Raw genomic sequence first — 128,422 nt, 5'->3', positions numbered from 1 at the left:
AAGGAGAAATAGTTTACTTGAGTGCAGCACCACTATGCTGTTCTTCGTGGCATTTTCTTCAGCCATTCAGGCATGACTTTCTCACATAGCTTTAAATTTAAAGGCATTTCCTTTTGGCTTGCGCTCGCAACGTTCGCGTATGCATGCTGGAAAATTAATATCCTCGGGGTTTTTATCGGAGCCTTGCTCTGCTCCGGTTCTTCTAAGCCGCGAGGCATAAATAGCAGGGTGTGTAAGTCGACGCTGTGTTTACGAACGCATAGCATATGCGAGCACTGAGCAACCAAGCTGCGCTTCGAGAGGTCGTGTTTGGTTTGTTTTTTTTACACGCGTCCCCTCTATGGCCTTTTAAGCCACATATGTATCTATTGCAGGAAAGAGGCTCGTGTTGTTTTAGGAGAACCTCTTTCGGAAAACTTCCACGAAAGCGGGGGATGATGTCGTAAATAAAATAGGAGACAGCGCGCTGCTCGGTTCGGTGTTTCCTGCAGCAGTTCTGAGAGGGCGCTTCCTGGATAGCTATTCAGGAGATGTTTCCACATCACTGGGAGTGCCGCAATTAGCGACAGGCTAACCGGGTCCACTAACAAGAGCTCTCGTTGTGTATGCATCGCTATTGTGCTTTAATTTATAGTGTTACAATGTAGTGCTCGTTGGTGACTGACTTACTTTAACCTGCCTAAGAGCTTCCCTAACTACAGAGTGGTGCTGGATGCTGACTGGTTAGGTAGAAACTGTCAAATAACCCTGGAACTATAATAAAGCGTTCGATGCTGACTCACTCACTATAACCTTCCAGATAATTTGTCTCGAACTACAACTTATTACTGGATGCTGACTGACTCAGTATAAGCTACCAAACAATTTGTCTGAAAGTGCATCGAAGTGATGGATGCTGGTTGGCTTAGAATAATGAGTCAGATAACTTGTCTGAAGGTACAGCGTAGTGCTATATGATGACTGAGTATAATTTGCCAAATAACTTGTCAGAGACACCAACGCAGTGCTGGATGCTGACTAGGGCAGTGAACGTGCAAAAATAACTCTGAAAGTAGAGCGTAGTGCAGCACACCGACTGACTCAGTCAGTAATTCCTGCCAAAGAACATATCTTTAACTACGGCGTAGTACTAGGTGCTCACTGACTGAGTATAACCGGCCGAAAAACTTTATGTCGCGACCCAATATTCCCGCAACCTTCACTGAGCCGGCTACTCACAACAGAAGTTGCAGAATTTCGTTGCTCGAACGTTGAACAATGCGCGAAAACAGAACGTGTACTAAACGAAAGCGGCTCTCTTTGTCTTCTCTATGGTATCCGCATTCCTTCGCTGTCACCCTAACCTAAAGGCTAATGAGATTATTTTTAGCTAACCATATGACTAGAGGAATATCTTGGTCTCTTGGTCATTAAAATTAGCAAATGATATGACACGAAATTAGGCGAATTTGTTACGGTTAAGGCTTCGACTGTCGCTTATCTTTTCATTGCGCATTTATGAGGCAACCAAATGCTGCCTTTACGCACAATATTAACGTCTCCTTCCATACTAACAAAACATTCCCCTGTTGCCATATCTGCTTTTCTGCCGAATTCTCTAATTCGATTCCTTTGATCAGTCGTTCCTTTCGTCCATGTTGCGTCGCAGCGACTGGCCCTTGCTGGCGATAGCCGCGGCCCTTTGCGGAGGATTGAGGAGCCAGTCGCCGCCGCCGCGGGTGGCTGCCGAAATGGACGATTCCTCAGAGGAGTCACTTAGGTGAATCCGGCATCCCCTTAGGGGCACCGAAGTAGTGAGAATGCGGGGGGGGGGGTTACGGATATAGAGGGAACGACGCTAATGCCCAGACTGTGTCGCGTGTAACCCTCTCTCGTCTTTATTCCTCCTCACTAACATGATAATAACAAAAAGCAGGACGTGGACGCTGTGCGGAACGCCCGAGTACCTGGCTCCCGAGATCATCCAGAGCAAGGGCCACAACCGCGCCGTCGACTGGTGGGCGCTGGGAGTCCTCATCTACGAGATGCTGGCCGGGTGTGTCCTGCGTTGATCTTTCGCTTTGCGAGCACGCCTCGTGACTCTTGCGTGTGTTTGCTTGTATTGCCCTGCTTGGAACGTTCCGACTGATATTTTTTTCGTTTATTGTTATCGCTTTGTGGGCGTAACCTTTAGGTTGCTGATTAAAGGGACCCAGAAAGGGGGTCTCAATAAAGGTACGATGTGTCTGGGATGTTAAAAGACGACAGTTCATAATTATCCCCAAGCAAGAATTATTTTATTGCGTTTTGTGGAAGCTGAGTTTATATGCAGACAAAATTTGAACTTCCGCGTCTTCGCGCCTTTCCCTCTCCTCTCGCACGCCTGCCCCACACACTCGGCCCCTCCCCTACCTCTGCCGGCTGCGGCGCGCGCGGAGTGGCCGCGGCCGCGGTAGCGCGTGACGTCTGAACGAATTCGGCGCTGTGAACCAATGATAAGCCCCGGCTGCTGACGTCATTTGCAAGGCGTGACAACGTCTGCCAGGTTTTAGTGCGAAAGCCCGGCACCGCGCGTCGCCGCGAGGTGCGGAAGCGGGAATCTTTAAAAATGTATTGTAACTTTACCGCCCGCTTCTCAGGTCTCGTACGCGGCGTGGACGCTCGGTGGCCTGTACTCTACATAGTGCAAGCATTTCAATGCCAAGCTCAAAGACCCTTTTCTGTGGCCTTTTAAAGCGCTACTGAGCAAAAAATGCATTGCAATCAGCGTCATTGTCGAGATGGAGAGAGGGCGCCACTATGCACAGATCAAACAGAAGTAGCTCCGCCTATCCAACGCAAGAAATGGTTGCGGTCCGTTAAGAGTAGTTAAGTGATAACAGATATAAGAGAATAGTCGCTAGTGAGGTAACACGGCCGCATTTAAAAGTGACGCCTTGGAAACTTTTACCTACGCATTAAAATAGCGAATGCGTGAAAGTGTGACATCTTTGATGTAATGATCATCAATTCCACCGCGATGCCAGCGAACTGGAACATATATATCCTGGCTTGTTACACATTCTGAAGAAAAAACTTCAACGTCATTTCTTCTTTCTTCAAAGCACAAAATATGTGGAAATATACTTACCTGGCCCGGTGTGAGGTGATTAAAACGTTAATCTAATTAAAACTTTAGGCTTAATTAAAACTATGCATTCCTTCAGACGAAAAAGAAGGGTATAGTTAAAGATAATCATGTGGTACCTTCTGACGCAGAAATGCATTTTATGACTTGCACCACGTTTTCGCGGGCTCTCTTCTGCGTCCGCAGCAAGGCAAGCTCTAGCACACTTAGCTAATAGTAAAGATCACCCATGTCCTGAGCGCACACTGTATGCACGGCCGCTTAATTAGTAGGATAGGCTATAAATGTTATTCACGTGAGTTTGGAAGAAGGGGAAGTAGTAGTAAGCGGAGGCGAATTGTTAGCCTTGAATGAATTCATGAAGTTCAGGGGGGATTGGTGGCAAGACGCTACTGCAGCACCTACATCCACTGTTTCACGTGTGTATATACAGTTGAACCTCTTTATAACGAAGTTAAAAGGGCCCGGCGATTGCATTCTTATAGCCGCAATTTCTTTATAGCTCGTGTTGACCGAGCTTCCAGGGGGAATCGTCATTCCTTCGTTATATCCATATCGTTCTATCGTTATAAACAGTTTCGTTATAACGAGGTTCGATTGTAGCTGCAACTTTCTTTTTTCGTTGGCACAAGGATCGGCTTCACCTTCGAGCTTAAAGAAAAGCAGCAATAGTTAGCTGCCATTGCTGGAAAAGTTCGCGTTTTGCGCATGTTTGCTAAGCCTTAGTTGTTATGTACTACACAGACGTGCGCATGTGCAACCCGAAATAGTAACTTTACGTTGTGCACTTCTGGTTGTTTAGGTACCCTCCGTACTTCGACGACAACCCTTTTGCCATCTACGAGAAAATCTTGGCGGGTAAAGTGGAGTGGCCAAGGCACATTGATCCCGTGGCAAAGTAAGTATCTCTCTCAGGTCGAAGTGAGCCGCAAAAATGCTCTTAATGCTGGTAGACAAGCGCTCAATTTCGGAGAACAACGTACGCTGTTTCCTCAACCCTTTTGCTTCTCGAGCATGCTTAGCCCTCTCTTTCAAGCGGATAGTCACGCAGTTGAGCACCATCTCCTGCCCTCGATGCAGTGACGATGTGCCTCTTCTTGTAAATCTTCCACATCTCTCAGCCATGGATCGGCCTTGTCGCGCCATTACCACTGATTGTGAGCGGTGACCGTCCACCGATAGCACGGCAAACGAGCACCTTGTGATGTTATTTGCAGCAGTGATAACGACCTCGTGAAACACCGTGACACTATCATGTAACGTCCTGCTAATCTTTAAGCCACCATGCTAACACGGTGCCTGTTACATAGCACATAGATACAGCACGTTACACAGATACAGCACGCAACGAACAGAAGGTAGAACTTTCGGACTCACATATAGACCTTTTCACGATCCTCGGAATAGCCGGTTTTCTGGGCTGTGGGGAGAACGTGGGGGAGCTAAATGATCAATTCATTCCTCTACTGTGAGCACAGTCCAGGGCCCAATATGACGACGCCCGTGTACCTGTTTGTGAAAAGGTCTATACCTCACATTTATGTTCTTGACACATACGCTTTATCTTTTCTGCGTGATGGCTAATGCTTCGAAAAATATTGCCTGTTGCGTCCCAAGCAAGTAAAAAATTATCTAATATATATTTTGGCACAGCAGAGAAGTCGCTTTACATCTTCTGCTGGAGGAATTCGATGCCGTTGGTGTGCACTGGCGTAACACCCTATTTGCATTAAGCAAAAGAAAAAAATGTCAGGATGAGTAAATGCGTTTGGTAGAAATTCCAATGTCGAAAAATGGTTCTCACTGTGAAAAATGGTTCAGTGTGCAACGCTCTAAAGCTCAGCGATAATTACCAGCGACTAATTTTGTGCCGTCCGCTATTTCAAGAGACCTGATAAAGAAGCTCCTGGTGAACGACCGGACAAAAAGGCTGGGAAGCATGAAGGTAATCCTTTTGTTTTCTTTCGCGTCATTAAAATAGCTCATACATTGAATAATTACTCCGTCGTCTCTCCCCATCTATCTCACAAGAAAAAAAAAAGCGTATGGCAAAAATATTATGTTCCAATGAGTTACAATATTGATCCCCCCGTTCGTTCATTAACCTCTTTTCTTTATGCATTCATTTACTCACTTTTATGCACGGCACGAGCGCTGCTCACCTTCTCCCATGTCACATATCGCGCAGTTTAATGTACTCTCAGCTCTTTCGAGGATCAGGATAGGTGAGGCTGTCTTTTTATGCTTGATTTTCAATTAATTTTAGCTTCTACCGCCAAATATTATGTCAATGCAAGTAATGATTTATTATTCAGCTGCCATAATTACGATGCACTGTAGCCACGGGCTTTTGTTTTGTGCAATATTTTGTGTCGCGGAACTCGCGCTAATAGTGGAACTGTATTCAAATCAATTCTTTATTGAAAATATTTGTGGCTGCAATAAAGTTCATTACCCTTTTGGGAGACAGGGTAATTTGGTAACATGACGAATCACCTTCTCGGGAACAAAATTCCCTTAGAGTTGGCCGAAGTTCATTGTTTGTGTTTTTTCTATAGGCCACTGGAAAAACGCTTCGCATGGTGGTGGTGGTGGTTGCTAAGAAGGGGGGGGGGGGGAGGGGGATACTGGTTCCGACGTATGTTGGCCCTTTGGGCATCACTCTTGGGGACCAGGGGAGGGGATGTAGGGAGGATGTAGGGGGGGGGGGGGGGGTTTGAGTACACTATGTGGTGCGCAGAGAGCAGGCGGTGTGGTGAGCAGGTGGGCAGAGCAAAGGTATTGTGACAAAGGTGCAGGAAATGTCTTTGGAACAGCGTGACATGGAGGTTAACTGACAAGAAGTAGAAAAATTGACAAGACGATCATGAAACTTTATGCGAAAAAGCCGCGATATTCTTTGGATTTACTCACTATGATCGCTTTGATTCTTTTACTCTAATGAATGCTTTTTTGGGGAGGCAGGAGTTAAGTTGGGGAGGTAAGTCGAGGATGGCGGTGGGAGGGTTTGGGAGCTGGCTAGTGGGTGACGCTTCTGGAGGACAGCTGGCTTTGCCACTGCGTCTTTGAATTCGAACATCGCTTCTTCTTTTCGTATGGTTTGCCTCAGGGCATAGAAAGTTGAGATAGTAACGGGTGTTGTTAGAAAGTTAGCATGCAGTCCTGGTTCATGTAAGTAAGGACATAGACTACGAGTGCAGGCGTTTTCCGTCTATCTTAAGTGGTAGCTCCCGAAGAACCCGGGCGCGCACCACTGATGTTCCCGGACATGTCCACAGTAGGTGCTGCACAGTTTTTGTCACTTGTTAGGAATTGGTATAGTCTGGCCGCGCCACTGGTTCAGGAACCACCAGGGTAAGAGCCACTCCGACTGGATACCGCCTTCGATAGAGCGCCTCCTGAGTTAGATTTGGGGAACGATGGCAGATGCACGATGGAACGAGGGCGCATGCACGCTGTCTGAGGGCAGCAGAGGATGTTTCGTGAGTTAGGTGTGGATCTGTCGGGAGATGGGTAGGAGCAATTTTAGGTATTCCTGGTACACAGGAACGAGCATCAGGTGCGATATTATGTACTCTTTGTTCGACTAAACCCGGTGAATAATAGAGGCTCCGGGTATGAGCTGCAGCTAGAATGTTCATTGGACTACCAGATTATCAACGCGCAATTTTGCTTTCCGCCGACTTTCCATTGGTTTTTCGTTCGGCTGTTGCGCGGGCTTCTGGTGGATGGTGGCCCGGTGCAGGGTGGAGGCATGTTGGTTATGACTGGTGGAATTTCTGGGGGTAGAGTTCGGTGCGTGGGTGCAGGATGGTGCTTCTAGAAGGTGAATGTGGGTGGGGGTGAGGTGAGGAGGTGTATTCAGTGTGTTGGTGGGCGAGTGAACTTCCCCCTCTCTAGGGGGGGGGGGTGCGGTGGGGGGGGGGGGAGTGGCTGGTTGGTGGGGCTTCAGGTAGAAATGCTTCACATATATAACGCCGAGTTTTTCTCTACGTATCACTGTTTCATTTCTAGCTGTAATGACCAATTTTGCACAATCAATCAAATCAGCTGAATTGGAGTGAAATAAACTATACAGCGGCGTGAGAGCCAGGACGCAAAATATAAAACATTCGCAGTGCCAGATGATTCGCGGTTCCTTAGGTCGGCGCCCCGACTGTATCCGATGTCAGATCTGAAGTGCTTAGGGACGTGCACCGTCGGTGCGAGTTGGCATGAACCCCTGGTGTGCATATGCGCCTTACGTTTTTCTCGTTTCAGAACGGTGCCGATGACGTCAAACGGCACAGGTGGTTCAAGGGAACCAACTGGGACGACGTCCTCGAGAAGAAACTCAAGGTGAGCAGGACACGTAACCACCGCATTTTCAAAAACTAGTACACATTGAATTATAGGATGTAACTCGCTTGAAGTTGTAGAGCAGCTGAATTTTAAACTGACTGTCGGAATCATTCCTGCAGGAGGAGCTGGTGACCCGCGAGCGAGTTGCCTGTCTCAAAGCGCAAGGTGTCCGTGATGTAGAACTCCAAAGGGCACTAGACAGTTTTAGCTTCACGTACTTGCATTGTTCACGTACGCAAACGTGAGAAGTCTATATAGCATACGCGCATGTCGTTTGAAACCCTTTTAGTTGCACGTACGCCAGAGACGCCGCGCGTTGTTCTTAGCGCCTTCTACTGACAGATGCAGACACTGCTCTAACTGCTCTAACACACCACGAGTGAAAACCAAGCCAGGTCAACTGCGTCGGAGCGTTGCTTCGTCAGGCGTAACTTCTGGGAAATCGCCTTTATATCTGAAACACAAATGCTATTTGTCACTTGAAACTTCATGCCAGGGTAAGAGTGGGCAAATTAAAGGCGAATACAATAGTTTAGAACACGACATCGCATCGAGAAATGAGCGACGAAACTGTTATCGCTGTAAAGCGGGCGGACAGGGCGCCGCCATCTTGTCAACGCTACATACGCAGACAACGCAAAGACCGCAACGTAAAAATCCGAACGTCACGTACGTCCGTGAGACTCGCGCATACCCTTTGCGTTCTGCGCATGCGCACTGGTCACCCGTAAGAGCTCTACGTACTTGAAGCTTCTACGTACGTGATACTAAAACTGTCTGCTACCTCAGTTTAGGGAGAACTTTCGACGCGCCGAATCGCACATTGCAAATCTCGCTTGATATGCTCTGCCCGTCGAAACGCAAATAACCTTATTCGAACAACCAGCATAAAACTTAAGAGTAACGTACTAAAAAGAAAATGTATTTGAGGTGGTGTAGAGCTTGGCGTTTGTGACTGCAGTGCTCATAGTGCTGTTTGCGAAAGGTTAAATGCGTCAGTACAATTAATGCGTCAACCGCTAATCGACTCCATTGGAAGTTTATATTTAGAGGAAAATAAGGAAAAGGGACACTAGTACACATGCAGGTCCTGTGCACGGGTATCGCCCTCTTTTTTTTTAGTACTTTGCAGATGTGGCTGCGCCTGTTTTCGACAGATGCTTGGGGCAGAGGCCCCAGTTTAATGGAGCAAATTAACTTAATGTATTCGCTGATTTAAAAGAGCCCCTAGCTTTGCTGCAAGAAGTCTAAGTTGTCTGCTAACGAAGAAAATTAAGGCAACCTACGCGATCATTTAAAAATTCAGCTAGGTCTCTCAAGAAAATCAGGGTTGCCTCAATCTCCACCAGTTTCACTAAGGACGCCGGCAAAGTACGTGCTCTGTATTTTTCAGATTTAGCATAGGCGATAGCAGCTCTTAGTGAGGATACTGTTGCGTGCTGTTTTTATTTTTTTCCCACTTTTTTCACATCAGCGCCTCGGGTACAGAACGAAACGAACAAAATACGAGAACGCTGGACACGTGCCTCGTTCGTGTTTTTTTTTACTTTACCAGTGCGACGCGGACGCAAGGAATTCACCGATTTTAACTGAACCTTTTCGGCATTCTAATTAACCATTCACTCTCGGAGTACTTAGTACTAAGAGTTGCGCGCTTAACAACACCCCTTTTGACTGACTCGTCTCTTTTTTTCTCTTCACTCCTTTTCTCCTGTCCCTATTTTCCTCTTCCTCTATCTTCTTCTTTGCACGGGACTTGGTCTAACCCTCCCCACCACCACCACTTCGTCCGCACGTGGCCATGGGTCTCCTCCTCTTACTATGACGTACGCCTGCAACCTGCTACGCCGTACAACCTCCGTCACGGTGACCACACAGCCGCCCATAGTGCCCAAGGTGTCACACGACGGGGACACCGGCAACTTCGACGACTACCCCGAACGGGACGGCCTCAAGAAGCGCCCCGCCTCGTCATCGTCGTCCTACAGCGAAAAGGAGGTGGACACGTTCGACGACTTCTGAAGTCACCGCGCGCAAGATCGCCTCCATGCGTGATCTACTTGGAGAAAACCGGGTTGCTCTACTTTTTGCGTACGACGCCGCCTGGTTGCCGTCGCGGCTGAAAATGACTCAGCGGATGCGGGGGTCCGACGGATGCGACCCGGTTAGGAAAGAGAAGGGCGACCTGTAACTATTCTCGCGGGAAGGCTGCGTCACCGTTGTTGGTCGCCCACAGGCAGCAGCCACCTTTACGCAGGAATCTACAACACGAGCCACCACGCCCGCTGTTGCCATTTATGGTTCACCGCTGGTCGGCGTCCGCCACAGTTCTTGTACAGCGCCAGCCCGGCTGTGTTCGGGTATGAACGATGGCGATGCTGAACTGTGAACGGCGATGTCTGTTTATCTGCAGAAGCCTTTTAACAGCTGTGCCACTGTTTGCGATCACCGGCGCCAGCCTTTTGGCTGTTTTCGCTTGATGAAAGTTGTTGCTGTGTTGTAGTGGACGGAGGACATTCACTACGCTCGCAGTATACCCCGCTTTGTTAATTTCCTTTTTATTTCGCATTAGCTCTCGTTCTTGTTGAGATGAAAGATGGCGCTGTTACTTTAGGCCTCCTGCGCAGAATGGGAAACATTTCGCGCCATATTTAAATCTTGTGTGATCATAGAGAGTGTTTTATTTAGCTGCGCGAGGAGCCGTTTCGGCCGCATCCGAGACTGCGCAGAATATTGTGAGGCTTGGCGTTTGAACTTGTGAACTGAGTGGCTGGTGGTGAGATGATGGTGATCGCTTGGATGTGCTGAAGGAATGTTCGCTGCAGCGTAGCAGCGGAGAACAGTTTGTCGATAGCTCTCATTTCGCAGCGTGCTGTAAGGTGTCTGTGTATCTGTCGAAAAAAAAACCGCTTGAACGAGGAGAGGCGGCAGGGCGCTTAGAGGAAGATGCGACGAAACCACGCTGTGTGACGAAAACGCTGCGTTTCAGACATGCTCATGTTAGTCTAGTCACTTATAGGGTTGTTTCTGTCCTCTAGTCTGTAGTGCCACTACTCGTTTTTAGGAGCCGCATTATGTAGCCTTGGACACGTCAGTCGTGATTACGTGCGCATAGAGAGAGAGAGAGAGAGAGCCTTCGTTTTAGAAACACACTGATGCTTGTGGTGAGGCCTCCAGACAGAGATTCGCGCCTTGCTGTTCACGAGAGTGTATAGTTTGTTTTCTGTGTTTCGGGGTGAATGTTCTGGTCAGTTCGTAGCGCACTATTGCGTTGTTAGTTAGAACTTAATCAGCTTGCTTTGATAAATGGACGTCGCTTTGGTGCTTGATTTTCGACGTCACTTATGCCCAGCACTGTGTCAATGATGAAAAGAAAGTAGAGAAAGTGTGCTTCAAAAAAAAAAAATCATGCTGACGCTGAAAAAAAAAAGAACGGGGTATATGCGTGTAAGTGAGGTTCGTAGGTAATTAGGTAATGCTAGTTAGCTCCGGGGAAGCGGGCGTAACAGCTATTGTAAGGGACCACACCGGATGCGAACAAATCTTCGAGATTTTGAGGTGCGAAAATTGAGATTAAAGAATGAAATACCGCCGCAGTTTTTTCTGCATAATTCACCTGTCATTTTGGGTGTCAGGTAAGTGCCAATTTTTGTAGGTAAATGCCGGGAGTTATACATGCTTATTTGGCTCACATCTTGCTTTCAAAGCACTTAGCTCAAAACGTAGGGCAACAAAAAACAACTTAGAGGTAGACGGTAGAGTCGTTGCTGTCATAAAATGAGAGAATAAGCTGTAAATTGTTTAGCTCGCAGTGTTCACACTCGTGAGCTTGCAGAAGCCAACGCGGATCTTTACTGTAGGTCGTATAAAAACGGCAACTGTACGTCCTTACTATTTTGAGAGTACGTTATCGAAGACTGTGAACCTTTGAATCAAAGCCACACTTACATACAACTGGTAGCACTTCTTGGTCCTACCGCCTGGAATTCACACAAGCATAGGCGGTCGTAGTCAAGCAAGGCAAGATATGCGTGCTTATAGACGCGCGATTAATGTGCCACTGATTGAACAGGGTGTTACAAGCTACCCACTACTATTTTTGTATTCAGAATAGCGAGCCGCGCTTCAACGAAATCTTACACACTTGAAGGACACGTGAGAAAATCTAGAGCAGACGATTTCCTTCGAGCAGGTGCACACGCATTCATACATGTTGTGTTGACTGGCTTTGAATCTCACGTGCATCACGAACATTTGACAGAAAGAAATCACTCACTCAGGCGTTGTGACCTTGTTATGCCTGGCGCATAAATGGAGATCGAGTGGTTTTAGGCTGAGCAAACGAAGTTTTGCGGATGACTTATAACCCGCACACGGCACACATGGAGATAAACGCATACGGTCGCGTTGAACAGAAATGCGAACAGATGCTTGAGTCGCAAGACTCCAGAGACGCTCGAGTAGAGTATAAAAGGTCCCTAGAGTCAATCATGGGCGACTGTAGCGCCTTTGCTTTAGCCCACAGGTACAAGCGCAGTGAAAAGAAATGCGAGCATCGGAGTTATCGTATCATGATCATTCAACTGCAGAAGTGCGAGCGTCGATCTCGCTTCTTCTTTTGATCTAAATACTTTCCGGCGGTGTGATAGATACGGATCAGGCGTTTTCAACTTCAATGTAGAAATAAAGAAATTCTTCTATGTGCGAAATTGACGCTTTGATTTCAGACTGCAGCTGCTTGTACGTCTAAACACACAAAGCAAACGGGCATAAAAAAATAAGACCTAGAGTTTGAAGGGGCGCTCCTTAATTCTCTCTATATCTGTATATTCTGTGTTCAGCTCCTTCTTTAAAGGGATTTAAAAGTTCCAGGCAAAACTGAGCCACGCTGTAGTAACGTTTACGTGATTTATCGACTGCTGGTTAGACCCTATCTGATTCTGGGTGATTCAAAAGTTGCCACGCAGACTCCGCCCTATTTTCTCTTTGTACGTGTTTGTACGAGCCCGTCAAGGCAGAGCTTTTCTTGACATATGCGACGAGCTCGTCATGTTTGCTAGCGGCTTGTGGGTATTAAGCGGGGGCCAACATTCGGCTCCGTCGTATACAGAACGGGCTGGTGAAGCGATCTTTCTCGGGAGAAAAACGATCAGGTTGGAAAAACTCACTTTTCTCACGGAAATGGACAACTGGTTCGAAGCGCTCGGTCAAAAGGCCCTCTACAGGGGATTTACGCGACTGTACAGGAAGCAAGGCACATTCCAAAGGAACATAACTCGGTGAACTCGAAAAAAAAAATAGAAACAGAAAAGGGCGTATATATATAATCCGCGCTTGAAACGTGCCTTCAGCATTCGAGTACATTGCCGTCAATTTAATCATTCCGGTGACAATCCGTTCTGAGAGCGACAAAATAAAATTGCCGTCCTTTGATCGAAATACGAAGACGGCGCTGCAGGCACTCGACGAGCCTTTAAGTCTTTAGTATAAAGGGATATACGTGGGAGAGAAAATGTGCTATAGTCTAGATAGAAAAAAAATTAGGCGTTCGGCTGAATACGAGAAAGAAAAAAATTGGTGGGGAGCAAATTAAAAACCCTGCTTATGTCGCCAGTGCGCAATGAAAGCAGCCTGTTGAAGGTTTTGCTTTGTATAACGTGACAAAAAAGACAGTCAAGAAAAAATAAAGCTACCAGTCTTTTTCCAGGTCACGTATAGACATTAAAATGGAAAGTAAAAGTTGAGGAGGGGGGAGGGGGGGGGGCAGGGCGAGGAATTTGTCGCCGCCAAATTGCGGGGGGGGGGGGGGGAGTGGACAAAGAAAAGCTTACCGCGCTGCACTTGTTTTGTATAACAGGGCTTTGTTCGCTCATTGTAGAGAAAAAAAAAGCGAGAGAGAAGAAGAGGTGAAGTGAAACACAAACGCTTCTAATTGTTGTGTATCGTATTATATACGCTTTGAAAGGAACACTTCGCGCCTGCCACTTGGATGTGCGCGCGTGACGTAGTTGTGTGCTTGTTTCGACGCCGTTTCTATGTGGATTAGTAGTCGTTTGGTCTGTAAATTCGGAGAATAACGACACCATGATGTGATAATAAAAGCACTGTCGCTGCTGCGCGGCGGAAAAAAAAACTGTTCCACGTTGTGTCATTCAAGAGCCGCGGCTGCTTTCACTGTCTGCTACAATAAAAGGAGAACGAATTGTTCGGGTACTGTCTCATAGAAGGCAGGCACATACATCCACTGTATTGAACAGTGGGAGTACAATGTGTGCGCGACCACTTCCTTTGGCCTTCGAAATCGCCACTAGTACAAAGGTTGCGTCCCTTAACAAGCAAGTAACCAATGTGCATGCCGCATGTTCTGGACCCTTTTATTTCTCTCTATAGTTAGGGGCACGTGACTTGAGTGTGTTGGTAACCCTGGTTCACAGACGGCGAGATGGAGCGTGCTTGTCTGCGATCGCTCATTTTACCGCAGGTTCAGTTTTCTCGGACATTACTTTTAATTGTGAGGTAACTGTCGGGCATCTTATATGCTGTTAGAGAACATTTGTAGGAATGGTCTAATATGTTCCGATTCGCAGCAAAATCTTACTTTTAAAGTTTTGCCTGCAATCGCACCGGGTAGTTAAGAGTGCCATTATAAACCAATCGGGTGCTTTTTTGGCAAAGATTGTGAGGGAACTGTGTAATATTGTAAGGTCTCCTTATGAACATTTTGATGTCAGTGGTGTAATCTTCCTACGCGTAGCAAAATCTTGCATTCAAAGCTTGTTTGTATCGCTCACGGAGAGTAGGTGAAAATTTCATAGAAGACAAAAAGAGTGCGTTCTTGAAAATAAATAGCAGAAAACTACAAGCCTACCCAGGGAAGACGTGTGGATGCACTCACTGATATGGTGCAATTTTGTGATGTGCGAAAGAATTGCATTCATAAACAAGTTCTCGATACAATATAGCGCTTGTACAGCATTTCTGAAAATGGCTGCTATTAGAATATTTTGTTTTCTGCACGTTTGTCAAGACCAAACTATTTCCTCGTTTTCTACTGCTGTAAGGCTTGTTTGAACCAAGAAACTAGGAGCCTTCCATTCCGGCTATGCTTATTCCCATTAATCAGCAGGCACACAGCAGAGGTCGACTGTGTGAAGAAAACGGGACATCCGGCCAAGTAATGCACTCTTAGATCGAATAGCTGTGATAAATCAGCAGCACTTTAGACTGCAGGCACACTGCCTTTGCCAAAATATAAGCGTGCCGCCAATGGCATCCATCCTCACAGTTAGTCGAAAAAGCGTTGTTTGTGAATTCGTTACTGTGCCTTTGCGCCGGCTGATTTTTTTTATTGCAACAATCGTTTTTTAGCAGAATCTGTAGTATTTATTTATCATAGCCTGTAGGAAACAGTAAGCAAAAGTCTGAACTGAATGCGCCCGCCAGCCACCCAAAGCATGGTCGGTGCGGTCGCAAATCGCAGAGCTGGTGACTACGTGAAGCAACGGGGTTCTGTCCCGCCCCTACACGATGCTGCCATCTTTCGGGCACGACGCGCAGAAAACGAATATATGGAAGATGTTTCCTGCAAGCGACGCGAGATGGCTAGCATAGGTAAGCATAGCAATGAGTATGAAAAAGGGGATGATATTTGTGTAGCACGCGATAGCAGTGCACAAAACATTTAACGTATTCTGGTAGAATGTATAGCTGTACATCCAGATATCAGACCTCGTTGCGGCTGAGTGGTTGTGATGCTGAGCTGCTGACCCGAAAGACGCGTGTGCCATCCTGGCCGCGGCGGGTGCATTTCGATGGCGGCTAAATACTTGTAGAGCCCCGTGTACTGTGCTATGAAAGTACACCTTAAAGAACCCGAGGCGGCCGAAATTATCTGGAGCCCTCCACTACGGCGTCTTTCACAAGCTGATTAGCTTTGGAACATGAACCAAACCAATCAAATACCCAGATATCAAAGAGGACGTGGTCAACCTTTCATATCCTCTGGGTTTTAGAGGCAGTGAAAGCGTAATTTACACGTCAGCAGTATAAGACGAGCTAGAAAAGATTATAATACTATCAACGCAAAAATAGAACTCTGAAGTGGTGCGAACTATTATAGAAATCAAAATCATACAGCTTAGAGCATAAAAAATAGATTAGAATAGGGAAAAAAAGCAAAATTAAGAGCAGAAAAGAACTAAAGGGTAAACAAAACAGTCGCTTTAACTTACTAGGCACTGTAGGACTAGCCGCTGCTTCGATCCAAAGAGGATGCCAATAAGATCTATCTCTCTATGGGAACCTCTGCGTTAATACAGAAGCGGAAAGAGCGAAAGTAGAAAGGAAAAGCTGTATGATTACTCATTAGGCAGTTTCCTCCTGTTTGAGGTTAGATCTGGTTGCCTTAAAAAGTCGATAAGCGTGGCCATAGAAAGTATGTCTTTGTGGCCTTCATGAGCAGTGCAGAGAACCTTGAACATGTTGGTTTGGTATGGGCTGAGAATGTACTCATCCGGATATGCAAGAGGAAACGGTCAGCCTTCCTCTTAAGATCAGGGTTTAAGGAATAGCAAAGGAAAAATTAACACATCAGCAGTAGCGACGAAAAAGAGAAGACTAGTAAAAGCAGAAGAGAAAATTTGCACGAACCGGCCCTCAATTGAAAATAATGTTGCTTAAAACACAGCCGGAAAGCACATTAGAATGGCAAAGAACGAGAATAGTACTGAAAGTTTAAAATGTACGAAATAAGGGTATCCATTTGCTAGCGAAGGCGGCGCTCGCCACCGCCCTGATTCAAAGGGGGTACCAATAAAATCCACCCCATCCGTTCACCCATCCACAGTAAGTAATCGAGAGAGCTTATATGTACCCTTTAAAGTGACATCCTGTAAATTAGAGAAATCCCAGCTAACCAGGGAACTGGCAGAAAAATAGAATGAGCGTGACATGCGAAGGGAAAGACGATGGAGAATGTGCCAAGTCCTGCAGGTCTTTGGCGGTAATGCTATTGTCGTACGCAATGCAAGCAATTAAGGATCAAATACGGAGTCGCTCCAGAGAGGTCGATGTTTTACGGCTTAGAGCAAGGTCGTCATTTAGAATTTGACTTGTACCTTGTCACCGAATTCCTTGAAATTGCTACTGATGAACAACGAAGAACAGAAATTACGTTTGCGAACGCTAAAATCTGGAAATGTACGGCGGACACTTGAAGCAGGGGGCGGAAAGCAAGGTCTCGAATGAACAGCCTTTGACGCAAACCTAGCAGAATCGACGGAGCAGGAAAATTTCAGATACATTTTTATTACACTTCTCATCTTAAATTCTCTTAAGATCTATCAGTGAAAGGCACTAAGAAAAAGAAGTTGTAGATACCGGTGCAACGCCGACCTTGTGCTGGCCGGGTCTCTCGTTATATGCGAATTTCGGCACGGAATAGGGAATACTCAGTTTATTGTTACCGATGAGTTTTCGTGTCGTACATAGATGGGGCAGATTTTCGCTTTAGACACTGAGAGAACGCACGCTAATTAAAAATTTGTTTTCACCGCACAAAAGCGGCAGGTGCATTCCAAAGGTCTCTTTTGCAGAAACTTGCATTGACAGTAAAGAAATTTTCCAAATAAATTTCGCTGAAAGCAGTAAACTGTCTCATTAATGGAATATCAACATTTGTGCGTGCAAGAGATACGGCTGTTTTTTGCCCGTGATGAGCGCAACGTTAAGCAGGGCCGCGCGTAGACTTGTGCTTCCAGCTTTTGGCTAAGAATCTACGAGCAGCCCGAAGCTGTAATAATCCGCGTTTGTATTGAAGCGCGCTTTTTAGGACCGCAGACCGTGACGTACAGATTGCACGCGTACGTTTAGCTCGAAGTGTACGCTGCAGAGGGGCTCCGAGACAGTGTGTTCTTTTCGAGCCCCCCTCCCCTCTCTCTTGCTCCTCCTCGATTCTTCGCAGCCTCCCATCGTGCCGCGGGTGGCCCACGAAGGCGACACCCGCTACTTCGACCGCTGTCCTGAGAGCAAAGCGGTGCCAAGCGAGCACGGGCTGACGCCGAAAGAGCTGGCACTCTTCGACGACTTCTGACGAGCCCCACCTGGCCGCACCACACCCGGCAGAGAACGAATTGCACAGGAATAGATGACAAACCGTTTTGCGGTTATACATAGCTATATACGCCGAATGAGCTAATGGATAGGGCCACGGTCAATGCAAAGGACCGCGGCTACCCTGACAACAGTCATCTGGTCAACCTGCTGAAACCTTTGGTCAGCATTATTTGCGACAGAGGTTCCAGTGTTGAGAAGTGATGTATTTTCGCACCTATAATAAAGATAATTCATAACCTTTTTTTGTTTTTGCGATCATTACCAGTGATAGTATGAAGTGCGGGCTTGGAATACCTTCCCAGATATAGTCAATCTTCAGATCGGAGCTTTTTGGTATCGTAGTCTACGATACTTCTAATCAAGGTAGAAAGAAAATTGAACGGAAAGGCAGAGAGGTTAAATAGGCGATGCCTAGTATGCTACTCTACATGTGGGAAAGGAAACGGAGGGAGATATAGAAAAGGGAGAGAGAAAACGGATATCACCATTTCAAGAGCCCGTAGGCCATTACTAGCAGGGTGCACAGGGCACACACTAAATGTTTATAACCTTGAACTCAATCCTGAGCCCTTCAGCAACTTGAGAAGCGCTTTCACAGCTGTCCTCTGCGATGAAGCTTTAATGCAAGGACCCAGAATCTTGGCATAGGAAGGGAGTAAAACACCAGCAGTCCAACAAAAATACCTTGAGCTCATTCTTGAATGCGGGCAAGGAAATTGATGTCTTCAGAATGGGCGGCAATGTATTCCAAAATGAAATTGCTGGAAAAGACGACGTCGTTTTGCCATAATTGGTATGGACTTTGGGGATCAGCAAATTGTTTTTTGCTGCTAATCTCGTAAGGTTGTGATTGATCAGCAGGGTGGAGTCTACAAACTGAAAATGTAGGGTGCTGTGTAGTAGTCTAAAGAACATGATTCCAAGGTGATATTGGAAAAGCTGGTGAACTGGTAAAATATTGTGTTCATACAATAAAGAACGAGCATTAGTAGAGAAAGGGCTACAGGTAATAATGTGGATGGCTTGGTTTTGTAAGTGTTGCACATACGATAAATGGCAATGATAAGTATTTCCCCATGCAATAATCCCCTATGTGATGTGACTATGTATGAAGGCATAATACAAAGATAGGAGTAGGAGTAGGTTGCATGGAAGATATGGACGCGCCTTAATTAGCGCTCTGATGCCAAACATAGATCTTTTTTTTTTTTGATGAGGGATATGGACGGAAAATTGGTTTGTTCACTACAACAGCTGCACCTTACCGATACTAACCTACGGGGCAGAAGCGTGGAGGCTAACGAAAAGAGTTCAGCTTAAGTTAAGGGCAACGCAGCGAGCCACGGAAAGAAAAATGATAGGTGTAACGTTAGGAGACCGGAAGCGGGTAGAGTTGGTCAGGGAACAAACTCGGGTTAATGACATCCTAGTCGAAATCAAGAGGAAGAAAGGGGCTTAGGCAGGGCATGTAATGCGAAGACAAGATAACCGCTGGTCCTTAAGTGTAACGGAGTGGATTCTAAGAGAAAGTAAGCGTAGCAGGGGGAGGAAGAAGGTTAGGTGGGCGGATGAGGTTAAGAACTTTGCAGGCAGGATGCAGCTGGCAAAGGACAGGGTTAATTGGAGAGACATGGGAGAGGCCTTTGCCCTGCAGTGTGCTTAGAAAGGCTCATGATGGTGATGGACGGAAAATTTCAGAGCTGAATCAAGAATAACGCCGAGAAAGTTGGTGTTTTCCGAAGCCGGAACAATACAAGAACAAACGCTTAACGTAGGGGGACACGAAAGAATTTGCTGAGGTTGGAAAGTTGTTGACATTTAAGTGTCGATCTAGTCCGGAATTGGCCAGTAGTTTGGCTATTGTGGCTGGGCCAGCCTTAATACATGAGGGTCAGCCACGCTGTACACAAATATGTAGCTCATAGCGGTGAGCTAGAAAACTAGCTAAATGATTACGATACTCTGTAATGCGTTATTACAGCGCGGCTGTTGGGGGTTATTTCTGCGATTGAAATTGGCCCGATAGCCGTGCTGTAATAACGCATTAACAAGTATCGTAACCGTTTTGCGAGTGAAATAGGAGAGGAACTGAGAATAATGGGGCAAAACCTTATATACCCTTCGTGGTGACATGACTGATTCGCCCAACCAATCGGACTCAACACGTGAAATAGCTGGGTCAGTTGGTGCTTGATTCTTGGCAAAACAGCGCGCAAGGGTAACAGGGCACAGACAGGCGATGTCAGTGTCTTCGTGTCTGTGTCCGGTTTCACGCCGCGCTGTTTTGCCAAGAATCAATCAGACGCACCTGAGAGGCCACGTGAGGGATGACATCGTGATCTGATAACCAATCGGAAGTGTGAAGAGGCCACGTGACCAGGTTGCACTACCACCGTCGGCACCGAACCGTCAAACTGATAATTAACAGCTTCGCTGTGAAAATTCCTGCGCGAGCCCCTGATCAGCCGAGGCCAGCCTTAGTTTACACCACGCGGCGTTGCTGCTGCTGCTGTTGCTGATAGGAAGAAAAGGAAGTGCACGGGCCTGCCTACTGCCTACTAGGCCGAGCCACGCTCGCTGCCGCGTGCTGAAAGTAGGAGAAAAGGTGAGCTTATAAAAGGCACCTTGCTAGTATTCGCTTTTGTTTTCGCTACCAATGCAGGCCAACCGCATCCACTGCAAGTTGACTAATTGACTTTCTTCTTTCACTCCAACCTTCCTCCCTTCCCTTACGGCGTGGTTAGAGTGTTCACCGAGATATACGAGACAATTACTGCGCTATTTCCTTTCCCCCCAAATATAATTCAATTTAATTTTAATGACAGGTAAGATTTAAACAAATGAAAAGGAGGTTTCTTTTTGAGGAAAGGATAGGGCACAGTGTCACTCCGCGGTAGTATAACCCTTAGCTCGACGTCAGGCAAAGAATGTACGAGGAGATGAAAGAAGAGAGATAAGAGGTGCCACAGTGGAGGGCTCCGGAATTACTTCGACCGCCCGGGTATATTGTACGTGCGCTGGCATCGCACAGCACACGAGCGCCATATTCCTTAGCCTCCATCTAAACACATCCGCCGCGGCAGGGATTGAACTAACTGATGGAATTTGTTTTTTTTTTTCGTTGAGGAAGGGAAGTGGGGCAGTAATTGTCTCACATCCCGATGGACACCGTAACCGCGCCGTAAGGGAAGGGAGGAAGGTGGGAGTAGAAGAAAGAGAGAAAGAAGTGCCGTAGTGGAGTGCTCCGGAGTAATTTCGACCATATGGGGATCTTTAACATGCACTGACATCGCACAGCACCCGGGCGCCTTCGCATTTCGCCTCCATCGAAACGCGGTCGCCGCAGCCGGGTTCGATAACGGGTACTCCGGCGCAGTAGCCGAGAGTTTTAACTACTGAGTCACGGCGGCAAGTGCCCACGGATGCATTTCTGCATTTAAAAAAAAAAAGCTGCCAACAAATTGCAAACTCCTTCACAGTTCAACGGTATGCGTGGTTTCATCCGGATGTGTAGATTAAAAGGAATTGTCTCACATGCAAACAGCAGCACCATAAACAGTCCACCACGCACCTCAGAGGCCGCACGAAATGCATGACGGGAAGATTCCTGTAGTCGAGGGTGTCCATCTCGAAGCAGCGCCGGGGACCACAACAACACCTAGAAAGGAAGGTGGTATCTACGCGAGAAAAGGTGAGGAGGACGTTCGTTTAAGAGTGGTGACAATAAGTTTTGTTTTGTTTCTTTAGTGCGCTATCACTAAGGCTTTCAATCTGGGAAAAACCCGTTGTTCGTTTGCGTGTCGGAAGCCAGCTATATCTGCAGAAATGAAATAGATATTTTCAGCGACTGCGTAGCGCCTCGATTTTGACCTCGCAGCAGCGCGAACAGGACAGCTTAAGTGGTGACTGCCCGCTCGTGTTTAACTGCCGCTTTCTCGGGTTGTTGTTGTTGTCTGGTTGTGCATTGCAGATCGTCGTCTTTGTCAACTTCCATCCGTGCGCAGTAGACCCAGAACACACAGCTATCGCAAAGTCCTCTGAAGGTGCTTTAAGTTGTACCAAAATTTTGCAGTGGGCTACCACTAAGGTCCTCAACCACCGATTTCACCGACGTTTGTCTGAAGCTCAGCCTTGAAACCCTAGACTAGAACCGAAAGCGAAATTAAACGCGACGTTCTAATGCTCATACTTCGCGTTTGGCTAAGTTAATAGGGTTTAATTTTTTTTGTATGTTCTGAATGCTTTGGCGCGCTCTTACTTTTTTATGGTCAATAAAAAGGGATATTAAAACTACCACCGCTTAAATGGCCATGGAAGAAGAGGGACAAGTCACTCACACAAGGCTATTGCACGTGTGCCATGGGTAGTACATTTCAGCTTGCAAAACCGCTGGAAGAGGAACAAACGCAACAGAACTCTTGAAAAGAGATTAACGCAATTACAGAGACAAATTGAAACCTATACTCCAGAGCTTTGACACAAACAATGGCGGCAGATTTGTGATCGCATGAATGGTCAGTATTGGTACAAGAAGAACTGCTATCTGCTGAGGCACCTTCTTGATCCCGCAAAGACCCAATCAACTCAACGGAGTCAGCTGTTGAGTTTGGCATCAGTATCAAGGCACCACCGGGGTAACGGAACTATGAGATCGATACTTAAACACAAGCCCAGAAGGACCGCTGCCAGACTATCGCGAGATACCGAATGAGGGATTAGGGATTAGACGAGGGATTAGAGAGATTAGAAATCACAAAGGCGGAGGTACGGTTTGCCGCGGGGCAACTACGCACATGTCCGCAGCCGGGCCCGACGGTGTTACTAACAAAGCTCTCAAAAACATGGACGCGGGGTCGGTGAGAGCTCTCACTGATCTCATGAACAAGTACTGGTAATATCTCCTAATATATCGCTTTATTTCGACACCATTTCAGTACTGCCAACAACCATGGCTGCTGTTTTATTCTTGATGACAATAAGTTCTCCTTACAAAAATACTTGTGCAGAGGATAAATTAAGTATGCATTGTAAATCAATGTTTAGTTTAAAAATAGGCTTTAAAGAGCTTAAGAAGCCACGAGGAACTAGAAGCCCTATGATTTAATGAACATTTTACTTCCCAGGATTTTTATGCTTCACGAACTGCCAGTTGGCGTTTCCAGCAAGCCGCATACCCAGGTTTCTCTCTACATTCTTAGAATCAAGCTAAGTTAGTTTAGTAGTAATCATTGTGATTAGTATTAGCAGCTAGTAATTAAGTTGGTTGTTCATAGCGGCTAAGCTATTCATTTACATTAAGATTGGAGTCACGAATTTAAAACATATTTCATTTTCATTTCATTTATTTCATTCATTGAACCCTCAGGGCCAAAGGCATTAAAGAGGGGATTGGTTACAAAACAAAAATGCATAAATAGATACAATGCATATTACAGAACAAGTATTATCATTCTCCTGTTATAAAATGTTAGCTAGTGCAGAACGAAAATGCTGGTTATCAATTATGTCGACGATATCTGCGGGAAGGCGGTTCCATTCACGTGATGTACGAGGCAAGAAGGACTGAAATGCCGTTTTAGTGCTACATGATTCAATGCCAACTTTGTGACGATGATCAATGCGATTTTACACGTATCTGGGGGACGAAATGAAGGAATCGCGAAGCGTGGGGTGATGGTATAGTTTATGAAAAAGGCTCAAACGAATTGTCTGCCGGCGGGATGCTAAAAGAGGTAAAGAAAGATTAGCTTTCATGCTTGTTACACTTGCGGTACGGCTAAAGTTGGACAGGATAAAACGAGCAGCGTTATTTTGAACCAGCTCAAGCAAAGTTGTCAGTTTTTCATGATGCGGATCCCATATCGCTGCGGCATATTCCAGATTAGAACGTATTAGTGTTTTATAAAGCAATAATTTCAAAGGAGATGGAGTTTTGGAAAAGTTACGGCGCACGTAGCCCAACATGCGGTTAGCTTTATTAGCAATGTACTGAATATGGCGCGTCCAGTTAAGGTCAGCAGAAATATGAACACCCAGGAATTTATATGAAGTAACCACTTCCAAGGCAACGTTATTTAGGTAGTACACAGGCGGAGAGTTGGAACTTCTTGATATTCGCATAATTTTGCACTTATTAGTATTAAGTTCCATTAGCCAATGGCTTTAGTATGGACAGTTAAAAAGTAATAAATGTATGACCCTCGTTCACAGCTTTGTAAGTTAGTGCCGCTTGTTTGCTGCTAAAATGACTTAAATCAGTATTTTTCATGTAGCCATGATATTGTACCTGAGTGTGAATGCGCAAAATAGGCGGGTTTTTATTCTAATGAACGGATAAATTTTCGAAAAATCATGCAAGCGGCATGAAAATCAAAAGTAGTGCAAATAAAAGGACAAACGAAATATGCCCTGATGCACAGTGATATCCGTCGCCTTCAACAAAAAACTTTTTGTGGAGCAGAATATACATGAATAATCAAATTATTGATAAGTAACCACGGAAACGTTTGTGTTCAGTTAGGCATGACGTTTCAATGATTCGTAACTTAAATGACTTAAATCAGTATTTTTGCCATGATATTGTACCTGAGTGTGAATGCGCAGAATAGGCGGGTTTTTATTTTAATGAACGGATAAATTTTTGAAAAATCATGCCTGTGACATGAATATATATATATATATATATATATATATATATATATATATATATATATATATATATATATATGAAGGGAGCTAACAGTCACCGAAACCAAGGTGCATGGGGGAACGTTAATTTTTTTTCTTTTTTTATGTGTTATGCTTATCAGTGGGATAATAATACTTAGATTAATAAATAGCTTAAAGAAAATTACTTATAAAGCAGCAGAAAAAACAACCATGCCGCCGGTGGGATCCGAACCCACGACCTCCGAATATCGCGTCCGGTGCTTTTACCAACTGAGCTACGGCGACGGCTGTCCAATCTGCTGCTCTCGTGGGTATTTAAGTTTACTGGATGTAAGCGAGCCTTGAGAGTGTTCACCAGCGCCACCTTCGACCATAGCGGCGGACGTAGCACGTCCTGTAATACCGCGAGCGTGACGTAGAACGTCATCTAACGGCGAGGGCGGAAACTGTGCGAGAGCCCTCTTATGCTACCTATGGCCTCAACACTGCCAGAACCGAGACCCTCGTTAAGCTATTAGCAGACAAGTTAAATGAAATGAGGGGCCCGTTTGACATATTTATGAAGGGAGCTAACAGTCACCGAAACCAAGGAGCATGGGGGAACGTTAATTTTTTTTCTTTTTTTCATGTGTTATGCTTATCAGTGGGATAATATTACTTAGATTAATAAATAGCTTAAAGAAAATTACTTATAAAGCAGCAGAAAAAACAACCATGCCACCGGTGGGATCCGAACCCACGACCTCCGAATATCGCGTCCGGTGCTCTTACCAACTGAGCTACGGCGACGGCTGTCCAATCTGCTGCTCTCGTGGGTATTTAAGTTTAGTGGGTGTAAGCGAGCCTTGAGAGTGTTCACCAGCGCCACCCTCGACCATAGCGGCGGACGTAGCACGTCCTGTAATACCGCGAGCGTGACGTAGAACGTCATCTAACGGCGAGGGCGGAAACTGTGCGAGAGCCCTCTTATGCTACCTATGGCCTCAACACTGCCAGAACCGAGACCCTCGTTAAGCTATTAGCAGACAAGTTAAATGAAATGAGGGGCCCGTTTGACATATTTATGAAGGGAGCTAACAGTCACCGAAACCAAGGTGCATGGGGGAACGTTAATTTTTTTTCTTTTTTTTATGTGTTATGCTTATCAGTGGGATAATAATACTTAGATTAATAAATAGCTTAAAGAAAATTACTTATAAAGCAGCAGAAAAAACAACCATGCCGCCGGTGGGATCCGAACCCACGACCTCCGAATATCGCGTCCGGTGCTCTTACCAACTGAGCTACGGCGACGGCTGTCCAATCTGCTGCTCTCGTGGGTATTTAAGTTTACTGGGTGTAAGCGAGCCTTGAGAGTGTTCACCAGCGCCACCCTCGACCATAGCGGCGGACGTAGCACGTCCTGTAATACCGCGAGCGTGACGTAGAACGTCATCTAACGGCGAGGGCGGAAACTGTGCGAGAGCCCTCTTATGCTACCTATGGCCTCAACACTGCCAGAACCGAGACCCTCGTTAAGCTATTAGCAGACAAGTTAAATGAAATGAGGGGCCCGTTTGACATATTTATGAAGGGAGCTAACAGTCACCGAAACCAAGGTGCATGGGGGAACGTTAATTTTTTTTCTTTTTTTTATGTGTTATGCTTATCAGTGGGATAATAATACTTAGATTTTTTCTTTTTTTTATAAGCATAACACATAAAAAAAGAAAAAAAATTAACGTTCCCCCATGCACCTTGGTTTCGGTGACTGTTAGCTCCCTTCATAAATATGTCAAACGGGCCCCTCATTTCATTTAACTTGTCTGCTAATAGCTTAACGAGGGTCTCGGTTCTGGCAGTGTTGAGGCCATAGGTAGCATAAGAGGGCTCTCGCACAGTTTCCGCCCTCGCCGTTAGATGACGTTCTACGTCACGCTCGCGGTATTACAGGACGTGCTACGTCCGCCGCTATGGTCGAGGGTGGCGCTGGTGAACACTCTCAAGGCTCGCTTACACCCAGTAAACTTAAATACCCACGAGAGCAGCAGATTGGACAGCCGTCGCCGTAGCTCAGTTGGTAAGAGCACCGGACGCGATATTCGGAGGTCGTGGGTTCGGATCCCACCGGCGGCATGGTTGTTTTTTCTGCTGCTTTATAAGTAATTTTCTTTAAGCTATTTATTAATCTAAGTATTATTATCCCACTGATAAGCATAACACATAAAAAAAAATTAACTTTCCCCCATGCACCTTGGTTTCGGTGACTGTTAGCTCCCTTCATAAATATGTCAAACGGGCCCCTCATTTCATTTAACTTGTCTGCTAATATATATATATATATATATATATATTCACGACGTTTCGGCTGGAGGACCAGCCTTTTTCGAGTGGGCTCGAAAAAGGCTGGTCCTCCAGCCGAAACGTCGTGAATTAAATCCTGTTATGTTTCTTCAATTTTTGGTGATTTTATATTATGTTGACCAAATCAGCTGCCAGAAATCACTTTTGGTATATATATATATATATATATATATATATATATATATATATATATATATATATATATATATATATATATATATATATATATATATATATATATATATATATATATAGAGAGAGAGAGAGAGAGAGCGAGAGAGAGAGAGAGAGAGAGAGAGAGAGAGAGAGAGAGAGAGAGAGAGAGACAAAAAGAAGGCAAATAAACTACGAGGAAAACGATCGAAAGAGAGCAAGAAAGGGACTATTGAAGGACCGGCAGAGACTGAAAGAAAGAGGACGCGAAGTGACGTGAAATGGCTAGCAAGAAGGCAACCTGTTGACATGCAGATATATTGTCGCCACACGCGAAGACGTACAGTCTTCGCCAAATGTAACCAGGCTAGATGGTTTGCTTCTCAGTCGTATATTGAAACTATTATACCAGCACTCAAGCTCTAAATCTCTGTATGGTAAGGAGAACCCTTGTCATCACCTTCCGAGATTTCCTTTTTTTTATCTTTAAGGACGCCGTAAGGGCTCTACTATTCGAATGAGAAGCAAACGATCCAGCTTGGTCACTTTTGGCAAAACCTGTACGTCGAAGTGAATATGGGCATAAAGCTACAAGATCGCAGCCGGCTGGTTTATAATTTTTAACCCCGCGAATGAGTGTAAAGCTCGTAATAGCTGCGTTAACCGCCAATCAGGTAAGTTTTCAGCCAAATGTTCGGTAAAAAAAATACACCGACGTCCTACATTCTTCTGTATTAAACGCAGTGCTGCAGTTTCAGCTGCAGTTTCAGCGGGAAAAGATTTGATCTTCATGTTGTGCATCTAGAAAAGGCAGTGCATTCAAGTCACCTTACTGCAAGAGGGAGCGGTATTTACCTCAAGCTGTGAAAAAAAAAATGAATAGATGAAAAGATGTACCACAACATTTAAAAAAAGCAATGTAATTTTGGGAACGTCTTGCTCTATGGAAGTCACACACGCAAACACACAACTGGGCTAACAGAATACGAGATGCCTCGCCCTCTTTCAAACAGCAGAATAGAGGTGGGGTACGGACGAACTATGTGGTGAGTACACGGACTAAGGTGTGCATATATATATATATATATATATATATATATATATATATATATATATATATATATATATATATATATATATATATATATATATATGGAGAGAGAGAGAGAGAACACCTGCCAATGACAGGGGGTAGGTGCCAGTTTTTGTTTCTCAAACACACATGCTCCGTTTTAGTCTTCGACCTGGAGGTGGCCACGAGATGTCGCCGACGATCTACTCATATCGGAGCTGGCCTTGCTTCTGCTTGTATCTTGAACACGAGAATCCAAACTATTCTTCATGTACTCCATGCTGCGCTGCTTAATGGCGGACACCCGCTTTACCTCCTTCTTAGCGCACTCCACAGTGGTAGCCATTGGCAGGCGCCGCTGGGCGATCATCGAAGTGAAAAGGCAAAATGCGGCAATGGCGTACGCCAAGTCGAGACGACCTGCTCCCTGCAGTACGAAGGCTATGGAAGCGGCTACAGCGCCTAGGCGACTGCACGCGTAGCTCCAGCAGGCCACAGTTGCGCGAACCGCCGTTGGTGAGAGTTCGAGGACGTAGGCAGAGCATAGGACAATGCCCGAAATGAATATGGCCTTGGACAACAATATCAATACCACACTCCAGATTGTAAATTTCGCTCCGACGGCAACGCCTAGCAGGCATTGTACAATCCCGAGTGTTCCAAACCACGAGGTCATGAGACTCAGCATTGTTATCCTGGTGACCAGCAGGTACATGAGTAAGCAGGAAAATAAGTTCACGGTGAACGAAACAGGCTTAATCCAAGCATCTTTCTGTGGCTTCGACGTATATAAAGTGATGAACTGAGTGAACATGAAGGAAAAATAGGAGACGCACATTATGAACGTGCGTCGTTGAATGGAGCAACCGTCGAGCAACTCCACATTTATGGCGGGCAGGCGTTTAGCGTTGACATCGATGTCCTTCTTTAGCTTGTGGACCATGGAGGCTGTATGCGCGTACAAAAATTGGTTTTCTTCTGCAGCAGCCATCATAACGGCCTCCGCTGACTCAAGTCGCCCCTTCGAAACCAGCCAGCGTGGCGACTCTTGCACGATGCAGAAGAACGGCAGCGAGAGCAAAGTCGGCAGAAGAAATATTGCCTGCTTCAGCATCCAACTCAGCCTGACAGGTACAAAACTTACGAACCAAAGGTCAGACGCAATCACGCCGTACATGCCGCAGAGAACAACGTGCAATGGCCGGTTGTCGTGGGTGGTGACCTCGAAGAGGCTGACGATTGTCAGGTACGCCACCACACCGACGCTGCCCGAGGTGAAGAACTTCAAGGTGGTGTGCATCACGTAGCTTCTGGACACGCAGCCAGCCACTGAGGACACGATGAGCAACGCGACGCCCGCCAGGAGAACGGGCATGCGGCCTATTCTGTCCGCGATGCAGCCAGCGGGAACCGCGAAGAAGACAGCACCGGCGTTGTGGACAGCAGTGATTGCCGCGATTAGAAACCGTCTTTGGCAGACAAGGTTCCACTCACTCACGATGGTTGTCCTGGCTGGCGGGTCATCGTATACCCACTCCTGGCAGCGGATCGTCTCCGTGTTGTTTGGATCTTCCGGATGCTTGTAGAGCTGGCATCGGCTCACGGTCCTGTCGGCGCCCACAAAGACTGCCAAGTTCCGCCACGCGACTTCCGAGACGTTCGATGCAGGCGGCTGCTTGCACCAGTATTCCACGTCCCTCGAAATCAGCGGGATGGCGAAACCGTGGATGTTCATCAAAAAAAGAGCAAGAGAGCCGAAGATTAGCAGTCGCCTCTGGAAGATGCCGTGTCCAAAGGCCTCGTTACAGTCAAAGGACTCGCTGGTTATTAGGTCCTTCGAGAGCAGGCGTGAGGGTATTACGATGTCCATGCCTTGAGCTGACCGTCTTGAGAAGAAGACGTCTGGCAAAGCGGCTGGAGGTTTCTAGCGTCAGGCTCGTTGGGAACAAATGGCTGATATTCTTCTTCCTCTCTTCTTCTTCTCCTTAGTACGCATGACACATACCCACGCCGGGGGATTGGCCAAGATTTAGTAGATAATCCCAATGAGGTATCTGCGCGGGAAAAAATAGGCGTAAAAAGACTGAATCAAGATAAAAATTGGAAAAGTCAAATGAATTAAAGAAATATGCATTACCAGGAATCTCGATGAAAGATCTTCTTTGCCACAATAGAAGGCTTCACGTGACTACCTTGTTTTCGACACGGCCTAGTTCTCGTTTCTCGGCTTTATCTTATGTGCGTATTTTAGTAAAAAAGCCTTTTCAAAACACTTTGTGCGGATGCGCACGAGTGGATTGCGGCGCGTGGAGCGGGGAGAAACGCCTTCCGTACTGTGAATGACATCTTTAGAGCTTTTGCGGTTGGCTCATTTAAAGTTTTACTTTTTTGAAAACTCATAATCACTACACAGCCACGGCCCAGCAGTTGACCGCTCGTAGGATAATGCAACGAGCGAGAGCTAAGATTTTTTTAAAAGCTAGAGCAATTTGAAACAGTGAAAATTTAAACAAATACGCTTGATAACTTAGAACAATCTCCGTCCGAACTCTCAAATATATTAGAATCGGATTTGAATTGATGGCGTTCATAAAAACTCTGTTTAGTTTGAATTTCCTTCCCAATCTTTCAAGGAACCAGTGCTAAGTCGAAAAAAAGAGCTATATTTTGGTAGGTCAGAAAGAAGGAGGGAATGAGAGGGCGAAAAAAGCAGAGGGACCGCAGTGCAGGGCCTCGCAACAATAATGGCCACCAGGGGATCTTTAACGTGTACCAACATATCGCAAGAGCACACTGACGTCGTTTGCGTTTCGCCTCCATTGATACGCGACGAGAAGCGAGGTACTTCGCTTTTACCGCAGCCACCAGTGTAGCTTCTGTGCAAGCCGTTGCGGCGCACGTATTTTCGGTGGACGAAAGATGAAGTTTCGCTTTAGTGGCATCTTGCGCTCAACTAGAGGCCAATGACAACAACGAAGGCGAACATGCATTTTAGCACCATTGCTCTAAAGACGAAGATGAACGTGCGCTTCAACATCATTACTACAAAAGTGAGGACCAAAATGCACTTCAGCGGCATTGCTATCGCCGCGTGTATCTGTGCTCGACTTTGATGACCTCTGATTGTTTTGGCCGCTGCTCCCGTTGTCCCGGGTCCGTTCAATAAACCTCTCTCTTGCAGTGCTTACAGCTCTCGGTTCCTTCAGCGCTATTCCATACGCACGATAAATTACTGAATGGAATAAACTTAATAGCGAGACTGTTAATCATAATTCTTTAGGGATGTTTGAAAAGTGCCTGCAAATGTTATTAATTTGAGTGTTTATATGCTTGTATTTTGTTTGTTTTTCCCACCCTGCTATGATCTGTACTAGATCGCAGTATCTATAAAATAAAATAAATAAATAAATAAATAAATAAATAAATAAAAAGAAATAGTGGCCCAGTTGGTCGGACAAGAACCTTAATAATAATTGGTTTCGAGGGAAAGAAAATGCGCAGTATCTGTCTCATATATCGTTGAACACCTGAACCGCGCCGTAAGGGAAGGGATAAAGCAGGGAGTGAAAGAAGAAGGTAAGAGAGAGGTGCCGTAGTGGAGGGCTCCGGAATAATTTCGACCACCTGGGGATCTTTAGCGTGCACTGACATCGCACAGCACACGGGCGCCTGAGCGTTTTGCCTCCATAAAAACGCAGCCGCCGCGGTCGGGTTCGAACCCGGGAATTCTGGATCAGTAGCCGAGCGCCTTAATTATTGAGCCACCGCGGTGGGTTCGGACAAGAACCTTCGTTTTCCATCTCAATCTTCGCGCGTGCACACAAGCACCCACATGCGCACATTGAAACGCGGCCTGCGCCACTGAGCATAAACCCGAACCCTTGGGAAGACACCTCAACCGCGCCTTTAGGGGAGAAATGAAGGATGCAATGAGGCAGAGATGAAGGGGCGCCATAGTGGCGGGCTTCGGGGCAATATTGAACCGCCCGGGTTTCAGCGTGCACTCACATCGCACAGCCCACGCGTGCCATTTACATTTTTATTCCAGCGAAACGATCCCACTGCGGCTGTGGTTTCATCCGTTGTCCTCAGGCGAAAGCCGAAAACGAGAGGAGCCAAAATTTCATTCTGTGTCCTCATGCTCAGCAACTTACTGCCGTACAGAAAGGCTGCCACCACAGTAGCATACGGACGGCACCTGCATTACGCGGCCCCAATTCAACCCCAAACAATCGCACAGGATCGGATTTTATGTTTGCAACGGACATTTGTAGTATAGAGCGCCTAAGTTGAGAGGCGCACTTGAGCATGGTGGGAGAATACTGTCGAACTGTACACTTGCGTGAGAAATTTCGCATTATGCTAGACTTTGTGTTCTAGCAGTGTGATTGTGCATCTGTAGTCTGCGTCCAGCAGAACGTGCAAGAAAAAGTTCAGTGTCTCCACTATCGCCACTGTTTCTTTGTCCAGTTCGATTGCTTTCTGAACTTAGCAGATCTGACTGCGCCTGAAAACACAGTAAAATAGAGAAAAAAATTAAGTAGAGCTAAGCCCAGCGGCTTAGCACATAAATATCCCAAACGATGGTTTAAATTAGCGGCAGAGAGATCTGGAGTGGCAGCCCCGATCTGGCGTTTCACACTGCCAGCTGGGTGTTCCACGGGCCCATTTTGGACTCTTTACGCTCAGGTGCATACTCAGCCTTCTTCCGCGTGTGGTCTTCGGTTGGACCGAGTTCGCGGTAGACTTCACGGACTTTAGAATTAGAAATATACGCTCGCTGAGCTTCACGATGCAGAGATCGTCGTCGCTTCAGCGCCGCACTTTCAATGTCCTGTACAGAATCAGCGCGGTTCACTGTACTGCTCTGTTCACAAAATCAATGCGCCTTGGGCGAGAATAGCATCAATCAGATGGAAATAAGACAATAAAGTCTCAGAAAGATAAAACCCTAGCACCTGAATCCGCTAAACGTGGCAACAGTAACAGCCGTAGTTCCGAACGAAAAGTACTGGATAGCTGCCTGTTCATCGCTAAGATATCCACTATATGAAAGAAAAGATAGGTGTAAGACCGAAGCAAAGAAATGGTTTAAGTGCTTGTGCATTGTTGACAAAGAGGCAGCCTAAATCTTAGCTGCAAAAAGGCATACCTTAACTTTACCACAGCGTCGAACAAGTTAAGTTCACACGTTCGGCTTACCGGATACAAAATAAACACTGCAAAAATTGCAACGCTACTGCAACACGTGAACGTAACAGCCGGCAGAAATTGCACCGGCCATTTAAGACACATCCAAGGCGACTACGGGTGTTTAAACTCTAGTCAGTAATCACTGGCTCGCTTTCTAGGCAGTTCCTGGAGTTTGTCTTGGTTGTCGTTTGTTGCTGTTTGATTCATGCACAACTTGTTGCAAGAACAAGTACATACGCTGCTCAATATGATTTGGCAATTTTTAGCACATTATTTGAGGCGAACAAATGGGCACAATTAAAAATTATCGTGCGTTTATTTCGACGTAACCAATCCGTCACTAATTCACGTGCCCCGGAAAGTTACTGATCATTATGGGATGCAGACCTGCTCACGAGACACAGCTTGTCCAATTCGAGTGTAATAATGCAAGAAAGCAATATTGTTTTCTTCGTATAGAAAAATAAAACCGTCAGAGCAGCCTAATGCGCTAACCACTCGACCGCCTCGTCTTTCAAGTCTTTCTGAGGTTTTATTCGAGTCAATTCCGCACCACTTCTTCGATAACTAGCCCGCAAATAAATGTCGAAGGAAACTTGAGGCAGAAAATAGAATTCCGATGTGATATATTAAGGTTCTACAGGGAGTGCGTTCTAGTAATCTTTTTTTTTTTTGCCGTTCATCTATTGTTTGAGCACACCGAGCTACGCTCAGCCCCTCACTGCTCGGTACTATTGCGTGTTCCTCAATAAAGCAAGTGTAGCCGCCCCTGGTTGTGTATGTGCAGACATTGTGCACGATATTAACGAACTTCTTGAATTATGAACAACAAAAAATAAAAGTTGGCTTACAGCAACTATGCAGTTTTTATCACTTAGGAAGAGTTAGCAAGCGAAGATGAGTACAATACTGAGTACCCGCAAAGATCAATCAAATCCTTGGATACCGTGGGTGCAGGCAGTGCTCGAAGGTGCGGCGAAAAAAGAAAGAAGAAGAGCTGGTTCGGGACGGCGCGGGCTGTGCTCCAGTGTCACGAAGAAAAAGAAGAGCTGTTTCTCATGGTGTATGCCACGATGCAAGCGGGAGACACTGAGGGCGTCCGGCGGTAAGTCTTCTGGTATCATCTGAGACGCGTAACTGGCTCTTTTACCTCAATTCCTCTTCCGAAACACCCACTTCGCCGGCGCCGAGCTAAGCTTGGTACGGATTTCGGCTTCAGACCTTTCATATCAACAGCACATGCACGCTTTCTTTCTCGGCTTTAAATGTTCATTTCGGGTACGACTATCGGCCCGTAGACAAGGTGCGCATGGAAGTATTCACGAAACGTGTCCATGTCTCCCCGTTGTAATGATTTTTGTTGAGTTGAGGAAAGCAAGACCAGCGACCGGTTTATTCCCCGGGCAGGCGAACACTGGCCCGGGCCCAGAACGAGCTCTCGCGACACGCACAGCCTGCCTCAGGCGATCGCACAGTCAGGCGCGTTCTCAGCCTAGCAACATGCAGTGGCTAGGCTACTGCCTACAACAATTTTTGCCGTCTTGGAGCACCTTGGCGGTGACGGTGCCGCCACGCTGTCACGTGGTTGGTCACGTGGCGCGGCGCCGTGGCTGATCACGTGGTTCGTCACGTGGTTGGTCACGTGACCAAGTTTCATTCGGCCAGCTGTAGTTATCGCGTCACTCCAGGATTAACCAAAGCTAAACCACCGCCATTTTTTTATCCCGAACGTCAACGAGAGGATATGTTTGTTCGCGTCATGTGATAGCTGCATATATTTCCACTTACGCTTGCCATCATTCGGCGCAAGCGAAAAAACTTGGCTTAGTTGGCATACTGTTTCTTACTGATGGCGTACATTTCTCGCTTTTGTCAGCGTTGATGGTATGTCAGGGCTTTGTTTGCGCTATGTGCGTATCAAATTTAGGGGCTGGTTTTCAGTGGCTGGGTAACATGTTTCTTTATTCTTTAGCAAAAACGTTTACCTGATGCGCACTGGACGCAGACTTAGCGCTGATGCTGAATGTGACATCGGTCGAATTGGCTGATGTGATGTAAACCGTATTGTATAGGCACTGCTTCACTTGTGAGAAGAACCCGGCGAGATAGAAGATAAACTTGCAGAACGTCGCATAATGCATGGCTCCCAGGCTGTTCGCAGTGAGTGAAAAGTATCACTCGTGCCAAGAAGGTCCATAGTTTATCATCATTGTCCTCTTTGCCTTGTACTATGGTAGCAAGCCGACTGCGGTATATACGCTCTGTGAGAAAAGCTTCCATGAGTGATACTAAAGTTTCCATTTATTTGCAGGCAGAACCATGTGTGGTCAGACGCCCTACTAAGCCAGCAGCCGAAGCCTACTTGCGCGATGATCTCCAGCTTCGCCTTGGCAGCACCGGAGATGGGAAGAAACGATGCGGCCATCCTCCGTCCGACGTCCACGATGACCACAGGCGCGGGCTGCGTTCGATCGCGTGGTGCAGCAGCCAAGGCAGCCAAGCGCTTGGCCCCTTGGTCCGTACCGGCACCGCTGCTGGAAGAGGCGCGTCCGGCAAGCTGCAAACCCCCGCCGGGCGACTGCGTCAGGAGTGTCGTGCTCAGGCTCATCGCGGTGGCCCTGGCCGCTGCGGTGCTCAGCCTGGCGGCTGCCGTGGCTGTATTCCTGCTGGGCTGCCCCATGACCCTGGTGTGGGCACTGCTTGCCACGGGCGTCACCATCCAAGTCTGCTGCTGGTTGCTGTACCTCTGCAGCTGCGCCCAGAAGTCACGCGCCATCCTCGCAGCCTTGCTCATGCCGCGGAAGGAAAGAAATCCGCGTGCATCGGATGAGATGAAAACGCGGCATGAATGGAACGCTGGTCATGAAGAATCTTCAGCTGCCTGGGGTGGCAACTACTGGGTCGCCGTGTAACTAATATTCGCTGACCTTAAGCTGCATGGGACAAAAATTCGGATGACTTTCCGTGCGGTTCCATCGCTTGTGAGGCCCTCTTTCTGCGGGTCGTTCTCCTCTAGGGGCTATTGTATCGTAATGGCATATGCATATTAAAGTCTTCAGTTGATTGCGCCTCCAGATGAAAGGTTGCATATAAATGATCATATTCATTCCATATCAATGCGTACTGTTTCAGCTGTGATATCTCGCTTTCAAGTGTTAATTTTTGAACTGAAGTGATAGATAAAGAGGAGGAGGGAAAGGCAGGGATGTTAACCAGAAAGGGGTTCCGGTTGGTTACCCTGCACTGGGGAAGAAGAATTAGGGGACCAAAAGGCGGAAGAGAGAAGGGTAAAAAGGCATAACACACACACACGCACAACGCTGTCGCAATTTGTCACTCAATCCAGTCGCTCTCAAGTAGGCAAAGAGTGCCTTGTATGCCTTGAGGGCAGTCGACTGCTGTGGCCACGGACCTAGGATCTTTTGTTCTGTTAATGGGAGAGGATCGAGGCGCTCCAGGGCACAACACAGTGTATGTCTGGCACTCGCAAATGCAGGGCACTCACAGAGAAGACGAGCGATAGTCTCCTCACAACCATAGCTTCCACAGGCAGGGCTGTCGGCCATCCCCATCCGGAAAGCATAGTGGTTGGTAAAAGCAACACCGATCCATAAACGGCATCACAATGTTGCTTCGCGACGTGCTAAGTTACGTGGAAGACGAAGGCGCAGTCCAGGGTCTAGTGCCTTGAGGCGGAGGTTGCATAACTCTCCCGTGTTCCACGCTGAAAGTGTGAGCTCCAGCGCCAAAGGGCGAAGCCCACACGCAGCGTCACGTCTTGATATTGGGATTCTCACTGGAAGTCCATCGTTGTGAGCAGAACGCGCAGCCGCATCGGCCTGGTGGTTACCGTTAATACCACAGTGTCCTGGCAGCCATTGAAAAATGATGTCATGACATTTGGATACCTTGGCGTGGTACAGTAGACGGATTTCAGCAACAAGTTGTTCCTGCGACCCGCGGCGTAGCGCAGCTTGCAGGGCTTGAAGGGCTGCCTTAGAGTCGGTGAAAACCGTCCAGTCATGTGGAGGTTCTTGACTGATGAATTCTACCGCAGCCCGTAAGGCTGCGAGTTCCGCACCAGTTGAAGACGTTGGATAGGGCTTCACTTTCATGAAGATGAATCTGGCCGGTATCACCACCGACCCCGCAGAACTGGTCGAGTGAACTGATCCATCTGTGTAAACATGTATGCGGTGACTGTGGTAAGAACGCAGGTGATTCAATGTCAGTTGTTTGAGAGCGGGCAGTGATACACCAGCTTTCTTCGTAATGCCAGGAATATAGAGGTTAACCCCAGGTTCATGAAGACTCCATAAGGGTGAGCACGGTCTTGACGCAGGAGTGAACTCCGATAGAAGATATGCGCGATGGGCTTCAATGACTTTGGCGAATGCAGTACGCGGCCTAATTATTGGGAGTTTTGCGAGGTTATGACAGGGAACCCGAGTGGGGTGCCGAATATGTGTTCTCATGGTGTCAACAGCAATGTATGTAGTAACAGGATGTTCCCGGGCAACACGAACAGTTGCTGCTGTTGATGCACATTTAAGCAGTCCAAGGCAGATACGGAGAGCTTGCGCTTGCACACTTTGAATAGTCTTGATATTTGTCTTTCTAATGGAACTGATTATCGAAAGACTGTACTGCATGTAGCCCAGAAATAGAGAACGGTACAGTTGTAGCATCGAGCGCACTGATGCGCCCCAGGACTTTCCGCCGAGGAAGGAGAGGACGTGGACAATCGCAATTAGTCTCTTTCTCATTTCGTAGATATGTGGACTCCACGAGAGGTTCCTGTCGATGACAACACCAAGGAAGCGGTGGCTTCTCTCATAGGGAATAGCTTCGCCATTGATGCGAATGGTGTAACGTGACATTATTTTGCGCGTGAACGCCACAAGTGAACACTTTTCGGTCGAAATGTTCAGGCCCTGCAAGCGAAGATAAGATGTCAATATCGATGCTGCCTTTTGAAGTCTTGCACGAAATTGAGGACGGGTCAACCCTGATGCCCAAATACAGATATCATCTGCATGTATAGAGATCTGAGAAGATTGTGGCAATACGTCGACCAGGCCGATGAGAGCAAGGCTGAAGAGAACTGGGCTCAGCACTCCAACCTGAGGGACTCCGCGCGAATTTCGGTGTAAGGACGTTGGTCCGTCCGCAGTCAGAACAAAAAACGACCTCTCTGATAAATAGCTGCGTATCCATCTGAACGTGCGGCCTCCGATCTCAGCAGCTTCCATTGCTTCCAAAATGGCCTGATGCGTTACGTTGTCGTACGCGCCCTTGATATCCAAAAACAATGCCACGGTCAATATTTTCAAACTTTTGCTGTGTTGCACCGACGTTACAAGGTCAACCACGTTGTCGATAGGAGAGTGGCCCCGTCGGGACCAAGACATGAAGGTTGGATAAATCTGATATCGCTCCAAGTACCATTCCACGCTTGTGAGCAGCATTCTTTCCATGACTTTGCCGACGCAGCTGGCGAGTGCAATTGGACGGTATGATCAAAGGTCGAGCGGTTATTTCCCCTGTTTAAGAAGTGGAACCAGACGACTGGTCTTCCAATTATGAGGAACTATGCCAGCAGTCCATGACTTATTACAAGTGTCCAAAAGAGCCCGTCGAGCTTCTTGGCCAAGGTTGGCAAGTGCGGAGTGCGTCACACCATCGGGCCGTGGTGATGATGACCTTCTACAACAAGCCAGCGCAGCATTAAGTTCTTCCATAGAGAATAGTACATCCACCCGAGAATCCCGTGAGGGTGGAACATTGTTGCAATGCAGCGTTGCGCCTGGATTCGGAGGGCCTGTTATTCTTGCGCAGAAATCTTCGACTACCTCAACCATACTGCGCCTTTGATGGAGCGCTACGGATTTGAGCGGGTAGCGCTGTTGAGGGGACGTGCGAGGACCCCGAATTACACTCCAAACGCGTGACAAAGGCTTCCGTGGATCAAGTGTTTGGCAAAATGTCCTCCAGCGTTGTGTTTGCAGTGCATTAATTCTGCTCTGAATCTTTTTCTGTATGCGCCTCGCACCTCTTAGGTCTAGGCGCGACTTTGTGCGTCGGTATCTGCGCTCTGCCCTGCGCCGTCGTGATCGCAGTCTCTGCAATTGGAAGTCAAAATCGGTGTAGTTAGCGACAGCGTTAAAGGGGCAGGTGGCGTGTTCCATGGCCTCCTTAATTTTTTGTTCAATACCGGTAGAGAAGCCCTTTGTGCAAGCAGCCTCCATAAGTAATTTAAAAACTGTCCAGTCAATGTGCTGCCTACACGTGGCTGGGGAAAATGTGGAATGGCCGGTAATAATCAGATAGGTTAGGATATGGTCGCTGACATGGGTTTCAACATCTGAAAACCACCGGGCGCTGTTGTTAAGGCACTGTGAAACGAAAGTCCAAGCAGCTGCTATAAGTCACCCCTCGAATATAGGTCGGGCTTCCGTCATTAAGGCACTGGAGGTCATGGTCAGAGGCGAAGGACACAAGCTTTCTTCCCCTAACGTCCATCCTAACGCCTCCCCACATGGGGTGAGGAGCATTGAAGTCACCCATAACGACCCACGGAGCAGGTGTAGGTGCCATCAAACCACTCAACCTTCTGGCGTCGAAACGACTTGATGGCGTTAAGTACACCGCCAGTAGCGTAAACGTCAGGTCTCGGCTCTTCACTGTCAGGCAAACGTACTGATTGTATTCGTTCGGAGGAACTGAATGTTGCACATATGTAAGTTCACGTCGAATGTAGACGATGACTTTGCTGGATCTGTTGCGCGTGGGTGATGCAAATGCCTCGTAACCGGATATTCGCAAAATTGCCGGGGTCTTCGGTTCACAAATCACAAGAATGGGGAAGTGATTCTCGTAGACATGGTGACGTAAATCGGAAGTCCGGGACTGGAGTCCACGAACATTCCATTGGAAAATGAAAGCTTGCTTGACTTTCTTTTGAAAAGACACGTCAGAAGGAGCCATGATGCCTTCTACTGTAGAGCCGCAAGAACTTGATGTAGCGCGTCCAGCACTTGAAGTGCGCTATTTGCTGCTGGTGTGCGTAGGCTGGAAAGCAGAGCACGCATGGCATTCTTTAGTGACGTTAGCATTGCAATCACTTGCATATCTGGGCCATGGCCTTGATCGTGCCTGTTGGCTGGATCGGTCGTAGGCGCTGCACACAGCCCTGAGTGCGCCAACATCCCTGACACAGTAGGCGTAGAAGGCTTTGGCAGTGTTGGCCAAGTTGCACCTGAGGCAGCAGGTCCAGCCACACCATGCGCCGGGCTCCCTAGATATGGCACGGTTTTTGGTGGAGGCGGACAAGCTGCAGTTGCGTTTGGGGCATTCTTCTCAAATGTGACTGCTTTCTTTGACGACCTTCGGCGGCGCGAACGACGTCGTCGCACCTTTGCGGCGGCTTCTTCGTGCGTAGAATGGTCTCGCACCATTTGCTTCAGTACCGCCAGCTCGGTCTTTAGACGGGGGCAGTCTTTCGAGGAAGAGTCATTAGAGCCGTGGGAGTTGGCGCACTTCTAGGTAGTCGCACTGCAAACGTCACCGCTGTGTGACTCGGAGCATCGCGGGCACACGATGGAGTTGATGCAGACGCCGCTCACGTGGCCGATCCTCATGCACTTCCTGCATTGAAGTGGCTTAGGTACAAAAGGTCGAACTGGATGACGAAAGTGTCCAACCTTCACGTACGATGGTATGCAGTCACCCTTGAAGGTCAGCTTGATGCATGTAGAGCTTCCTAAGCGCTGAACTTGAATGATGGAAATGCCGTTGATTGCCGGCTTGATCAACATGGGTAAATCTGCGTCACTGATGACGATGTCGATGTTGTAGATTACGCCTGCCATAGTGCCGCTGTCCTGGAGAATAAGGGGGCGTACCCTGATGTTGCCGAGTTTGGTGATTGCGGTTAAACTCTCTAGCGCACTTCGCTCCACCACATCAATGGCAATGACATTTTTGAACGGGCTTATTCGGACATCTTTAATGCCTCCCGGTACGAGGCTCGCCAGATAGATAGAGATGGCTTGCCTCTTCAGTAGGTTCAAGTTGTCCGTTGGGTTCAAAGGCACAAACTCAACTGAACTGAAGTGAGTCACTAATACATCTAACACAAAAAGAAATAGTCATTTACATATCTCTTAACATTTTGCGAATTGGGAGTTTTATGTCGCGTTGGAGCAACACGCATACCTCAAGACCATTTATAAGAACGAAGCAACATACCCTTCAAACATATTGGGATTTTATAGTATTATAGTAAATCTGCACTCTATCCAGCAAATATATTTGTTATGAGACCTACGAATACTCCGTTAAGCACAACGTAAAAGTCGATCGCTAAGTTATCTCCTCTAATCATGCAATACTCGCGAAAATCTGGTCCGAGTCAGGGTTGATGCACGATCTTCTAATACAGTCGAGCCCACTTATAACCGCTGCAGTTATAGCGAACGCTCGCTTATTATGAACGAGGGCGGCGCTGCCGTCAAAGTATGTAATATAGCAATAGAATTGCGACTCTGATACAGCGACCGACTGTGACAGCTAACTCGGTTATAGCGGACAAGTATGTGCAGCAAATTCGGCCCCACACTCGATACCGTGAGGTTCCCAACAGCTTGGCGTTCGAAAAGCGTTTTCTAGATTCCGTGTCACGCCCGCTCTTTTCCGAAACATTGTAATGACCCCCCAAAAGTAAAAAGCGTGCGTTGAAACCGCTGCCAAGCGCAAGCAGACAGGCTTGAGTGTTAATCTGTGCCCGCCCGTGTGCCTTAAGGTTGGTCTCAAGTCGAAGCAGAAGTTCGTAGCGCATGATGTTCGTCTAGTTGGAGTTACTTTTTCTCTTTGTAAGTCCTGTCATTTGCCCAAATTTCGTAGTTGCGTAGAGGGGCAGCATTGAAAGCGAAACAATCGCATTCGGTCGGTGATAAACCAATGGCAGCTATCTGATATGTTTGACTGCCAGTCACATTATATGCCTCGCTGGCACAGCCTGTCACGCGATTCTCCAATCGGTTCGAAAAATTCTGCGCTCCCGTCGGGGGTAAGCTCTTTTTTTATCTTTCGATATGCGATGGCTGGCTCTGCACATAAAAAAAAACCCTAAGTCTGAGGGCCGGCAGTGACAATGCCCGGTTTGGTATGGCACCGTCGTGAATGGCTCTCACTTAATAGTGAAGCGGCTTGCAGTGTAGTACTCTCGTGACTTGGCTGACACCTGTTGTTGGCCGAAGGCCTGGTGGCTAGGTATGTTTTAGACGCTACTTAGGCTAGGTTTTAGATGCTACAAATGACCTGCATAAGCACGCGGTGATTGCGCAAAATTTCTTTTGCACAGCCTTTGAGGCATGATTATTGCTGCCACTGACTTAATGTGGAAGCTTATTCGCGGTCGAAGGCAATACGAAAAAAAAACGAACTGCGAAAAAAAAATGCAGAAGATACTACCAGCATCTGCTGAGGTAACAGCAAAGTGAACAAGAGTGAGCAAGGCTTCCGTGTGGAAGTCGAAACGTCTCTGTCAGCATGACTACACCATTTTGGTCGGCGCTTCTTTATTTTCACACATGTATTCACCCGACCAGACGAGATTTCGTCAAACCTTAGATTTCATTTTAACAGCAAAGTGAAAGCGAAATTTAGAGGCTACTGTAATATCCTAGACTTCTCGGTTTGATAGGAACTAAAAAGAAATGCAAATGTTTTTGCCTATTTTTTTTAGTTCTTGAATTCAGATTGACGGCATAGTACTTCTGTCCATGCTTACGCTAAACTCTGATGAATCGTCGGTATACATATCCAGAATTTCTGGACACGCGCATTTTTCCACGGGAAGTTGTTCATTAACTCATTTTTTCGCATACGCAAGATTGCAACATAATAATCAATGTATCCGCAGATCACACCTCAGAACGCTTGTAGTTTCCTGCTATTTATTGTTAAAATTTCACTGCCCTGGTCTTCTATGGCAGTATTAACTATTTGGTGCCAGCGCAGGCACCAAGGCATTTTGCTATGCATCGAAATTATTAAGCATTCTCTTCAATATGTTCAAAAAGTATCTAAAAGTACTCCGCAGTTACCTCGCAGCCAGGAAAGCTGGGTTTGAAACGTTGGCAGGAACATTCGAAGATGGTGTTAAGGTGTGTGCCAGCTGCAGTGCCTACTGTGGAGTGCCCTAAGTACGATAAAATGCTGAGGTAACAGCACGAGTCTAGCAGGACCTCTGACCACTTGAGTAGTGCTGTCTTAGCGCCGGAATTAACAACCTCCGGTGCACGTGCTGAAGCTTCTTGGAACTTCTGCTTTGTTAAAACTCTCCCATTTGGCCGTATCAGCATCTCACTGTTGTTCTCATAGGATAAATGGCACACTACCACTGCGGGAGTAGTCACACATGGTCAAATGTGTTTTCCACAAAGTGGTCTGAGTGCAAATTGACCGATCAAAATTAAAAAAATGGTTCCTATGAAACAGGCGATTGAATATGGGTCAGAACTTGCGGAGCATATCTGATGTTTTTATTAGGAAGCAATGTTGTGCATTAGCAGAAAGGGGTGCGAATGCGGGAGTATTTCAGGATGGGAGCTGTTTAGTCTCTGAACGGAATTTTGAATATGTCGAAGTGCACATTCTTTTTGTTGTGGCTGAGCGTGAAAGCTGTATGGTGCAGCGCGTTCTCCAGAGTTATAGGAAATATCTTGAAAGAGAGAGAGAATTGATATTATAAAGCGTTCAACCTCCAGTCCGGGGCTTTCTGAAGACGCCATGAGACGCACTATGAACTAGGAGGGCCAGCTAAGATGACTACGCGTCGGTTCTGTCGGGGTGCCCTCGGACGCTCTACTTCGTGGTGCCAGGTAGCTCTCCTTCTCTGCATACGCCGGCGCAGGTGATGGTGCTAGTGAGCCCCAGATAAGTGGAAGGTGTGTTGATAGGCGCACCACTGCGGCATTCAGCAATTTCAGTTGCTGCCAAAATTTCTCTCGCCAAGTGACATTTATGACGCCCAAAAACCTGCGTACGATACAAATCGTACACGTCTATCAGTACTCCTTCCGTTTATCTCCTGGGCAAAGAACTCAATTTTTTCAAACATGCCTCAGCTCTTCAAATGTTCTTACTGCACTTTCATTCTTCTCTCTATCGTTCACTGGTTGACCTTCAGGTTTTGTTATCATCTTGGTATTCCTGCAGCCTTTGAAGGTTCACGCATTCGGAGCTGATTCAGTTTCATATGTAGTGCCCGTCCAGTCATCGCCTTTTCTATGTCTCAAAGCTATCTTTTTCGTCCAGCTCTTGCGGGCTAGCTATACGCACTTAAAGCATAATTACCTTTTATAAAACTGTATGAAAGATCAAGAAAAGCAGCCAAGTGCGTCTTCCTGCGGTAATATGACAACAACAAAAACGATTTCTCTTCGCCAAAGATCCTAAGTTGTTTAGTATGAAGCTATAGCACTTAACCATAAAGGCTGGTTCACATGTAAGCGACTGAGCGAACGAGTGGTGCGTCGCAGCGAAAATTCCAACTTGTTGCAACCTCGCCGCTCATCGCCGCGCCGACTGAAAACAAATCTTTCCGCCTCGGCGGCAGGATTCGCTAGCATTTTCGCTAGCATGTGAAACAGGCTTAAGCCGTTTGTAATTTCAGTATCGGAAATTGGAAATCAACAGAATTTTGTTTTGATTTTTTCTCTGCAGCAGGTGAAATTCATAGATGCCTAAAGAACATGCATTATCCTAAATCGACCCTCCCTGCAGCTCACTCATGAAGCAGCATACTCAGAGTTAGATAGCGAAGCGGTTTGAGCCTCCTGGAGTAAAAGGTGGTGTTGTCTTATACCTCACTAAAATTTCTTGACCGTTAATGCACCGATTCCTTTTCTAAGCTAAATATTTGAACCCCTCACTCTAACTAAACAGCAGGGCTCGATTTATAAGTTTACGATAAGTTTACAATACAGTAATAATACAATAAGTTTACAATGTAAGTACTGAGGCGGCAATGAAAACCCGGAGATTTTGTAGCCGTATTTTCAATTCGCCGTCAATGATAGGAAATAGAGCTTTCATTAAAAGAAAGGACAAATAAAGAACAGCAACCAATGAAGCAAACAAGTACCCTTTTACCAAAATGACAACATAAAAATGCGGAGTTTTTTTTTTCAAGATACATACACAGATGTTTATTGAATTGTCTAGGCCTGGCAGACCGAGATTTCGTTGAAACTGCTGCCCTAATTGTTGTTGTTGTTAGGCTATCAAAAGATGGCACATACCCACACTGGGGGATCGGCCAAGAATCGGGTGGCTATTCATTTTACCATTGCACGCGCCTTGTCTAGGTCCTTTTCTTCGAAAAACGTGTAGTCCTGAAATGCAATAAAAACCAGTTAAAGAAAGCTGGGCATTTCTGCCTACGAAAGCACTTTAGTTACAAAGTGCACTGTCGAAGATATCACTGCAATGAGCACGAACGCTTACTGTTTCACAGTCAACTTTGAAAGATAAGCGCGAAAGAAGCGTCTCAAACAGATCTCCAATAAGAGGACATCATTTCGTGCATAGTCTTATGTAGTTTTGGCAAAGTGAAGAACACGTATTTGAGGACGACAATTTACGATATCCCGAGGGTGGCCTCTGGCTGCCTCGTCATGGGTGACTCTCGGTGAGCGCTAATCTATATAACTACACAGGCTATACATTCGGACTCTTGTATTTTCGTGTCCTGGTATGCCTTGAACTACTTCTTCATGAAGTTGGGATTAATGAGAGCTAAGAAAAATTGGCGCGAAACGTGTGGCGGGACTTGTCGGAGAGCGCGCGTAATTCTTCTCTCCATTTCAGGCAAAGCAAAGCCAACCTGACGTGGGACTTACGACGAGCATGGTCGAGGCGATGAGAGCCGCTTTCAAGTGCACGTCCATGTCCAGGGGGAAAGTGACACCGAAAACGTCAGCGTTCGTGAAGAACTCCTTCACAACTCCGCTGAACTGCTTGGTGATTTTTCCTATGACGATGTTGTTTGTTGATAAAACCTTGCATAAGAACAGACAGGAGGCAGGAGGTGAAATTCAGAACGCGCAGCGTTCTATAACTACCGTTCCACCCAAAACATACAAATATACACACGCGGTGCTCCTTCCTGAAGGCCTGTATTTCTTTTTTATGCGCGTTCTAAAGATGCCTGGTCTCGCCAATACCTCCGTTCCTCTTTCCAGCGGTGTGCCGGAAACATTTCAGGAGCGAGAGCTCCACTTCTCGCGCGCAAAAAGCTGAAGCTCATGTCGCATTGAGAAAATTACCTTCAAAGAATCGCAGCTGGTTGCTATGCGCCGTAGCACGTGACTCGCCGCGCTTCGCTACCGCGGCTGCGACGCGGACAGAGGGCGGCACTCGCTCGCTCGGCAGGCGGGCTGAATCACGTGACTCGTCACTGGGTCGCCGCTGCGCGCTCGCTTCGTCTCACAGCCGAGCCTAACCACTGACTCACGTTCGCCTAAATGCAAGCGCGGGCACTGCTTGGTAAAAACAGCGCTAAATATGACGAATCAGAAAAAAGCAAGGCACTGCAAAAGCTCTTACTCACATCCAAGGCATTATTCTCGAAACCTATAGCGTTTATAAAGGACGATTCACAGGCATGTCACATGATCATAGGCAGTAAAAGCAAACAAACACATAACAGAGATGCGCGCCACACTCATGCTTATGTGTTTTTACTCTATATATGATCGTGTGTCAGGCCTATGAATTCTCCTTTTTAAACGCTATATGTTTCGCGAATGAAGCTTTTATGTGGTGTAGAAATGGCGTAGAAATCTTGCCGAATAATGTTGAAACTTGCGGTTCACTAGTCGGCGCCCTCTCAAAAGAGCCTAAAGATATGCTTGATTCGTCCGTGAGGAGTGGACACTGATCTCTGTGCGGCTGGTACGCGCACAAGATACGCTGTCTGGTCTGGAACAGCAATCGCGATATTTTTATTCAAGGCGAGCCTTGGTACACGGTTTTTAGTACACTTGAAACAAGGGTGCAAGAATTCCCCAGGAATAGCTCTCGGCTCTTCTGGCATGAAATGCTTGGAAAAATTACTTTGTTTACCCGATCTTCCTTGGATACAAAAAATGGTCGCAGTAGGCTTTACCGCGCAAGGCAGATTTCGGTCTCTAGGGTATGGATTTTCCAACGAGCGATGGTTCTTTCGTAGGCACTCGTATAAGTCTTGCGGCGATGGTCAAGTGGTTCAAGGCGCCGGACCAGCGCTGTTCCGATAGCAACCAAACATGCCATAGATAACCCGCACAGAGGCAGAAGTTTTCCCGATCTATTTTGGTTTACTCTATTCGGAATGATGTAGATGGGCGAAGAAGGGTCGAGAAGGTTGACTATGACCTAAACTATGACCCAGACGCGCGGTGGCGAAAAGTCGGGCTTACGACGTAGAATGCATAACTGCATTAAAGGTGAAGAAAAAAGAGGACGGCGCAGAAGAAGTGGTGAGGTCCTGTGAGGAGGGACCGCGTGCAATACAATGCGTTACAGCACGCGACAAGTTGAAGAAGCGAAGAAGACGGCATAAGGAGCCGAGATTATACCTAGATATATCATCAGCGCGAACACAAAGAGGAAGACGCAGATAGGACTGTCCAGACCTCCCACCCAACAGGGGTGAAATCTGTCGGCTCAGATGTCCACGGGCCGTTTATGCCGCAGGTGAAAACGTGTGACGCGTTAATTTACCTGGAAATCGATGTCGAGTTTGCAGGGGAGGCTGTGAGTGCAAATGGGGCCAATAATGCTCAGCACTCGTTGCTTATTTCTGTTGCAAATTCTGAAGACAGGATAGCAGACGGAGCATTCTTGCAACACGTAAGCGACGGGCGTTCCTGGAGGGGCCTGGACTTCCATCTCCTGGAAAGGCGGCAGAAAAATAGGCACAAAAAAGGAAGCATCAGCGGTAATTTAACAACTTCTAACAAAAAAAAAAAATTCGAACGACAGCACTGCTCTGGGTAGGCGCATACGCGAAATGAATATAACTACGCGCGTAGTTAGTACATTTCCGGACTTTACGTGTCTCAATGCGGCGTCCATTTGTTTTTCTTTTGCACAGTTCGGTCGACTTGGCTGGCCAAATCGATTTGCCCGACTCTTCCTTTAGCCTAAGATTGCGTAAACCTACCTTTGTCGATAGAACCAAACACTTGTCTGAGGCTGCGCGTCGAACGCGCGTGGCCTAATGGGGACTCTTAGGACAAAAATATGTTCTCCTGTGTTAATAGAGTACCGTGTTCTAATTTTAAGAAGCCATTTTCACCGCAAAATGAGCTGTTATTAGCTAGTTTGTTTGAGTGGACGAGGCAGAGGAACATGTTACAGAGCCCATCATCACCTTTGCAGAACACCTACAGGCCGATAGGCAAGGTAGACATACGTGCCAAAACCTCACGAAACCCTAGACAAGGTGGAAGAACACACAGCCTCCGTCAACTTCAAACAGACACTTTCGTAACACCATGTAAAATTCACTAATGGTCCCCGTCACTCGACCAACCACAGTGCCCACTCTGTGGAGAAATAGATGCCTCTTTTTATTTGCTACCTCAAGGCCCTGGTATAGGGCATCTCATGAGAAATGTGAGTGGCAGTTAAACAACAGTGATTTCGATAGCATTCTTAAAATGGATGGTGTTGATAAGATGCATGGCGTCCTGTGGTAGACCATTCCAGTCCCCGGATGACATGACGAGAAAATATCAGGAATCTGCAATAGTTCTTGCGGTGGGGAGATAGACGGCGTTATGCTAAATAATACGGCTGGAGAGGCGATGAGCCTGTGGTAACACTGATGCTCCTAATTATTAATGATAAAACATAAAAAAGGCACACTCGAAAATTTTTTCTTCACAAGCCAAAGTTGGGTAAGATTGCTCTGGATTTTAAAGCATACGTATCAGTATAATATGAATAATCGGAATAAATAAAGCGGATAGCACGATTTTGTATTCGTTTTAAGGTTAAGAAGGGGTTAGACAGTTGAGGATTTCATTTTGCTGAAGCGTATTATAGTTTAGGATGAATAAAACTTATGCATGCTAATGATTTGATAGATGCGGCATCAAATCGTATAGATAGCGACGTATAAAACCAAGGGTGAGATTAGCTTTGTTATCGATGTTCATGATATGAGATGACCATGTTAGGCTTTGCGATACAGTATAATACCCAAGTACTTACAGGAAGAAACGGACGACACTTCAGAACCAAAAGGGACGTATTTGGAAAGAGTATGCAAGTGTCAAAAATAGAGTAATTTCTTCTGTCGCGACGGAAAACATTGTAGTTCAGAAAAACATAAAGGATTTCAGAGTGATGCACAGATGATGTTATCCAGGTTTCATTTAGTACGATTGTGTTAATACTATATTACGCGCAAGACTGTCAAGAGCGTCGAGTATGGATGGGAGGCTTCGAATATTAGTCCAAAGGAAGGACAAGGAGCTGAGCTTCAAATTGATGTGAGGTTTATGCAGCAGCTATGGCGTGCGGGGGCGACAATCTTTGAAGCATGGTCGAATTTACAAACAGTGTTATCAATGATCAGTTTATTATTTCGGAGTTTGTATGTTTCTTGTTGGAGTTTCGTAAATTCGACTGCAGTCTTTTCACATGGTGTCGGCATGCCAGTAGAACCCGGCTGTTGACCAAGTTCCTAATCTCAATATAAAACATTGGGAGGCCATTCTGTACAGCGAAGGACCACCACCAGCAAAGCGTACTGCTTCGTACGGCCAATGCTGCGGCGCAAGCCACTGGGAATAAATAAATAAATAAATAAATAAATAAATAAATAAATAAATCCATCAATCAATCAATCAATTAAAAAATGAATCAGTCAATCAACGAACCAATGAATAAATCAATCGCTAGAAAAAACCAAATAACGAAATACGCCTGCCGCTATCATCAGCTGATTTCAGTAAAATGCGTGCGTCGACAACGATTTTCGCACGCTGGGGCTGCGCCAATCCGGAATTGAGATCTTACTCGGCGATAAATGCGTCTTCTGACACTGGACAAACGTAAACATAGCCAGGAAGATCCAGGGAGTAAATTTCTACTGAGAGCAGTGATTTGATTTAGTTGTTCTTGGTGTGACTTTAAAGAATCTGAAAGCCCTTCCTCGCTGTCAAGTCATACACCATCTGACATTAGACTTGACTACTGCTGCCGCCATCTGTTGTCAGTGAACCAACCTGGTGTTTAGCGAGTGGAGCCTCGTGGAACGCGAAAAGAAGCCATGCAGCACAGAGCCGCGAATACCGGCCAGGCACATGCGTGCCAGTAGGTGTGGCGATAGCGAAGTCAACGGTACTGCAGCGGTGGCCGAGTAAACAATGTGTCAGGCTCCCGTGGCTGCTTTCTCTGCGCCGACGCTGGCTCCCCTCGGCTCCAGCTCAGGACAACGAAATTTTTATTCCTTGTGCATGAATGCATTTCTGGGGGAATTGCTGTGTCGGTTTTGGCGTCCATTTCGCCTGTGACATGAGCACCAACTCTGCCAAAATTTTGAGACTATGCTCGACAAAGTTTGAAAAGAAACGCAGATAAAATCATTTCATGCCTCAAAATACCTACGTTTCCCTTAAGTTCAGATTGAATTGAGCCTACAGGGAAGGAGCTGTCAGCGAAAACCTTCTCTTGGAAGTGTAATGCGCATCAGTTTCTCCCACAGCAGCAAGTTCCTTACTATCACGAACATTCAGGCAGCAGGATATTACATACCAGCCTTTTATTTTCCAGGTTCCTGCGACGTATGCTACGATGTGTTCTGCATCTCTCATACTGCTGAGGGTGAAGTGTAAAAATGCTAAGCTTAGCGCGATTCCTGCACACACTGCGAGAAGTCGGAGATTGGGGACTACGCTGCGACCTCTGAAGACCTCTGCGCTAAAACTTGACAAATTTGTGCTTTTCATCTTCCGCTAGCATCGTCACCTGAAGGGATATCGTTGGTGCGCATCCTTCCATCTTCGCGCCCTAAGCTCTATCCACTTAGACAACAAACTTCTAAATTGGTAATTAGCGATCGCGACTCTCAGGTAACTTCCACAGGTCTGACATCAATGGCGAAACATTTGTAGCGTTGCGCCAACAAGCAGAAGTCCGCAAGTGTCGCACTCGGACGCGAGAGCCCCGTTTTGTTTGAGGCGAAATGTAAAACACCCGCGCTCCATGCTGAGGAGAATAATAATAATAATTGGTTTTTCGGGGAAAGGAAATGGCGCAGTATCTGTCTCATATATCGTTGGACACCTGAACCGCGCCGTAAGGGAAGGGATAAAGGAGGGAGTGAAAGAAGAGAGGAACAAATATGTCCGTAGTGGAGGGCTCCGGAATAATTTCGACCACCTGGGGATCTTTAACGTGCACTGACATCGCACAGCACACGGGCGGCTTAGCGTTTTTCCTCCATAAAAACGCAGCCGCCGCGGTCGGGTTCGAACCCGGGAACTCCGGATCAGTAGTCGAGCGCCCTAACCACTGAGCCACCGCGGCGGGTCCCATGCCGAGGAGAAGGAAATAACTTTTATTGTTTCCGAGAAGGTTCTGATCTTGGACGGTGCTGAGGTTGCGGTGTTTGCTAACAAAACCTCGTTTTGGCCGAAGTTAACCGGTAGACCCTTCACTACTTCGTGCTGGAAATAACCACTGGCGCAGATGTAAATCACGAAAGTGCAATTTATTTCAGGTTTATATATTCTTCCTTGTTCACACTTGGAATTTCCTTTGAAAAAAGTAGACAGGAGGTGAAGCCTATTGATGCGGAAATGCAGTGCTGCAACGTTTTGGACAAATATTAAACGAATTAAAAAGAAAATTTATTAGAGAAAAGGAAAGTGCACAGTATCACTCCGCGGTAGAAACCCTTACATCGCTGTCAGCTTGTGGTGGGGAGGGAATAAAAGAAGAGCGAAATAGAAGTGCTGCAGTGGAGGGCTCCGGAATAATTTCGACCGCCCGGTGATCTTTTACGCGTGCGCTGACATCGAACAGCACACGGGCGCCATATGCGCATTAGCCTCCTTGGAAACACGTCCGCCGCTGCAAGGATTGCACCAAAGGAGGCATTTCTGCATAAAAAAAGCTGCCAGCAAATCCCGAACTCGCCCACAGTTCAAAGAAATGCGTGCTTTCCGATGGACGGCTAGATTGAAAGTAAATGTCTCACCTGCAAACAGCAGCACCCGAAACAGTGCACGCACCTCAGAGGCCGCACGAAATGCATGACGGGAACATTCCTGTAGTCTAGGACGTCCATCTCGAAGCAACGCCTTGGGCCACAGCAATACCGAGAAAGGAAGGTGGAATCTACGTGCAAAAAGGTGAAGAAAAGGTTCCTTAAAGAGCGGAGATGACATGTTTGGTTTTATTTTTTTGGCGCGCAAGCACTAGGGCTTTCAATCTGAAAAAAAAAAAAAGCCCGTTGTCGGAACGTCTCAAGCTAGCTTGATATGCAGAAGTAAAATAAATATTGCCGCGACTGCGGGGCGTTGGGGTTTCGCTGGTTCTTCGCTCACTTGTTTGTTCGTTTGTTTATTTACTTCAGTGTTTGTTTGCTTCTTGTTTTCTTGCTTGTTCGCTTGTTGTTGTTTTCTTGCTTGTTCGCTTGTTTGTTCATTTGTTTGTTAGTTTACTTACTCTCTGGCTTGCTTGCCTGCTTGCTTGTTTTCTCTTCCTCGTCTCAGCGAATGCTTGCTGGCGCTTTCGGGAATTGAGCACACGTGCAAATAATAATAGCTCTTATGCTATTATTATGCTTATGCTTATGCGATTTTCCTTGCTTTGAACCGTACGTTTGTGAGACTGTACAGACTACGCTTTCGTGAAAGGAATGACACAGCACTGTTCTCAGGGTTTCTGATACGCTTTTGGAACGCGCAACTAACAACCCCCTCCTCGCTCTTCATTGACCATGTTAAACTACATCGAGTGACTATTTCCGCCTCACCGCCCAATCCAGCACAATAATGGACGAACTGCAATCATCCTCTTGACTGCCCGCTTTCTCCGTCTTTAGGATAGAGCACAGATAAAGAAATTTGCGCACTGGTAACCATACAAATTTCATCCGAAAACAATAAGCAACCGATGTTGTTCGCATTTTAGCCTTTAAATCGGCTCGTTGCTCGAGTGTTGGCGTACATTTCAGGGATGTTGGAGCATGTGATTTCCTTATAAAGTTGTGCTCTCACCTTCAATGATGTTGTATATGAACTGCCCCATTGTGTTCCTCGCAACGTAGCTGTTGCATGTTTCAATGCCGGTGACGGCTGGAAGAAAGAGCATAGAGGATTTATCGTAGGGTGCTTCCTTTATGCGCTAGCGTTGACGCGCCGCACTCTGGCTTGAGTTGTATGCGTCAACGCATGCCATAGAACCCTTGCAAAAAATAATTGTGCATCTTTGCGCCATCGCATAAGTTAAAAGGGAACTACAGCTATACATGGCAGGAAACTCAAAATGGTAATATTAATTGACATGGCCTTATAATTGTCGTATGTTCCTGTTCGGCGCAATACATAGCAACGCATTTACCTTGCGCACCGGTTGTGATGCTCTGTGTAGAAACCAAGCCTATGCATTTGTTGTTTGTTTTCGTAAAATTGCTCCATACTAGAACTAACCAGACTTTTCTGGCTGAAAATGTCATCACGTTTTAGAGACAAGGTAAATGCGTAATAACACGGCTAAGTATTAAATCTACGTCCTCATCAGCGTACCCGCTCGCGTTCCCGCTCCCGTACAGCTGCGGGCAGCAACCAACGGATGCAAATGAAAAAACTCATGGTTTGATTTTGTTTCAGTTTCACACTTCTGCGTACTTTATGAATCGGGTTATGGTTCGTCCAGAAGCCCTAATAGCAAAATGATTCGAACCGCTTTGAGTCGGTTCACGACATACGCAAGCAGCAGCTTAGCCGCAGCCAGAGCCGCCGCTGCCAAACCAGCGGCTGTTCCTTGAACGTTCTGCAGTTTCAGCCGAACCTCGAGAGGTCGCCGGCTAATGTTCTCACTATTATTGCTGACGTCACAGTTTTATTCTAACAGCTCTTGTGCTCAACGTGAGCACCCGGGACTGTCACTACGAGTGCACGTGTTTCCCACAAGTGCACAACGCTAGCAAAACTTAGCGCACGCACCACACGAGGCAGATTGGTCCTAATTTTTACTAGAACAAAGAGGAAATTAACTCTTTCGATCTGTTGCCTTGCCCTCACCTTCAAAAAGTTCCAAATCTTGTTGTATTATTATTTGGTCTATGACAGCCAGGTACTCAAGACCAGGAGCGCAAACGATGGGAACATCTGGACATGGAGGTTTAGTCAATAGGACTGCGAAGAGAAACAAGAGTTTCAAGCCGCATGAGTGTTAATAAACCACGAATAATTATTCTTCTTGGTGCCCCCGCAACGCTGTGCTGCAGCCTTCTAAAGGCGACCGCCCCATTGAACAAAGTAGAAACCGCGAACTTGATACGGTTTCTATGAATTCGCGAGTATTGAACTTGATATTGGTGGTGACGTTCCAAGCACTCTAAAGTCCTATGATTGAAATAGGTCGTATTGCGAGTGAGTCGACCGTTGTTACAGGTATATTCACAAGTACCGCGTGCGTTTTTTTTTTTCCCCTGCCGTCAACGTTTTAAAGTTGGCCGCAAAGAAGTAGTGGTGAAAGATTACGAGTTTCTTTGGACGCTTGCGCAGGACACCAGTAGTAAGAGAGGCCGCCCCTTGTGTTTCAGTATACCATATTCTGCGTGCGCTTTTTATTAACGATGGGGCAAGGTAGACGGCAATGCAGGGTGCCTGCACGGAGCTGATATCTGGGCGAATTTATGCTCAGAAATGAAAACAAGAAACTTCGTAGAGACAACCATGCCCAACATTTTTAGACAGAAAGTTTAAACACTGGAAAACAGTGAGGAACTGTTATGGAAATATTGAAGGTAATGTCCATTTTTCCGAAGTGAAGCAAAATCTTTCTCTAAAGTTTTTCCATGGCTCGGATTGAGCAGTTAAGACTGTCAGAAAAAATCATGGCGAACGCTTTTCAGAATAGCAAGAACATTAATAGCAACAAAATGCAAGCTTGCCGAAGGGAGAATCGCGGATATACTGTTGCAGCCCAAAGTTACAATATACATGTAGGAAGAAATTGCGTTCATAAACTCTTTCTTATTCAGAAATGGTTTTGCCCAGAATGCTTGGGTATACCTTAAAAAATGGCCTATAGACAATCTATAGACAGTCTATAGACTTTTGTAGACTCTATTGCCTTCCTACAGATATTTCTTTTTGTCTATTCATAATATATGGACTTCTATAGGCAAAAGTATACTAAATGTGCACGGCTATAAATCTGTAGACTGGCTATCTATGGAATTTGTTTTGCCTATAGACTGTTCTCTAGGGTTTGTCTACAGAGAGTCTGTTTACTTTATAGACAGAAGTCAATGGAAAGTCTATATAGTCTAAAGAAATTTTGTAAGGGATGGCGGCTACTGAATGGAGAAGAGTTCGGAAGTGGTCTCGATAAAAAGGGATATAAGATTCTTCTACGCTGTATTTAGTACGTATGGCACAGATCCTTCTAGACAGCGTACAGTGCCTTCTAGAGCAGCACTAAGCATTGTAGAATAACATGAGCATGACAGTGCAACTCGTCAAGAGAATAGGAAACCAGTAGAGTCGCCGCCAGAAGTCGTTTGTGACCGATAACTCGACCCGTATGAAGAGCATACCATGCATCAGTAGCAATAAAAGAAAAGAGAGGCAGGAAACGTAGCAGCTATATTCTGAAATTCGTTTCCGCATACGGGGAAGCTGCATGCTGCGGCTGTGTTCGCTTTGTTGCACAACGACTAAGGTAGGGCGGACGAACCGCACAGTTCACATCCCCTGAAAACATCACGTCGACAAAGAAAAAACCTCGAGTTAAGAAAGAAAAAAGTTTCAAAACTCTTCGCAGAACTAGATTTCACGGACTATGGAAGCTCTGTGTACAAAAAATGGTGCTTAATGCCATCGTTGTATGACTATGGCGCTCCTATAGGCAAATATTAGGCACACTCGTGTCGGAATCTGGTTCTAGCCTTATTGACTTGTCGGTTTCCTCTCTACCAGACAACTAAGACCAACTGATTTTTTTCCGAGTGTGTTCTAGACGTTTACTTAAGCCTCTCTAGCACCGCCCAAAATATTTATTTCTTAATAAAAATCCATTTATTCAGTGTTAGTAACTGAAAGCAGCTTGCCTTTTCCAGTAGCCCCCGCGGTGCCGGTCGCGGCTCCCAGCATCCATTTAAGCTCCTTGGCGTTGGCTGGCCCTGGATGTGGGTGTAACGAAATAGTTCAGCCACTTGTTAAATGGACATATGTTTGGCATTTGCACAGGCAGCATTTACAAATGTTTCTTTTCGTTCATTAATTGATTTATCGATAATGTCAGCCTATGCAGGCAATAAAAGGAGTGGAAAAATTTGAATCAATGGACATTCAAAAGGGGGTACAGTTCAACAACTATAAAATTGCGATACAGTACGCTGAACATAAAAGAACAAAAATCAAACAATAAAACAAAAACACATAAGCGGAGGCACAACTATTATTTAGGTGCGTTATGGTCCAAGTATAAATTTAGGCTTCCGAGAAAGGCATCAAGGGAATAAATTTTTTACAAAAGAGTCAGGCAGCATGTTCCCTTCTTTAATAACTCGAGAAAAAAAGCCGTATTTAAAACGATCATTATGAGAAAGCGACAAAGGAATATACATGCTATAGCGATGTCTTGATGGTTCACTGTAGTGTATTGCAAAATAGTATTAATCTTAAAGTGATTATGAATTATAAGGAGAAGAAACTTCAGCCTTTCTATCAGTTCGACATTCTAATCTTTCACGGTTCGCTAATTTGTTAAGTAAGAGACGTTCCCGCAAGGTGCCACGAGTTTGAGGTTTGTCAGCTGTTACGGTCGCCGTGCTCCTTCTGGAAGTAACAGGCGTGTACGCGCAGGGGCCAAAGGTTATGTGGAAAGGGTTAGGGTAACATGAAAATGAATGGTTAATAGTGCTCACCGATCACTGCACCAATGAGTCACATTACTCGCCATGTATGTGAACCTGGCCATGGCCACTGAGGAATTTATGCAGTTGTGCCAACTTGTGTGACGCGACCACCTTACCTTAACATGGACGCTAAGGCTGATTAGTATCGTGGCCACCGTAGTTGCTCCCCTGATAACATAACAGTGATATCATTTTGCGTCGGCGACAAATTGGTGCTATATTTTTTTCAAGACAGCACTTCCCACTTTATTATTTGACATGGGGTAAAATGACCAGGATTCGGTGGTCCGAGATCATACAGGCCAGTTGTAATGGCCTCTCATACGATTGTCCACAGCCAGGACAGCTGGATCCCTCTCGTATAATATTCACCCCAGGCATGCCAATGTCGCGGGCACAGTCGAATGAGGCCGGAGTTTAGTAACTGGAACATATAAAATATCTGACAGGCAGGCCACCAGAGGGCGGCTACTGGTTGGTTCCAGTCTAGAAGGCGCTTGCAGTAAGGTCCCTGGCAGTAAGAGTTGGGATCTCAAGGTCTCAGAGCACGGCGTGTCTCCTCTCTCCTCGCCGTCTCGGCGCACCCTCGAGGGATGGGTCTCACGGCTAAGAAAAGTTTCCTTGTGTTCCGACCTCAAAGAGTGTTCGCGACTCACCCCATAAAAGCAGACTACCCAAGCAAAGGCATCCACGTACTGTTATCAGAAGAAATTTTCTCTTAATATTCTCTTCAATCCAAGAATGTAACGCGAAAGCAGCTGTGCTGAATTTTCCACCCTTCAAGTCAAACAATTCACGTTTTTAACTAACAGTGCGCAACGCTCTAGAACATGAGAGTATAGTCGGACCTGCAACCGCGGATTTAGTGTTAGTGACGAACCGTCTAGACTACGCGTGAGAAGAGGAGTTTTATAGGAATGTGAGAAGCTTTAAAGTCCAACTAAATGCAATATACGTTCATATTTCCCTCTTCATTGTACTCACACTGAGCCCACGGTGCAGGTGGGCGTGCCATCGCTTGAGCGTCTTCTTCTTCCTCTTCTCTACGACGGTTGTGTCTTCTTCCTCCTCAACTAATGCTCTGCACTCTAATGTAAGTCATTAGGTCATAAATTTTGTAGAAAGGCACAACTTCCACAGAGAAGGAAGGTCGTATATTGGTGAACTATCTTTATTACAAATAAATCAAAAGAAAAACAAAAGCTGAATATGGAAAAAAAGAAAGCTTTAGAAGCTAACAAAGTGGATGTGCGAGATGAAAAAAAGTTTACTGCTCAAATCAAACAAATAATTACTTTAGAATGCTAAGAAGTCTGAGACGGAGTAATGATGTATAATATGTTAACACTTCGATTGGGAAAGCAGTGCATGGTCGTGATTCCTAGTGGCATGCGACATTGTGAACGTAAACCTGATACCAAATATGTTGAAAAGTTCACAGGCAATCGCGTAGTTTTTCACATTACCAGAACTCTGCTGGCACCATTAGGGGAAGTTAAAGCTATCGGAAAAGTTTCATGATAACTGTATACAAAAGTTCAGTCCTTGAGGCACAATTTTTCCCCTGATGCCAACTCACAGAGCTTTGTGATGTGATGATAGTGGAGAACTGCGCATGCTCCGTAGCATATCGCTTCGTTATTGTCGTCATCCTTGACTAACGCCTTGCAAGCACCTGCAGTGACTTGCCGACACCTTTTTGCCACATGCTACGTGGTTACAATGCAGGTCGTAGCGTTGTTATGCCATCGCCGTCAGAGATATGAAACCTACGGCAGTCGATGCTTTATGTGTTTTTGACAGTGATGCTCACATTCATCAGCAATGACATCTGCTGTACCTGCCATATTTCGACGGCCAACGTTGATGATGTCTGTAAACTCTGCTTTGCTGTATCCGGCAGAAACATTGAGCGTGGCCCAACTGTACAGCGTGCTCTCATAAGAATTACATGCCACGTTTGAGGTGTGAATTACGGTTTTATCGACAGGCGTATTCAAGACAAACCCATAAATTGTCAAGGCCCTGAAATTCGATTTGGGACTGTCACGTCGGCGGCAGCAGCAGTAGTTGCTTGGATCATAGCTTTAAGCCGCGGCAAATGTCAATATGACCGACTGGAGCCGTTTTATATCAATGCCGCATTACATGACCGACCAAGAGTTCCGGCGTCATTTTCGCCTGTTGAAAGCGTCGGTGCTTTGGCTGCGCAACGAACTAAGTGACGAGCCACCTCTGAGGAGACTTCATGGTGGGCCTCACTTGCTCACAGTCGAAGAGCATGTCCTCGGCGTTCTCCGATTCTACAGGACCGTCACAGGAAAGTGTCGGCTCAGACCGGAACATTGGAAGTCGCAAGACCACTGCGAGTCGCTGTATTAAGGACGTTTCCGGCGTGCTGTGCACAACTGATGGCTCACTTTTCCCAAGACTGCTGCCGACTGTGCTTATATTAAGGAATGTGTCCTCCTTGGCGGCAGCATTACAGATGTCCTGGGATGTGTAGACGATATACACATTGGAAGAAAAGCCCCTTCAAAGTCTAACCCAGATGTAATCAACGAATCAATGGGATTTTCTTGCGCATGAGCCAGGAAAATTACGAAAAAAGGAGCAACCACTTGTGCGCACTTGCTTAAATGATTTAGGTTAAGGGGAGTTTAACGTCCCAAACCTACTCAGGTTATGAGGGATTACTCGCTTAAATGCATGAGAGATGCATAGACATGGAATCCAAACAACGCCATTAATCGCAATGATCAAGCACTTCGAGATGGAAAAACGTACGCCACTCACCGCCAGTTAAGGTTTCGGGTAGTTCACCTTTAAGAAGAAAAAGAATTCTGGAGGCGAGCTTAGGCATAAATTAATTACATGATTGTTTAGGGCAGCTTAAATTGCTAGCTTTGCTTTAATAATAATAATAATTGGCTTTTGTGGAAAGGAAATGGCGCAGTATCTGTCTCATATATCGTTGGACACCTGAACCGCGCCGTAAGGGAAGGGATGAGGGAGGGAGTGAAAGAAGAAAGGAAGAAGAGGTGCCGTAGTGGAGGGCTCCGGAATAATTTCGACCACCTGGGGATCTTTAACGTGCACTGACATCGCACAGCACACGGGCGCCTTAGCGTTTTTCCTCCATAAAAACCAGTCCAATATTTTGCGACTAAGGGGCACACTTAGGCACAGTTATTTTGTTCAAGAAATTTTCGGCCTGTTAGAACACTGCACGAAGGAAGGCATCTGGAAAACAGCTGGGCCTTAGTTTGAGATGATTTGAGTTGAAATTAATTGCTAAAATAACCTACCAGCCTACGCATCGCTGTTTTGCGCAATGTCGACGCAATGGTCTATGTTCCAGCTGAAATTCGTTAAAAATGTTGAGAAACAACCTAGCCGTCATCGTTAACTATCGCCAATGCCACATTACAAAATGGAATCTCAGATAACCGTACTTCTCTTGACGCAGTCTTAAAACTATTAAAATTTACGATACCTAAGCTCCTGATCTGCCGTGGAAGTGCAAAGAAGCGGCAAAAGTTTAGATTTTGAATGTGAAATTAATAGATGGGGGCGTGGCTGCTTGACGGTGCTGGATAATCGATTTTCGATCTAAGTATTTATTTCTCACCGATCCAAGTTCCAAAAGTGCACGTTGTTGATAAAAACGTAACCATGTAATCCGTTCTGCACTACTGCAATGCAGGAATGCATGCGCGCTGACCCTTGTTTCTTTGTCGTAAATAACAAACGGTTTTTGAGAAAATGTTCCTATATTCATGCGTGTCTTTTGAGCGATTGCCCAGAACAGTTAGTAACGGCATGTGGTAGCTGAAGTAGGACACGTTATTCATGCTAGACTTCTGTTGTAACAGACCCCACCTTCCACTTCTTCACACAATCGCGCTGTTGGTCACCTCCCATGGTTAAAGATCTCACCTGTCGCTTCCAAAGGAGATCACGTTCGCGGCGATCGGCAACATAGCACAGGTCGTATCAGTACAGTTATTGACTGAATTGTTCAAGATGAGTCGAAATGGTAGATCCATGTGACTGCTTTAACAATACTGAGCAAAAAACATTTGAGAGAGCATCTTCAAATAACCCCTCTTTCCCACCACCTCATCGCAGCTTCAATCGAAAAACAATCGTTGTTCGGGATAGGAACCAGAATTCGCCAGTGTTATCAGATATGAGGAAGCTGCTTGTTTTTGGTCGCCGATGCCGCGGAAGACGCCGATTTAATTCTGATCAAATCAGGCAAGTACATCATTCAAATGTCGTATTGAAACAGAAATACGATCGTATGCCATTTCTGCAGCAAATTCCAGGGCGAATAAGGCGACGCCGATCTGCATGCGGGGAGAGAAAATTTTTTGTAGCGACAGCTACATTACGGTAGCTTTTCGAGCCTTCAGCGTGGCGATGCCGTGGCTGATCACGTGGTTCGTCACGTGGTTGGTCGCGTGATCAAGTTCCACTCGGCCAGCTGTAGCTATCGCGTCACTCCAGGTTTAACCAGAGCTAAACCAGTAGAATTTTTTTATAGGTGAATTCGGAGCAACTGGCTTTATAGTACTCGTGACTAACGCAGTGGCGTATCACACAGTGATCTTCCGGTACCAACTAGAATAGCAGGATACAGGGAACATATAGCGAATTAACCAATACGCATCATGAGAATTATGAACGTTTTGTTTTATTGTAATACTGGTTATACCACGTTAATAATTACACCCTGTGGTGTGCAAGTCGCATATGTTCCTTTGAAGCTTAACATGCAGTTTCACTTCTTAAAAACAATTTAACCCATCGACATTTGAATTGAACCTCATATCGCCTCGTGACACTTATTGCGTTTATGAAAATCGCGTGCTTTGGACTTCATTTTCCGGCTGACTTGTACACTGTCCTTCCATTCATGCTCTAGAGCTTCATACGCTACCTGCGCTTTCTAACTTGTGGCCACAGCATGCAAGAAAACCACGGCAACTTCAAAGAAGGGCACAATGCAAACCAACCAGTGTCGTGCATTGTCGTGCATTGAGCGCAAAAGTCGTGTATTGTCTCTTGCGCTTAGTGCACATTCTAAAGTTACTAGCTCTGATGGTTCATTGTTGTGATTTCATTTTAATGATGCCGTCCACCAATTCACGTTAGTACGGGCAACATGAGCTGATGATTTCGATCCATTGCTAGATTTCTTTCATGGGTGTGTCATTGATTTCGCGTATCTTCTTAAGGCGGTGAGCGAAGCCTCCGCACTCTTCAGGACTAAGGTTCTTGGACACGTGGCCCACAGCCCAGGAAACATTTCTTTTCCGGAGCTTGGCAAGCATAGCACGAGTTCGTGTCATCTGAAAAAAAAAAAAAGTTGGGTGAACAAATGTGTTCCCGCAAGTTGCGGTTTCTGTTCTTTCTATAATGGGAGGTTTTAAACCTCAGTTACCAATTCTTTTTACATAATTACGGATTACATGTCAAAGTCATCAAGCAGGAACATTATAAGGGTCCAGATCAACTACTTTTTTGCACCTTCTAGTTAAATCATTCAGTAGAGGATAACATTATCCCGCAAATGTAATAACGGTTGCAATAAATTTGCAATAATTCACCGCATCATGAAGTTATTTGCCTTCCTGCAAATACTCTTCCTAGATTCTTCTTCTTGTGGCATGGCTTCGAAGGAAAATAATACAGCTTGACATGCAACCTGACGTCAACCAGAACCTGAACCTGACATGAACCTGACATGCAAATACACTCATTCTGGGTTCTCGAGCACCGCCATGATTGTGCATTTTTTCATGTAGTACTCTTCATAATACGCATAACTAACACGGAAAATGACACTCCCCGCTTTGTTCTCGCTTACTGCGGTATTGTTCTCACTCTGATAGGTGCACCAGAAGCAGGGAATGCCTGCAAGCATTTTCAAGTTTATTTTTTTTACCACCGTAACAGGATGCTTGGAGCATAATAAAAAAAAGCAAGAACGGCCGGCTTGAAAAGCCTCCCCCCCCCCCCCCCCCCCCCCGCATATTTAAAGTGGCGTCATTCCAGAAGTACTTACACAAGATAACGGTCTTTGAAAAAACGATACGACAGTTTCGTCCATACTCATAGTATTAATGAAACTGGTACGAGCAGTTAAACAATCCGCATAACAGTATAAATGGCAGGTTAGCGTCGAAATTGTAATTATGCTTAATTATGCTAATGCTAAACCACGGAAACCGTGAAGTCCAAAATCAATTATAATATAGTGCGGTTAAACCTGCCAGGTGCCTTTGCAAGATCGAAAAGTATTCCTAATGTAGGTAATTAGGACTCAAATCTGCCCAGCATAATTTCCATGCGCTGAAGCAGTGTCTCAGCAATTGAGCTAGCCTGCAAAGAAATCCGAGGTACGCTTCGGAAAAAAAAAGTTATATTTATCGTATTTTGAAACTGTGATCCTTGAGTAAAGTAAATTGTCCCTTTTGAGAATACTCGAAGCACAGACATTGGTCTGTAGTGAGAGAAATTATGGCTGTTTTCGTTTTAATTTACCCCCTTCGCTTTAGCAACTTGAAGATTTTTGAGGAAGTTTTCACTCGACAACCACAGCTTATAAATGTACATCACAATGGGCACCATTATAACAAGAGCAAATTGAACATACCGTAACTATCAAACTCTCTTCGTTACGAAGGGAATGTAAAGCGGGTTCAAAGTAAACTTCTTGCGCATGAGTTTAGGGGAGGCATGGAATGCCTCCTCCTTGGTTATTATGCTAGAGTGTTTGGCTGGTGCAATATTTGTTAAAACAGTTCGCAAGTGTAGATCTTACAACACCTGACTGTTCATGATTATCACAAGCTGCACGTCCTGTGGTTGCATGCGTTTCATGAATTTAGGTGCCTCTCAATTTTGTTATGCCTGGAATGTTTTCTAACATAGAAAAGGTCATTTAATTAGAGCTGTTTTGATTTACGAATGGTTCTCGCAAGGTTGTTGTCCAGCTTCCCGAAATTCGCCTCATCACTTATTCTGTTCGTGTGTATAAATTTTGCGAACGATATTGCTTTCTATAACGCGTCATGATCAGGCACTCTACACTTACCTATGGTTCCTGCGGTTTTGAGTTATGATTTATGATTAGTTGATAAGGCATTCATCCAAAATAACTTTAAATGCTGCATGGTGCTTGTTGTGTGCCTCATCACTGGTGTTTGCTTGGTAGGCATCTTCTGAAAGGTTGGTTTCTATTTACCGACAAAAATAGTCGAATGTAGCTTGACTGATGTTTCAAAATAAGCTGAAAGTTGGAGCCTGCTGTTTAGCGTGATTTGATGAACAATCATATATACAGATAAATCTTAAGTTATAGAGTACTTTACAATTCCTACTAATGTGCTGATACTGTCTATAGGGGTAATAAATAAATCGAATAGCGATGTTGTTGAAGCTGTAATACCCTTAGGGTAATTCATCACAATAACCATTCTATTTACTAACAGTATATTAAGAAAAGGCCGCTCCCGCTTAAGAAGGTATATCAGTTGATGGAAACATAGTGAAGCACTCAACACTAAATGATATCAGCTGCACGACCATGCAGTCGGCGCTCGAGAACGCAGATGAGAATTGTTTCATAAAGAATGGTCAGTATCTCAAATCCACATGTTCTACTTGATAGTTTGAACAGTATGTTACAGCAAAGCACATTACAAACTACATTAAAAGCTCCTCTGTTCGTTCTCTGAGAGGAAGTAAAAGGAACTGCAACCTCGTAATAACACTACGAACCTATCATCACTAAATCATGTTTCAATTAGCATAAGAACAATATAAAACCTGAATCATGTTAATAAGTGTATTAAAAATTCATTTGCTTCTAAGCTGACTGCGTGTTGACATGGAAAATTGTCAGGGTGTAGTTCAGCATTTTTGGTTTAACGTCTGCGGGACCGCAGGATTGCCCTTGAATTTCAGCCACGTGATGCAACACTCTGATCATAATGTTTGAAAGCTGACCCATCGGTCTCGCAGATTAGCTGGGCTCCTTATTACGCTAGCTTTGTGGCATTCTGCCTGACTTAGAGAAACCTTCGCATTTCGATGCCAAGCGTACCGGCAGCCGTTTTCCCTCGCCGATTTCTTCGTGGTGAACAGCACTGATTTATGTTTTAAACGATCAGCATTGATGCCTTACTATGCCACAGTGCCCGGACTGCAGCAAGAACCGAACGATGATACCTAGCTGTTCAGAACGTTTTATAAGTTTTGAGCGATGCTAAACATATCTGAAAGGACACGTTGCGCTAAATGGCAGAGGGAGCAGAACCGCGGAGGCGCGCATTGCATTGTGGATACTACACCGCTTGCGCCCAGGCCCGAACAGCGCCCACTGAGGACATTATCCAACTTCTGTTCTCAGTTAATTGAAGTTAAAACCAATTTTGTGGCATTTTTCTAGCTATGTTGTTTTTCTTCGGTAGCACAATAAGAATTTATTGCTTAGTAAATTGCATTCCAAAATGAGAAGTTTTAAATTCACATATAGAATTGTTCATATGAAAACTGCCCGTAAGGATAGCTGCGCATCGCTTTAAAATCCGAAAATGCTGCTTCAAAGTTTCGCTTCTTCAATCTTAGTCACCTCTGATACACAAAACTAACAAGTAATAGCGCATCATAAAATACTCAAAACTCATTAAACTGACGTCTGCTGGCAGGCGCCAGCTTTAATAAAGCTGGCAGACCTCGTCCAATGTATAGCGGAATTCAACGAAACAGGAATATGCGGTATCTAATCGGCATTTTCTTGGAGCTCGAGTTTTTGCCAACTTTGTGCCACACCATTGATTCGACTTGCTGTGTACAACGTCTGCCAGCGGCAGCAAATATATTTTTCTCAGAAGTAAGTAGATGTTGATTATCATGAGAAATCATACATGACAATATATAGAATGATGATAAATATGATGAATTTATGGTGAAAGGGCAGCTATGACCAAAGAGCACCATGACACGTGGTGCCTTTGGTTACCCAACCTGTTGTTAAAGACCCGTTTCCAAAGCATTTGACCCCCTGATAAGCCGAGCACCAGACCAGGAAAAAGTTTGATCCCGATGTATCACTGGTGGGTGAGCGGCGTTACTGGGGATCGAACCCCGCACCTCCCACATGTCAGTCGAGTGCTCGAACAATTACCTCACAGCCGACATACTGATATTAAACCACAGCTATTATACCCTTAGCAAAGATGAATTATCAGCACAAAAAAAAATTGGCTTTGCCATAATTGCTAATTATTCATGAGCAGTGTCGAATCACTGCGATGTTTTTATTATCGAAGAAGCCACTCGAAATTCGAATATGCAGCTGCAAAGAATAGGAAATTTTATGCTTTTTATCGCGCATGAAAGCATTGACAACCATACTTTAAGAATTTACACAGAGAACAATACATGCTTTAAGGTGCAACACCTCGTATTCCGCAGTTGAAGATTTCTGAGCAGTTGCTCTCCACTTCTTTACCTCTATATCCTGTGTTATTGTCGATATGTATATTTTTCTGCGCATTCTGTACACCCTGTATTATTGTCGACAGGTACATTTTGTGTGCATTGTAGCCGATCATACTTACGGCTAAGATCAAACATCATGGAACGCATCGCTGTTGTGGATTTTTTTCCCCATTTGGTTTACCTTTGCAATTAATTCACAGCACGGAAAATAATTACTGATTTACATTTTACAATAAACCTTCAGAAACGCGAAACAAAAGAAGGAGCGTTCGGAATCACTAAGAAAGAAACAGAAGGAGGCAGCGCTCCTCACCGGCTGTTCTAAAGTAACGAAGTTTTCACTGATCCTTCGAAGGAATTGCTGCTGACTCATTGTACTTATTTATTTCTGCCCTGATGAGTGTACCCAAAGTGCCGCAATTAAGGGGGGTGGGGGAGGGGGGGGTGGAGGAGGTACAGATTACAAGGTATTCAGGATAGATACAGGTTACAAAATATAATTTACAGGACCGTACCAAAGGCGTCATCAAGCACGTTTTAATTCTGTGACAGCTTGGCAAATATTCGGGGTACCTACTCCATAGTTGCTCGTTGCAGGCATATGCGAGCTGTGCGTAGGAGTCTTCTTTCGATAGAAATCCGACCTCTAGGGTGCTTTGTCTGTGTTGTATGTTCAGTTTAATAGAAATGGGTGACCCCTGAAGGATATAAGAGCTTTACGTTTCTTTTTGCGTGTTTAACGCAACAGTAATATACATATGGACATACACAAAAATAAAAGATATTGCAAATTTGGTGTACATGGCTCAGATGGAGCCCGATTGGCATGACGAGATCATGAGAGAGCATGCACACCTTAACCTGAATGCTTTCAGCCGTCTCGAAGGAGAAGGCCGCAGGTGGATTGCTCTTCGGATTGAAATGCGTAATGCAGGCCGCTGTGTCGTTGTAGTGACCCATCGGCGTTAATTTTCCGGAGGGCAAAACATGTTTGCAGATCTAAGGAAGAAATATATTATTAACGCCTCTGCGTGTTAGGTGGAGGAAAGCTAATACGCCTAGTTGGTGCTAGGCGAAAAAGAAAACGAGACAGGTCGACCAAGCAAAATTTCATTGTTTTGAAGCGAAAGCTTCACTGGGCTAGCTGCGGCGCGTTTCACGTACGCCGGAGTTTGACCTTCAGCTGACCTTCAGCCCAACCACGTTCATTCCTTCCTTACGGCGTGATTCGGGTGTCCACCGATATATGTGAGACCATTACTGCTCCATTTCCTTTCCTCAAAACCAATTTTAAAAACAAATCTTCAACCCGTCGCGGTGGCTCAGTGGTTAGGGCGCTAGGCTACTGATCCAGAGTTCCCGGGTTCGAACCCGACTGCAGCGGCAGCGTTTTTGTGGAGGCAAAACGCTAAGGCGCCCGTGTGCTGTGCGATGTCAGTGCACGTTAATGACCCCCATGTGGTCGAAATTATTCCGGAGCCCTCCACTACGCCACCTCTCTCTTCCTTTCTTCTTTCATTCCCTCCTTTATCCCTTCCCTTACGGCGCGGTTCAGGTGTCCAACGATATGGGCCTACTGTAGGCCTGCAGTATGTTCTAAATAAAAATAAAATAAAAAATAAAATATACGAGACAGATACTGCGTCATTTTCTTTCCCCAAAAACCAATTATTATTATTAAAAACAAGTCTTCAATTTTCTTCGAAAGGAAAGAAAAGGCGCACAACTGGCCCCCTGGGACGGTGGACAGCTCAGTCGCGTTTTAAGCTACGTTGGGGTAGTGCCAGATGTGCGCTGCATGCGTTGGCGTTCATAATGTTGTAGCAGAAACGCGGCACTTACGCTATAGACAATCGGCGTTCTTTGTGTTCTTTGGCGTTAACGTTGACAACGTTCTAGACTCCCATAGCTTTGAGGAAAAGAAGGCGCATAACTGGCTCCCTGGGACAGTGGACGCCTCAGTCGCGCTTTGAAGTACGTGGTGGTGGGGAGAGAGAGATGCGGGCTGTATGCATTAGCGCTGACAATGTTATGGCAGACACGCTCTACTGCAGCAATATATATGCCGCAGCTTTCATTGGGTGACCAATCTCTCGCGATCAACCATTAGTTAACCCGCCACCTGGCACGGTGCGGGCGTTGCCTATCCAGTGTGCGGAACGCACTCAACGTTACACAGGCCACGCCGCGTCTACTTGCCTGATACACCACAGTTTTCGCTCTCTAACCAGGTTCAGCGGTAGTTGAACCGCAGCTAATTTTTCTATGAGCCGATATTGTCCAAGTGCTGAGAAAGAAGTGATAAAATTTTGGAATACAAGCCCTGAATCAAATGGGATGTGCCTTAAAGATAAACAATTGCGCAAAGCAGCGGCGTTTCACGTGAAGCATGGACATACGTTATGGTCCAAGTTTGCTAAAATAAAACCGATCTTCCTGATCCTTCAAAACCCGCCTGAATGTATCTAGAGGAAGAAAAATTTTCGCCCTAAGAATCTCCTGAAGTGAGTGTACAGTTTGAGCATGCAGCGATTTTTTTCGCGTTTTTATTTTATTCATATTTTTGGATAGAAGCAGTGGCTAGTTATATCTGTAACCGGCTCATCTTTTAAGTTGCTAGAAACTATATTTACATCATGTATCCACCAGTGGTTTGAATTAACATATGGTTTTGTTTAAAACGTAACTCTCCAGTCCCCTAGGGCTGCATTTAGGAAGGGTAGGCACCGCTTGAAAACGGCAGGAATTTTTTATGAAACTTGAAGCCCGCCTTCCATCTTGGAGCCCAGTTTGCGCTACGCACTCTCTTAGGCACACTTTATGACGCAAAGCTCTCAAGATCATTGAAAAAGTCAAGCGGCTGACCCATCTCGCTTAATGAGATTGAGAAAATTACGCAGTCTTACACCTGCTAGGTGACAAGAGCAGATTGTCAGGTGATGTATATATCTGAAAAAAGAGGGCGTGACTCTCTCTTACATCTGGGAAATTTTCGGACGTCTTGAAGTTGGAATAGGGCATCCCAACCACAAATCCTTCGTTCGCCTTCGCTATTGGTGAAATATTCACACCATTATACTGAAGTGCGATCAGCGAGAGGGCGATTGCATATTTGGTGCTTCCGTCCGGCAAGCTGACGATGCTTTCGATCGCATTTTCCTGTAACCCACAAAAGATATAGTAAGGTGAAGAAGACCATGCGGAGGTAGGTTGGAAGCAGACTTTTTGATATCTTTATTTACTGCGGATTTTAAACGATCGAAGCAGCAGAATAAAATACAAAAACAGAGCAAAACGACACTAAAAAAACTGATGTGCTACAAGGGCATTCAGCTATTCAAAAATGGCGAAGAAAAAACATACAACAAAACTACACTCAGCATAAGGCAGGGACTTTGGTGCACTCCACTGTGATTCCAAAAGGTCTTCCAATCCGGTATTGTGCCCGGCGAAAGAACATGAAAAATTGAGAGCATCGGTTCAGGCAAAGCAAGAAGTTAAGGTGATGGGTGTGCCGTGTTTCAGAAACTTACAGGTATGGTGCAGGATCAATTTCTAGTTCATGTTGCGAATAAAGGTAATAAATTCAAGGCGAAGTTTTTCTTCTATTTTCAAACGGTTCAATTCAATTAGTTTTCATCATGTCATTTCGAGAATCGGACGATGCAGGAGTATTTGAATTAAATAAACTTGACTACTTTTCTGTGGATTCGATAAGTGGGTTAATATTAATTTTAGTGCATGGGCCCCAAACACGCACACGTGCTTGAATTTTGGTATTATTAGTGATAGGTACTCCTATGGAAGAGAAACCGAGTAAAGTATTCAGGAACATCATTACATTAGCATTCAGTAACGCGTTGCTTCTTAAGGTGTTAGTATGAAGGTATATTTGAGGTCTAACAGTAAGCGTTCCTGCAGCACTAAAAGAGGGAGTTTTCCCTGCGTCACTGCCGGCCTTCGTCTTTTTTGCGTGCTACGTCTTGCTTTTGTGCTACATTGAAACGGAGTATCCCACCTATAAACCCGCTTCGCTGAAATGATAGAAGCAACTACTGAAAGAATAAATGTTGAAACCATCTTGTCTATATCTAACAGCCTTATATTTTCGAAAATTAGCATTCTCAAGTGAAAGAGTACTCAATTATAACAAAACTGACGATTATTGTTCTTTTCGTTATGAAAACTGGTTCCTTACAGAAATGACTTTGAGCTTAGGTTGACACCTTGTGGGGCTCGTATTGAACCAACATGAAATTAACATGAACCCGATGAATGTTTAGTCTACTCAATGGTTTCTGAATAAAATATTGATTTGCGGATACTCAGCTAATATTATATTTGGAAATATAAGTTTGTTTTCAGTTCTGGCTTTGCAGAGCGCACAAACAGTAAATTTGGGCTCATAGGCACTGCAGTTGAATTCGGGAAATGAACTTCTTTCAGAAAGTATTTGAAAGGACAAGCGCTATGTATATTGCATTATATGTTTCGATATATTAGATGTAATATTCCACATAAACCCCAAATTGCGGCAAAATTGCATGTCTTGTGATAGTTATGGTCACTCTGGGGAACATTACAATGTTCTGTGCTAAGACGTGAATTTATCCGACTGTTCATAATCAGCGAATTTTTCCAACGGACAGAATATCCCCTTACATGCATATGAAGTTTTCTATTTTCGAATTCCAATGCAAGCTGTTACATTCATATTTTGGTAGCTAACCGCTTTTCAGATATTGTTATGGCAAGCATTGAATTCTCTCATTCGAGTAAAGTAAAATCTGCGCGAATAGGATGCGGACCAGAGGCAAACAAAAGGATTACAACTCCACGTTCGGAGCCATGGTGCTCGTACTTTTCCTTCTTCTCAGCGTTTTATTGGCGCAGTCTTCCCTTTCATCGAAATGAATCGAGTAGCCCGCCAGAACTTCCTACTATTGATTTAATCCTGTTTTGGGCTATTCTGTTGGTGGCTGTGTGAGCAGCAGATCACCAGGGGTTGGCCTCAACTATGTGAAAAACAGTCTGTCTTCAACAGTCGTCCGGGAAATCAAGTAAGCATTGTAGGGATGTTCTGCATGCTCACATGATTTCTCTTTACAACCTCTGCTTACACAATAGTTTCTGAACAAAAATGGCCCACTGTTGACCATTATCACGGTTATTTGAACAAAATAGTTGTTGTACGTAGTCAAGAATATTTATTGAGTAATTTCTGATGAATTTAAGTTGAGTCATACTTCATGGTAGTTGATGTATCTAAGCCTAACTTAATTAAATCAGGTCTAAATCAGCTTATTAAGAACGCATATAGCACCTGTCAAGAGTGTATTAAGCCACTAAAACTCTTTCTTGCACAGAAAAAGTGCCCAAGGTACAATATGCTCTGAGCAGCCGCGGTGGCAAAGCGGTTATGTTGCTACACACTAAACAAATTCTCGCCCTTAAGGGTGTAAATCAGGTGTCCCCAGGCGAACATTCATTTCCAATTGTTGGGTGCTAAAAAAGGGTACAGGGATCAGCACCCTAAAGGAAGGGTGCACTTAATGATACTTTAGAGAATGTAATGGTTGCACCCTCATTAAAGGGTACTATTTTTCCGTACCACCTCTATGAATGCATGTTGTAAGGGTGCTCCACATTGATTCACCCATGAAGCAAAAGCCTTGGCCTGATGCGCGCCCTCTAAACTTTCATGCTGTGCACCCTTCCTTAAGGGTGCTGGTCTGTGCACCATTTTTAGCACCCAAAAGGGTGTTCGTCTGGGGACAGCTGATTTGCACCCTTATGGGTGAGAAATTGTTGAGTGTGTAGGCTGCTCACCCGAAAGACGCGGGTTCGATCTCGGCTGCGGCGGTCGCATTTCTATTGAGGCCAAATGCTAGAGGACAGTGTACAGTGCGATGTCAGTGCACGTTAAAGGCCCCCTGAAATGTTTTAGGTGAGTATTTTCTAGCGCAACATATTTGTAGAGGTGGTCTTTACGGGTATTCAAGTCAAATTTGTCCCTATAATTTAGGAACAATTTTTAAAATCGCTGCTCGCAACAGCTGGGAACCGATTAGGGCGATACCTCACCACCGTGTCCCCCACCCCGATGACGTCAGTGGGCAGTCTGCAAAAAAGGTGCTTTAATCATTAGACTTCAGCACAGGCTTGCCAGGAATATGTGCCCAGTAAACATCCTGTTTTGTCAAATTTTCAATAATATGAAGAGTAGATTTATATACGATACGGCTATATTTGTCCGCATTGGTCCCCGACGAGCACCCATAGCATGTTAATAGGAGCTTAATTTCAGTCCTGGCGCCAATTGTATTACGCAGAATAACCTCGAATCAAATTTACTCTCAGAAAGAATGCATTTTCTTTATCAACAATGCATAAAAAATATCTTAAAGCTCTATCTGAACCTGTATCGATTTCCTTAAAAGTCGCTGACGGTAGCATTTCCACGGTTTAGTCAAAATCATGCATATACACTGTGTGATGTCGGACTGACGGTAGGTGTCACGAGGGAAGACGCCGGTTGACAAGGCATCAGCCTGACGCCGAAAAAAAGTTGCACTGTGGCTCAACATGAAGGTTCAACTTCTGAAGACACGCAGTAGAGGCAGCACTTCTGGAACCCACGCCAAAGAATAAGTTCAGAAACTTGAACAAAAATAACCAAAAAGAGAGTAATCTTCTTCAGCTGAGCTCAAGCTAATGGATGAAAAAAATTCTTCCCACGCGGCATGCGAATAATTTTATGCGCGACATAAAAAAAATAAACAAATATAGCACGTTCAGACTTTAGCGTCGAATGCCTGTGTTTCGTGCCCCACAAATGTGGATACTGCAGAATACTCACAAACGACATCGCGTATGGATCCGGGAGGCCGAGTTTGTTCCACGATGCGATGCAATGTACAACTTTGTCCTTCGATATTTCTAACCAAGCCATGAACACGAGGAGTCCAAGGTACCTGAAAAAAATGGAAAGAATGAAAAATTCGGCAAGCGGTGTAACGCAGTACACACCTTCGCAAACAAATGGCGGCGTTCTCAGACTGAAGCAGCTCGAGCGTGGCTCCCAGTTAATACCGAAATGGTGGCTTTACAACATAAATTTCTTTCTGCTTCAAGATTGCGTTAAAGATACATTCTCGCTGAGTGAGCGTGGTAAAGCAATCGTCATGTAGGCTGGAGAATGACATTGAGCGACCTTCAAACAAACCCCTTTAGCCGTGTATGATTGCACGTGGTACAGTTACGCTGTCGAACCCTTGACCCCTGACCTTGACTCATGACCTTTAGTTGACCGCTGTTCTCTGACCTTTAACCTTCGACATTGGTTCACCGTTAGGTTGGCCTTTGACTTTAAAAGCATCCGATGGGGTGATGTGACGCCACGTGACGACATCCGATGGGGGTGTCGTAAGACCACGTGATACCACGCCATTGCCACGTGGTCGTGTGGGTCTATATAGAACGGCTGTCGCGAGCGGAGCGTGTAGCGGAGCTGCCAATGAAGAGCCTCAGACGCTTAGCAAGCGTGCTTGCTTTTCGCTGAATGCCAAGTTTAGCCAAGTTAAACCACTGCCATTTTTTTTTAAAACTAAGTGACCTGAACTCTGCATAATGGCAAGTTATTGTTTCATGTTTACTTTCTAAACAGCGTTCCAAGCCCATGACAGCCAACGCGCCTTTTTATCTTGTTCTATTGGTCGGTCGTGCAGGGGGACTTATCCAACGTGCGCTTTATAGATGTGAACCGATTGTTTTAGAAGAAACAAAATCATGCGTGCCTTGCTGCGATACTCAGCAGTCTGCCACAATTCCGTTGTCTGCTGCAGTTCCAGGTCATGTTTAATTACACCGCAGCCGACCACCACGCTTACCTCGACGACGACAAAGTATTCGTGCTCGTATAGATATGGATTTTTCTTTATTGTGGGCACATATTGGCTGACTGCTGTCCAAGCTACCATTTGCCTACGAACCGGCTTGCCGTCACCGCTGCTCGGTATCTATGCGGACGGCTTCGCGCCAACGGCAAGTGCCGATGAATAGCGCTTTTCGCTTCCATTCCCAAAGCGTTTCCTGCAGGGATTTTGAACAGGCTCATTTATCAAACCTGGAAAGTAGGGAGGGAGGCCAGTGCCAGTACGGCCAGCTGAGCGGCACCACGAGGGGCTTGTTTCTCGAACTGTGACAATCGTCCATGGAGAACTTTGCAACACTCACACTATTCGCGAAAGGGAACCGCATTAGCAGCGTATTGAAAAATCTTATAGATGTGTGCCTTATGTGTCTCGTATATACCAGATGCCTCAGGGAAGCCGGCGACTATTTTTTTAAAATTGCCTTTTGAAGGAAGCTCTTCGCGGCATAGTAATAGTATTGTTGGCGCCCGTAAATTGGATTGGATTGGATTGGATTGGTAAAACGTCTATTTGAGCCTGGAGTGAAACGCGCGCTTCCGCACGCGCTCCGGACGGGAGCTACGTCATCTTCGAGGCGCTGTCAAAAAAAAAAAAAAGGTCGGCTCATGTTAACTGGTAAAGTGATTAACTGAATTCAAATAAATAGCTTTTAACTATTCCCAACAGGCACCTGGTTCTAATCAGATGTTTTTAGCCGGCCGTTAGTAATAGATATATCATATTTTTTTTAGAATTTTGAAAACGCAATTACTGGAAATTGACCAAACCGTAAAGAACCTGATCGATAAACTCGGCTTGTGACGATGCCGTATGGGCACAATGTGTCGCACCATCTAAATAAAGAGGCGGAAATGTGTGGCGTATAGCTTGTTCTGACAGCACCGAAGAAATTAGCTCGCTTCTGCCATCTTTTGAAGGGTGCAGCAAGGCAGCCAAGTTGCACTGCAAACCATGCAACTCAGTTCGTAACATGCAAATTCAATGTCGTGTAGAAAATCCCACTAAGCCATACATCGGGCAGTCAGGACGATGCCCGAGTGAGCGGCTTGGCAGTAAAATAAATGTCGGCTTGTGGTCATCTGGCTGACTACTGCAAACGGTGCCCTAGCAAATTTTTAAAACATGTATTTCAGGGTACAATTAAGTGTACCAGCCGCAGTGAGGATGTGATCGGAACGATAAATTTTTGAAGTGGATAAAGAAAGAAGGAACTACTTGTGTCAGCGCGCCTTCAGTAGCTTTGTCATAAAAAGAATTATCGTGCCTTACAGGCTGCAGTGAGACTGGGCGTACGTGATTGATTAAGACACTGTTATCCAGACTGCGATATACACCTTGCCGCCAAATAAACGACAGTTGAAGACTAGCGTCCGTCCCGTGCGTATGTGTGCTTTGTCCTTCGTGTTTAAAAAAAGAAGTGCTAGCCAGTATGAATTGCAATTTTTTCCAATTATCTCGAGTTTCCGCCTTAATGCAAAACATAAGTTCAAAAGTGAAACTTGAGTTACTTATGAGCTCGCAACCCGTAGGAAGCACATGTATGCTCACTCGGGATTTTTGTGACGCGAGTTAACTCGTATGCAACACATTTTAATACGAGACATATGTGGGACTCATATGAACTCCTATCAGATATATGTGTGGTCATACAAGGCATATTTCTTGACACATATAACTCATAGTTGCCCATATGAACGCACGGAAACACAGCTGTGACACACATAACGTATATGTAACACCTATCATTTCATATTAGACACATATGATTTCATATCAGATTTTAAAGCGTTAAAGTATAGCTGACATTGCTGTCACGTGAAGTGTAGCTCCGGAAGTTGGAAAGAAGCGAACCGCTGTCCCTAATGCGCGCTGTTACTGCTGCCAGACATTTGTCGGGACTGGCACGAGGCACATACTAGAAAATGGTTTTTCCAAGCAGCGGTCTGCCTGCCTGCCTGCTTGCCGTCCTAGCTGCGTGTCATTACGCGTACAACGCACCCCAAAAGCATAAAGATTGCATGCGTCCTCACGGGCTCATCTTCTGGATAGTAACTTGGTCCGTCTTCTGCAGGGTCCCGCGTACTCTAAACATCAGGAACGTGATTGTCTCTGTTTTTGGGTAACCGACGTTTTGAAGAACGACAGACAGCTCCTGCGCAAGAGAAACAAGTGCCCTCAAAACATTGGAGAGAAGGTTTCGCGCAAACACGCCGACCTGATCGAAGCTCTAATGCAAGTGGTGAACCGACACTAGAAGGAACATCGGCAGAAAAAAATGAAATGCGGTTTAAGCACGAAATATTGAGCGAAAGCACAGTTATTTTGTAGGAGCGCACCACTGCCCCGTACCTGAAAGCGCGATTGACGTGTCCACTGACCTAGGGAGCTAGTTATGCGCATCTTCAACTTTGTTGTCGTCAGTGCTAATTTACCATAACAATGTACGCCGGCGGCCTATGCTTCAGTGCTGCGTTTCTGCAACCATGTTGTCAACGACAGCGCGTATTACTCTAGTGCCATGTTTCTGCCACAACGTTGTCCATGCCAAGACATCTACGATCGGGATGCTCTACAGCCGCTGCTCTACAGTGCAGTCGGGGTTCATTGCTTAGAGGGCCCAGTAAAGGTGGTCTCCAGAACCACTTGAATTCCTCCACGCTGCTCTCCCAGGCTACGGTCTAAAAACAAAATCCTAAGCGACGCCTAACCTACCCTTAAGGGCAGAATACGATAGCATTAAATATCCCTCCCACACAAGTACTACTTCCCTTTCTTCTCGGACCTACCTACACGCCTCATAAGCAGAATTGACATTCTATACAGTATTGTTTTCTTTCCAGCCGAATCTTTAGAATACAGTTGAATTCTTTAATTGCGGTCGACCAGGGAGGCCGGTTGTAATGACATCACGAGATCACGAGAACTCTACCGACCATAGTTAATCTAATTGCCTGCCACTGTGGCCAGTTTGCTCACACTCCGGTGAGCAGCTAAAGTATTGAAAGAAACTCCGAAATCGAGTTCAAAGACGGAGTGAGAAAAGCAGATTCCAGTTGCAGAAGTAGACACGAGCTAAGCCACATCCCCAATCCACGCCCGTGGACTGATCACCTACGCAGCTCCCCCAGCATTCCCTCCCACCGTTATCGTCCAGAAGCACTACCAGTACGTGGCTTAGGGTGAAATCATTTCCTACACACAAAGGGACAAATTAATCGTAGAGGGCGTATCCAGCTGCTCTCTGAGCTCACTCGCATCGCTTTCTGTGATCGTCATGTAAAATGTTCACCCTTATTTCGCAGCCGTTACCGATACCGGCGCAGGACATTCTTTTCTAATGGACCCAGGTATCAGCAGAGGCGATGGCGGAACTATACATGGTCGTCAATCCAAAAACATCTATTTCCATTCCGTTGAATTTCAATGTAATATTTCTACCACAGGAATCCCACACGTCACTTTCAATGCCACTTCTGTGCGTGGAACCCGCCGCGGTGGCTCAGTGGTTATGGCGCTCGGCTACTGATCCGGAGTTCCCGGGTTGGAACCCGACCGCGGCGGCTGCGTTTTTATGGAGGCAAGACGCTAAGGCGCCCGTGTGCTGTGCGATTTCAGTGCACGTTAAAGATGCCCGGGTGGTAGAAATTATTCCGGAGCCCTCCACTACGGTACCTCTTTCTCCCTTTCTTCTTTCACTCCCTCCTTTATCCCTTCCCTTACGGCTCGGTTCAGGTGTCCGCCGATATATGAGACAGACACCGCGCCACTTCATTTCCCCAAAAACCCATTAATATTATTAACATCTCGCGCAGCGTGTGAACGCTGACAACACCGCACTGTCTAAGGGTGCCTCTGACTTTACTCTCCCACTTAACGATAAATACTGTTGGGTTTAAACATGCTTAAAGAAAAATTAAAAGCTTGGGACAATCATGGTAACTAACCCTCATTTAAACATTTCTCATTGGAATTCCGGTTGCACTACATCTATGAGAGGTGTGAGTATATAGTACAAGCCTGATTTCAGCTGCCGTGTAATCAGAAAGCTGCCTTCTCTTGAGCAGCCCAACGCCGCCCAATCGTCGCCGAGTCCAATTCAAATGTTGGTGTTTTTCTCGACTGTAGGCCGTCTGATGCCAAAGCACGACAGCCATTCATTCAGCAGATGACAGCGAAATAAAAAACGAAATATAAATATTAAATGTTGCGGACTAACCTTGAATATTGGAAGTAATCCTGCATCCACCGTAATGTCGGGGAAGTCTGACTTGATACCAAAGCCACGGCAGTTGACCTCGTGGTAGAGTTTGTTGGCCTCCGCAGAAAATCCAGTGGCCCTCACTAAGTTTAAAGTAGCGTTCGGTGAGCCACTCCATGACAGTGTAAACAAAAATGTTGCGGTCAAGTTCAGGCGCTTGAAAAACTTGTACGCTGACTCTGGGATATAAGAAGACATAACAATAATTCATGCTATTTTATTCGTCGAAGGTGGTGCATCGGTTGCATCAACGCTACAGTGGAATACCCCAGATGAATTTCGACCAACTGGAGTTCTTTGAGATATTTAAGCACGGCAGTGCTTTTGCATTCAGAGGGGTGTCACCTCTGGGGTGTCACAAGCGTGCACCAGAGCACGAAATAGGCACACCATGCCATGTTCTCTCTTGGCCGCTACTGACATTCACCTGACACACTGAGTGGAACAGACGCTACATATTTTTCTTTTTTTTTTTGTCAGAACCTCACCTAACCAACTCTCCATCAACATAGAGCACCTGCGAGAGCTTTGGACACAATTAAAAAGCGCACACCATGCCAAATGCGATATCTCCAAAATATATGTTGCGCAGTAAATGTAAAAATGAACCATTATATTATATTAATAGCCTGAATAACTTTGTGACGTTAAACCCCTAAAAACATAGACATATATTAATGGCACAAAAAAATACATCACGGCAAAGGCAAATCTGAAAACAAATTACAGACATGGAATAAAAGCAGAAAAGAAAAAAAAAGAAGAAAAGTGTTGACAGTATGTACACAGCTGCTTAAGTAACTGCTTCTGCTGTACTTGGAGACTGAATATAGACATCGAGTGGGCCGTTTCCTACCTGACATTGTTCCGAGGAAAAGAGGCTATCGACGTAACTTTGTTCCGGCTAAGTAAAGTGTTAAAAAAAATCCGATAGTTTTTTGGTGGCTCCCTCGTAGTTACTAAGGCTAGATATGCGTTAGGCATAAAATTGCAGTTTACGATGGAAGAAGTAAAAGGTGCAGAAATTTCAGACGCAGCAAGCAGCTTCTTGATGGCAGTGTATTAATCAGGTTTAAATCTCTTTGTTCCTATTTAGCAAAGGATGCCATTCCGACCGGTAACCGTCTGAAAGCGGAAGCTCTCATTGCACCCACTGCAATGCTCATTAACGTGAGATGGAGCTGGATTGAAGATAAACGCCAGGAAAATTCCTCCGAGTTAAAAAAAATGGCGAGAAGAACACCCGACAAGTAACACACTGACCGCACAAGCACTGGGTAATAGGAGTCGCATTAATTAAGGCAGCGACCTGGACGAGCTGGTACAGATTCAGGTGCTAAATAGGAGCTCACCCTGACTGCAGCCTTAATTCCTCAGAGACTGATGAACTAGTACATAAAAAAAACATGTGAGCCAAGCCGTCCAGGCTCACATGATCGCAGAGGGCGGGTTCTCGGCGGCGCACACCACTGCCCACTAGGATACTACTTACTACCTATTCGCGTCACTCCTGAAACGAATGGGAATGAGACAAAGAAAGCGAAGGTTCCTTGTGCCCTCTTTGCTTGATAATTGTCTATAGAGCTTTGGTTTCAGAACTAGTTAACGGGTTCTAACAAAGCCGCGGTAGCCGTATGTCAGTGGAGGCGAAATTAAACAGCCCCGCATATCGATTGCGAATTGTAGTTGTGGATCCGAAGACGTCTTCTCGATGCGTGACCTGAAAAAGTGTGATGAGGGCAATAGCAGTGCGAAAAAAACAGCGCGAACATAATAACCAGAAAAACACACATATATGTGTGTCCAACTGTGAAAAGCCAACACGCTCGAACTTCTGCCCTGCTCCCTGCTTCACGAAGCACTGCGTTGGTATTGTATTTCTATGGCCGGGTTGTATTCCTCGAGAAAGCGACTGACTTTGTGCTTTCTCGCGAAATGGGAGCAATACCTCGGATTACGGACTGATATTAGATTTAGGCGCACAGAATAGAAAAACTAGCGATCGAAACTAATCCACAGCTCTCATTGATGCTGTAGTATGCAGTCAGTCAGTCAGTCAGTCAGTCAGTCAGTCAGTCAGTCAGTCAGTCAGTCAGTCAGTCAGTCAGTCAGTCAGTCAGTCAGTCAGTCAGTCAGTCAGTCAGTCAGTCAGTCAGTCAGTCAGTCAGTCAGTCAGTCAGTCAGTCAGTCAGTCAGTCAGTCAGTCAGTCAGTCAGTCAGTCAGTCAGTCAGTCAGTCAGTCAGTCAGTCAGTCAGTCAGTCAGTCAGTCAGTCAGTCAGTCAGTCAGTCAGTCAGTCAGTCAGTCAGTCAGTCAGTCAGTCAGTCAGTCAGTCAGTCAGTCAGTCAGTCAGTCAGTCAGTCAGTCAGTCAGTCAGTCAGTCAGTCAGTCAGTCAGTCAGTCAGTCAGTCAGTCAGTCAGTCAGTCAGTCAGTCAGTCAGTCAGTCAGTCAGTCAGTCAGTCAGTCAGTCAGTCAGTCAGTCAGTCAGTCAGTCAGTCAGTAAGGTAGTTTCATCTCTTTCTTCCACACTTGCAGGTCAGGTCTGTAGGGTGCTAATCTTTTCTGTGTTCTCTTTCTGGGATACTTGCAGTGCTAGAATCCACATCATTTGGGAATATTTCATTTCAAATATAGTAACATATCACCTGCGCAAGATCAGAGACCAGAGCTCCCAAAGGCTTCTCTTGCCACCTTGCTGCTATTATTTTCTATAATCTTGGTTAGTATAGGATGAGCTTATTTTGTATCACAACTTGGCGAACACTTTCAGGCATACTTTCCCCATAGCAAGATGTAGAGGACGTCGAAGAGCGCTTATTCATTAAGTGATGTAGAAAAGAACCAGCGCAACATTCTGAAGCTTGGCCGTGCTATGACTAAGCATGCAGTCGTTCCCGGCTCACTTTAGCCTTTTCGTTAGCGTACACCCGGTCATGACGAGGATTCTCGAGATGAGAAAGAACTGTCTAAACAAGAAAGCTCGGGTGTTTGTGCAAAGTATATGAAGATGATGTGCAAAGTGAGAAGAAGTGAACACCTGTAGTTTTGCAATACACTGTTCTCCGATTGTTTCCTTACCTTTATTGCACATCACTTTGCCGGTCTCGCTCAAACCGTTGTATAGCACTGCTTGTACTTCGAGGTGATCAATTCACACCAGACTTCATATATGCTTGACAGCGTGGTTTCCTTACATGGTGCAGTAACTGTTCCTGTCTTGCGTTCATATCGTGTTTGAGGCCCAGCCCAAGAAAAAATTATTCATCTACTGTTTCCAGAAAGCTGTGTACATTTATTCTGTGCCGTGAAGAACAAACAGCAATGCGCTAGCGGTGCTGTGATTGGTTTCATCTTCTGCTCAAAGTAGCCCGCGCTCGCCCTTATGTTTGCAAACAAAACGATACAGAACGATGAGACATTTGACCAAGAGCGTTTCAAATCAGGGTGTCCTTATATTGACCTACTCAAGGTGGCGAATCCTATCTGTGGCTTCGGCCCAGCATGGACGCTCATGCATCAATCCATGGCCTAGCAGTTATTGCAGCAGGTACTCCTGCTCACTGTTCTGAGCATCTGTCCCTACAGGCTGTGCTGCGCAGCGACTGGATACATCAGCTCAGGTTGCCCTTGGCTGCATTGTGACAGACAGAGTTTCTGACAGGGATGAAACGATCAGTATTTTTCTTCTTACCTTCGTAAACACCGCTACTATATTGGCTTATCCACAGGATCATGATGTCGCACAGCCCATCAGGCGGTAGAACCGTGTCCGGGTGGATACTGGCTACCTCTCCTTTGTGCGGTGCAGTGATTTGACAGTACAACGGTGTTGCTGAATAAACAAAGTCAGAAACGTTTGGCAAGTTATTTCTGCCCGAATCGTTTTCGGAGATGGACGTTATGCTCATGAGACGTGTAGCAAAATTATATCACCGGCAAACGTTGTGCTCTTTCGGAATTCAGGGACCCAATCAGAGAGCTTGTATACAGCGCAGCATGGATGACAAGTTGAATAGTCCGTTATTTTACGAGTATATCTTAATTATTTACAAAATGCGCCTGAAGGCCACAAACTGAGAATGGCCAAAATATTTCCTCCCGCTTCAGGAGTGCGAACCCTTAACTGTTTGCCCTGAACTGGTATTTTTCTATATATTCAGTGTTGTTTTCTTAATAATATCACCTGGGAGAGAGCGCCTGTCTCGTGCGGTTTGTATTTTCTTTTTTCTCCTTGGTGCCGTGAACTTTAACGCGAAAAATTACCAACTCGTTTTATTTTAATGGAACAGCGTTAAGGGACCCATTCAACGGAAACTCGGCGTCAGTATTGTGACAGAAAAAACCGGATCGGTCGTGTGGTTAGTGACGTGACACATGACCTCGAGCGAGTATAATTGCAAACACTCCATAACGATGACACAGTACAACAGTTAAGACATCACTACATAATTCATCATAAGCCTAGAGTCGTGACGTTGTTATTACTTAGTGCCTCTAAAGAAAGAAAATCAACTGTGCTGAAAGCAAAAATAAAAATCTATAAATCTTGATTTAAATCTGCGCCTGGTCCTCATTCGGTAGTAGGTTCAAGCAAAGGCTTTCGTTCAATTTCGATTGTTCAACAAGGCACTTGGGCACGCCACGTCGGACCCTTTACTGTTGCGTATCGCCGCGGACAGTTGAGGGCACATACCTGTATATTTGCCTACTCTTTGCTGAATATGATTCACATTGCCTTCCTTCGGCCTCGTTGATATCGCAATGCTCTTTCTATACATGCAATATCCAGGCATACCACTCGATATCACTTCATTTTGTTCAACACACATCCGTCAACTTCACAAAAGAAGCGAGTTCTCAACCCCAAACTGCATTAAATATGTATTCTATTTTGTGGTTGTTTACCAAGTGGAAACATCTGGTTGAACGTCTTAGCCCTCTTCTCGCTGTTCTCGGGTATTCATATCTGAGCTGGACTGATAACTTCAAACAAGAATCGCAAAACAAAGAAATTATCCCCGCTTCTTCTTTATCGTAGAGAAGAGAGAACTAATAAATGTCGGAATAGAAGCCAGCGACCGTTTTACATCACCCCGTAACCGCACGGTGCAGCCTCAGGCTATAGTCACACATGCCTATTCATGCACGGCATATCCCCGTCGCTTGCGACGCTGTACTCGGCCCCCTACCGGCTTTATTTTGTGACGTGTCGTAGCAGGACTTACTTATCGCGCTTTTTTATCCACTGCCTACCCTCCTTGGTAAAAAAATTAGAGCAACATAATGACGTTCACAAGTGAGAAAGACAGGACAATGCGCTGCTAACAACTGATACTTTTATTGAAAGCCACAGATTATAAGAAGTCACAAAGCCTATCAGCTGCAGAAAGCGTCAGAGCAGTGTTGAGGGCCATATGTTGCGCTAATTTTTTACGCAATAGATTAAGTTATGCTCGAATCCGCTACATGCTCATAGGAGTCGTGTTCGCTTGCGCATAGCACTTCTATCTGTCAGTGCACCGGAAGAGCCAGATTAATGCCTTTTTACTGGTCTCATTCAGCCCTCACTAACCCGGTAATATATTGTACGAAACAAGGAATTCCACCTGAATAATGTTCAACTCCACTCCGTGTCCCAGTGCGGGGTTAGTAAATTTTGGCAAGCTTCAGATTTTGAGCATAAATGCAAATTAGGCCACGGCCAACTCTAGTGAGTCATCTTAGCTCGAAGTGAAAGTCGCTCGCCCTTCTGTTTATGTGCTTGTTTTGCGCAAACAGTATTTACCAATGAACCTCAACCAGCAAACTAGCAGTCTCATCATAATGAGTAACATCGCCAACCGAATTTGGTCACATGTAGGTCATAGCGCTTCATTAACGGTCCCCATTCAGGGACTGTTTCATGCTTCTAGCGTACTGTAACAACGAGTGTTTCCAAAATTCTGAAGCGAATTGATCGAAAACGCTATACCAGCAAATACAGAATGTTCGTATGGTATGTTCGCGAGGGAAGAAAAAGACACGGAAGTATCATTGCCTAATTCGATAACGTATAGATGTGTTACTTAAGAACGCTACCTAAGGGATTATAAAACACGTTTATGGTAGTTAGTTGATATAACGAAATGACGCTAGAGCAAGCAAGCTTCAAAGCAAAAACGGGCTGGTTTCTCTTTCAGCGCCTGCCTGCTCCCAGAGTCATCGAGCGTTGTTTTGCTAACGAACTGAAGTGAAGTATATGTATGTTTTTAAGAATTGTTCTACCATTTCTTCCTGCCACGAGCACTGATCATACGAAGCACATCAATATATGGGACACAACACCATGCTCAAGGGTTCTGAACACATTCTCACTAGGGCCATCCGAAGATACGGGGCCCAAGAAGCTCTGCAGCAGCCCATTGTTAGTGACCCTATATGCAAAAGTTCCGAGCTACTGCTTCTTATACAACAATTATATGTACCCCTTGTTGCATATTATTCTGGACAAGATATCGACGGCATTCATTCGCCGGCACTAAAATTTTGGGAGGTGGCCGCATGGAGAACCATCAAGGTGTTCTTCAGGGCATTTTACCGTTAGCTTAAGTTTCTTTTGATTTCTTTAAAGGGTAAATAACGTATTTTTGCCTTTAAATCGGCACTTCTGCCTCACAATGCGTCGCTGCGACACAGGCAATTCTGCAATTTACATGCGCCTTCTCTTTTGGCGCCCTGGTTAACAGCGCGAAAGACTATTGAGCTTGTATGCTACACAGGGCTATCTGCTTAAGATTTATGCGGTTGTTTATTTTAAATAACAATAATAATTCGTTGTGAAAAAAGGCGCCTTAACTGCCCACTCTGGGTGACCTGCAGATAGAGTGCTTTAGTAGACGTATGCATGACTATATGAAGAGACGCTTGCGGGCAGCTGTGTCCCATAGGAGTGAAGCTCGTATGCTAGAATTCAACTCAACGGAGAGTCTTTTTTTTAAATACTGCCCTGGTGGAAGAAAAGTGATCTTGGGACACTCCGTACTGTATCTGCACATATGAATTTATAAAGTTTTCACGTCTACTGCATCAGCTGGGAGGCATGCGGCTAGAATATTCATAGTAGGCCATTCTTGCAAGGACTAATGGAATAAGACTTAACGCCATACGCCCACACTCGAAGTCACCACAGTCAGCAGTTAGTGGAAAGCATTTTAAGCGAAGTAACATAGTATAAGGAACGTTTTAAATGCCATAGACTTTTTGTACGACTCTCTTTAGGCGAGGATATCAAAGCGGAATGCAACACAGCCCTGACCCAGTTGCCTCTTGTGCGGAGCGTGTGCTCGATAAGAGAGAAGAGTGCCAAAATAACTATTTCTGAGCCACTGCTGCTAGCACGAACTCAGAAAATCAACACAGCCGGTTTGTCTCTGGCTGCATATTTGTAATTTCTTCAACCCATCCACTGTCTTTCTTGCAGCTTTCCTCAAATATTGAGATAAGTGCCCATTTGTGTCATATCGGCGCACTGTGTTTCACAGACGACGTACATCTGCCATTGTACTGTATAGCCGAGTTGCGGTTTATGTTCAATTCCACCATTGCATGCTCATAGCACTCTGTATATTCCCGAGTATCAGCTGTGCAGAACATTAGGCAATGGCGGATTGCTTCTCAATATGCAAGTTGCGAGTAAGTGTCCCTCAGCGATCTTTTCTTTTCATTTTCAGCGGCCTTCGGCGAGAAACTATGCATTTTATCACTGAGATCAAGAAATTTGCTGTGACATCATCACCACCAGCAACACCCTCAACCAAGTTGAGCGAGCTGTAGGATACGAGGCTATCCTAAGGGCTCCGAATTCTAACATTAGTTTCGCACGTGACCGAACTGCAATCTTGCACTGCGCAGCTGCGACGATTCTCTAATAAGGCATAGGCAAAATATGTACAAAATGCAATTAGGTTAGATAAGAGAGCCTAGTACCTGTCGTTGTCGTCGTCGTTGTCGTGGTAGTGGTTGGTTCTTCTGTTGAGGAAATCAGCAACATGCGCTTCAAATATACTACCAACCGCCCTCAAGGCATCCTTGTTATATTAAGATACCACAGTCAGACAAGGGAGATGGTGAATTTCACCTCAAACCCGCCGCTTTCACCATCACCTGTTTCTGCTCGCAAGCCACGAACGTTGCTTTTTATAACTTACGGACAAGTTTTTGTTTCAGCCTGCTATGTGAAATCTCAGTGCCACTTATTTCAGTGGCAGATTATACGACGACAAAGCTCAAAATAGGGCGTCTTGGCTTCAATGCCAAAATGCCCGAAATTCTGACCGATTGGGCAACATGCAGACAAGGATCACACATATATCTTCTGCAGCCAAATTTCGATGACTCCTTAGGCAAAGTCTAACATATTCCAGGCTGAACCACTCACTGACATTCGTCTATGCTGTTCTGTGAAAGATATCGAAGGCATTCATTTGTTCGCAGAAAACTGAGTGTTTTTATGCAGCTACACTTTGACGATGTTCAGCTCAGTTCACTTTCATGTTCAGCTTATGGGGCACGCAATTATTCAATTTTCCTAACACGCCGAGAGCCTCAGATGTTTTTCTGCTCAGCATGCGCAACATTGAAACTTCTAGACGTACTTTTTTGCCGATTGCTGTTAAATGCTTGAAACGACCTCTCTGTTCATGTCCAGTGTGTCAAGTCTCTCGTAGGGTCTCATCATACTTCATACATACTTAAATTGCCAGCTTAGAAAAGTTTCTTCGTAGTAAGATATGCGCAGCTATACTAAAAAAAAGGTCTGATAATGCAGCATACTTACTTTTTACAGCTGTGAAAAAATAAAGATGCAGCTTGGGTTACCTATAGGACTTACCAATAGAGAACACATAGGCAAAGTCACGAATGTAGGACACAATGCAGATAGTCAACATCTACCGATGCATCTCCACGTAATGAGCTCAAAAAGCATCAACTACGATTAAATGCGTTACTCAACGGAAATTTTACACAGTATTTGATCCTTAAAACCACTGTTTTTTATGCGCAAGACTCGCAGTGATGCTTTCCGTTGCTCATTAGGCAGAAACGTCATGTACATTTTTGTCATCCTGAGCACAGCAACCGCCAAACCTAAAGACCGATCGCCCATAAAAAATGCCCGATATGGTGTGTTAGCAAAACGACGCGAAGCAACAAGCCGTCAATTGATGCCCGCAATGGAAATAAATGCGAAATTTCCAGATGCGCTTCCATAATCCGATGGTGCTTTGCACGCTTGTATGAACACCCAAGGCTCTTCTTTCAACTGCACCTGCAAGAGATGAGGGGAAGAAAAAATTTATGAAAAAAAGAGACCCCGTAATGCTTTCCAAAAATTATAAGACACCTAAATACATGCTGTAAATTTTACCAAAATTCAGCATAAAAACATTACCGAAAACAAGAACTATGAGGAGAGAAAGCGATTGCTACGCATCCGAGAAGCTGTAGTAGCTGCGCTGAAAAAAAGCTTCATATAATGGGCATCGTTGAGGTAACAATATTTTTGAAACCTGAAGTATTTTCTAGGAAACCTTCTGCAGCATTCAACGGAAATCGTGACCACATTTCTTACCTTTCTTGTACTTTCTGCAACACTCCGTAATACATCACTTAAGGAGCCAATTCAACACATGATACGTGTGCTCAGTGTCCGATGTTGGCAGTAAACTGTTTCACTCTTAGCAGAAATTCTCCAAGTTATCGCCTGGAGGTAACCGAAAAATTCATCGGATGACTTTTAGAACTGCATCTTATTTGCGACCCTCTGTAATGTGCTTGAAATATCTTCTTATCTGATGAGTCATTCCTGAAAGGAAAAAAATATACAGGTGAGAGTTGATAACCACATGCATGTACGCAACCATGTGTGCACGCACACAGAGCAACAGTACGTAGCTGGAAGCGCTTCACGTTCTAGCTATACGTTTGTCTGTCATGCTTCTTGAAAATTGGGCCACCTTGTTTTTAAGTGTTAAGTGACGGATTTACCGCTTCGCCTTACTGATGCGAATATTTATATTCATAAGCACGGTAAGAGGATCACCATCAGAAGAAAAGTGCTTAACGCGCTGTTTCTTTCTGTGAGCGGCAGTCTCGGACATCTGGGAGCTGACGCGCGAGCCCAGGTTGAACACATCTTCGATGTAGCTCGTAAAGGTCTCACTCGAATGCTGCGGACGTTCGCGCAAGCGTTGCTCGGCAAGCAGCTTTCAGACATCATGATGGTTGTGAAGTAAAAAAAAGTGGTACATTTGGCACAGAGCTGCCAATCACAAGCCATTTGGTGTAGGTTACCATAGGTGGCACGTTTTCTAAGGCAATCGCTGCTGCTCCATACATATATAATCATGTGGCCCTGACCCACATACATGAAGAGCCAGATCGCGGGGTAAGCGCAGCCGGTCACTACATTGCTCGATTAATCAGACATTCAGTGCGTGCTTATGAAGCCCTGATTATTTTTACTATTAAAGCGTTGCAATTGTAAAGAGGAAGATGGGCATTAGCCCAGCCGCATTGCCATCGCAGAAACTGCGGCACCGGTATCGACGACCGCCAAAACAGAAACACCCTCTAAAAAAACTTCGGTAAGACTGTCGGGAGAGAAATTAGTCCTTTGACATTTCGCTGGCGGCGCAGGTCTCGCCTCAGGAAGTGCGGCATCTAGTTTTCCTCTTGCGGAAGTGTGGGGCGCCGGCGCATGAGAGAGAGGGAGCGGCGACAAGGAGAAGGTAAGGTGAGCGCTGGTTGGAGAAAGCGGAGCGGTCAGGAGAAAGAGGACGACTCTGGGGCGGCTCGGCTGTCGATGAGTATTGAGGTTGAGGAGGCCAGTAACTCGGGGAGGTGGCGGGGATACTGGCACACGACGATGACAAAGCCACACCACATGACCAGGCAATACGCAAGTATAACAGATGGGGCAATTGTCACCTGTACGCCAGGGATTTCCGATAGGTGGTAGCGGTCGGAACAAAAAGCCTCATCCCTTGAGGGACCTGAGGCACAGGCGCTTGAGGCGTAGCGTAGCTTGAGCAGTAGTTAGGTGGCCTCTGTCGTGAAACGGCTTTAGCGTAGGTCAATGGGGCAGCGACAGGGGCGGGCTCAGGTGCTTGTGCAGCCGGCTGGACTTGTGGAAGGGCTTCAGCCACACGTTAGGTGATGACATGGCAAAGGTCGGACGCCATGTATGGAGACGGCCCGGAGTGGTGTGGCAGAAGGGAGACTTGGCGAGCAACTTCCTCACGTATGAAATCTTTAAGCTGTTGTGATAGCGCCGAGTAGTCAGGTGCCGCGGACAGGCCGGCAAGCGACTCGCCAGGCGCGGCGGGCTGGCGAGTGAGAAGCCTCTGCTCGCGCAGATCGTCGCAGCTCTGGCCGGGAGTGACAACTTCTGGAGCGGTGCGGAGATCTCGGGAGAGCAGCATTTGAAATGCGTCCCTTCAGAATATGCTTTATTTTGTCAGCCTCGGACATGTGGGCGTTGACGCGCGAGCACAGGTTTAACACATTTTCGATGTAGCTCGTAAAGGTCTCGCCCGAATGCTCGGCAAGCAGCTTTCAGACAGCAGGACGACCGAACACTTCGGAGAGGTTCTTCTTGAAGGTGGACCACGTGGAGAGGTCCCCTTCGGGGTTGCGATACCACGGGTTCGCAACCCCGGTCAAATAGAATATGACGTCATTCAATTTCATAGCGTCGTCCCACTTGCTGTACGGGCTCAGCCACTCGTAGAATGTAAGCCAGTCTTCTGCATCGTGGTCGTCAGTCCCGCTGAAGAGGGCGGGGTCCCACTGACGGAGAGAACCGGGACACAGGACTGCCGGGCCAGCCTACGCGGCTTGATAGATGGCATCTGCAGGCATAATGGGGGCCGGAAGCGTGCGGCTGCGGATTTCCAGGGCGTACGGGGGCGGAAAACCGAACGTCCGCCAAATGTAAGAGTGGTTTATTTGATGACGCTGAGGGAGACGGAAGCATCGGCGAAGCAGTGGTGGTCCGCCGTCGGTCAAGCTGAGCAGGGTCTCTCTCGGAGCGATGACAATGCGGCTGGGCTAATGCACATCATCTTCTTCACACAATGTATAACTAAACAGACACACAGGGCGTACGTTCAGGTTAGCTAAGTTCACAGATAAGTGGGGCTGAAGAAAAAGGTTATTGCAGCTAGGCATTCCACAATTATTAAGCCAATGTTTTAAGAGTCCAGTGGAATCTATGCACATCTATGGTAATTTGGCCATATTTATGAAGCGAAAAAAAGTGGTACATTTGGCACAGAGCTCGCAATCACAAGCCACTTGGCGTAGGTTACCACAGATGGCACGTTTTCTATGGCAATCGCTGCTGCTCCGTACATATATAATCATGTGGCCCTGACCCACATGCATGAAGAGGCAGATGGCGATGTCTATGGGATCCCCCAAACATTCATCGCTGTGAGGACAAAAGGTTGGAAAGCTGTTTTTAAAAATTCTGTGGCTACAGTTCAGTCCTTATGTCAGACACTGCCTGCTCTGAATGGGCCAGATTAAGGGCGTCGTGAAAGCGAGTTATCTGGCAACGCAGAGCTGCGTGGAGGGTGAAAACCCAAGACATGACCTCTGGTGCAAAGTGAAACCATTGGACATGCAAGTACACTTTGAGAATTTTTAAATCATTTTAACAGCATGAAGCTTATTACTTTATGATAGCGTCAAAGCTCCCTTCTTTTGGCCTCAGCTCTTCCGGTGTGGAAAGTGTACAGATCAGGTGAGCGTGGAAGGTTCCTCATAAAAGTCACCAGCACTGCAGATTTTAAAAACTTCGGGTGGATTCCTGAAAACTGCGTGTTCTGATTACAGGGTGCCTCAGGACCACGACGAATTCAGTGAATGCTATATACATTCCACAAAATTTTGGTCTTCTCTTCCTGCCATGAACCACATTTCCTTCATAGGTTTGACAGAGAATTAATGTTTTTTTTTATTTTTTAATCTTTAGACTACCTCAGAGTTTTACCTCAGAATAAATTTGGACATTTAGAGTGAGGTACAAAAATACAAAAGAGTGGCGGACCTGGCTAGTTGGTGTACGTTTGTCATTTTTCCAAAGCGCTGAAACAGCACGGACAAAGAAGGAACAGGCAGGGATGAGTGCTTGTCCCTGTCTGTTCCTTTTCTGTCCGTGTTGCTTTAGCGCTTTCGAAAAATGACAAACGTACAAAAATATTAGCAATCATTTCTTTGATTTTTGCAGAACATCCGCTTGAAGCGTCTTGTTTGTTCCACGGTCTGCCTGCAAAATATCCATTAGGTAAAAAAAAAAAACTGAAACGTGAAAAGCCTTCCGGGAACTAAGGTCGAATGAGAAGACTTTGCAATCTGATACATGCTGATTGAACACGCAGTCTGCTCTCAAAGTAATAGAAAAGAAACCTTACACACAGACATGCCATGTAGTTTGAAGCTTTTTTAACTAGTAGTTTAGCCATATTTGAGATCATGGTTCTGAGCTAGCCGCTGATGTGTATTTTGTTACTGTGGGGATATACGATTTATCTGGTGTTGGCGGCGGTGACATTCGTTAGGTTGGGGCAACCTTAAAAGATTGAAAAATCAAAAGCCCCTGCCTGCAGCACTAACGCACAACAGGCTTAAATGCAGGAAAAACAGAATGTATACATGGCGGACCATTAAAAGCAAAAATAAGGCAAAACCCGAAAAACAGCTCCTAGCTAACGAGGCAGTGGACGCGTTCAAAAAGAAAGCAAACCACAAAGGAGTTCTGCCCAACGAAATAAATGCGCCCCTGAACTCTTTCACAATAAGCTGATACAGGCACTCACTAGAAATGTAACTTACTTTGAGAAAACAATTGAACGGCCACTGACGGAGGCATTCTTATTGATACAAGTGGGAAGAGCTTTCATTATTTTCCTGGCCAGCCGTCCTTTATGTCTGAAAAGAACACCCGTGAAAATAAAACGAGAGATGTATCCCTGGATAAATTCCAGAGATCAATATCGCAAGAATTTAAATGTTTTTTTCAGCCTTTGAGCGAAAGGTGGCTGTTGTGCGGTATGCACACAAACTGTCCCATGGGCTGAAGAAGGTGGGAGGAAAGTATGCCATCAGCGTAGCTTTTTTCGGCACCTACTAAACTGACTAATATTTCTTCGCAGCTGCAGAAAAAAATCTGCTACCAGATCAGATGGCAGAAAAGGCAGTTGTCTGGACAAGCATCGTTGGACGTTTATTCCGAGTAGTGCTGGCGCTGTGTATAGGTTGCCGGTTTTCTCTGTGACTCAGTATATTAGACTGACTGTAGATGCTGCGTAACCATAACACTAAAAAAAAAAAAAAACAGGTCTTGCCCTGTACCATAGCTCGCGCATATTCAAGCACTGTCACTCTTTTCGGACATAAAGAACAGCTGGACAGCTAAACAATGAAACCTCTTCTTATTATGATCAGTAAGGATGCCTGCGTTAGCTGCCTACCGATTTATTTTTCCTAAACGAGTTACATTTTTTAGCGAGTGCATATCTCGACTTAAATCAAGAGAAGAGAGTTTAGGGGTGCTTTTCTTCGCAGGCCTCGACTGCTTGGTACTTTTATTTCTATTTGGACACGTGCGATGCCTTGTTGGGTAAGCGTGTTGTTTGCCAGGCTTGGTCTAGTTGTGGTTTTAGCGGGACGTCATGTATAAACTCCGGTTTTTGTCCCACAAAGCTCACTTGGAGTCATCGTTTGTACCGTACCACTTTTTCGCTTTAGTCCGTGTCCACCACGCTGTTCTCTATCATGAATGAGTACAAACTCGGGATTTAATTCATCTACTCTACAAAAAAGATCGTGGCTGCCAGAAGGAGCTTGTGAGCCATCGTCAGCCATGATGCGCGTGTCCTCGAACATGTGCTATGGAGGATCACGTGACCTAGTTTAATTGCAGTCCACGCGCATATCGCAGATGAGGATCGGTGCGATAAAACCATCGCTATCAGTTGACAGCCTTGCTGGTCGAGAATCTTGCTTTTCCTGAAGACAGCGGGTTGGAGGACCTTGACAGAAGGCATAAGTGGGCTTCCGTGCGGGCCGCCAAAGAACAGTGTAGCCAAAGTGAGGTTCGGTAACTGCTGTGCGCAGCGTTCCGTCTCTTCAAGCTCCCTTAGTCACGCTTAGTAATTGCGAGAAGAGTAATTTGCATGGAAACGCTCGCGCCGAGCGAGCTGCGCACACGCGTATACTCGAATTCGATCGCTCCGTGTTGCAATTAAGACGAGGAGGAGGTTGGGAGGAAAATAATGGAGGATAGAGTCCTCCAACAGTCACGTCCAGCCTTCTGGGACATCACTGCCAAGTTCTGTGGCGATCGCCCGTGATTACATTCAGGTATAAGTGGGGCGCCCTTGATATCAAATTATCGTGTTTGTTACATCTTCATACCACGCGGCCTACCATATCTCATGTTGTCTTAAGAACAGTAAGGATGCCAGATACTACGACATTGTAAACAACAGAATTGGGAGATATTTATCCTTCACGTGTTGCTTTTTTGTCGTTTGAACAGACTGTTACAGACTGAACTAGTGGAGAGCAGTCTAGATTAACTCAGGCCCATATATGCTGCCCCAACTTGCACCAGTTTCATGTTTTTGTCGATATTGCAGCAGTATAAAATATCTCCCTTCACCAGGGAGATATGGCACAACATGGCGGCAGGTTTCTATAGCTAATATATTCGCTCAGATCACGTAACAAAAAGAACAGAGCGCAACTTCCTGAAAAGCACAAGTATTATCGTACCCCTGGAAATCTCAGGGCGACCCCTTAGCAAACCTCTGGGGCACCTCAGGGTAATTCAAAAACAGCTTAAATCAAACCAGACAGAAACCTGTCCCAACTATGCTGGCACGTTCTCAGCTTCTTTTCAGTTTAGTTTTGAGGTTCATTATGCAAATTATCCAAGTGATGGCTCCTACGCTTGCAACAAATTTCGCCGAGCCCGATATCAACATAAGAATCGGCGCTCCGAATAACAGACAGCTCAAGCTAAAGCGCAAAACTGGCATACACAGCTACTGTAATTTTAGAAAACTGAGCGTACTCTAAACGACGAGTACACGGAGATCCGAAGGTGTAATGGACGACTTGAACTAGGCAAGACTGTTACGAGCCGGTCCATGATCTCCATTATCAGCAGGCTGAAGCAGCAACAGATACACTGGGAGCTTCAATGACGGACCTGGTCGTACAGAAAGCACCTGCGAATAGAGAACGGCGTTCGTTCACAACGCTATCGAAGCTATAAACTTGCAGCGTTGCTCGACAAGCTATTGAACATAATCCCGTGACAACGCACTGCACAGCCATTATGGGAGGCAGCATGCTACGCATCTCAATGAGGCACCTGTGCTATATTAGGTAAAATGACTGGACTAGCATACCTGCAAGCAATGGTGCAAGGCACGCATTGTCAGCAGTTTTTTTATCTGTAAGGAAACGAGAGGCAAGCGCTTAACACGAAATAGGTATGGCACGGCTTTCACTTCGCATAAGGAAGTCAAGCTCACGTACGACAAGATCACTCTAACTGACAAATATCGCGACTCGCACCATCAGACCTATGTCAGGTCTACACACAGACTGTTACAGCCACGCTGAAGGCGTATTGTAAGAGCCGTAGGTGATAGCTTAAATGGCGTGCCACGGGCAATGCGGGCAATGCCAAGGAGGCCCCTATCAACGAAGGTGATGGGGACCTTCAAAACGCCCGTGCTGTGGTATTTTATAATTTTGAGTGGTTAAGCACACCACTCAGGTAACCTGCATTTGATGATTCAAACACAGCGACTGAATTCCCGCAATGTCACAACTGCGAAATAACCAAGAAACGGCAAAGTGTAGAACTGAATCCGCGGATACCGTTGCGGTCTCTTTTGCTCAAATGGTCGCATTATTAGCGGGAACTGGACCCACAGTTGCACAGCTCTCACCAGTCTGCAGGAAGCACACGATGGAACACCTCAGCCGCCGCCGACAAGCCACCGATGAAGATAAGCCCTTGCCGAGGGATGCGATGGTCTCCAGCGGAATTTGTTAGCATTCGAACTGAGATGGCGAGGGTGACAAACCAGAAGAACGAGTTATCAGGTGACAAATTCCTACTCACATAATCTCAGAGAAGCGGGCCTTGTCGTGGATTGCACGGAACGTCCACCGAGGAGTGTCTTCTTCACAACCACGAAGAGCACGTGCCCTTCGATTTTCATGAAAACCGGCTCGCTTGGCCACATCTCATGTGCGATGTGAGGTGGTGACTCTCGTTTGTAAAGTAAGGCGTCTGGTGTTTTTCCTGTCCGTAGGGAAGCGAGAAAGTGTAACTTATTTTCTTCATCCGGTAAGTGACGTTATCCGATGCCAGCAAACTGGACAAAAGTAGTTTACGTACGCCGCGATTCGCAGAAATTAGGAGGATCGTGAAACAACTGCGCAATCAGCTCCCTCCAAAAGGTCCACGCTAAGCACCTGATACCGACGTAGCAAAAATTTCTTCAGTACCTAGGTAATAAAATGTGCCGCCTTACACGTCATGGCCTTTACTTGAAGCACCACCGTGCCCTGTTACTTCGGCTAAACATTCCCATGCAGCATACGATGCACTAAGAAGTGCGCAGTACTCGAAAGCTCGGTTTTTATTCCTCCCAAATATGATTAAATAAGATTCGGTGGAGCAGCGGATAAGGCGCTCAGCTGCTGAGCACAAATTCACAGGAGTGACTCTCGGCCGCGAAGATCGCATTTCAGTCGAAGTCAAATACACAAACTATGTGGGTTGCACAATGTCTATGCATCGTAAAGAACCACAGGCGGTCCGAACCAATCCAGAGATCTCGATTATATCGTCTGTCACAGCCCATGCGCAGGTTAAGGACGTTAAGTATTCAACATGCCGCGGTGGCTCACTGGCTTTTGCGTTCGGCTTCTGGCCCCAAGGTCGCGTGACCTTATCAAGGCGGCGGTGGGGTCATTCGTATAGAGGAGAAACGGAGTGCGAGAGCACGATAAAGAACTCCAGATATTAAAAATTAACCCGTAGTTCATCAATGCGTCGTCCATCACAGCCCACGTAAAGTTTCAGGCGGTAAACACTTGCGTACCACATCACATGCCCGATACCATATTGTCCCGTGGCTGAGTGGACGGCACAGAGAGTCAGTAGAGGGAATGCTGGCGGCTCTGCACTTCATCTACCGAGAAAGCACTAAGCACGACGAGAAGATGTGATTGCGAATCAACATTTGGTAGCTAGTTTGCTGTTCTAAAGATATGATTTTTTGGGGTTGTTTAGTTTTGTTTTCATTGATATTTGTGCGCTTTATGGTGATGCAGGTATCCAGCTACGCAAGCAGTGCATTTGAGATGCGAAGCATCCGAAGGCTTCACTAACATCACTGCAACGAGTATGGTCACCGTAAAGGATGCGCAGGTGCAATAAGTGGGCTTCTGTGTGGTAAAATTCACCGATATAATTTGCTTTCAGTGTGAAGAGCGTCGATCATTTCATGCGCAGTCGCGCATAGCTTACCCGCCCCTGTGGTGTGTATTTATGCTTGTACGATCGAGAAACGAAGATAGTCTTTTATTTCCCTTTGGTGCGCACTTCCATAAGAGGCTAATGACTGTAACCAAATTTACAGCGGAGCCGCAGCGGTGGCTCAGTGGTTATGGTGCTCGGCCGCTGACACGAAAGGCGCGGGTTCGATCCCGGCCGCAGCGGTCGAACTCCGATGGAGGCGAAATGCTAAAGGACCGTGTACTGTGCGACGTCAGTGCACGTTAAAGAACCCGGGGTAGTTGAAATTTCCGGCGCCCGACACAACGCCGTCCTACATAGCCTGAGTCGCTTTGGGACGTAGAACCCCCATCAAGCCAAATTTTGCTATGTTTACGTTGCAAAAAATGATGGCTGCTAGAAAAGCTTGCAGTTGTCTTATAAAGAGTGGACATGTTGTGTATATCGAGGCCGTAATCAAAAATTAACGCCACCACCAATCCGCTTTATTTTCCGGCGTATGTGCACCGACATGCCGTTTCAGAAAAAGTGGATATGTGAGCTTCTCTATTTACCCGTAGTGACATGAAATTTTCTTACTACGAAGTTTATTGAAGGTATATAGGGTGGATGCAAATGAGAAATTACTTCCTTATACATGCCATACCATGCGTTATTATACCATAATAAAGCATATTCATACAGTACCATATGTCATACCAAACCAAAATCTCGATTAAGATTAACATAGCACTCAAGGGAATCGAAAATGTGAGTTTTCATAGCCATATCTCCAAGAAACCCATTCAAAGGTGGAATAAAACTCTCCGCTGAAGAATTATTAAAACTAAAACAGAGTAACGAGAACATAGTGTTCATCAGAACAGCTGGATCCAGTTTTATTACAAAGCAGCTGGTTCTCACTTCGCGATACGTGGGCAAGCGTTTATTGCGGCACCCCGGCCTGCAGACAGTGATATTCTTAGCACTGCTGGCCTGATCATCCCAGCATCCCAGGTTGCTTGTCGTCGCTTTGGCCGTACGCTTCTTCGAAGAACATGAAATCCTGAAGTATAACAAAATCAGGACGAACGAAAGAGCACATTATTTCCTATACAAAAAAAACAAACAGAAACAACATTGACTTTTAGGCTCCCTATGAAAGCGCCGCACAATAAACATAAATGCCTATTGCTCGGCAGTCTAACTTAACAAAGAGCGCTGAAGTAGTGCTACAACTTCGTAAACACAATTGCTTAGAAGGGGGTCATTTTTCTCTTCAGCTGTATGGTTTCCTTTCCATGAGAATACTTTGTATTTTACGGAGACAGTTTTTGAGATGCTAAGCAGTTTGGAGACTCTGTCTTTAAGCTACATAGATAATTTTAGCGCAAACAGGCTTTAAACTGCACCTGTGTAGGCGTCGACAATCGCTACAAGTTTTTTTTTTCTCGGTACACACTGAGTTTCGCATTCGTCCGCAAGTGTGTTATTCTAGTTCTGTTATCCAATTGAAATATTGTCTTCGTGTATATTGCCCTAAACCTATGTTAACTTACTTCCTAAGTTACTCATTACTCTGACGTATCGTATCGTACATTATAATCTCTCAACCTGTTTGTTGTTTTGGCCTTGTTTTGCTTTATAGCACCCCCCCCCCTCCCCCAATTCTCGATGAAGTGCTCTGCTAGGAACGGTTGGCGCGAAAAGTGTAGGGAGGGCTGTTGCAAGTGCGCGGGTGATTTCTTGTTTCGAACAAAGCAAGCAAGCGTGGTGCTTACGATGAGCATGGTTGCGGCGATGAGTGCCGCCTTCAGATGCACGTCCATGTCCAGGGGGAATGTAACCCCGAAAACGTCAGCGTCCGTGAAAAACTCTTTCAGTATCCCAGAGAACTGCTTGGTAATTTTCCCAATGACGTAGCCATTTGTGCTGTTGACCTTGAATGTAACGGACATTCGTTAGTTTGGGAGGCTAAACAGAAATAAAAATAATGGTCTATTTGTGTAGTTCAGCCAAATCCGAATTTTATGCGCAAGTGCTTGTCATTCACCTGACGTCACCTTGAGACGTCGAGACGACGCAGTTCCAGTTGTTACGCTCGCTCGGCGATAGCGACGCTACTGAATGCTCCTTTTGTCACAGATTGGTGTTTGTCCGCAAAAAGTAATTAGGTATGCTCTCTCTTGATGGAAAAGGTCTCAGTATTGGGATGTGGGGAAAATTTAGACCAGCAGAGGGAGTGTTTGCTGCTTCCGCCCCTCATTTAGACGCTCTTGCCTATGCTCAAGAAGCCACAAGTTTGATCTTGTATAACATTGTTGTAAACCAAATAGTGCAGCATGTTCCTTCATATTCTTTTTAATCTCCGTCTAGAGACTTGTTTCAGGAGTTCTAAGAAAAATGGGGATGTTTTTTTTCTCACTTGATTACTCAAAAACACTGTATCAAAAAATGATTCGAGGAAAAAAAATTCTTGAAAATTGCCTCATTTGAGACTTGTGTCGCTTCCGATATTTTTTCTAGTAAGCAACAACTTTCTCACAATGGCGGAAATAAACATGACCTATTCTTCCTTACCAGTACTTTAGAGCACGCAAAATATGTCCATCATGGCGCTCATATTTTGATTTTTACGTCGTTGCAAAGTCGCAAAATTGAGCTCTGTGCGAGAACTGCTGCATCTACCACGGCGTCGTTTACGATTTTTTTCTTCTGAAATATTGGCATTTCACGAAACAAAATTTGCTGTTGGCCTGCCGAATAATGTGTGCACAATACATAAAATTATCAAGAAGTTTGAAATTTTCAGATATGTGTGCAGTTTGATCTCTCGTGGAATCACCCTTCTGAGTACGGCAACACAGGCGTTATTGCACCCTCACATATATTCAAGCTGGAGGACGTTTTAGGACATCTTGCCCCCCCCCCCCCCCCCCACCTCCCCATTTCCAACAGATAAGAATCATTGGCTAAGACCCGTTTATGCTGTCGTTCATGCTGCCGTTTATGCCCTTTATGCTGCACCTCAAAACTCTGTGACTAGTTCACTTACGTCGAATTCGACGTCGCATTTGCAGGGTATGCTGTGGGTGCAAATGGGTCCCACAATGCTCAGTACTTTTTGTCCTCTTCTGTCGCAGATGCTAAAGGTAGGATAGCAGATGGAGCAGTCTTGATACACGTGAGCGATGGTCGTTCCTGGAGGAGCTTGGACTTCCATCTCCTGGAAGTACGGCACAGAAAAAGACAAAAAATTTTGTCCCGAGGTGAGGATGAGAGGATCCCACATTGCCATTATATACCACCTTATAATTTAAAATCTAACGATTCAATGCCATCAACTTATATCTTCTCAAAGGTGTGAATACAGTGGCGCGTGCTCTCTACGGGAGTGCGTGTCGCTGTGATTATGGGCGAGAGTGAAATGCTTTGCGAAACGGGCGTAGCACTTTGTACAACGTGAAGCACTGTGAAGCACACTGTATAACAAGCTACGCTCTGCGAACAGGTGTCATCCGGTTATACACGTGTATAGTTTGTGCAAATAAACCCCTCTTTGCAGCTTAATGCCCATTACTTTTTATCCTGTCCACATCCTTACTATCACGGTCATTTTGACAGTGGTAGACTGCAGATTGTATTTTCGTGGTCACTTCAATTTTTTGCTTTTCATCGCTCGTAATTCTGACGGTAAAATTCAAAAGCGGTCAACTTAGCGCAATCCCTGGCTGCTGCGTGACTAATCGATATTTGAGAATTGCGCAGATACCCTCTGAGCCTCTTCAAACTCCAGATAATTCATGAGAGTTGTGAGTTGGACCTGTTGGTTCACGATCGTGTTGGTAACAGCGCGAAGACGGGCCGACAAAATGCCTGCAACACAAGCCCTGACTGTCTACTGGTATTTTTATTCCAGAAGGCTATTAAGATATACCGCATCGCCGCAACAAAATGCGAACAGATTCGATGGAGGCGAATCGCAAAAAGGCGCCCGTGTGTTGTGCGATGTTAGTGCACGTTAAAGATACCCAGGTGGTCGAAACTAATCCGGAGCCCTCCACTACGGCACCTCTTTCTTCCTTTCTTCCTTCACTACCTCTTTTCTTCTCTTATGGCGCGGTTCGGGTGTCCGCCGAGATATGCGAGACAGTTATTGCGTCATTTTTTCCCTCAAAAACCAATTTTAACTTTTCTTTCGCAAAACACTGAATAGCGAAATGATAGGCATGTGCCTCGCTCTGATGACAAGAAAGAAAAAGCCTACACTTGCCGCTTTCTTTCATTCCCGCCTTAAGCCCCAACTCGATGGACACATCCTACGCGTACCGGCGGAGCGCCTACGCGCCTACGCGCACGGGCGTACGCTGGATCCTGTCTGCGCATGCGCAAAGCGCGACGAGCGCGCAGGCGCGAGCAGGGGCAGATATCTGTACATGTCAGATATCCGCGCCCGAGCGCGCGCGCTTGAGCGCATGTCGGAAGCGGGGTCCGGTTTACAACAATAGGACGACGGCGGGGCTCTCGGGGACTCTTTTCTTTATGGCTTGAACCTCTCCCAGGTTCCTGGAACTTTTCTTCGCGGTTTAAGTTGTCCTTTCAGCGCCCCCCAAATCGCCTTTCTTCACCCTTAAAACACCTTCGGTCGGCTCGAGAGGGGGAACGAGCCAGCACAGGGAGCATGGAGGTGGATGCCTTTTTTCGACGCCCATCGCAGCGCGGCGCTGGGTGCGTAGGCGCTCCGCCGTACGCCTAGGATGTGTGCATCGAGTTGGGGCTTTAGTGTGTTTGCTTTGCTAAGGTCTTAGCGCCCGTTTTGTTGTAGTCCGAGCATTGCGTACCCTAGAGTCAGGACCGCAAGCTCTGCTCCGCTGCTACGTTTTCTGTTGTGTCCCGTTGAAAGCGTTGGTTTGCTCCGGAATAAAGCGGTGTCTTTTAAGCTGCACCTGTGGGTGCGTCACTTTTCGGGCGAGTCCATGGCTCGCGAACCCCGTTCCCTAGAAGGCGAGGCCTTCAAACCTTATGAAAATCCAAACAAACATAAACAAAGCTAAATAAGGGCGAACCTGTCAGTGCACCTAAGTCGCATTTAGCTTAACCAAGTAAATCGCGGCTCATTTTTTTTCTCACAAGAAAACGTGCCATGAAAACGTGAACTCGCTCCTATTTCTAAGATATCCGTGTTTTCAGCCAGCCATGCAAAATAAAAGCACGTGTTTTACCTGCAAACAGCAGAAATAGGTACAATTTATGCACCTCAGGGGCCGCACAAAGTGCATGACGGCCACGCCCCTGTAGTCGGTGACGTCCATCTCGAAGCAACGCCTCGCACCACAGCAGCACCGGGCAAGGCAGCCGGAATCTACGCGGAGACAGATAAAAAAAAGCGCGTTAAAAACAATAAAGGTTCGTTTTCTTTTTTTCTTCAGGTAGTTCCGCGTGTTTTTTCGAAGTCATTTATTACTTTTATTTTGCTCAGCGAAAGCTTGCAGTGCTCTGGGAGACCAGCGCATACTAAAGCAATAACGGTTGTCTTGCTGAAGTTTCTGTCGTGACAACTAATGTTCTTAATTATTGTTCATATTAACTGTAAGCGACCACCACGTTATCTGCGCGTAAAGGTGTGAAAGACCGGCACTGGGAAAGGTTCGCTTCATCCGTAACTTCACCGCTACCCTGACATCACAACACATCTGAAGCACTACGCGAAGGTGCGAGAACTGATTCAAAGCAATGGTATACCACCACAGGACGACGTTATACAGTCCTAAAAAGATATCTGAGTCAAATTGCAAGTTTGATCAAAATGTTTTCGAAACCAGTCAAAGAGCTCTCTGCTGGAAGATCATCACATCGCCGCATACAGCATGAGTTCGCTTAATAAAGCACGTGTATGGGCTAGTTGGTGATACATTATTTCTAGTACAGAACAAAACCGATGCACCACCAAGGATGACTGTTAGCGAGAAAGAGATATATCTATCGTTTTCCGCTTTAACACGTGAATAATTTGACAATGTCTCTTTGGCTACAAAACAATTCTTTAAATGTTCCCAGCTTGTTCGACGGAGAGCACCAGATTGGCTGTGCGTTTTTGATGAATGTTGACGATGTATTTTATTCAGCACCCCTTAACGACCTGTTTCGTGTTCTGCGAGAATGTGCAGAAAGAAACGGCACAATTTCCTTCCAAAATACGGTTGGGTTAAGTGTCGAAAATTTCATGTCACTTTAAGAGTTTTACATGAATGCGACTTTACCCTATTTGAAAACCGGCGATTTCTACTGGAGCGACACATGGCGCGATGCAAATTCCCTGAGGGCATTTGCATCGGACCATGTGCCGCTCCAGTTTTATGTGACATTTTCTTTGCATCAAATGACGACACTTAAGCTTCACTAACTGACGCTGTAGCTGTCCTAAATATTTTAGGTATGTGGATGATTTTCTTGGTTTTAAAGAAACGTAACACAGGTTGTTATGAGGAAACAGGAAAGAAAATTTTAAAACACTGCGCACAGTGCGGTAAGAGGCTCTTTCCAGCACTAGTTACGTGAACAAAACCACCTGCAATTTCTATACCTAAACTTAAAGCTCAGATAAAGGCGTGCTTGCTGATGCTACCTGCCTAGAGCCAAGAAAGTGCTTGCACCTTGATTCGGCCCAATAAAAAACTGTAAAGAGGGCTATTGTGAGCCCCTCTCTGAAATCTGCACTCCTCAAGTCACGCCCTCACATGATGCTGGCGGCTTTCAGGGTGAGGTAGCCAGACTGCACAAAACAGGGTATCCTAAGTATGTGTTGACAGCTGTGACTGAGGCACTATCGCTGAAAATAGAGGGAATGCCAAAAAAAAAAGCACGGAGATAAGAGGGACATGGTAACGCCAAACCAGAGGTGATCCGTACATTCACACGGCGCCCCACAATCTCAAAAGAATTGGCAACATGTATACAGTGAGCCTATGGTAATCTCCACAGCGTGTATTTTGGTAAAGATGTGCCCTAAGGTCAGCAGTTGTGGCCCTGCGACTTCCGGCTGTAAACGAAACACGCAAAGCCTTACGTCCGGTGGGTCACGGGCGTGGTCTGCGAGATATCCCTTTCATGTGGCAAAGTGTATGTCGGACAAACCAGTAGTTGTGTAACCGAACGTGTCAGGGAACAGGAAAGATCGATGCAAAACACATCGAGCTTGTTTCAGAATCTACCCGTTTACTGCAGCTCTTAATATTATGACAGAGGTGAAAACTGCAAGACACGACTTAAGGAAATCAAAATTCGGACTAGAAGTGAACATAGATTAGCACGTGGACTATCTGGAGCACTTTTTATCAAGGGGAGAGACGACACATGCATCAACACCACTTCAGGTCCTCTGCGAGCAAGGGAATTCAGATTATTAAAGCATAGAGGATAAAATGCTGTCTATCCTCTGTAAACCACAATGTGTGTTTACTTTCATGATGATAAATGCGCATGCGTTCACTGCCTTCTTTATAAATGAAAACACGAGTTTGTGTTTCAATAAACATATTTGTATATTTGCGTGTGTGCTCGTCTGAAATAAACAGCGCTGAATTGCTATTCTAGAGAAAGTACAGCATGGGCACTGTTTCCCCCAAGAGATTTCCGCGGTACGCGTGGACATTTCCCGGGGGCACAAGGAGAACAACCTCTAGTGCATCAAGGTCACATTTACCTCGCCTAGCCTATTACAGTGTTCGACTTCCCTGCCCAAGATAATCGGAAAAAGAATACCACACTTCCGACCACTCAAGATATTTGTTTACAGCGCGCTTACAGTTAATTACAAAAGCTGCCGGCTGTCGTGCTGGCCAGATAGTAAGGGTTATACTTATACCAGGCGCGGCAATAATAAGCTTGCGAAACTTTGAAAATAGAGTACTTAACAAGTGATGTTGGAAGACAGTTTCACTGTACAGTTGTAAGAGGGAAAAGAAGATAAATATGGATAACATTTATCCTCAACAGTACGGGTGAATAACTTTAGATGGTGGTTGCAACCTAGCTTAAACATGTTGCACCGAAGAGTGGCCTTTATTTACTCGGCGTCACGGCCAGAACAAAAACTGCCAGAACAAAAACTGAAGGTAATCTCGTGACTGCTCTGACGAAGTAATGACGTGGGATCCGCAGCATGCGGACAGTGTGCCACCCCCGGCTGGTGTGACGCACACACGCCCACTAACTACCAACTATAACGGCGACAAAATTGCTCTCTTCTCACCTCCCGCCAGTCCGATAGAATTAATGGTGGTGCAGAGTAATCCTATTTTTCAACCCGAATTCTCTCTTCTTTTAGCATGCGACGAAATTCGAAAAGAAGAAAGCCTCTTATGTGATTCCAAAAACTTCACCCAGAAAATAAATAAACCCGGGCATGCAGTGTTGTTCACATTTTATCTTCCCACTGGATTTGGTTTTGTCCGGATGGAGGTCTCATGCACCGAAAAATAATGCTCGTGTCATATGATTGCTGAAGCTCGTAATTCGAATTTCAAACTCTACACTCACCTTCTTGGATGTTGTATATGAACTGCCCCATCGAGTTACTCGCTACGTAGCTGTTGTTGGTTTCGCAGCCGAGGAGGGCTGCAAAGCAGTAAAGAGAAAGCTTGGCTTATCAAATGGTATCAAAAAGCAAGGCCGATGTGTTTGCATTAGCTATGGACGTGCTAGTCTCTGAAATTATTAGGATAGACAAAAATGCGCCGTAAAATTGCAGCACAAAAAAAAATGTTGCGATTTAAGTGACCACGCGCATGTTTTGGTTCGATTCGAGTTATAGAAGTGGTTAAACACAATTATCAAATGAGTTTTGATGAAAAACTGGGATAACTCGTATGTAATCAAAGTAATATGCAGTCACGCGTTCTCCTTGGACATGGCCTGCGATAGACTATCGGAAAGCGACATCGGCGCTCCATTTCTCTTGATAGAACTCCGCCAAGGCATTAGCCTGCTGATCCAAGTCTGCTTCTTTTCACTTCTTTTCAGCAAGAGGTGTGAACGAGTTTTTGGGACAGCGAAAATATGAACTCTGTGTGACGTGCATGATATCTGAAACCTGCACGGCGCAGTCAAGTTTGTTCCTTTAAGTAGGATTCCAGCTAAAGCGTCGAATCCAAAACTCTAGTTCCGTTAGAACTCGAGCGCACTCTCCAGTATGTGGTTCAGGTTTAGCTACGCAGACCAAAAGGCGCTTTGCACCTGTTTCATTGTGTTCTTTCTGTGTTTAAACGAGTTAAGCCTCCATGACACCACAGACGCCGCCGTCGCCAGTCGGCGGTTGGTAGGCTGCGCATTCCGGGCGGACCTTGGTCAGGTCCGCGCTCATGCTCTTCACTGCAGTGGCATGTTAGTGCGCTGTTCGTAACATTTGGGTTAATGCGATATCATTAGAAGCCGCGTCGGGAAGAAAATGCGTTGTCGCAAGCTATATTCACTGATTGGCTAGAAGGAAGTGACGTCACGAGACCGGAGCATTTCCATTGGCTGAATGGAAGTGACGTTATAGACCGGAGCATTTTCATTGGCTGATGGGCTGAGTGGAAGTGCCGTCACCAGACCGGAGAAATCCCGGTGGCTAGAGGAAAGTGAAGTTACCAGACTAAAAGTGACGCCACTTTGTGTAAAGGCATCAACACCTAATGTCGCATTAGCGACGCATAATGGAAACAGATGTCCGTGTGAATTTTTTGAACTCGGTATGCACGACTGTCACTACGAGTCCAAACTTCGCAAACAACTACACAGTGCGGCAAAATGTAAATAGGCACACCAACTGAAGTAGCGTCTTCCTGCTGCGTATACAGCACGTAAAAAGTGTATCCCATTTGTTTTTAGAACAACGAGACAATTCGCTATTCTGAGCTGTTGCTTTCCCCTCACCTTCGACGAGTTCCACATTTTGCTGAATTATTATTTGGTCTATAACTGCCAGGTACTCAAGACCAGAAGGGCAAATGATGCGGGCAGTTGGAACCGGAGGTCTCAGCACTGCGGGGAGAATTGGCGATGGCAATCAGTCCGAGTTTTAATAATTCCTGCACGCAAACAACGGCGCAGCTCCAAACAACTTAAGTCCCTTCAGGCACACTTGCTTTCTTAAAAACCTAGCTAACATCACACAATTTCTGTGAACTCGCACTTAATTAATGAAATATTCGACTTTTACATTACGAACAAGTTAACATCGTCGCAATGAGAAGTCACTATATTTTGAATGTGACCCTGCTGAGTGGTATAATTAAAGGCGCTCATGTATTCTTCTGCCTTCTTTTTTTTCAGTCAGTGTTACAAGTTTGATCGGAAAGACAAGTTAACATTTCCGATGTCAAGCTGTTGTGAACGCTGTCCAAGCAATGTGACAAATCAGGCGCCCCTTGTTTTCACGCTATCAGAAATCTCTGTAGTTTGGTGGCGATGACACAGCCACGCTCTATTTAAACATGAAGTCGAGAATTCCAGTCCTCCCACAAGCTCAATGAAACGTGTTTCTTTTCAGCAGGTAACTCATGCCGTGAGAATAACTAAGCTGTACATCGACGGTAATGAAGGAGAAATAATCTGATAAAGTCTAAGTACAACAAATGTCATTGTAAGGCTATCCTCAAAACATCGCGCATCGTGCATGCGCATGCACATGCGGTAGCGATTACACAATAAACGTCACGCCAGTCTATGTGACGCCCTGCAGTCACGTCGTACTTAGAAGCAGACCTTTTCATGGCCCTTACAGAGATATCCCAAGCTGTCGGCGGCACGCAGTTCCGCAAGCGGAACCAGTCCTCCTGCAGTCCGCATGCTCTCTAGTGATGTAGTGCTCCATAGTTCCCGAAAGTGTTAGGCCTGAAGAACGAACGGGCTGCCCGCTTTGTTTTTACAGCGCAAACTCAAGTCGCCCCTTGTGTCAAACGCTGTGCAAGCAAATGGCTTTCCTCAGAAATGCCTTACCGTAACACCCCCGGAGACAGAGGTCGTACGACGAAGTATACAATACCGGTATTTCGCATGTGTACGTGCTTACAAAGTTTCATTCACTTTAAGAGTCTCGTTCTATCTAAATGGAAGCATTACCGCTGTTTTGGGATTGGCTCGCAAATGCATTTAGTCACGTATTTTAATTATATTACTTATGTGATAACAGTTCACTATGCACTAGTTAATGAATGCCTCGAGTTATTGGTTTGTCTTTTGTTTCAATTGAATTGTGTTTAAGTCTTTCACATAACTTGACTCAAACAACTGAAATGAGAATGAAGGAGGATTAAAAGTGGATAATTATGTAATCCGAGCCTTGTTCTTTAATGGTACTGTGATTTTACCTCAGAATAGAAAATGTCTTTTTAATAAATATGTGGATTTCACTTCAATCTTTTCATGTCCTATGACATTCTTCCGACACTGTAACTAATCAGTCAACTCTATAGATATAGTACCAACCTATACAGCTCACAACCTCTCCCTTTTCAAAAATCCTCCTTTGTTCACTGCACATCGGAGGCGGAAGCAACAAAATTATGGTGAGCCTTCAAAACGTAAAGAATAAAAAAGGCCTCAGCCGCCCGAAACTTTGCCGCCAGTGCGAGATTTGACGGATGTGTAATTTTTACGCTGACCTTTTTTTACCTCACGCCTCCTTTTATTCGACACTCAGCGACAGCTTCCATTTTGGTGCGGCCTGCGAGACGTATGTTTCCTGAAAAGGCCATTTAACGAATGGTATTAGGTGAAGTTGAAGCAACTTGCCTGGTCGAGGAACCCGTGCGCCGGCAGCAGCCGCGGCTCTCGGCCGCAAACCAGGCTGTCCGCCACCGGCTGGCGCTGTGTGACACAACAAAACAGACTGCTTAAAATAGCGACCATGCTTTCAAGTGCTTAACATTTATAGCAGTACGGTTATGGTATGGTACGGCTTAGCACGGTTATGGCATGGTATGAATTGGTGTAGTATGGTATGGCATCGTTTAGCACGGTTGCAGCATGGTTGGTATGATATGGTATGGTATGGCATGGTTTGGTATTGTATAGTGTGGTATGGTGTGGCCTGGTATGGTATGGTATGGTTTAGCATGGTTACGGTATGGTATGGTACGGTATGGTACGGTACGGTATGGTATGTGGGGCTCAACGTCCCGAAGCAACATACCGGCTGTTAGGGATGCCGTAGGGCTCCGGATTATCTCGATCCCGTTGGGTTCTTTAACGCGGGCTGACATCGCACAGCATACGAGCGTTTTTCCATATCCCCTCTGTCGAAATGCTTCCACCGCAGCCAAGATTCGATCTCGCGACATTGCGGCCAGCAGTCGGAACGACAAAGCTACTGAGCCACCACGACGGAGGATTTTTCTGGCGGGTGCGCAGCCCCCGCATTATTATTTGCCTTTATGGGAGCAATATGCTCCCGGTAAGCGGCTATTGCTCTCGTTCTATTACACGTCCTTAAAACAGGTATGCTCTCTTCAACCATTCAAATAATTTAGCTGTGCCGCTTTTCACTCATTTTTTAGTAATACTTACTTCACAGGTCATTCATAGATACGTTTAGGAATTATGTATGGTTCACTGAAAGCTTTCGATAGTGGTGTCAACGGCAGCGACTGTTTGAACACAGGCTGAAAAGTGGACACGAGAGCTTTGCAGCGGCCCATGGCTTAAACTTTCACAGCCAACTGCTGGAACTGAGCAGTTAATTCCATATTTAAGTGCTTATAGGCGGTGAGATTTTCCACAGTGCAGACATGTGACATGACCTTGTTCTGATTCGATGTTAAATAGAAATAATTTAGTGTACCGCCGACACTTCTTAACAAAAGGTGTGTGGCCAGGCCTGCCAGAGTTGGGTGCGTTGTCCACAGAGGGCAAAGTTGCGTAGGTGATACGGCTACCTGGACGAAAGACGCTCAACTACGACGCCTCGCAAAGCCGACGGCGAGTGAGGACTGCTGGTAGGTTTCCGCCTCCGAGGTGACACACATCTCCAGATCTCGGCGCGTCCTTTCGCTCGTGACAGCAGTGATTTACTAACGACCACTCAAAGGTCCGACAAGCTGCCAGGGCAAAAAATTCTGCTTTAACGCGACAGCTTTAAGGCTCCCGTTCTACTGAAAATCTGATGTCGTCGTCAACACAACCTTGTGGCGTCATCACAATCAACCCACCGGATTGTGAGAAAACTAATCACCGTAGTAGGTAGCATTCAAATTAATAATTGGTCGCGAGAGGGTGCTCGGGAACGACAATCTGGGTCCCAGAAGCCCCACCGGTGGCAGCACCTGTCATTGCAGGGCAGTGGCTCCCCGCTTAACCTCTGCGCCAGGAGCGGTAGGAGGATTCCCAGAGGTCTATTTATGTAAAGTCGAGACTGACCATTTCCACATACTCGGGAATTAAACCTATTGACCATATCGCGTCACGCCCTTAAGGCGGAGCTTAAGTGTCCCCTCCAATTTTTGCGTTTCGACCTGAGTGAGCATTCCTGCCCTGATGCCACATGAGCAGGTGACCTAAACATGTCCAGTCGCGAAAGCTTTGTGAAGAGGAATGCGGTATTTAAATTTATATCATTTCGATCACGTACTGGGGAATCCTGCAGTGAAACATCATTTTTTAACTCCACAAGAAGCTGGTCGTGTTTAATAATAATAATAATCATTGGTTTTTGGGGGAAAGTAAATGACGCAGTATCTGTCTCGTATATCGTTGGACACCTGAACCGCGCCGTAAGGGAAGGGATAAAGGAGGGAGTGAAAGAAAAAGTGCAGAAAGAGGTGCCGTAGTGGAGGGCTCCGGAATAATTTCGAACACCTGGGAATCTTTAACGTGCACTGACATCGCACCGCACACGGGCGCCTTAGCGTTTTGCCTCCATAAAAACGCTGCCGCCGCGGTCAGGTTCGAACCCGGGAACTCCGAACCCGACCGCGGCGGCTGTGTTTTATGAAGGCAAAAATGGCAATGAGCATCCCTCGAGAACAAGTTATTGCGAGAGCCACCGGGTGAATTAGGAGCACAAAGAAAGCTTTTAGAGGCACGTTAGACGCTGAAAAGTCGGAGAAATGCAATGCCCCTCCGCATTTCCCTGTTCGATACTCACACTGAGCCCGCGGAGCTACGGCGCGCACCATGGTTCAGTGATCGTCCCTGTTGTCGTCGTCGTTCTTTTCTTGAGCTTTACACTCAGTAACTGAGGCTTCTACTTCTTCCTCCTCTCACGGGATATACCTCAAAAAGAACTCGCTCATTCTATTTTGTTCTAGTATCAATAGAGACAAATGCAATAGAGGGAAACAGCAGAAATTAAATCGAATGTATCATAAGCGTCAGATCACACAACAATGTTTTTTTTTTTTGGTTGGGGGGGGGAGGAAATAAGGAGAAATAAGATTGGCTTGCGGAATTTTGAAGATCATGTTAAGCACTATTGGAGAAAATTTTTGAAAATTGAGAAACTGTAAGATACATTTAAGGCAATATTGAAGATAATGGTCCATTCTTTTGATATGTAGAAAAATCTTTCTTTTAAAGTGTGTCCATTGTGCGCATGGAACAGTTAAGATTCCCATAGAAAATCAATGCGGAACGCGTTTGACGATAGCAAGAACGTTACCAGAAGCAAAAATTCAAGATTGCCGTTGGTTGACCTGCGAGATGTATTGATTTTTATAGTGAAATCTTGCGTTATACGAAAAAAATTGCGTTCTTAAATGCTTTTGCAAAAATGTTCTTGCCCAGAATTGCTGAGTATGATTTTGAAGTGTGTGGTCAAACGCTCACGTACCACGTCGCATACCCGATGCCATATTGTCACGTGGCTGAGTTGACGGCGCAGAGAGAGTTCAGTATTAACTAGAGGAAAAGCTGAGGGTTGGGCACTTCATCCAGCAAAGACGCGCTAAGCACGACGGGAATACGTAGCTTCGGATTGACATCTGGTGGCTTGTTGGCGGTTGCGAGGATTGGATTTTTTGGCTCCTAAGTTTCGTTTTAGTTTGTGCACTTTGTAGTGGTGCAGTTACCCAGCTACGCGGACAGTTCATTTGAGATCCCGAGCATCCGAAGGCTGCAATATCGGCACAGCAACGAATATTTTCACCGTAATAAACGCGCAGGTAGAGAAACTGCATTTCTGTGTGGTAAAATTCGAAGGTATAATCTGATTTCACTGTGAGAAAAGCCGATCATTTCCGCGGAAGTAGCGCATGAGCTGATGCGCCTCTGTTCAGTTAGTGGCTGTAGGATCCAGAAACGGAAATAATCTCCTCGTTTCCCCTTGGTGCGCGCTTCCGTGAGTGATTTAGAGACGCTGACCAAATATCACACTGTTTACGTCGTGAATAATGAAGGCTGCTGAGAAAGCTTCCTAAAGCTGTCTGATTTCAAAAAACAGTGCATATGTTCTGCATATCGAGACATGAAATGAACATTAAAGAACGCCTTCGACCATTCGCTTCTTTCTGCGTATATAAAGGGTGTTTGACCCAAGACTTTACACAATTTAAAAAAAAATTGAATTTTTGCAGTGGAAGACCGCTTTTTTTCGGCATATAATTATCAGCGGTATAGTGCATTAGAATACAGCAAAGAGGTGCTAACTAACATGCTGGATAACTAATAATGCATCAGAATACAGCCAAGAGCCACTAACTAACCGGCTGGTTAACTAATAATGAATGGTTAACTTTTTAAACTAACTTTTAGGCGCCTTAATTATTGAGAGGCGTGTAGCCCACCGTAATATCCACATCAGCGTTTAGAATTTCGAGAAGGCGGATACCCTCGGTGCTATGTCCGAACAAATTTGGCTATTTCGACGAGTAAAGAGCATTGGAGAGGCTGCTTTGCCTGCAAGCTTCTCGAAAGCGCACGCATTTTTACGCGATGAAGCCAAAATTTGTTGGGGCACAGAAAACGGGGTTAACGCGTTTTCGAAATTCTAAAAACTGATATGAATACTACTTACGGTTCATGAGCTACACGCCTCTCAGTAATTAGAGAGCCTAAAAGTTAGAAAAGTTAACCATTATTAGTTAACCAGCTTGTTAGTTAGAACCTCTTAGCTGTATTCTAACTAAAATTAAGGAACCTGACAGTAATGCCGAAAAAAATGTGTTCTAACTCAAAAAGCCTAACTTTAAAGGTTGTGTAGTCTCAGCTGAAAAACCCTGTACAGACATGCAGTTTCTTTGGAGTATATCTTCGAGCTCCGCTGAATGATAAGCCTATGACAGAGGTTGATTTGTGAACTGCTATTGGAGTGGTTCATTTCAGCTTGGATCATAATACGTTCAAAAACGTGTTTAAGCGAGCAGGGGTGAGACGACCACATCATGGACCACCTTTTCTTCCATCGTCTCGTCAGTCTGCCATGCATGAACACAGCAGTCACTCACTTGCGGTAGAACAGGTTTCCGCTCCATAGTTCATGTTTTTCTATGCAAAATACGTGACCGCTACGCCAGGACACGGCGAGAGATAGTCGTTTACACGCGCAAACAATTTTCTCATAGAAAGGTTGGGGCAAGTTTCTCACAGCGCGAACACAGGGCATGAATCCATAATAGCAGACGATGCGAATGAAACGTTTCTATTTTTCACAATGCCAAAACGAAAGCTTCTAAAGTGTACTATTCCAAGCGTTAACTTTTCGAAGGAATATTTGGTCTGAAAAGTGTGTCTGCTAAATGCAAAAAAAATAATGGTTCCGAAGGTTAGCTGTATTTGGCGACATGAGCAGAAAGCCCTCTCTCATCGACGGCAAATTCGGTGCTCGCTTACATCTATCTGCTTTTGTACCCATTTATAGCAGTTTGCAGTAAGCAGATTTTGTTATAAAACATCTTGATTGTCAAACAATATTTCTTGGCAATATTTTTTTTGCGGAAATTGCGAAATGCAGTGCCTAAGCCCGGACTGCAGACAGTGATAGTGCCCAGTACAGCACTGCTGGCCTCCTCATCCCCGCATTGCAGCTAGTTCGTAGTCGGATTTTTCCCTTCCTCGAAGAACAGGAAGTCCTGCAGTAAAAGATTAAGATGAACAAAGTGAAGCATTATTTACTACAAAAAGAATATCATCGGCTTGTAGGCAGTCAATGAGAACGCTATACAATAAACACGAAAGCCTATTAAAATATTAAAAATAATGCCGCTATTTGTGTACAGTACATCACACTGGAGGCCGACAATAAAAGCTGTCATAAAGGACAGCTTGACAGAGCCGCAGGTCCCCAAGCATTAGACAGCCGTACAGTGGCATTGCTTATTAAAAAATATATACAATACAGTACACAATGCACCGTGATGATCTTCGAGGGTGGCTAAAAGATAGAATTAGCATGTTATAAGGGCGTAAAAATGACAAACCAAATTCACTGAAACATTAAAAGTTACAAAAACGCATACACAGTTATAGTCGAATTAGGCAAGAGAGAACAATTACTATTCACTCGTCCGGTGGAAATAGCGTCAGTACATACGCAATAAAAACGGGTAAAACAAACATGGACACAAGGTGAAACAACTTAATAGAAAGGGAAGTAGGTTGAGAACAAAATCAAGCAGTAACAAGCAGAAACCCAGTTAGTATAATTGCGGATTGTCAATGAGAAAGCCAAAGACAGTCATTCGGAAATGCAATGTTTTTATAGTTATTTAAGTTCATATATTTCTAGCTGTATGTTTTCTCTGTTCAGTTTATTTAATATCCTCGCAACTGATCTTGCAGTGTTTCTGGACGATATCTTGTGCAGTATGTTTTTACATCCCAGGGTTCGTTGTAACGGGTTACATAGCTGTTTATAAAGCTTACTTAATCGGCAGTCACATTTAGTCATAATAGGCATCACGAAAAATTTTAAAAATAGTTAATGTGAGCGAAAAAGACTATGTACACTTTCCACTGTGCGAAGAAACCTTTTTTGCAGTATGTGGAGCTTTTGTTTATTTTCATTTATTGCAGACGCCCAGATTAACTGGCAGTTGTTTAACCTTGTTCCGTTGTCTCCGTAACGGCAATTCCTGAAGAAGTGCTGCTACTTTGTAACACATTTCCCTAGGAGGAGATCATTTTTGCGTTGAGTTGTACGGCTTCCTTGCCAAGCGAAGAGTTTGCATTTGACGGCGTGAGTTTTTGAGAAATTGAAGCGCCAAAAGACTGCGTCGTTAATCTGTGTTTTAGAGCATATTGCAGCTCTTTCAGATCCCCTGTAGGCGTCGGCATCGGCACCCTCAACATAATTTTTTTTTGTCTTGGTAAACCTGGAGTTTCACTTGCCACCTCTAGGTGTGTTATTCTAGTTTTGTTATCCAATTGAAATATTGTCTGCCTGTATTCCCTAAACTTATAGTAGCTTATATCCTGCGTTATTTATTTGCATGGCATATTGTGACAACATTAGCATCTCCTACCCGTTGGTTGTTTGGCTCTGCGTTGTTTTCTTATCCCCACTCGCCATGGAGTGTCCTGCTGGGAACGGCTGGCTCGAAAAGTGTAGTGAGGGGTGTTGGAAGTGCGCGAGGGATTTTTGTTTTGTTTACAACAGAGCAAGCAAGCGTGGTGCTTACGATGAGCATGGCTGCGGCGATGAGTGCCGCCTTCATACGCACGTCCATGTCCAGGGGGAAAGTGACGCCGAAAACGTCAGCGTCTGTGAACAACTCCTTCAGTGCCCCAGAGAACTGCTTGGTGATTTTCCCTACGACGACGCCATTTGTGGACTTCACCTTGAATTCAAAAGGCATTTCGTTAGTATGGGAGATTGACAAAAATAAAAAATAATGTCACCCAACCCACGCCGCCTTTGGCACAGCAGGCTCAAAGGCATAATAGGGTGGCCGATAGTAGTAAATATAATTGGACAGACTTTCGTTCGGATGGGAATAAAAATAAATAAGAAAAGTTATCGCCTAACCGCACCGCATATGGTACAACGGGCTGGAAATGAGCTGACATTCGCCATTGCCCGCCGTAAAATACATATATATTGAACAGAAAAAAGAGCAGGAGGGGCAGTTAAAACGAGCAGAAAAGAAAATTACCCAGTCCGTGGTTTGAACAGACAAGCGGTAAGGCAAAGTTCAGTACGGGCAGGCAGTTGTTCACGTAAATAACATCGATAGGCCAACATTAATTTCCAGTCAGTTGCTCGCATCCATTAGCTAGCCTCACGAAGCATCTTCCGAGGTATTAAAAATAGGCTCATTGGGGTAAAAATATGGCTTTTGCGGCATAGTATTACCAATGTTGGTGGACACCAGAAAAATATGAATCATTTTAAGTAGTAAGCTGGTTAACTAATCTTAATAATTAACTTTTTAACTCTAGAGTAAGCATGCCATCAGATGTTCTAACCAAGAAAGAGCTGAAGTTTCTGGATCGATGGTGATTGTCCTAATCTCCTATGCCTTTCATGCTGATTGCATTGCCTGCCCTTTCCTGCTGAAGGTTCAAATGTGTATAAATGCGTGGCCTATCAGGAAAATAAATAGTTGGAAGTCAGCGCTCTTTTCACTCTGTCTGTCGTCGTCCCTTCTTGTGGTTCGCGCTGCAACACATGTTGTGGAAATATGGGGGGACAAAGCCTTTCGCCCCGCCCGCACTCCCACTCCGCGGATGCAGCGTTCCCGCTCGCTAACCGCGGAGGGGTTCGTGCTCGAGGGACAAAGGGAAGGGACGACACAGCGTTAACACTCATATGCTATTTATTACACTTGCAATTAATACACAGAGTGGGCCAGCTAGCTACAAAACATCAACGAGGCATTCCTCGGAAAGAGAAGGCTACGTAAGAAGGACTTCCGACTTACCGGCTGGGGCAGGGGCGCGACTTCGGAGGTATCGGCGGCGAACGTTTGTATGCGCCGATAATGGCGGCCGGGTTTTCCCGTGCGCGCTGCATTCTTGGGGCAAAGCCATTCCCTAGCATTTGCTGGGGAAGGCGGTCAGAGCGCGCGTTTGCTGCGCTCGCTTCGCTGCCTGGAACCAGAAGTCCAGCGGCAAGGCACAACGGATCCCCGTGCGCCTGCCGCGGAAGGTGACGGGAGCGTGCGGCTCCAACCGCTCACCACGCTGGCCGGATCCCGAAGGGCTCTCTCCGGTTCCGCAGAATCCCGCGTAACCTACGAGGTGGCGCTCCCGTCGCCGTTCCCTTTCCCCCATGAGGGAGACATCCCTCCTCGCCCAGCCGGGGGCTGTCTGTCCCGGCGGCCGACGATGAAGATGGGCCGCATCGAAACGGAGGGGGGAAACAGGTTCTCCACATCCCTCCCTCCTTAAATGTCGGCCTACGGTTGAACCCGTCCATGGATGCCATCGACGAAGGGGCCACGAGCGTTGCGATGATGACTGCAAGACAGCTCGTACAGGCGGGGTGCCGGGGTCATCCGATGAGCAGCAAGGTCACCGGGCACCCGTCCTTTGTTGGAAGGTAGAGGGGCTGGCCCCCCCTCTCGTAACCGCTGCAAACTGCTCGCCGGAGACTCTGCAGCTCGATGACTCATGGCCTCAAGGCAGCAGGCAGAGACCCATACAATGGACAGCAGGCCGGGGCAGCTTCTCTTCAACTCTGCATATCGCTCCTAGGATCTCCAAAAGTTTGCAGCAAAAACAATGGAGACCGCGTAAACTCACCATTTGGTAAAATGCGGAGTAATGCAAGTGCCAAACAATCCTATCCGGCACCGCCCAAACGCTCGGTTCATTTGAACGTAGCTGGCTCTCTTCGGACGAAGCACATTCGCGGTTCGCTTTCCGGCATGGTGATGTTAAGCTCACTTGAGCTGCGTTAGCGTCTCTGGTTCCGGGAAATTATAAATTCGCTTCGCAGCCCAAAAAAGTAAGTTCGTTCGAACAAAGTCAGCTTTCTGTAGTTGAGCGAGACCTCTCGGCTCTAGCGAGGTTAAATATACAACAAGCAAGCCCGTTTGTGCGTGCTTGTGCCACGGTACGACTGTGTCCTCCCAAAAGCGACAGGCAGCTCCCGAAGAGCCTTAGGCCTACTCGCTCTTACACTTCCGGGTGCCAACAAAGGGCCAAGGACAATAGCTAGAACACAACGCCACGAGGAGATACGTTTCTGCCAAGGTGACCCTAACGCGAACGGCGCCTACCGCTTCCCGCGGTGTCGCAGCGCCCCGGTGCTTTTCCTGTAATCACGACTGCAATCCAAAACAGCTGACTACGGCACCCGGCTCCAGAGCCAAAGAGACAGAACAGAGAATATTTACAACTATGTACAAGAAAGATCGGGCCACCCTCCAGGCTTCCGCATTCACTCGCTTCTGGCTTGCTGTTCTCCGTGGACGTCTCGGTCTCGCTCTCCATGAGCGGACCTCGTAGGTTCACCTTCCACAGGTGTACCGATGAAGTGCTCATCAAAAGCGTAGCATGCACGGCAATCCTCCCATGCTGCTATTACGCTCATCTCGCTGTCAAGAAAGCATCTTCGCCTTGTTAGCAACTCCGAATTCGGGTCAGGCCTAACGCTGTTCCAAATCCGGGCGGGCATTCCACGAACCGAACTGACTGCCGTCCCTCGTCCCAAGAGCTTGCCACACGTTGGGACGCCATTGTGGAAATATGGGGGGACAAAGCCTTTCGCCCCGCCCGCACTCCCACTCCGCGGATGCAGCGTTCCCGCTCGCTAACCGCGGAGGGGTTCGTGCTCGAGGGACAAAGGGAAGGGACGACACAGCGTTAACACTCATATGCTATTTATTACACTTGCAATTAATACACAGAGTGGGCCAGCTAGCTACAAAACATCAACGAGGCATTCCTCGGAAAGAGAAGGCTACGTAAGAAGGACTTCCGACTTACCGGCTGGGGCAGGGGCGCGACTTCGGAGGTATCGGCGGCGAACGTTTGTATGCGCCGATAATGGCGGCCGGGTTTTCCCGTGCGCGCTGCATTCTTGGGGCAAAGCCATTCCCTAGCATTTGCTGGGGAAGGCGGTCAGAGCGCGCGTTTGCTGCGCTCGCTTCGCTGCCTGGAACCAGAAGTCCAGCGGCAAGGCACAACGGATCCCCGTGCGCCTGCCGCGGAAGGTGACGGGAGCGTGCGGCTCCAACCGCTCACCACGCTGGCCGGATCCCGAAGGGCTCTCTCCGGTTCCGCAGAATCCCGCGTAACCTACGAGGTGGCGCTCCCGTCGCCGTTCCCTTTCCCCCATGAGGGAGACATCCCTCCTCGCCCAGCCGGGGGCTGTCTGTCCCGGCGGCCGACGATGAAGATGGGCCGCATCGAAACGGAGGGGGGAAACAGGTTCTCCACAATGTTAGCCTAATATTTTTTTTCTATTCGTTCCAAATATTCGCAAGTAGTGTAAACACTGGTTTTGCCTTATAATTCTCACTCATGCAGAAAGGACAAGTTAAGCTCAGAAAAAGAAGAAAGCTTCACTTAATAGTTGGCGCTACCAGAGACCCTATGGCCAAGGTCTCAGTAACATTGTTTTTAGTTTCCGCGCAATTGTAACGCTCGCTTTGCGGATTCAACGAAAATAAGCTGGTCTGTTAAAGTTGGGATCAGAGTGTGTAGCACAGGTCTGAAAACCGGCAAAGATTTGGTCCGCCCGATTTTGGCAATTAGGGTTTAGAGTTTGGGCACTCCCATGATCATAGGTGAGGACGAACTTAACCCTTCGCAAAATTTACATATTCGGAGTTGTCTCTGCGGAGTACCATACACTGTGTGGTGACTGAGTGGTACGTGTAAGGTTCTCGTTCGTGGTCATGTCTGTTTAGTGATCTTTGTTTCTAGTGGATTGATATGATGGGAAAACGAATGTGCAGTTCAGACACGCATTGGTCTCAGCGGACTGCAACTGTTTGAGAGGTTGAGGTTGTTGTAACCTACTGTTCTCACATTGCGCCGGATTACGATTACAGAGAATGCCTGGTTCCCGGTCAGTTTTCGCATGGGATAGCAAGTGTAAGGTGGATTCACGCAGCGGACCATTGGACCGCGCGAAATAGGTCATATGACACTCCACTTCCGCTCAGTGAGGTTCGCGCCAGGCCCGCGATGTTGGTGAATATAGTATGGCGAAAGACCATGCGATACCTAATCCGCTATTACCTAAAGCGATTACCTAATTGCACCCTCACAAATACTCCTCTTGGGGAACGCTTTCCGGCAACCTCCCGCTCCCAACAGACTTGAGGGTCATAGTCTAACAGGCCCTAGTGGCCTTTTATGTTGTCTGTTTAAAACCCTTTGTTGTTCACTTACTTCGAATTCGACGTCGCATTTGCAGGGCATGCTGGTGGTGCAAAAGGGTCCAGCGATGTTCAGCACGTTTTGCTTTCTGCTGTCGTAGATGCTGAAGTAGGGATAGCAGAAGGAGCAGTTCTGATACACGTGAGCGATGGGCGTTCCTGGAGGAGCTTGCACTTCCATCTCCTGGAAAAAGAGGCAGAGAAAAGGACAAAAGTTTTCCCCGAGTGAGGATTATGATTATGTATCCCCTTGTGGTCACACATCCTACGATTCAATATCATCAACTCATACTATGCATGGGGCCTACGGCGCCCCATGGCCCGGTGCAGAGAGCTGCGCGTGTCGAGCACACGTCATCCGGCATTTTTCGGGTGCGAACGCTTGCGCCTGAGCGCAACACCACTGCGCATGTCGGACAAGTATTTCCCCGTCAACGCGGTGAACATTCGTGCGATCTACCGACTGTTACATAAATCAGAAAAAATAAAAAAAATTCTCTAGGTCTAATCACATGCTTGTTCTGGCTCAAATTTCGCACAGAGGATGCATTCGGTGGTTACTTTTGTTTTATATTACATTTAGGTAGAGTTGTTGCCTGATTCAGTCAGAATTAATCGAAAATCTCCGTTGCCTGCGGTGAAGGCGATCCGTAACGGCATGCTTTAGCAGCAATCGTACCCGTAGCGCAATCTGCGCTCGCCGAAGGAACGAGGACTCTACCATTGAGGCTGCGGCAAAACGCAAGGGGGAGGAAGCGGCTGCGCGGTTGGTTTTAAAGTGCTTTCTCGGCTATTTTATCACAATTGGGCGCAGAAAACGCTGTTGCACACAACCACCCCCCTCCCCGCACTTCGCGTTTCTCCCATGAGTGTCTCCGCAGTCTCCCTGCACGGTAGAGTGCTCGTTCGTCTGGAGGGCGCATGATGGCGCTACCGGCATCATTGTGGCGAAATCTCGCAGGTTTGGTTCGCCGTCGCCACAGACGATGAAGATTTCCGATTAATTTTGACCGAATCAGGCATGTGCTCCACCCAAACGTAACATAAAACAAAACTGACCGCCAAATGCCACCACTGTGCGAATTTTGAGCGCTAACGAGTGGGTGGTTAGGCCGAGGAAAATTTTTTTTCTCCGATTTACGCAACCGTCGGTAGAGGGCGGCTAGATAAAGGCCGAGTGAGCAAAGCCGGGGGGGGGGGGGGGGGGGGGGGACAGCGCGGAAACTCTGCCTGTGCACTTCGGGGTCCGGCGGCTGGGACCACCTTCATAGACCGAGTTCTGCACGAGCGGAATACAAAACTTATATACTTCAATGTCGATCAAACACGCAACCTTCATGCACGTTTGTCAGCCTCAGAGATTCGTGGCACTTAAATTATTGCTCTTTTCTACCTTACAAGATCTTCGTTTTCAGAAGGAGCGGTGTTTTTGTGTTTAAGACCTGGTATTCTATAGATACAAGCCAGGTTCAATTTCTCCTCGGTGTACCTTTAAGGGATAGCCGAAAAGAGGGAATGGCGACTCGAATCGCAACGAGCAGCGCACACGGCTTATCGGAAGAGGAAAGCCGAGGAACCACTGCAAGAGTATTTGGGTGCAAATGAAGTTTACAAGCTGATAACATCCTAAACAAACCTAAACAACAGCAAAGGTGCTGGAGCACCAGGTAATCTAGGGTCGTTTTTTTCCTACAAAAAACCCGCGAACAAAACGTGAACTCCTTCCCACTTCGAAGGTAGCCGTATTTTAAGCCAGCCAAGCAAAATAAAAGCACTTGTCTTACCTGCAAACAGCAGAAACAGCAAAAATTGTTGCATCTCAGGGGCCTCACAAAGTGAATCACAGCAACGCCCCTGTAGTCCAAGACGTCCATCTCAAAGCAGCGCACCCGGCCACAGAAGCACCGAGCAAGACAGCTGGATTCTACGCAGGAACCGAGGAAAAAAAGTGTGTTAAGAAAAAAGAAAAGTTCATTTTGTTTTCTCTCAACGGTCTACGCGTGTTCTTGCGAAGAGTTTTCTTTTTTTTTTTAGAGTAAAGTTGCAGGCTCGTTTCGGAAACCAGCGCAAATTTAAGCAATAACGGCTGTCTGGCTGAAGTTTCTATTATGACAAATACGCTGATGGTTTTTCTTGATACGTTGAATGCTTCTCCAGTATTAGTGATCTAGCGCTAAGGCCCCCATACAAGCTCAAAAATCAAGTTATAACACAAATGAGCCTTTAAAGATATGCAAGACTGGACGCTTCTGAAGGTTCGCTTGTTCCACAACTTCACCGCTACCCTGCAGTAAAGCAATGCATCTGAATCACAAAGCAAAAGAGCGACAATTAATTCCTAGCAATGCTACCCCCACAGGACGTCGCTACAGAGGACGATAGAAGAGAACTGCGTCAGCGGGCAGGTTTGAAGAAAATATTTGTGAAACCAGCGAAAGAGCTCTCAGCTGGAAGATCGTCAGATGGGCGCTTACAACATGGGCACTGTTGCACCCAGGTAGCTCTTTCAGCTGTACGCGTGGGCATTTCCCACGGAGGCATTGCGAGCGATCAATCGTGCATTAAGGTCACTTTCTCTTGCCTAGCCTATTACTATGTGCTCCTCCCAGCGCACGCAATATTCCGAAAAAGGCGGTCTCATTTGTGACCACTCAATGGCTTCATTTAGAAAGCGCCTGCCAAATTTAGTCAATTACAAATACTGCACGCAGTAGTGCCGGCCAGGCAGTAGGGGTTTACACTTATACTAAGTGCGGCAACAATAAATACTGTTAGGAATTCACATTAGAGCATTTAACAACAGTGCTGGAAGGCCACTTTCCTGTTCAGTTTTGAGAGCAAAAAGAAAAAGATTATCCCAAAAGATTGACCCTGGAGAGTACGGGCGAATAACTTCCGAGAGTGGTCGCCTCTATCTGACCTGCGTTGCACAGAGGGAAGGTGGTCTTTATTTACAGCGCGTCACGAACAGAACGAATACAACGGAGTAGAGATGTAAAGTTTCAGGAGATTTTTAGCGCTGAAAAAAAAAAGGAATCTTTTTCGGAAGTATTGGTAGCATTGGGAATATACTGAAAACAGGACTATTCAGATGAAATATTTCCACATACGGCCCAAGTTTCACACTGAAAACAATTTTTTCATGGATCGTTGTTCACACATGTGCACAGTTGCGTAGTTCTTTGCCTTCCCAAAGTCTGCCACTTGCTGGTGTGTGATATCGAAGGTGGATACTTCTGTCTCCACTCACAGCCATGCTGTTGTAGAGCTGCAGCACTGAACGGGGCAATAAGTGGCGACCGGAGGGTGATCGGTTCAATCCCTACCCAACGGTGTTTCAAGGATGACGTTTTGTTGCAGTTTCTCCAGAAGTCAATCTAGTGAGGTCATGAGATTCGCGAGTACGCTCCGGAAGTGGACTGCACCAAGAAAAAAAAAGGGAAGCTGACATACAAGTCGATAAGTTTACCTTTTAGAAATCCATGCTGAGCGAATCGCGCCAGAGTGCCAGAAGATGTGTGATGAGGTGCTGACCGAAACGATATACAACTCTGGGACAGCTTTGTCGATAAGCGCCAATACTGCCTTGAAGGCTTCAAACTTCGAAGGATCAGTGCGAGCTGCCGTGAACTGCACACGCTAAACGGACGAATCACAGAAGTAGAATACGACAAAAGTATAAGCCAAGCAGTAGAAGAAACTGCAGCAGAATATAGACTTTTCACATTTGCCTTTTTGAGCGCAGCCATATTACCACTGGACTTGTCAGCAGCGTTCTAACTGGCATACTTCATACGGCCACCTACGGCGCATGCGCAGCACAGTCCAAAACGCACGCGAGCTCGATCAAGCTGTGAACAGTGATAAGGTCTATAAAGACCTCTCACGTGGTGTCTCCACAAGTTACAATGAAACGGAATATTCCAGACTAATCGTACTTCGTCCCTCCCTCTACACTTGGCGGCTATAAACTTTTTTGTGAAATGAAAAATAAGTGCTGGAATGCTGACAAGACCAAGAACGACTAAAAGCATTTTGTTTCCACTCTTGAAAAATATATATCTTTTGGCATATATAAGGAAGAGCAAATAAATAGCAGCTCATTGTAAAAATACTGTTTCTTGTTATTACACCACGCGTACCCTCATACTCAGGCCGACCAGGAATGCACAATATTTGTCGCTTAATCCTTCCTTACCAAGAAAAAGGTAAATATTATGTAATGGCTATACCCAAATATACTTTAGAACTGAATAAAAATAGTAATTGAACGCTCCTTTAGGGGTTCATTATTTTTTTCCGCATCCGCCCATCGCAATTTGAAAATTCATTATAATAATCGTTTTGAAACCTGTCCGGTGTTTTTCTTTTCTGTTTTCGGCCCTCGGGGAAAAAACTCTTTCTTTAAGCAGAATTTCTAGCTTCCACTTGTCCTATAAAAAATATGGCGGTGCTTGAACAGTCCTATTTCTCGGCAGTTAAAAAAATAAACCCTTACTTCAACCCACAAATCTTCATACTGAATAAAAAAAAAACCAATCCCAGCAAGCTGTGTTATTCATATTTATCCTTATACCGGTTTTTATTTTATTCGCACAGACTTCTTATGCACTGTGAAATAACGCTCATTTAATATGATTGCTGAAGCTCGCAATTCGGATTTCAAACTTTACACTCACCTTCTTGGATGTTGTATATGAACTGCCCCATCGAGTTACTCGCTACGTAGCTGTTCTTGGTTTCGCAGCCGAGGAGGGCTGCAAAGCAGTAAAGAGAAAGCTTGGTTCATCACGTGGTACCAAAAAGCAGGGCTCATGCGTTTGCGTTAGCTGTGCACGTGCTAGTCTCTGAAATTATCAGGATGCACAAACGCGCGCCATAAACGCGCAACACAAGAAAACAGTTGCGGTTTAAGAAACCGCGCGCATGTTTTGGTTCGGTTTGAATTTTTGAAGCGGTCAAACACGACAAAATGTATTTTGATGAAAAACTCGATTAATTCTCCCGTAATCGCGGTAAAATGCACCAACGCTTTGCCCATAAGCACGTCGTGTGATACTCTCTACGAAAACGACGTCTGCGCTCCATTTCTTTCGGTGGCACTCCGCTCGTGGTGATTGGTAGCAAGTTCTCCCACAGTCTGATTTCAGCAAAGGTTGTCAACAAGTTCTCAAGATAGCACAAATATGTAATCAGAGTGCCGCGCAAAATATCTGAGACGTAAACGGCGCTCACGCATCAGTTCCTTTGCTAACTTGAGATTGCAACCAGGGTGTCGAATCGTAAACTTTCGTGGTCCGGTTTGAACACGTGCGTACACTATAGTATATGGTTCATGGTCAGGTACGCGAGACCAAGGACAAATAAAGGTGGTTTGAACAGGTTTCATTCAGTTCATTCGGCGTTCATACAACTTGTAGAAGCTGTCATGACACCACTGACCCCGGGACCGCCGTCGGGGGTTGGAAGGCACCGCGTCCCGGGCGGACCTTGCTCAGGTCCGCGCTCATGGTGTTCACAGCACTGGCATGTAAGCTCACCATTCCTAACAATGTTTGTGCGCACGTGGTAGGAAATAAAAACCTTATCGGGAAGAAATTGAGCGCACGGAGCTTGATACGCTGATTGGCTAGCAGGAAATGACGTCACCAGACCGGAGCATTCCTGTTGGTTGGAGGAAGGAGACGTCTGCAGACTGGAAGTGACGCCACTTCCTCTAAAGGTGTCAACACCTGCTAATGCTGTTGCACTGGGTGTCGCAGGGAATATTTTCAACTAAGGACGCACGACTGTCGTTACGAGTCTTGACTTCGGCCACAACTACACTGCCCAGTAAAAAATAAATACGCACGTTATACAAAGCAGCGACGATTCGACGTAACTCATTGTGTTATCCTGCTGTGTATAGGTTTATGGTTTAGTTTGCGGTGGTTTAACTCCCCAAAGCGACTCAGGCTATGAGGGACGCCGTAGTGAAGGGCTCCGGAAATTTCGACCACCCGGGATTCTTTAACGTGCACTGACATCGCACAGTACACGGGCCTCTAGAACTTTGCCTCCATCGAAATTCGAAAGCCGCGGTCGGGATCGAACCCGCGTCTTTCTGGCCAGCAGTCGAGCGCCATAACCACTGCTCCTGCTGTGTATACAGCACGTAGCAAGAGACTTCCATATCTTTACAACGACAAGACAATTCGCTGCTATGCGATGTTGTTTTCCCCTCACCTTCGACTAGTTCCACATTCTGCGATATTATTATTTGGTCTATGGCTGCCAGGTACTCAAGACCAGGAGGACCAACGATGTGGGCAGCTGGAACCGGTGGTCTCACTGCGGGTAGAAATGGTGATGGGAATCAGTGTGAATTTTGATAAAACCTAACCGCAAACATCTGCTCAGCTGCTCTCGAGAGAAGTAGCCGTGCCTCTTCAAGTGCACTTGCTTAATAAAATCGTAATTAACATTATACAGTTTTTATTAACTCGCACTTAATGCAATATTTCATTCTCAAATTACGAACAAGTTACCGCCGTCGTAATGAGAAGTGACTTTATCGTGATTGCGACCCTGCTAAGTGATATGTTTAAAGGCGCTCTTGCATTACGTCCTCTTTTTCCTCAGTCAGGCATTTAATCACGCAGTTTAAATTTTTTACTGGTTATATGAGATAATACTTCATGCGAATCATCATAAAGCAGTCCGACCATACATGACCCGAACCAACGTCTTTGGTAACTCCTTTTTCAATAAGAATGGAATAGGATTAAAAGTGAATAGCTGTATTATCACGGCTTGCTCTCCAATAGGGCAGCGACTTTTCCTCAGTGAGTGGAAAATGCTTTAGGAATAAACGTGTAGATTCCACTTCAACCTTTTCTTTTTGTGCTCTATTTCTGACATTAGTCTAACTTTGCAACAAGTCAGAACATAAATGAACTCCCCGAGATTGACTTATTCGATTAGTATGCAACAAAACGCGGTCCGGCTTTCCTCGGGGAAACCGTTAGTGCTGCATAACTTTTGTTTCCGCAGTATCTGAGGGTATTGCCAACAAAACGCTCAAGTTGCGTACATATCAGTCTCAGTAGATTATAACATCCCGTTTAGTAAACATCTCGTTGATAAATTGAAAACCTCAAGTTACCAAAGAGGCTCTCCCAAAACCCCATGGTAGAAAGCAGAAGAAATCGTTAAATTTTTAGAAGCTATGGGTGCCCTCTGCAAAAACACGGTGTGCAAGAGCATCGATTCATTAGGATGCGCAGTAGGGCAGGTTGGTTCACGACTACGGAAAGGCATGTTGCGCAAAAAAAAATTGACAAGCAAGCACAATACAGAACTAGCGCAAGTCCCGTCCTGTCATCCCTTGTGAATCTTTTTTTTGCGCCACCTCCCTTTCCATCATATTGCTGTGCCTATCCCTTGTTCACTGCGTATGTTTGGCGGAAGCAAGAGGCCGAAGCTTTGACACCAGTGCGAGCAGTGACGGATCTCTTTTAAAGAGAAAGCTTTACTGGCCGCGAACTTGCGATTTCGCCGTGGCCGCAGTCCGAGGAGGCACATGACGTCACAACGCGCGTCTCGCATCGAATATTTCTCTCTCTATTTCGCTCCCTAGTCACAACTGCGCATGCGCCACTAGTAGCACCGAGCCACAGGCGTTCCGCCGCTGCGCAGCGCAGCGCCTTTCCTCGAAATGCAACTTCCGATTTTCAGTTTTCTCTTTCTTATTTCCCTCCCTACTTCA

The 128,422-nt window shown here is 45.8% G+C and overlaps 7 protein-coding genes and 1 long non-coding RNA gene across 11 annotated transcripts in view; 2 read left to right on the top strand and 6 right to left on the bottom strand.

Annotated features, from left to right (window-relative positions):
- Window positions 1-17,800, top strand: part of Pka-C3 (Protein kinase, cAMP-dependent, catalytic subunit 3) — a 136,515-nt gene extending 118,715 nt beyond the window's left edge. The window contains exons 4-8 of one of the 4 annotated variants that reach the window (XM_077658844.1): window positions 1,916-2,035; window positions 3,909-4,004; window positions 4,994-5,051; window positions 7,367-7,444; window positions 17,409-17,800. In XM_077658844.1, coding sequence (XP_077514970.1) covers window positions 1,916-2,035; window positions 3,909-4,004; window positions 4,994-5,051; window positions 7,367-7,444; window positions 17,409-17,537 — 481 coding nt within the window. In that variant the 3' untranslated portion in view covers window positions 17,538-17,800. Of the gene's footprint in view, window positions 1-1,912; window positions 2,036-3,908; window positions 4,005-4,993; window positions 5,052-7,366; window positions 7,445-9,325; window positions 13,572-17,408 lie in introns of those variants that run through there. The other 3 variants (XM_077658843.1, XM_077658842.1, XM_077658841.1) reach the window with 3 other exon arrangements.
- Window positions 17,801-27,956: 10,156 nt separating this feature from the next.
- On the bottom strand, window positions 27,957-29,667 carry LOC144124270 (solute carrier family 22 member 7-like). The gene has a single exon (XM_077656909.1). The coding sequence runs from the start codon at window positions 29,665-29,667 to the stop codon at window positions 27,958-27,960; it is 1,710 nt and encodes a 569-aa protein (XP_077513035.1). The 3' UTR covers window position 27,957.
- Window positions 29,668-34,035: 4,368 nt separating this feature from the next.
- LOC144123483 (uncharacterized) lies at window positions 34,036-36,002 on the top strand. Its single transcript, XM_077656302.1, has 2 exons — window positions 34,036-34,095; window positions 35,302-36,002. Exons 1-2 carry the CDS (start codon window positions 34,049-34,051, stop codon window positions 35,900-35,902), a joined length of 648 nt encoding a protein of 215 aa, XP_077512428.1. The 5' UTR covers window positions 34,036-34,048; the 3' UTR covers window positions 35,903-36,002.
- A 9,332-nt stretch (window positions 36,003-45,334) lies between these two features.
- LOC144123482 (phospholipid scramblase 1-like) lies at window positions 45,335-54,414 on the bottom strand. The gene is made up of 6 exons (XM_077656301.1): window positions 54,305-54,414; window positions 53,279-53,356; window positions 52,255-52,394; window positions 47,763-47,933; window positions 45,899-46,057; window positions 45,335-45,391 (listed from the first exon to the last, which is right to left on the bottom strand). The coding sequence occupies exons 2-6, from the start codon at window positions 53,307-53,309 to the stop codon at window positions 45,335-45,337; spliced, it is 558 nt and encodes a 185-aa protein (XP_077512427.1). The 5' UTR covers window positions 53,310-53,356; window positions 54,305-54,414.
- Window positions 54,415-62,295: 7,881 nt separating this feature from the next.
- Window positions 62,296-87,322, bottom strand: LOC144123481 (uncharacterized). The gene is made up of 8 exons (XM_077656300.1): window positions 86,824-87,322; window positions 82,550-82,690; window positions 78,817-79,037; window positions 76,631-76,752; window positions 73,526-73,640; window positions 69,646-69,825; window positions 67,522-67,665; window positions 62,296-62,507 (listed from the first exon to the last, which is right to left on the bottom strand). Exons 1-8 carry the CDS (start codon window positions 86,885-86,887, stop codon window positions 62,346-62,348), a joined length of 1,149 nt encoding a protein of 382 aa, XP_077512426.1. The 5' UTR covers window positions 86,888-87,322; the 3' UTR covers window positions 62,296-62,345.
- Window positions 87,323-88,597: 1,275 nt separating this feature from the next.
- On the bottom strand, window positions 88,598-96,108 carry LOC144123480 (uncharacterized). Its single transcript, XR_013313103.1, has 3 exons — window positions 96,047-96,108; window positions 94,982-95,138; window positions 88,598-88,702 (listed from the first exon to the last, which is right to left on the bottom strand). It is a non-coding gene; the product is annotated as an uncharacterized LOC144123480 (long non-coding RNA).
- Window positions 96,109-98,368: 2,260 nt separating this feature from the next.
- LOC144125459 (phospholipid scramblase 2-like) lies at window positions 98,369-111,635 on the bottom strand. The gene is made up of 8 exons (XM_077658838.1): window positions 111,555-111,635; window positions 109,205-109,279; window positions 107,345-107,452; window positions 105,968-106,045; window positions 102,652-102,791; window positions 100,485-100,655; window positions 99,211-99,369; window positions 98,369-98,495 (listed from the first exon to the last, which is right to left on the bottom strand). The coding sequence occupies exons 1-8, from the start codon at window positions 111,583-111,585 to the stop codon at window positions 98,430-98,432; spliced, it is 828 nt and encodes a 275-aa protein (XP_077514964.1). The 5' UTR covers window positions 111,586-111,635; the 3' UTR covers window positions 98,369-98,429.
- Window positions 111,636-114,167: 2,532 nt separating this feature from the next.
- LOC144124269 (phospholipid scramblase 2-like) lies at window positions 114,168-127,844 on the bottom strand. The gene is made up of 7 exons (XM_077656908.1): window positions 127,820-127,844; window positions 126,901-127,005; window positions 125,355-125,432; window positions 122,460-122,599; window positions 120,689-120,859; window positions 116,023-116,181; window positions 114,168-114,474 (listed from the first exon to the last, which is right to left on the bottom strand). Exons 1-7 carry the CDS (start codon window positions 127,842-127,844, stop codon window positions 114,430-114,432), a joined length of 723 nt encoding a protein of 240 aa, XP_077513034.1. The 3' UTR covers window positions 114,168-114,429.
- Between the last annotated feature and the right edge of the window lie 578 nt (window positions 127,845-128,422).

Source organism: Amblyomma americanum, chromosome 3 (assembly GCF_052857255.1).
Source record: "Amblyomma americanum isolate KBUSLIRL-KWMA chromosome 3, ASM5285725v1, whole genome shotgun sequence".
In the NCBI taxonomy this organism is placed as follows: Eukaryota; Metazoa; Arthropoda; class Arachnida; order Ixodida; family Ixodidae; genus Amblyomma; species Amblyomma americanum.
This window is presented reverse-complemented; position numbering and strand designations above follow the sequence as displayed.

Coding starts and splice junctions, on each gene's coding strand:
- LOC144124270 (XM_077656909.1), bottom strand. CDS start 29,667: ATGGACATCGTAATACCCTCACGCCTGCTCTCGAAGGACCTAATAACC.
- LOC144123483 (XM_077656302.1), top strand. CDS start 34,049: ATGGTGTATGCCACGATGCAAGCGGGAGACACTGAGGGCGTCCGGCG. Junction 34,096..35,301: donor GACACTGAGGGCGTCCGGCG/GTAAGTCTTCTG, acceptor ATTTATTTGCAG/GCAGAACCATGTGTGGTCAG.
- LOC144123482 (XM_077656301.1), bottom strand. CDS start 53,309: ATGGGGCAGTTCATATACAACATCATTGAAG. Junction 47,934..52,254: donor TCGGGTGCTGCTGTTTGCAG/GTGAGACATTTA, acceptor CCGCCTTTCCAG/GAGATGGAAGTCCAGGCCCC. Junction 46,058..47,762: donor AACTCGACATCGATTTCCAG/GTAAATTAACGC, acceptor TTCTTATGCAAG/GTTTTATCAACAAACAACAT.
- LOC144123481 (XM_077656300.1), bottom strand. CDS start 86,887: ATGTTGCTGATTTCCTCAACAGAAGAACCAACCACTACCACGACAACG. Junction 76,753..78,816: donor GATTACTTCCAATATTCAAG/GTTAGTCCGCAA, acceptor TCTCTTGCGCAG/GAGCTGTCTGTCGTTCTTCA. Junction 67,666..69,645: donor CGTCCGAAAATTTCCCAGAT/GTAAGAGAGAGT, acceptor TTTCTTCCTTAG/ATCTGCAAACATGTTTTGCC.
- LOC144125459 (XM_077658838.1), bottom strand. CDS start 111,585: ATGGTGCGCGCCGTAGCTCCGCGGGCTCAGT. Junction 102,792..105,967: donor CATATACAACATCCAAGAAG/GTGAGTGTAGAG, acceptor GTCTCCGCGTAG/ATTCCGGCTGCCTTGCCCGG. Junction 98,496..99,210: donor TCGCCGCAACCATGCTCATC/GTAAGCACCACG, acceptor GTTATACTTCAG/GATTTCATGTTCTTCGAAGA.
- LOC144124269 (XM_077656908.1), bottom strand. CDS start 127,844: ATGGGGTTTTGGGAGAGCCTCTTTG. Junction 127,006..127,819: donor GTTTTGGGAGAGCCTCTTTG/GTAACTTGAGGT, acceptor TTCTACCCGCAG/TGAGACCACCGGTTCCAGCT. Junction 116,182..120,688: donor AATGCGACGTCGAATTCGAA/GTAAGTGAACAA, acceptor TTTGAATTCAAG/GTGAAGTCCACAAATGGCGT.